The sequence below is a fragment of the Micropterus salmoides genome, unplaced genomic scaffold (assembly GCF_014851395.1).
Source record: "Micropterus salmoides isolate LMB-PRFRI ecotype aquatic unplaced genomic scaffold, ASM1485139v1 Ms_hic_scaffold_4, whole genome shotgun sequence".
NCBI lineage: Eukaryota > Metazoa > Chordata > Actinopteri > Centrarchiformes > Centrarchidae > Micropterus > Micropterus salmoides.
In genome coordinates, this window is record NW_024043372.1 from 5,233,959 (window position 1) to 5,370,536 (window position 136,578).

Sequence of the window (136,578 nt, forward strand, 5' to 3'; positions counted from 1 at the left end):
CGTTTTATGCATTGAACCCATCCTAATTAGGAGCAGCGGGTAGCTGTTGCACGGCGCCCGGGGAGCAGGTTTGGGGCCTCGCACGGGGGCACCATGGTCAACAGTGTACTATAACAATTAATATACAGTACCTACTGTACACCATTAATGCTGTAAGGATTTGGGACAGGCCAGTCTTGATTACAATCAGCAGTGCACAGCCTGAACGTTCCTACTCCTCTCCCAAAGAAAAAATATAAAAAAACGCAGAAATATTTGACACTATTATTACAGAGTAGAAAAATATTAAGACCCAATAGACACCATATAACATTTACTAGTACTGGATAACCACATTAAAAAAGGCACATGGTTTATTATCTAACACTGTTTGATTGCTTTGTAAAAGCACAAAACAAAGACAGAATGGCTCTTATGTTAATAGAATATTTTATTTAGAGGAACAAAACAGCACAGCGATGTTCACATCTAAATCAGTAAATAACATCCAGGGGGGGGCAAGAAGGAAGTTCATCCTCAGACCAGGAATGAGTGACAGGAAAGAAGAGCTGGAGGAAGAAAACACAAGACGTAACAGTTAAATACAGAAGGATCCAACTGGATTCAATAGTGATGTTGTGTTTACAACGTGGTCTATTCGGTCAGTCTAAAATGAATGTTGGGCTTACAGTTTCTGTACATACTAGGGATGCAACGATGCATCGGTTAAAAATTGTTATAAATGTGAAAGAGATTATAAATCGGTTGAGATAAAACATGCAATTTTAAAAAGGCCCGAGTGTTAAACATAAACATTCAGTTGTGCGCTGGATGTTCCGACAGAACAGAGACATGGCGCTGTGGTGAGTTTGGCCCACACGTTAAACTTTGCCACCCAATTACATTTGCCAAGTCACCCGTCTGCTGGGTCAGATCATGCAGGTTGTAACCTTCTTCCACAAAATCCCCACAGCCACTGCTGTGTTCACATCCATAGAAAAACCACTACTCACTCAATGTGGAAGTAAACAAACACAAGCTAAGTATGGACATCGCAACACGCTGGAACAGCAGTCTGGATATGATTGAACGCTAATTTGAACACGACTAGCTGTGGCAGCCGCTCTCCTCAGCAATGACGTCCAACGAAATGCCCGTTAAATTGACACTCTGGTTACTCAGAGATCCGTGATGCTGAGGACATTGTGAAACTCAGATACACTGTAGAAAACAACCACCTGCTGGATTGCACTGCAGTAGACCAGACTCCCCACTCTACCTCATCTAGAGGAAGCACAGCGCCAGGATGTGTTCCACCAGCTGAAGAAGAAAGCTGTGCAGTTTCACAACCAGGTATTTTTTCCCTCTCCCTTTCTAATAATAATAATAATGACTAAATGTTTAATTTATAAAAATAGGTATCTTCTCAGAATGCAAATGCATGCTTTTTTGCAAGTGTCGCAGGGATGCAACGAATGTTCGGCCACTGAAATTAATAGGCTAAAAATAGCTAAATAACACTTTCGGTGTTCGGCCTAATAAGTCAAAAGACCGAATAAATTTTACCGAACAATTACGATGACATGTCGGCAGTGTGGAAGCTTTTAAAAGTGTCTGAGAAAGACTCAAAAATCGCCGTTTGCAAACACAGTTCTGCTGAAATGTCTTCTAGCATATCCACTCCATCTGTGGCTGACTTCTTAGAAAAGGCAACAAATGGTCTGACACACATCTGTCACTTGAGAAGGCGATTAAGCGAGCCTCAACTAAATTCGGAGTGCACACCTATTTAAGCCTTTATGGTAAATCCACTGACACGGCCCAGTGCGAGCAGGTCAGGCAGGTTAGTGGCTTTATGTCAGTTTCTCTCTTTACAATGATTGTTGCAGTATGAGAGTCCTACCTGAAGAGAGGCTGTGAAGTCTTCATGTTGTGCGATACGAGAACCACATACAGTATTATTTATCAAATTGGGTCAGACTTGATGAATTTAGCGTTAGGATACACATGTGACAACGTCCGGTTTTCAAAATAAAATTAACTGGATTATATTCACGGAAAGTACAAAACATAACATGTGTCCATTTACTTTTAATGGACACATGTTATGTTTTGCACTTTCCGTTAATTTACCCACGGACCCTCTCGGGCCTCGGACCTCCCCACCATAGTCTCTCCTAATCTTGTGGAAAACACTGAGTAAAAAGCACATTTTGACTATTTTATTTATGCAATGATAAAAAAATTGAGAAAATAAATGGAAAAATTTGAATGTACTTTTTCGGTATTCTGTATTCTTTTGTCATTATGTGTGATAAAATGAGACCTCTGCCTCATGTTACACGGATTTACTTAATTAATACTTTCCCTGCTGTTTACAGACCAACTATCCTGCGGAGGAAAACGATGAGGGAAGAGCAGGTCTCAGTGTCCCCACACGTGCAGCAGAGCAGCCTGCTCACCAGGCAGACACAGATCGCTAGCTGGGTAGCAATTATCTAAAGTTCTACAATTGTGAATCGTATCAAATCGTGGGTTGAGTGTATCGTTACATCCCTAGTATGTACTATTAAAATTAGAATAAACTTGAGCTTTACCTAACAAGTGTTGTGATCCATTAATCAAGCCTCTTCCATAAAAACACTTACAGCGGGTTTAATTTCCAGAGGGCCGCACACTCTCAAAGACGCCGGCTTCCTTCATGGCGTTGAACTCTTTGACGGCGTCGTACTGCTTGTAGAAGTCAGCGTAGGCCTGTTTCCTGGGCTCTGTCACCGTGTACTGCGGGGAACAAAAGACACGTCTGGTTTGTTATTTGCTATTTTAAATCAAGACCTAAAAGAGAGCCAACTTTCAAGATAGAAGAGACAGTTTTAAGAGAAGATGTTTAACATTTTCCATAACAGAACAGATTTGTGTTGCGTTTCATTTGTTTTCTCAGACTCAAAGGTCTACGACCGGTCACAGCACGTGACCCAGACAACTTTTTCTAAAGATGTGGACACACTTCTGCATGTGTAAAATTGCAAACACGTGTGTGTCGTGAACAATTTTGGGCTCATTCATCTTGTGCAACACAAACTTTCGTAACTGGAGAAATATTTGGTTGCACTGAGTTTTATTTTTTAGTGGAGTAGAGTTTCTGAATGACAAAAATGTCCAGTGTACACTGAGATCTGACATCTTGTTAAGTACATGTGCATAGTCTAATTTATTTCATTAACAGCTTCACGGAGGCAGGATTTATTGCAGGGCGAATGTGTAGACTGCATTACATTTAACCATTTTTCCAACATTACAGTCTGTAATAATTGTGTCAACACTAGGGTTGGGCAATGTCTACATAATTTCCATCAATGGCTACAATGAAACAACGGTGATGGCGCAGTGGATAAGACGCTTGCCTTTGGTGTGAGAGACCCGGGTTCACCTCCCCACTGTGATACATCCACCAATGTGTCCCTGAGGAAGACACTTAACCTCTCGTTGCTCTAGAGGTGTGCGACCTCTGACATATACAGCAATTGTAAGTCGCTTTGGATAAAAGCGTCAGCTAAATGCGTAAATGTAATGAAACCGTCATTTACGTCATTAACGTAACACCTGCTGCCATGATAACGGATCGCAGGTGGAAAACTCTGCAAAAAAGATGAGTTCTGTGTCTTTTAGGCAACGTCATAAAACATCAGCCTACTACTGATGGAGAAACTAGAGCAGACGGGGCGACAGAGAGAGGTGGGGCAAGCTGGTGTGTTTGCAGTGAGCGACCAGAGGTGTACATGTACGTGTCTCAGTGTGGGGAGAAGACAAGTCCGACGCAGATGCAAAGCAGGTATAATTAAAAAACAATCAGAATGCCAGCTTATAAGTTGGCCATAATGCTGATATTGTTAACAGAACTGAAGCGTTCCCATCACCACATATATTAGGTGTCATTTAATCATAACAGCTTCATCTGATTTAAGGTTGTAGCCACTTGGCGGTGTCTGCTCTCACCTTGAAGGCTACTGCAGCCAATAAAGACATAGTGAAAGCAATGGGCAGATGAAACCTCAGACGCTTTCCCAGCAGCCCCCTCATCACAGGCTTTGGCAGAGACATGATGGATTCACCTGAAGGAAAAACAACAGAGAGAAAAGTCAAGCTTAGTGTAATTCTTCTGTGCCATCTGGGGGATCTGGGAGATCTGTGCTGTCCCAAGTTCAGTCTGAGTAATGGTGCAGTCAAACCAAAGTTTGCTTTCTATTTCATTTCAATGTGGACTACAGCTAGCAGAGGTGGAAAGTTGTGACTGATATCAGCATTTGAGTTTCAAATAGTTACATATCAATTATTTACATATCAGCCAGTAGTGAACGTGCAGGGAACGTATGTAACGGGGAATCTATTTCTAAATGACCATAAACCTATTTGGGCTTTCTGTACCGCAGTCTCTTGTATCGGCCGACATAAACCCTGATACAGATACCTGCAATAAGCTACTAGAAGCAGATACATCGATCTGGCTGATGTATCCGTCAAGCTTTGTTAAGCACAGAACTTTTTTTTTTTTTTTTATTTCCAAAAGTTTTACATCAGAGGAGAAAAAAAGACAACTTAGAAAAGCACAAAAGCAACATTTTCCACTTTGTCTAGTCATCAATTTCAATAATGTGCCCATTTATATAAAACATCTCAGACTTGATATCCTGATTAGCATTCTGATGCAAACTGCTACGAGATGTAACTGACTGAAGGAGAAATAAAGAACCCTTGAGTTGGGCCAAACTAAGATAGACTTGCCTGGACCAATTCTGCTGTGAAGAGCCGTAGTAACGTTATATAAACACTTTCACAACAAACCCACTAGACTCCGTCACACAGAGGTTACACTCAAGGCCTTAAAGGGGAAGTCAACACACAGGTGCAGTTAGGTTGTGAGTGAGCGAGCGCGCTAACGAGAGGTGGAATAAATATTCAGGTCCATTTCTAAAGCAAAAGTACTAATACCAACCTCACTTTACAAATACTCCACTAGTATATAAGTACAAGATCTACATTGTAAACAATACTACAGTAATAGTATGTTAGGATTACAGCAAAATAAGCCTAAAGTAGTCATCATTGTGCAGTAAAACAGTCCCTGTCAGTGTTTTACTATTATATCTGATGTCTGGATTAATATTACTGCTGCATTAATTTTCCATTTTACAGCTGTAGATATTTAAAGTTGAGCCAATTTTAACTACTTCATATACTGTTGGGTACTTTAATTTACAGCAATGCATCATATTCTATAAGATAATCATGTTTGCACTATTTGAGCATGTTATTTTAGACAAAATGTGTATACCGGTACAGAGAGATTTATTGTGATATTATAGGCCATATCATGTGGAATATGAACCTATAAAGCGTAACGATTAACATGACAGGGATACTGATGATCAAGAAATCAGCTCATTACACCTTTTATCTGCGTCCAGTAAACATACACAGTAAAGTTATTATCTTAATGCCTGAGTGAAATGATCAATGGATGCCATCACTTTCATATTACTAATGATGTTTCTAAAGATCATATCATCTTGTTTAGATCGGATGTTGCGACATAGCTCCAACAGTTACACCCGGAATATCACCAAATTAAGGATAATGAGTTTCTGCATTAAAAATAACTGAGATTTTCTTTTTTGACATTAAACTCTGGCCCAAAGGTCAGTTAATGTAAACACCTCAAAGGAAACAGGCTCGTTTCCAAAATACTGACTAGAAATTGTGTATTTTTCAGGAGAGAGTTGAGCAAATAAAAGAATTACAACCACCGCTGTCTTTTAGTATTTATTAAAGAAAAAAGAAACAAGGAAGTACTCGAACAATCACCAGCCGGTCTACAGACATGCCACCTTGGGCAGATTCGAGCGTCTGGACCAGAGCAAAGGGATCCACAATCATTTAGATAGTCCAGGTTTCTACGTTTTGTGGAACAGAGACTGAGAGGAACGGCAAGAAAGGAAAACAAAGCAACCTCACAGCTCTGACCTAAACCCTACATATGTGGACAGACTAATAGAATGAGGATAGAAATATAAGACATAGCAATAATAGAAATTAAGTACACACATAAAAGATTAAATGTGAGAAGGAACTATTTCCTGGCATCACACTGCCTTTTTACCTTGTATTTTCTTTAGACATGTAGATGACAATGTAACCTGAAATATTGATAATAGCAGACATAACTAATCAATGTGTTCCTGAAAGGCAGACCGCCATCAAACACCGCTGCCAAGTCAGGTCGGCACTGCAGCTATCGAGTGACCTGTGACTTCACTTAGACGGGAGCATGTGTCCTGAATCAACACTGTGGTATCACACATTATATATATATATAATCATTATAAAATACCTACCTAGTAGTAAATATAACAGCAAGAACAATCCGAGCAGCGCTAACAGCAGCAGCACAGGGTCACAGTAGCGTTAGCATAAAGTCACTAATAACATTCAAGATGTGGTAAAGGCTTCCTCTCTTCGTATTACGGTAATTAAGCTTTCTGCTCTCTTCAGGAGAGGCTGACTGCATTAACAAAACATCACACCTGACGCAGCTCCACCGTTAGTTAATACGAGTAACGAGGTTTCGGGTTAGCATTTAGCTAACACATTGAGCTAACGTTAGCTAGCTCCGTAAAGCTAACTGCTAACTGGACAATGACTTTAAAGGAAAGCGGCGACTTTTCAGGGCAATTATAAAAACCAACGAGTCTTTATTCATCTGAAAGAGCAAAACGTTATCGTCTAAATTCAATGCACATATTTAAATAGTTTAATTTTAGGGAAATACTCACAAGTTGGGCTGACGACCTTCACAGAAACCGCTAACACACAGTTCAGCTACGATTCCTCTACCGGAAGAGATTCTACTGGAGAGAGGGAGGGACAAACTTAACCATGTGGAAATGCGAAGTCAGGACAGTTGAGGTCATGGAAACCGTAGACAGACAAATTTATTCCTCTGGCTAAAACAGGACGTACGTGTTTAGAGTGACACTGTTTGTGCAGCATATGTCATAAAACAAGTTTTTTCATATGCATGTGTTTTTAGGATTGTATATATGGAGTGTTGCACCAAACAGAGGGTCCAATTTGAAATTGATCAGCCCTGATCCAGGACCAACAATGGGCCTATATCATAGGCTTATATATGGGACAGAATTAGGACAAATAATTGTGTTTTTTATTTATTTAACGTTTATTTAATCAGGAAGTCCCTTGAGATTGAAGTCTCCTTTTGATGTTGACCTGGCCATGAATGTGTTACTACCACAGTGCTTCCACAAGAAGGAGGTAGAGCTACACTGAACTGACTTGTTCTCTCTCTGGTTGTTTAAATTGCGTTTTGTAGTTTGAATTATTGCAATAAAATGCATATGAAGTTAAGTTAAATTTTACATAATGTAAAAATTTTGGACAAGATATATTTTTTCTTCCAGTGAACGTGGTACAACAGATCAATCCCATTCAGTTTGACACACAATAAAAACATGTTTATGATGTAATGGAAAATGCAGTCTCCAAATATTATACACACAAGACAAAACCATGAATAAATATTTCTGAAAAGATCATTTGAGAATGGCTTCATTAACATATTTTATTGGACAAAATACTGCAGACTGTTTACATTTGAGTGGACAAGCTTTGAGACACATGCACAGAGACTGAACAAAAGTTTAAACATTAAGACGTGAAATTTGTTAATGTTTGCAGTATCTAAAAAACACAGAACAACAAAAAGACACTGTAACAATGAGAGCAAAGATTATTACACTCCACCTGTTGTAAACTTCACCACTTTCTTTCCATAAAGTGCATTTTAAAAAGGTGAAGTACAGACTTCTTTATTCTGACAAAGAACCAGCAAAGATGTTTATAGGCTTCATATACAAAACTGTGTTGACAGCTTTTGTAAGGAGAATGCTGCAGGATAATAATCGATCACTGTTGCCACATGAAAGCCTCATACAGGCAACTTTTTTCATTTTAACTACCACACATGTTAGAGATTATCGTCCAAAGGTTGTTGTCTCAACTCCGAAGAGGAACCTGTTAATTATGTTTCTTTGTGTAGCAGTGTGAGCAACATATTGCTCCATAGAAAAATATATTCCACTGAAAACCTGATATGATAAGAGAGTGAGCAATGGTGTAATTTACTTGCACCGTATGTACACAGGTTTCCTGCTATAGCAAACAAATAACTAGGCAGTGCAGATTTAAGTGATGCTAGCGGCGTGAGTCCATAGATGGCAACACCTGTCTCTTGGTCGGTCCATCGCTTTGGTCTAGACTTTAATATCTTATCAATTATGAGCTGGATTGTCAGGAAACTTTGTTAAGACATCTGTGTTCCCCAGAGGATGAATCCTACTGACTTTTGTGACCCTCTGACTTTTCCTGTAGGCTCAGCTTTTCTTTGTGTTTAGTGCTAATTAGCAAATCACAGCATGCTAACACTCTAAAATAAGATGGTAAACATTATCTCTGCTTAATGTAGCATGTTTGCATTGTCATTGTGAGCATTTTTGCATGATGGTGTTAGCATTTAGCTCAAAGCAGCAGTGTCCAGCGTCACAGAGCTGCTAGCATGGCTGTAGAATATGTTTTCACTTTGTTTTTTGCAGTATGTTTTTGCCACAACACAATACACTGTAGATACATTAAAAGACGCAAGTCTATATTCCATGGTAATGAAGCATGCTGCACTGTTGTCACTGACACCTTTAATGCTAATTAGCACTCTGCTGGCATGTAGAAGTAGAATATTGGATAAATTGCCTTTACTGGTGGTCTTGCTGCCACTAAAATAGCGTATTAATACTTTAACATAAAAAGCAGTTATGCTGACATTATTTGTAGTGTTATCAGACAGTAAATATCTGTGCTGTGCTCCTGGTTCTTCAGCTTTATTCCATAAAACACATTTTTCAGAAGCAGGTAAATAAATCACACAATGTTTAATCGAAGACTGACACTCACTAACACACATACAGACACATCCAGTCCAGTTTTCACACTTTGGTACCAGTAAGCTAACGATACATGAGCTCTAACCTCTATTAAAGGTTCAGTGTGTAAGTTTTAGTGGCATCTAGTGGTGAGGGTTACAAATTGCACCCAGAGGCTCACGGTGCATTCACGTCCCATTTCCCAAGCTGTGAAGCCGTCCTTCCGACTTTTTGTATCTCCATATAATATAGAATACCAAAGATTTCTTATATATTTGTATACTGTTCTGTATACTTCTTTATGCTCCATGTACACTTCATGTCTCTTTTTGCAATAAAGATTTAAGGAGGAAAAGCATGTAGGAGAAACTACCGTGGTTGACATGCTCTGTTGGCTCTTGTGCCAATTAATACATGTGGTCTTTGATTTGTTCAAATTTCACTTATTTTCTTACTTCTATTAAACCAGATGACTACTACTACTACTACTACTACTACTAGTGCTACTACTACTAGTGCTACTACTACTACTACTACTACTAGTGCTACTACTACTACTACTACTACTAGTGCTACTACTAAGTAAGTTCTGTAGACACCACTGAAAACATAGTCATGTGTTACACATTGGACCTTTAAATCAGTTATCTGCTACACTTTCTGTCACAAAAATGCTGTCATTTATCTGGGCATGTAACAGGTGTGTATCTATATTATTTATTTGTGCATGTGTGTGTATGGTCTGAGACAGAATACACAGTTCAGATAAAAACAGGGACTATCTAACCCATTGAATAATATGTTGCAAAGATGTCTGTATGAGTGCCATGAGAGTGGGTCTGTAAGCCAAGATAAAATGTAGATTCCAACAAAAATCAACTGTTTGGATAATGAAGATAATCAAATCAACATTTCTCTCCTTCAGAATCTGGATTTATTCCTTCTTTCTTTCTTTGCTCGTTGTCCAGACTTTCATTCTGTTTCTTATAAAAGAACTCAATAGAGGTAAATGTGGACTTTTTTGTGTGTTACTTTCCTTTCTGAACATTTCTTCCTTCCTTTCTTTCATCAATGTTTAGAAATGCAGCGCAGTCCTTAGTGTATCGATCATGATTTAAAGTATTGCCGTGTCCAACTTCTGGCATAAGGTACAAATGTGATAACTTATCACAAATTCAGTCAGCTGTTATCATTTCTTCTCCTGAAAAACAATTAAACCATATTGTCCTATGTCTCTCCAACTGCCCGTCCTTCAGTTGTTCACCAGTTTCCCTTTATTATGTAAAAGTCTGTCTGTGCTTTTGATAACAGAATACACAATAAGGGGACGTTTGTCCATTTGATTGTTAAGGCATCTCAAACATCTATTTACCACAATCATCTTTGTGTCTCAAGATCCTTTGAGTTTGAAGAAGAAAACATCGTTGCTCATCCTCAGATCGATCCTCAGTGTGGATTCGACATCAGATTCTTTTTTCTATTCCTTTTAAGGCTGAACTGCTTTCACCTTCCACTTCTGTAAAAATGTTGATTAATATGAACATATAATAATAATATAAACACAACTTCTGTGTTTGTCTGCTAAATGTCCATCACATTTGCCCATGTGAGTCTTTGATTCCTACAGTGTCATCATAGATGAAAGAGAGGCTTTAATGCGATGGATGACAGGATGATATGATCTTCTGCCAACAGAGGGACCAAGGTGTAATTTTTTTTCAGTGAAACCCACTCACCCAAACTGTTGGTCAAAGAAGAAGAACCAGCCCCTGATTCTCACTGGAGGAAGAGGAATGTTCTCCCTGCATGGCCACTAACTGCACAGGTTTTCTGAATCATACCGTTGTTTGTGGACCATTTTACATCCAAGAGATGGAGCTGCCAGTATTCCCTATCAGAGGTGCTTGATGGATTGTTAAACAGCTTCAGAAACCCCAGCCCCTGACACCTCTCCAACATCGGATTTGGGCAGTTGCATCCGTCAATTTTGTTTGACTTTGTGAAGCCGACATTCACAGTGACTTGATGCAGGGATTGGCCGGCTGATTTGGCCTTGAACCTCTCTCTCAAGATCTCTTTTGTCATTCTGTTTTTGTTATTTCTTTGTATGTACAAACAAGCGCAACACAATGAATGTCTTTCAGGAGAGAGTGCCTGAAAATGTGTGCCGTTATCCCCATACTTAAACAATTATCTCCATCCTCTCTATGATGGCCGGTCTTTTACTTCTCCTTCTAGTGTGGCAGTTTGGAACATCACAACAGCTGTGGCTGAGGAGGTACAGTGGGTCAGTGGGGTTGGCGATTTGATCAGACACTGAACTTTTCTCCAGAAGTGCCAGACTAGCAATTTTGCATGTTTGCAAGTTGTTTTCTAGACCCTTGTGGATCCAAGGTTGGTAGTGAAATCCTCCAAGACTTCCAAAAGGATGAACGTGGGGCAGAGGGGTGCTCATGACTCGCATGGGTTTTAACATTATGGCTGTAGTCAGGGTTGTACCATGGTGGAGCCACCAGGCGTTGGTCGAAGCTGTCGGGTCATTCCATCATGTTGCGGGAGCCGAGGGGTGTAACACATCATCAGGAAGGCATTTTGAAGGGATGTTGGGAGCCACAGGGTTGTACCGTCATGATACCGGAGGGTTATAAGCCTGTGGGTCGTACCATCATGGAGGTGGACGGGATGTTGTTAGAAGTCATAGGGTCGTACCATCATGGAGGTGGAGCGCAAGGAGTAGCTGGGGCCTCGGAAGTGGTGCCACTTGATGCCGTTGAGCTTCCTGATGTTGTGGCCAACAGAGTAGTAAATACCGTTTAGGTTGGAGAAACCACAAGCATCAAACCACCAACCTGATGGAGAGAGAGAGAGAGTGAGAGATGAGGAGGGAAGAAAAAGAGTGAGGGAGCAAAGAAAGAGGGAGGAAAGAGGTGGAAAAGGGACAGATAAATTGATAAATGGCAGGATGAGAGAAAAGAAAGGAAGGTTCAGGTTTGCAGTTTTCATTGTTAGACTTTCTGTCTTTTTTCTTGTCTACCTTTTTTTTCTATCAAACAGCCAAATTACCACAACCCCCCCCCCTCGCTTTTGTTCTCTCTCCTGATCTTTTATTCCCTCTTTGTTCATTCCTTTCTCCCGCTATTGTTTCTTCTTCATCTTAGTTACTCTTTCTTTTTTACTTTATCTTTCTCTGTAAATTGCTGTGATTTCTAAATGACTCTTTGACTAATGGTGACCGTTGGAGTCTTTCCCTCGGAGAGCTCGAGATTTTGCAGGAACGATTAACTTAATCGGCAATCGCAGCCCATCGAGGGGAGGCTGAGGCGAACTAAAGAGCTGTTTGTCTTGGCGTTGACACAAGTTGAAGGGTTATACACTGAAGGGTGACGGAGACAGATGTTTGAAAGGCCAGAGCTTTTGGGAAAATACCGTTTGTTTTGATCCTTCAACAACAAAATATGTATTTTTGGAGTTGTGAATTTGCTGTGATTGATGACAATGAGATATTATTTAATGGCTGTTTAATATGCTGTTAACAAACCAAACTGTTATCAGCCACCCTATGAACTAACACGTGAATACCTTATTTACTAGAGAATGTGTTTCTCTTAAGTTCACGCCTCCAGAGAATTAACATTTCCAAATCGGTAACTGCTTTATTTGATGAATTGGCTTTTAAAATGTACTTGACCTGGAGTCCAGAGGACAGGAGAGGACAGGAGAGACGTTACCTCCAGTGAGCATCAGGGCACATTTGCAGTGGTCACAGTTGTCGTTGTCCTGGTCTCGGGTGCTGAAACCGGCCCCATGGGTGATCAGGCTGCTCTGCCTCCCTGCTGTACCGCTGTAACCTCTCAGATACAACCTGAGTGAGAGGACACACCATGAGTGACGGGCTCGCTGATGAAGTGTGGACACAGCATGTGCATGTAGATGTGGGAGTGATGTAACTACCTGTATGTCAATCATGTTAACTCATGTCTTATGCCTGCATGTGTAAACATATCAATACCAGGAGAGCTGCAATGATTAGTCAAATTACCGATTAGTCGGTCAAAAGAATTTACTTCTGCAATAATTTTGATAATCAATACTCTTCATAATATTTAAAGCTGGGGTAGGCAACATTGAAGGAACTTGCAAGAGACAGATTTTAAAGTATTCGTAACCCTAAAATCCCATCCCCTCCCTTCAGTCCTTCATCCAGAACACATGTTTATGTGCAGTGAATGCGCGCAGGTAGACAGGTTGGCAGGTAGGTAGGTACCCTTTCAAGTCATGCTTCACCCGACTCCCCTCAGGCCGTAGATACAGCTATTCTACAAAAAGCATGCCTTGGAAAAGGTTTTGTACCCTGTGCTATAAGAGCGCTAAACTCAAAGACAAATTCACGAGGTCACTGCTGTGTAATACGTGTAGATATGTATTATTCGTGTTTAAGAACCATTAGGTATGTAGGTTGGTAAAAGGTAGGAAGATAAGCCAGCCAATCCTTTCAGAATTAAATGATTAAAGTCCTGCAAAAGCCAGAGATACTGGATCTTTTTAATTTTTGTGTCAGAGCAATTGATTTATTGATTACTGTCGGGATGTAAAGAGAATTTCAACAAATGCTTCTGTTTCCAGCTTCTCAGTTTTGAGAATTTGCTGAATTTATTTCTCTTATGTGAAACTAAACTGAATATTTTTGGGCTTTTGGATATATCTCATCCCTTTCCATTGTTTTATAGACCAAACAATCCATTATTCAAAACAAGTACGTGCAGATTATTGTTGCAATAATATTTGCAACCCTAAGTACCAAGATTACAAGTAAGTCCTGCATTCAAATTAGTATTTATACCTTTTTAGAATTATATGTTATAATATATCATTCTGTATAAATTATATTATAGGATTATTATTATTATTACTGATGTAAGTTGCATTTCAATGTTTCGGCTAATTGAGGTTAATTTCAACTATTATTATGAAGGATTGTCTACTGTTGGGTAGTTTATTCTTTAATAATAAATAATCATATTTTATGAACTGAATATATTTTTGGTAAGTAAAATTTGAATTTGCAAAGTAGTAAAAGTATAAAGTAGCAGAAAATGGAAATACCTCTACCATACTTGAGTAAATATAATCCAATACTCTCCACCACTGGTGTTTGGTGACATCAGTGTGTACAGTATATGTGAGTGTGTGTGTGAGTGTGTGTGCGTGTAATGCAGTTACCTGTACTGCTGTTTCTCATTGGCCAGTGTAAATCGGTCGTACTGGGAGTAGGCGGGGCTTCCCTCCCAGTCCCTCAGCTCCACTCTAAGCGAGTACTGACCCTGAGCGGTCAGCAGGTACAAGGCTTCATTACCCAGCCAGTGCTCTCCTAACACGTCCCCGAAACCCTGCAGGAGGGGAGGAGGTGCAGTGTGAGCAGATTTTACTCTACACTTGTTATGCAAACCTTCATGTTGATTCATGGCTCTCCTGAGACAAACGGACCATTTTATATTCCCTCCAGCTCCTCTGGAAGTCCACGCTGCCGTTAAATCGACGCTGGAACACCGTCCAGCCTCCACCACTCGTCTCCATGTCACAGTACACCTTAATGAGAAGGAAAAGGAAGTCATTCATTTTCCAAACACTTATCCGTGTGGGCAGATCATTTAAATCAGGCCAAAATCAGCTTGAAACTGTTATCAGTTTGGTATTTATAGCAAACTTTATATAGGACATTAGAAACACACTGGGGTATCTCCGACACACAGAAGTTATGTAAAATGAAATAGATATAAGTCACATCTCATTACAGACTGAGGGTCAACGTGTTGAATAAAACGTGACTGTAATGTCTGGAGAAACCAGGCAATGTTGGAAAACTGGCTGCAGTTCAGTAGTTGGTCATACCTGCACAGGTTCAGTCCTGTTGCTGATGTAGATGTGATACAGACCACTGACGGAGTGTCCGGCCTTGTAAGCCTCTGCACAGTCTCTCCACATCTGGGCCCTAGGAGGTGACCCTAAACACACACACACACACACACACACACAGAAATAATGTATTCGTAAGAAAGCAAATTCATAGATAAAGGAAAAAGGAATAGTTTTTAATTTCATTAAGAGGATATCAAAGTGTTTTACATTAAAATGAATACATGCACAGAAGAAACTAACATACAAACTGCAAAGAAAACACGAAGCTCTGATTTTTAGATTGACTTGTCCAAACATGCACATGGCTTCTTCTGTGTGTGTGTGTACCTGTAGTAGTAGCCACCATGTTGATGAGCGTGTGGACAGAGTCCATCAGGTGAGCCTGCTGCCTCTGCAGAGCGGTGTTGTTGCTGCTGGCGACTCTCAGCTGCCTCTCCAAAGACTCGATGGCCGTCATCTGAGTCCTGATGACAGACTGGAAGAAAAGGACTTTATTCTGTCATGCATCAAATCTATAGCAGATCTGTGTCTTTAGTTTGTTCCTCCATCTGTGAAAGCTGAGTTTTGATTATTCTTTCCGGCTTCTGACTTTTAATATTTTATGCGTCTCACTTTGCAATTATAGATTTGATGTTTTGTTTGATTTATATTTTTTATATTTATATCAGCCAGCTGAGACTAAAGTAGTTTGAATAAGGAGAAACAGTCAAATAAATCTTCTGCACATTTAGACCTGTACAATTTACATTTATGAGGTCAGGCAGTTGGTCTTTATCTTGTACACTGATAGCCTGACCTCATAAATTTAAAACACATGCTGGATGATTCACATAAAAATGTCCCGACAATATTTATAGTACACAGTTAATATTTATATAATAATAATATAGTAAATACACACACAGACACCTGTCCAAACAGACACTGAAGATGCTGCTCCACTGTAAAACATACAGATTTATATTGACTGTACCTGCAGTCTGTTCTTCTCCTCCCTCATGTCCTTCAGCTCTCCTTTTTGCTGAGACTCCAGCATCTGAACTTTACGCTCCAAACGACTGAAAGACAGACAAAAAGAATAAAGGCAGAACATCAGACACTTGATCCACAGCAGATTCACTTGAGCTGTTTTCCGCTGTTTTCTTTTTTACTTTAAATTCACCTGTATACCTCTTTCTTGTTAGCTGTTAGCAGTCTAGATTGATGTTTTAATTATTAAACCAACAAGTTCCACAAATTAAAGACAAAATAAGTTGTTTTGACGCACGTATCCAAACACCATTTGTCTGTGCCTTCAAAAACTAAATCAGAAAAAGAAATCTGTGACGACAAAATGACAAAAGTTTGATTAGGTTAAGGCACAAAAATGACTTGGTTAGGTTTAAGGAAACCTTGTAGTTCTGGTAAAAAAGACAACTTTGCTATGGTTATAGAAACCAGTGACAGTAATAATAATAAACACGTGGTCAATAACTAAGTTAATCTTGTCTTTGCTGCCCTCAAGTGGTTTAACTTCTCAACATGCTGCAGTGACGTACAGGTGTACTCCAGGGCACCGTGACATCACTGCTGGGTGTGTTTACAGGTGCAACAGGGCACACTTCACACAGTTGAAGCAGGCTTAAAACTTTCAACCAGAGGGCAGCAAAACACACTTTTTTTACATTAACTTCAGACTGACAAGCAGTCTAACCTTGTGAAACATCCTACACTGATTTACCCACATGCAAACATACAAGATAGACGGATGCTTTCATAGCAGACGGATAAAGGCATTCTGGCAAATGAGGGAAAGCAGGTTTATCTAAAAGTAAATTACTGTGTGCCATCATCACTAAATAACTCCTGGAATGTGCCATATTAACATTAGAGCGTTTTACATGAAGTTTGTGTCTATGTCAGAAGGAGGACACAAATCCAAACTATTTGTACAAATAATCTGCCTGATATGGACCAGAGGTTGTAACTCCTGAGTTACTCCCTCTTCTTAGAGCGAAATAAAGATTAATAACCTGACCGTCATTCTTTCTGCCAGAGCGGACTACAGTTCACGTTATCTCTGCAGCTGAACCAGCAGTGCAGCTGCTGAAAATAGACTCCAGCCCACAGTTACATCAACAACGTAGGAGCCAAATGAGTGTAACCTGATGAAGGAGTGGCAGCGGCTTCAGAGGAAACTGTGGGACACTTAATGTGGCAGAATGTTCAGTTCACACTCACTTTTCTGGCTCTGAGTGCAAAGCCCTGAACATAAAGTGTGGAGCGGGTCTGCAGGAGTCAGGTGGGAAAAATTATTTTCTTCTTTAATGTTTCCCAGAATAATTAACAATCTGTGTGTGTGTGTTTTAAATTAATGAAAAAACTTGATGAAAAAGTGTTAAATACACTTCACCTGAGGGTGGCAATTATCAGGAAAATACTTTTATTTCCTTTTTTTATATCTCATTACCTACGTATGGAGTATCTGTTTCTAAGGAGCAGTGTGATTTCCACTGATTTTTCCTGCTGCATAAAAACACAAATTTTAATACTTTAATAGGTTGACAGTAATCCAGGAACCTATTTACATTTATTCATTTAGCTGACGCTTTTATCCAAAGCGACTTACAATTGCTATACATGTCAGAGGTCGCACACCTCTGGAGCAACTAGACAAGCTCAGCTCAGAAAATTGTGCTGAAATTGAAATGAGCTTCTGGTGCTGCACCAGAGTAAAACAAGACTACAAGTCTATAGCCATGCTTGTGAGGTTATACTTAGGCACAGCTGTGCTTTGAGCTAAATGCTAACGTTAGGATGCTCAAGCTGACATTGCTCATGTTTAGGAGGTATAACAAGTAGGTATAATGTTTTCCAAATTAGCATCATAGTTTAGAATGTGAGCGTGCTCGTGTTTGCAGTAAACACTAAGTACAGTTGAGGCTGTGTTTCATAAACCAAACATATTACGAATTAAAATGTTGACCTAATGATGGGGGTGAAAGTCAGAGGATTACCAAAGAATTCATGGCAACCCATCCCATATTTTAGTTTGGACCAAAGAGGTGGCCGACATTGCTTTCCGTAGAGCCACGCTGTTAGCATTTAAGACGTTTCAATAACATTTCAATAAAACAAAAACAAAAAGTTATTTGTCCTTCATCTCAGTATTTTTATTGTTGATATCTATAGCCTACAGTAGAAATGTACTTTTATGCCACAGATATTTAAAATCAACCAAACATTTTTCTACATTCATACATTCAAACATTCATCATCTAATCTTTCGGTAATTTTACAGAATAGAAAGGTGGATGTTAGGCTCCATTATCCTCCTGTAGTTCAGTTCATGTGAATATCAGTGCATTAACACACAGAGAGATGTAACGTGAGATCTGTTAATATTAATGTCAGTAGCTTTTCTAACCGAACTGTACAACCTGAAATCCAGTTTCTGCTGAAGTGAAGCTGACACCAACCTCATTCTCTAATGTGCAGCTGCATCATGCGGCTCTTTTACACCTAGGTGTGATATCATTTTACATTAGCGGGTGATACTTTGGTCATATTAAGAGCTGAAACTCATTATCAGCTCCTGGTTCTGATCACTTCAATATGCTGACCTGCATATGAACTAGGCAACATCATTTGGTGTGATGTAGACTGATGGGGAGTCAGTGATTGCTGCGGTTTGTACAGCATGTGTGTGTGTGAAGAGGTCAGTGTGTGTGTGTGTGCATGTGTGCAGATTAATGAGTTTGCACATGTCCTCAACTACATGCAGACTGTGTGTGTGTGTGTGTGTGTGTGTATAAAGATTTTGCTGTTTGTATGCCACCTGAAAATGTTGAGAGCGTGTGTGTTTCATGGTATTTGGATATTACAAATCAACCTGTTATTGTTTAAATCTGAAACCAAAAAACAGAAAAGAAAGTCATAAAAACCTCTCTGTCTCTTTCCAAAAAGGCTTTTTCTATTTGAACACAGCGATTAAATGTTGTGAAACTACAGGAGGGAACCGAAAGGAAACGAAAAACCAAGAAACGATTAATCCCACGTGTTTAATAAAGCTATTTTCACACACAACCTCAACTGTTTCTCATTCTTAAGTGAAAATCAGACACTCTAGCAGCCCTTATCTGCACAATCTTTTAGTCACTTTTATTGTAACAACAGTTTATTGGTTCTGTTCCAAATCAAATTGTGGTGTAGTGTCCACAAAATAATCAGAACCAGCTCTCTGAACAGCAGCAAACATCTTCAGGTAAAGTAAAGGATTAAATGCTTCTTGCTTGAGAACAATTTCCTTCCTATAAGGCTTTTTAGAGACCTCTAAAAACACACAGGATCATCTCAAGAATGCTTCGTCACCCAAAAAAACCCTAGACTGTTGTTCTTTTCTTTGCACAAGTCTGCTCATGAGCTTGATGAACTTTCCTGCTTTTGGGAAAGTCAGACCATCAAACCGATATAAACTGTGTCACGTTTTAGTGAAATATGACTGAACAATCTGAACATGCAGATGGAGAGCCTTGTCAAGTATACGAAAAAAAGTACGGTTTTTAATTATTTCACGTCAAATGAACTTATAACTTAATTGAAATGCAGTATTCCTGAGTGGACTTATCTGCTTTTCATATACTTTTACAGTTTTACTGCTCATATTTATTTAAAAATAAATGTAAAACAAATACAGTTATAAAATATTCAATAGTAAACTATGTACACTTGTACAGAAAAGTTTAGACTGAGTAGAGTCCAGTGGTCCAGCAGAAGCCTGCTACAGATGACCCTGGGTACTGCAGTGGATATTCTTATGGAGGGCAATGTCGCTACCGCCACCTGCTGGTGTAGCTAATAAACTGCTCTCACATTTACAGATCTCTGTTTACAGATCTCTGTGGTACAGACAAAATTCCCTAAATGCATAAAAAGGAAGTCACATATGTAACGTGACCCACAAATTGACAGAAAGCAATCTGCAAATGGGCAAAAACCTTTTTTTGTGTAGAAGTCACTCTATATTTTTGTGGATATTAATTTAAACATCACAAATGTAAAAATACACATTTGTAGATAGTGAAATACTCGTACATCATAGTAAACATCTGTGGATTGTTTTCTATGGGTTATAAATATTAAAGTCCAATAAAATCTTCCATATGGTCACGGTTAAAAGAAACCATAATAACTGTTGGTACAAGACAAAATGTGAATTGTGGCCTCCTCTCTCCAAGTCACATGCTTTGTTCAGTCCACGCCCACCTTGTTGAAAAGGTGTGAACAGTGAATATGAATGAAATTTTAGAGGCGGCTTGATTTTGTAGAAACTCAAAGACAAGACTCGAATTGAACAGATGCTTATTGGATGTAGGCGATATGAATTTATTGTTATTATTCTAGTTCTCATGGCTGTGTTGTGTTGTTTCTTTATTTTGCTTGACATCATCTTTTTCTTCATTCTCCCTCAGTTGTTTCTTATGTCAGCTGTTTACTGATGTAGTTCGGCTGGTTGTCTCTTTGTTTTTGTATGTTTGTTTGTTCACTTTCAGGTTTTGTTGTTTTCTGCAATTGGTGTTTTCCTCTGCTGTTTCCTGTTGTCCCCACCCCCCACTCCCATTCTCTTGCAGGTGTTTCTCTGTGGTGTTTGTGAACCCTCTCCCCATTTCTGCCCCCCTGTCCAGTCCGGTGACCAATCAATACATTATTAAATAAATTAATAAAACAGACAAAGGAGTTTATTAAAACTCTTTTGTTAAAGTAAAATCTGTCTGGAACAACAGCTCCTCATACTGCCTACCAGGCTGCGGGGGCAGGACAGGTTGAAAAAAAAGTAAAGATGTGTATCTGCACAAATTGAGCTAACTTGAGTGAAAAACTCTCACTGAGTAAACATGAAGGGATGAGAAGAAAAGGAGAGATGTTTGTAGGAAAATAACAAATATCTACAACATCTGTTCAGTCAGTGCATAAGCTGTTTGAGACAAACAAAGACTCACTGCAAAACCCTTCACAGGTCAGATTGGTGTGAATGACGTGAGGCTAAAATGTCCCCTGAAATCCACTGTACTGCTGTTTATGAAGACATGTATTTTCTAAAGAAGATTAACGAGGCGAGTTTGTATCCACGGACATAAAATACTGTTTCCCTCTCACACGGACACACCCACACTCTGTTTCAGCCTCTCTGTTTGTATTATATCTGATACTGTAAACAGAGAACACGCTTGATGATTACTCTGCATGTTTTAACGCACGTCGCACCGTCCAAGTTCACCTCACAATGAAAAATAGGGAAAATATTGTGATTCCAAATATTGGCTTGTCCTGTAGCAACATCTGTGGACGTATTTCCATCATCTCTAATGACTTGCTTATATTTCAGATATTCTCACTGTTAAGTTGTGAAATCGCTGATAAGGCTCTTGTGCCTCATATTTGGGTCAGAGGAGGCAAGGGAGAAGGAGAAGAGGTAATTTCAACATTTTTTTTGTAGATAATTGAACATGTTTGTGGAAAAACACATCAGATACAAATTATTCTTTAAAGCTGGGTAATTGTATATGTTTTATATGTTTAAACAAGTCTAGGGGATTTTTAACAAGCGAACCTATTCATCACATTGTTTTAACTTAAAAATGGCATTGAATTTTAGAGAGATGTGTTATCAGTTTGTTAATAGTACTCTGGCTGCAATACAGAGACATACCTGAGACATGTTTTGGACAGACTACACAATATACCTGTATCATTGGTCATCTTTCTTAAATATAAATATGTGGGCAGTTTGAATGCCTTCAGTAGACAGATAACAGGAAATGAGGTGAGAGATGGGGAGTGAAATGCAGCAAGTCATGGTGTCCGGCTGATTATCCAACTGTCGACTCCTCAACCCCCAAATATAAGAGCAGTATTTGCAACTTCATATTTAATCGCTATTCATATAAACATAAATATTTATATTAATATTTTCACAATTTTTTTTATGTAGATGTTAAAGATTTTACACACATAAAAACTTTTTTAGAATAACATATCCCTGACTGAACAGTACGGCAAAGATAAATGGCTTTTTTATTTTACTTTGAGAAGGAGAAAGTCGCTTAATAAATGTGTTTTATCCTTAGCTTTCAGTCATTAATCTCTCTTTAAAGCCTTATCGAGAGTCCCAGATCCAGCAGGGCTCTGGCTAGGCACATTCAGACTGAAGCAGAAACTTTTCTACCTGTTCTTGTCTTGTAGCCGACTGATCTCGGAGGTCTGCAGTAACAGCTCTTTCTCCAGCTTGTTGGTGGACAGAGAATTCTCCAGAAGCTGGATCTCTATTCGAGACGTGTGGTTCAGCACCTGGTGGAAGACACGCCGTTAAATCCAGGAAATCTGTTTTTCGAGTGTCGAGACCTGTGACTTGCCAACTCATTACCTTGGCTTCGACCACGTTGAGTTTGCGCGTCTGCTCCGCTGTGTGCGTGAGGAGGTTTGTTCCGATCTCCAGCATGGTGGCCGTTTGGTTGTGAACGACGTGTGACGGTATATTAGCGATGTCTGGCTTCATGCTCTTCTTAACGATGTTCTCCAGCTGAGGACGAGAAAGATAAATACAATAGTAAAACTGTCTGCAAAGAAAGGAAGATGGAAACAAGACAGAAAGGGAAACACAGAACCAACAAAAGACAAGGTCAACTTTTTTCGACTGATACCATTGATCAAATGTAAGGAGGTGAGTTGTGTTGAGTCCTTCCATAAGCTCAGTATAGAAATACTGCACTCTGAGCACTAAACCCACCCATTCAGTGCATCAAATTCAACAAATCAAACACGTCAAAAGGTCTGATATATAAAGACGCAGGTCACTCCTTCTCTGGGAATATCAACCAATGCCAACTGACAGTGCCATGCTGTGACCTTTAACCCGACACAAATAAATAATCTATCCATCCAGCCATCTATTCACCCCTCAGGCTCCACGTCTTCAGGATATCAGTGCCACTGAGAAGCACAGGGAGTTGATAAATATACCACTGGACCAACAAACAGATTGGTCCCAGTGGGAAGGCCAGTTACAAATGAGGCCATTTGATGATTCCCTGGGAGGGGAAGTTTGAGCCACAACGCCCAGATCACATTTGAGACTTTCTTTAATGAATCCCAAAACAAAACTCTATCCAATCATCACACTCATTTTCAGTTTCACACAAGTTCTGGGGGCAATGCGTCACTTTATTTATTCATGTGATGAGAACTGAGATGCCAAAATCATCCCTGTGTCCTCAGTTTGTTCTGTCCATGCTTACATATGAAAATTTAAAAGTATAGCGTTTTCATAAAAGTTAGAAATCTCAAATGTTGGCAATTTTGTGAAGGAGACAATCAGTAAAATCAATTACTATTAGAGATGTTGGGGCTGATCCAGGCATATTTTAATGTGTCAGCTAAAATGAAGACGATCAAACTGTGTTGCAGCGCCACTCTCCTTTACCAGCCAGCTCCCCAGTGCAGCATTCAGCTAAATATGAGTGTGAAAACTGGAGCATGTGAAGGTGATAATTATTATTATTTGGACAAACCAGGTGAGTGACTCTGACTTCAGATAATGAGGCTGACCAAATTCATGGATGCTCTGATGCTCATTATCATTAGCAAAGGGCAGAATTGTGCAAAACATTCAGCAGCAGCTCATTTCAGCTGTCACTAATTAACTGTTTCGCAGACCAAAATTAATCTTAAACTTCACATTTAACCAGTTATACTGTAATTCATACCATATCAATGATTCAAGCTTATTAATGACAATATTTTTGACTCAGGACCTTCAATATTCGGATCAAGTAGCTTGTGAAAAATAACTTAAAGGCTTTTTCTCTCTCCTTTATTGAGTTATATACCTTTTTATGGATGTAATAGGTTTGCAAAGAGAAAAATCCCAAAGTCCAGCCCAAAGGGAGTTTCCATCTCCCACCTGAAAAGGAGCACGATATCACCACTTTAAATAGGTGTCTAACAAAGGTTAAAGTCAACAGCAACTGGACTTGGTTGAAGATACTGGAAGACGTTTCGTCCCTCATCCAAAGGACTTCTTCAGTTCTGACTGACTGGCAGGGAAACTCAGCTATTTAACCTCAGTGGGGTCGTTGGCCCGGGTCATCGATACCGCTGGTTCGTTAGTGTTCCTTGTTGCTGTGACGACAGTCGTTACAGTCGTTAAGACTACCTGTGGCCAAGACTGAACGACCATCGTTGGTATCTTCACCTGAGGCCAATAGGTTACGTTTGTTGAGTTTCCTGGGAAGTGATGAAAGGACCGCATTGTAAGTGGGGGATAAGTGGTGGCGTAGACCCCCTCCCCTGTTCAATGACGGCTTCTCGACCCTGGTGTAGATGCTTCCTTGACACCTCTTTCAAACCATCCATCTTCTCTGTCTAAAATGTGCACCTGGTGGTCCTCAAACGAGTGTCCTCTGTCCTTCAGATGTAAGTAGACTGCAGAGTCTTGACCTGAGGAGTTGGCCCTTCTGTGTTGAGCCATGCGTTTGTGTAGTGGTTGTTTAGTCTCCCCAATTTACAGGTCTGTGCATTCCTCACTGCATTGGACCGCATACACTAGATTGCTTTTCTTGTGTTTGGATGTGCGGTCTTTGGGGTGTACCAGCATCTGTCTTAGTGTGTTCTTGGGTTTAAAAAACACAGGGATGTTATGTTTGTTGAAAATCCTCCTGAGTTTCTCTGATACTCGAGACACGTATGGAATCACAATGTTGTTGCGTTTGACCTTCTTTTCCTCCCCTGTAGTTTTGTTCTTCTTGGATCTTGTGGCTGTTTTCACAAAGGTCCATTTAGGGTATCCACAGGCTGTAAGTGCCCCCTTCAGGTGGTTCTGTTCCTTCTCTCTGGCTTGGGCGCTTGTTGGTATGTTTTCCGCTCTGTGGTGCAGTGTTCTCATGACCCCTAGCTTGTGCTCCAGTGGGTGGTGGGAATTGAACAGTAGGTATTGGTCTGTGTGTGTGGGTTTTCTGTAAACACCAAACTGCAGGCTCCTGTCCTCTTCAATGTGTACAGCGCAGTCCAGGAAGGCCAAACTTTTGTTGTGAACATCTTCTCGTGTGAACTTGATATTACTGTCCACAGAGTTGATGTGTTCTGTGAAGGCTTGCACTTCCTGGCTTTTAATTTTGACCCAGGTGTCGTCCACATATCTGTACCAGTGGCTCGGTGCTGTTCCTCTGAAGGAGTTGAGGGCTTTGTTCTCCACTTCTTCCATGTAGACGTTCACCACAATTGGGGATACTGGTGAGCCTACAGACACCCTAAGTGGTGTTAAGACAGAGGTCGAGTAATTTACAGATCTGGTCAGGGCTGAGGCTAGTTCTGTTGCCCAGGGTGTTGTCTTGTGTTAGCCGTTTCCTTACGAGGTGGTATTAGGCTCATTTCAGGTTCCTAATAGTATTTAGGGGTTATACCAGAACAGGTTTACATGGATTCATTTTCAAAAAACATCCACTACATATTTTTTGTCATTCTGCACATTGCTGCAGCTCCTGTTTTCACCCTGTGTTGAACGCTTTGTTTTAGCTATGGAGTGATACATCTTGCCTCTACAAGAACTGTGTCGGGAGTTGCACATGCGCAGTTCCTAGTTAAAGACTACTAGCCAATCAGAAGCAGAGAAGGGCGGGTCAGCGAGAAGCTGGTAAACAGCTTCGATTCAGCTGTAGGCTACATGTTGCCGACCAGCTTGGCAACATAGACTGGAGCAAGAGTTTCAGATCGGTGAGTTATTAATCTGTAACAAAAGTATCTTTCATCCATAAAGTTTTAACTGAGCTCTGTCTCTACATCACAGTAACAACTTTATGTCCACTGACTGCCTGGAGGGTAGCTAGTGTTTGGAAGGGAGAGGAGGTGTGTGCTGCAGTGTTTTTACACCGGTGTTTTTGAGGGCGAGTCTGACTAGTTGCAAGCATTATGACGCGCTAGACTACAATCGAGCTGTTCAGGTAGTTCAGAGCAGTGTTTTCTGTGGGAGATAGGAACTCCCTTTGGGCTGGACTTTGGGCTTTTTCATTTTGCAAACCTATTACATGCACAAAGAAGGTATATAACTCAATAAAGGAGAGGGAAAAAGCCTAAAAGCATAATATGACCTCTTTAAACATCAGATTAAGTAGCTACAGCTGTTATTTCATTGTGTGATACATATTTATCAACATTTACGTGTCTATAAGTATTGGATTGGACTGCATAGCCAATGTAAAAGGTCTTTGATCTAGAAATGCAGCATGTGAGAAGGTTTTTATGTGACTCAGATCCAGAAGAGCCAATTATAATGACCACAATTGATGGTCAATGAGAGATTACCAACAACCAGAAAGCACAGAAGGTTAGACAATCCTCTACATTAATTTTAACAAAAGTTGTTTAGAAAATGATCATCTGCTTGTGGATCCAGATCTGTAGCATAATATTCACAGAGAATCATGGAAGATATGTGTCCATTTTCTTTCAACCAACTTAGTGCAACAGTTCATGAGAAAATATGAACATGTCCAAATATGTCAAATATCTGTCGTTTAAAAAAAACACAGTGGATCCAGAACAAACACTTATCACTTGTTTCTTGACTCAAGATTTAAATTAAATCTGTTAACTATGCTTCAAAACAGACAACAGCCAGACACACTGGACTAAAAATTAAATTCAAAAGGTTTGAAAACCCCTTGACAGCTGTTTCAATTTGGCTTAAATGTGTTTGTTTTGACTGCTGAAGGCTGACAGTTGACTCATTTTTCACAAGTGCTGACTAATCCTCCGTTTCACCGATGTTGTATTTTCATGGTTTTAGTCATTTCATCTGCTGATGTTATCCACGTTGATTGACTTTATCATATTCATCATTCTTCACGCACGCTGACGGCACAATTACTCATTTTTACTACCAAATTCAAGTTACTCATGTGTTATTATGTTTAGTCTGCTTCAATCCAGATTCAGATTAAACGAGCATCGCTCTGTTCAATCATAAAATGATTTTACGAGTGGGGAGATTCGTATCACGGCGGCCACAAATCCAAGTGGCCTTTTTTGGAGGGAATTTTGTGTGAGTAGATAAATTACACTAAACTGGAAAAAAGAGAGGAAAAAATAATCTGATGTTGTGACGCAGCGAGAAGTTAATCAAATAATCAAACAAGGAGAAAATAGCTAGAACGAGCTGGTTGGTTTCTCCCTCCTGCTTCCTGAGATGCTGCACAGATAAACTCTGACAAACGGCAAAACCTCCACCTGGATCCTGCACAGTCCAGCCAGCAGTAACACAGAGGGGAAATAGCTGCAGTGCTGCTTTGAATGTACAGTATGAACAGAAATATTTTGCCTGTGTGTGAGAGAGGGAGACAATAAAGTTGAAGAACAAATACAGAATTGAGAATAATTGAAACAAACAAGAAAACCATTGGTCTTTCTTTTGTTATTTTTAGGGTCTCTGGAGACACAATGTGCTGACTTTTTAATTGACCCTTACTTCCTGCTGTTGGATTAGAACCACACACACACACACACACACACACACACACACACACACACACACACACACACACACAAACACACACTGCATGAAACCTCTTCACACAGACCAAAGACACACAGCAACTCACATGCTGACACAGTAACTGGCATACATTCATGCACATACACAAACCCAATTACAAACTACACAGGCAGACCAGATCAGACGAGCGCTGGGACTACGCAGACAACCCCACGTATGGAGCGCTTGTTTCTGAGATGCTAACTCAAACCACATGTTGGCTTCACTGTGATCTGGCCTTCTGGGTGACTTCACAGAGGGAGGGATATGGGGGGGGTGGGGGGGGGGGTTGGGTCACCAAACAGCCCAGATAACAAGACTGGCGCACAGGCAAGTAGCACCGATAGGGATCTGGGGTAACAAGTGCACCGTGGGTTGCAGGAGTGTGTTGGGATCTGACTGACTGGACTGAGGAAGATCTGTATGAGACTGAACTCACCAGACAGTAGGTAGTTTGGACAATGTTATAGTGCATTGAAACGTGAAGTTGCGGAGGCTGGTTTAGTTTACTACAATCCGTTCATAAGCTCAAGAGTTAAGTTAACAGGCCCTGGATGTCTTGTTTTAGCTGACTTCCACTGTCTACCTGTCTGACCTTGCTGCATCGATGTACAGGTGCACTGCAGGACGCTGTTGGTGTGGTTGCAGGTGCCACAGAGCACTCAATCAGTCCTTCAGAGATTTAGCGTTGCACTGTGACATTGTTTGATTCTCGATGGATCATTAAAAAAAAACTGCATAAAACATTATTGCAACAGATTCAGGCTATTTGCCATCGCTTCTTAACGCCCTAGGTAGCCCTTTAGCGTCACTTTTAGACCTTTAAGGCTCCGCAGTCAAGTTAGCAACGCTAACAAATATGCAAGTTAGCAACGCTAACAAATATGCAACGTCCAGAACAGTTAGCGGCAATAATTATGCAACGTCCGGATAGACTTTCAAAATCAAACACTAGTGTTTCGAAACATCGCCATTTTGAAACGGCACGTTATTAAAGTCGGGAAACGTTGGAGATTGGTCAGGTTTAGGCACAAATGTTCTTGGTTAGGTTAGGAAAAGATCATGACTTGGGTTAAAATAACTATGTATGTCAGTTGTCGAGTTGTACTAGCAGCTAATGCAGCCTGGAGCCTGTCGCCTGCAGCAGAGATGAGCAGCTACAGAGGTCTGGTAAGCTCATGTCTCACGAGTAGACATTTATCTTCAGTCCCAACCCACGCTGACTCAAGTGACATCACTTGGGGACATTTATCAGACCTCACACAGCTCCCTCTGGAGACACCAAAGTCTTCATAATACTTTGTTCATATACGCAGCAGATCTCCACCTGGAAACTGATGTGATGTGTAAAAATGGTTAAAGCTTAGAGAATGAACATAAATGAGAATAATGAGTGTCCTCTCCAGAAAAACATCAGCATTGGTTGTTTGATCAAACGGTTTAAAATTACTTGTAGCACAGCTGGAAGTAGTGCGATGTTCTTCTGACACTGCGAAAAGTCTGGAGGTGGCCGCTACAGTTTTTCTTTAACCTTATCCATATTGTTTTAGTTGGACTTCAAGTAAATATTTCTGCTGTGTCTTCTTCCCAACGGGGGAAGGAGATCAGCAGGACAGTCGTTTAGCTACACAGACTTTTTGATTTCTCTAAAAATGGAAATCTGCAAGCATCACACAGTAAGAGAAATAATGTCAGTATGAGTGTAGGAAATGGTCAGCGCTGCAGAAATGACTTGCAACAACACTTGTATGGTCCTTAAGTCCTTTAAATATATCTTAAGCCTGTGAAATTCAGTAACTGACTGACACACACACAGATGCACTAAAGAAGTTCTGTGTGTTTCTCTGTGTGTGGCTTCACCAAACTCATCATATATAAACAATGAGCGAGAGCAAAAGTGATATTAATTTGACTTTATGAAAACATCATGAGCATTACGAGTCTGGACAGATGATGCATGGCAAAAATGCACATGTGCACTTGCAGAGCTCGTTATATTATTGCAGTGTGTCTCTAAGTATCAGAAAGGCCAGATGTTTTGGCTGGATCTCAGGGTTATGAAGCAGCAGAACAAGCCAACTGCCTCCGGCCTCGTTCCTAAGCAGGACTCCACTTGACATACAGCAGGGAAATATCACTCTGTATGGTGCCTGTCTTGTACTCTCCTTTACCCTTGAGAGCTTTCATTCCTTCTCTCTTTCTCATGCAAGAACCTCTCTTGAGGTGCGAAAAGAACCGCTTCATCTCCCTGGCAGATGCTTTTTATGTCTACGTATATCATCATTTATCTTTCTTTTCTCCTTGTTACTTTTTAACTTTTCACACTCTGTCAATTCATTTCAAGAAAGCTTTATTGGCATGAACGGTATGACAACATTATTGCCAATACCCACACAGACATACACATATAAAAGAAAAAGACAGTTTGTTGAACAGAATTGAAATGTTCTGACAAAATAAGACAGTTGAAGTAATAATTCTCTAAGTAATAATCTCTTTTTCGTGACACCTGTAAGTACAGATTTACAAATGATTTATCATCCTAAGCAAATCATCCCAGCTTGACACTTGAATCAATCCATATTTCAGACCAGGTTTTCACCAGTAAATGCTTAAAAAGCAAGCATCACCCACAGAATATGCACATACAGAAGACAAACCTAACATTTTATATTTTGACTCAGTACCGTCGTTGTAGAGATACTGTACAAGAATAAGGCTTGAAAAGCTTATCGTATCGCAACGATGACGCAGGTTTAGGGTAAAGTTCTGTGTTAGCTATATCGGTTGGCAGGTTTTGAAATAAAAAAGCACTGGTAATGTATTTGTTTTAATGATCTTAATTATCCCTGTTATTGTTGCTGGAATCAATTAGAGAAATCTGCTTCCACTTAATAGATCAATGGAGCTGCAGATCACATGTCTGTGTCTGTATATCGTCTGTAATCCAAGACCCAATCAAGAACTGTATATAACAGAGGTACTTAAAGAATTTGAAAGTCCTTGCACGTACATTTCGCATGCTTTGTCTTTCTTGTCAAAGTCAAATGGTTCTGATCTTCTGTTACATCTTACTATTTGTTTTTTTCTGACCAATTCATGTACCAACTCTGATGTTTTTGTTAGTATATTACCAGAATTGTCTTTCTTCATATACTTGCTTGGTTATTACGTCTCTTCAGTCATGTTATTGGGCTCTAAACTAACTACATGACTCTGCAGTAAAGCCTGTATGAGTCTGTCTTCCTCTGCTCATGTGGCTGAGGCGCGACAGCTGTTGAACTTCAGCCTTTTTGACACAGACAGGAATCCCTAAAGGTAGTCTGGAGCGAAGGAGAGAAATTTGAACATTTCATTATTAATCCACAAGTGACTCCAGTGCGGTTTGTGCTTTATTAAAGAGCTCCGGTTCATCAGGAGAAGAAATGCAACAATGCAGACAAGGAAAAAATATCCAGTGTAATTTATATTCAGATTAGGACTGGCTGGGAGGAAAGAACACATTTTAACAAAACAACACCATAAATATAGTTAGAAAGTTTCTCTAAAATTAATTAATATTAACAGTCTAATAATGTCATAGCAGGAAACTCCTTCTGAAACTTAAAGTAACCTATGCTTAGAATACTTCTGCACTTTTAAGTAAACTTTTTACATCGTAGTATTGGTACTTTTGCTTAAGTAAGGGATCTGATAACTTCTTCCACGACTCGCCTCGTTTCTTTTCTTATTCTGACCTTCTTGTATGAGCCGAGTTGTGAAAGACACAACACAAAACGACTTGAAACCTTCAGACTCAACACATACCACATAAATGTTATTTCCTTTTATTTTATAGATCTCACATCTCCTCTTAACCGCACACATTTGAAAACATTCCTTACTTCATGTCCATCATATATGCCAGCAGGGTTGTGCTGTGTTTTTTCACCTGCCTCCTTTCTTAGCTAACATCATAAAACTGACCTGCTGTTTTTACTCCTCACGCCTCATGTGCTCCAGCATTAGCACATCCATCGACAGGTGATTTCTAAAACACCAAACCACTGCGGAAATGCTTAACACATGTTCCTCTTGGGGAATATAAGATAACAACATCATGATTATGGTGCTGCTGGGGTAAGCAGGTGCAGCATGGGATCTTTACCTTTTATTCGACTGAGAAATTTAAAGAGCAGCTTAACACCAGTAAAGCTGATTGTTGCTCCAGTGTTCTTCTACTTGTTTTAGCCATTTCGTCTATATGTGTATGCCCATTTTGGTTTTAGAGGGAGACCTGCCTGGAGGGGGATAGTTTTAGTTGGATACTTTCAAAATCTAGCTGTCCCCTTGACATTAGCGTAGTGTGGCTTCAGCCGAGGTAATTGAGAGTGACAGATTAGTGAATGAGTTGCAGGGAGTGCATTTGTCTGAAACATTATTACACTGTTGATCAGATGTCTTTTAAATCCTCTGGGGACTTCAGAGTTGCTTGTTTTGGTACCATGTGGGGATTGCAATAGAAAAATCTCCAGGGGACAACATTCACCTTAGTCCTCTTTAACAAACCGGTGTGTAAAAATTGTGCAAAAACTCACATTTTCAAAATTCCCTCATGAAGAATGTGTGTAAGCCACGATTGATATCAGTGCAATGATGTATAAGTTAAGGTTTGAAACTTTTTGAACATATAAATTGGTGTTTAACCAAAACCCTTTCTCAGTTCAATTCAGTCTGAACTATTGCTTCATCAGTCTAACCCTTCATATAACATTTTAATTTACCTTGGGCCTTGTGCAGTAAACTTTGCTCAAGAATCGACAACGATACCCTCTTGTCAAGACATTTATCATTATTTTCATTAGAATGTTTTCACACATCTTTTTAAACAGTAAATTCATGGTCCAGTGCATATTTCTAGTTTGTAGAGAGAAGAATGGAACGAGAAACAGATGGTGTTTCAACTTTCACTTTCTACTTTAGTTCTAAAGTAACTGCTGATGCTTTTTACGGGAAAGCTGGATTCATCAAAGATGTAGGAGTGGGAAAATAGGGGCAAGGACCCGAGTTAGTCCTGTTATTTTGAATGTTGTTCCCACAGGACGATTGCATGAGGACTCTGCATCAGAAGTGGGACAAACACACCGCCACCGCCGCCACCGCCGCCACCGCCGCCACCGCCGCCACCCAAACAAAAGCGAAAAAGCACACACAGCACTTAGACAACAAATAATCAGTAGGCTCAAGTGCATACACGTTCCCTGCAATAATAATAATATATAATAGCCAACTTCTTCAAAGCCCGTACATGATGAATTGGAAACTTCCTGTTGTTGGCAAAAAAGACGTTGAAACAGACAGCAGCTCACACCTCGATGATTTTTGTGAAGGCAACAGTTGGAACTGCCTTGGTACCCTGAAAGGTTTTTATGTCTGACATATCCACTACATTGATCCATTACATCATTACAAATTAACAATAAAATGTGGCTCCAATATTTGATTAAAAGCAACCAAGAGATCAAAATAATATGTGTATGCCAACCTCTAACATGGCCTCAGCCAGTTATCATCAGTGATGTAAAGTAGCTAAGTACAATTACTAGCACGGTACCTAAGGTATTTCCAATCTACCAATTTCTCCACTGCATTTATTTGATAACTTTAGTCACTAGTTACTTGACAGATTAATATTTTATTATATATAGATTAAGAAACATTTCCTTTCTAAACCTTTCACGTGGTTTCAATCAAATCACGGTTAGAGACCCACAGAGGTTAAATTAGTAAATTAGTTAGTGAAAAGTTCCACAAATTACTGAGACTATTATTTTTTCTTCTTTCGTAGCCTATTAATCATCTCATGGCCCCTCAGATTTATGTTGTGGCCCTCTGGAGGGAGCTGAACCCTGGCTTCTGAACCACTGAACTTTACTACCCAACTGTATGTATAGTAGTTAAAATCCTGTTCAAGTTGTAAAATGCTGCGGACACAAAGGGGAATCTGTATTAACAATCTATTATGAAATAGTAAGGCATTTTTACTTCTGATACTTTTGTACTTAAGTAAGATTTTAAATGCAGGACTTTAAATTGTAATTATTAATTGCTGAACTTTTACAAATAAAGTATCTAAATACTTCTTCCATCACTGATTATAATACTGCAATACACAACATCAACATGGTGCTACTGTTTCTTCATAAAAGTTACTGATATTTTACACACTAGATTTCGAAATCTGACCAAATAACCTCGACTAGATGTCTCTCATTGCTCGCTTATCAGCAGATGAAGTTTGTTCAGTTTTCCAGGGACTGTATAAGTGTTCATTTTTACTGTGATATGGTCTAAAGCCCCAGAACAAGCAAGCAAGTGGACCTTGAGTGGAAACTGTTCCGCTAACTGCTGTGTCCAAGGTCAAGAATAAACTGAAGCTCAGAATTTACGGCCACTTTGAATTGATCTGCATTATTCAATTATACGTTTTTCGAAGCAGTCAAAACAGGTCTGCATAATTATTTTGTTAAAACAATCCAGCTGTATACTTTACATTGTTTCTGAGGAAGTTTAAACTAATGAGCTTTTCATGTGATGCATCGCGATTCACATAAAATTCTTTTAGTTGGAGATGTAAGTCACAGCCAGGATAACTTCTTCCCACCAGGGACACCAGCTCTTAGACAAACAGGGACATAATGGGAAAAGATGAGAAAAGAAAAGAAATGAAATAAGAAAAGACAACGTCCTGCTCCTGGTTAACGTATATCACAGCTGTACGCGTCTCTCTAACAGAGTCCTCTGCTGTGCCGCTAATATAAATATTAAAGTCTAATGACCTTCTGACCGTCTGATGTGTGTTGAAGGGTCATCGCTGTGTGTGTGTGTGTGTGTGTGTGAGTAAATGAATGAGTGAGTGTGTGTCAGTAAATGCTACTATCTACAACTTATATACGTGTGTGTCTCTCCGTTAGACTGTCGGGTCACGACAAACATCTCAATCATCTCACCACAATTAGGACCAGATGGGCTAAGTCAACACGGTGGTGTGTGTGTGTGTGTGTGTGTGTGTGTGTGCGTGTGCGTGAGTGCGTGTGCGTGAGTGTGTGTTCAGATGGAAGTTTTTAAGGCCGTGCACAGAGAGGATGCATGACTGTGTATTTTAATGTTCTTATGTTAAAAGACAGTATGTATTTAAGTACTTGAGGTTTTATAACTAAAGTGCTACTGCTAATGTGCGACTACTTGCACATTTCAAGGTCAATATTTTCCATCCTGTTTTAAAAACTGTGCAGCACTTTTTATTTTAAAACAGATATATTTGACATATTTTTCATTGAAAGTTTCTATTTTGTGTTTATGATTCTTGACTTGCAATACTGTTTCTTTTCTCTATCTTCACTGTTATAAATATAAATAAATTATAAAGATGTGACTGATATGATTTACAATTAGATTTAAAATACCAAAGTAAATTCCTTGTTTTTAAAAAGATACATAATAATGATAAATGTTATTTTGATTAAAGTACTGAACTTGGTTAATGTCAGAGAGCTTCAGGGTTCCCCAACCTGGACCTTGTTTGTGTCCCAAATGGTTAATCACTATTTAGTGAATTTCTACATATACTGTCCACCATTTAATTTCAATGTCCAAATTCTGAGTGTGTAAATCTGTATAGTGCCCTAAAACGGCCATATAAAACCCAACAGGCACCCAACAGGCTTTTTTTTTATGATTATAGCTAAAATTAGTTATTTTGAGAGAAAAAACTTTTTTATGTCAGTAGGTTTATTGCGGAGGGAGGGGCTGTGTGTAGCTGTGCTGGTTAAAAATAACATTTTAAAAAAGAGGTGGGTTTATCATTTATGGTTTCCCTGGATGGTTAAAAGTAGCACGTCAGTTCAAACTAATTTGTACCTAGATCGAACTATTCCAATGAGGGAGAAAACATCAGGTCAGGTAGTCAAAAGAGAAGACGGAAAGAAGTCACTTAAGGAGTTAAATTAGATTGACCTATTATATAACCGTCAAAGTAAACTTCTTCTATTATAATAAAACAGAATATGATGAAACATCTTAAGACCTCAATACACGAGATTATACCAAGAGAAGTGGTTTTCATTGGCGTTCTTTCCCTCAGGATGAATGATGTCCTGTATTCAAACAATCTAACAATTTCACCTTTTCTACAATAACATGGACCTGTTTTTTTTATCTGGGAGTCCCCAGATAAAAGGCCCCCCAATTTACGGGTAAAGTTATAGAAAATGGCTCCTTCGTGCAACCCATTCATTAATGTGTTGTTGTTGAGTATGACAGACCAATCCAAGGGCGAAGACCCAGCTGGGTGAGTAATGGCTGTTTGGGGTTCATGGCCATAACCTGTCCTGCTGTGTGACCGTCTGGATAATGGAATACGGCCCACAGGAGGTTAATGCTCTTATGTAGAAACAGGGTTTCAAAACCAGATAAAAGAATGTGCACAGAGAAATAGTTTGATTGTCTTGCAAATGCAATTCAGACCTGAATTAGATTTGAGAACAGGCTGCAGCAAAGGTGTAAGGTAAATAAATGAACTGCAGCAGCGGATATTTCTACACTCACTGTACAGAAACGTCTGTTCACTGAACACAGATACAGAAAGACATCCAAGTCTCTGTTGAAAGACGAGTCTGTAACATTACCTGTATGTCCTAATCTATTTACTGTGACAATAAATAAAGCCGTTGTTTAATGAAGTATTGATGGCGCTCCTCTGTCAGCGTGTTTGAACAGATGGTGCTGGATGGACGCCACACGATGATGGAGTCACGGACTGGATGATAGACAGTGTGGCTGAAATGAGTTTGGTAAAACAAGGAGAAAAAGTGACTGTGGTCGTAGATGTTTCGTGTCTCGGTGGAGAAGAAATAGACAGTGAGGGAAAGAGAAAGACAGACTGAGACTCTGTGGTTTACAATAAAAGGGTTTGGAGTTGTTTCCGCTGTTTCACTTGTTTCACGATGTCCTCCATTGACAAGACAATAATAATACAACTTGAGAAAGAGCCGCTATTTCAGTCATCTGTGTGTGCTAATGACGTTTAAAAACTTCTGTGAGCTTTAATTTCTTTGCAGACAGAGGTGAGTTACATGCATGCATCTCTCAGACCTCACAGACACATTTTCATCCAAAAAATCTGCCTTTCATATGAGCGGCCCCGAGGGTTGTGTCACCACAGATATTACTACTGGAATGATTTAAGGATACCACATTACATCAGGCACCTAATTGTAATTTCACCTGGCTCTGCTTTTTCTGAAACCCAATTTTCTTGGCACAGATTTTTGTTTAAAATCTGAAATGTGATCTACTGTAAGCGGTTTGAGTATTTCACAAGCTGCAGATCACCTGGGATTTTCACCACAATAGCCTTGAGAGTGAACAGAGAATGGAGTGAAAAACAAAAACAGCCAGTGAGCTTAAGTTCTGTGGGCGAGAACGATTTTTTAATGAGAGAAGACAGAGGAGAGAATTGCCAAACCGGTTCAAGCTGACACGATGACATTAACACACAACATGTGGAACCACAAAGTGGTCGGACCGAAGCAGCAGAAAACCACAGTGGGTTCCCCTCCTGTCAGCTAAGAGCAGGAAACTGAAGCTGCAGTGGGCACGGACAAAAACATAATCTGCTCTGAAAAATTTGGATTCCTGTTGCTACATGCAGTCCGTCGGGCCAGCATTTTGGCGTGAACAACACGAATCCATGATCCATCCTGTGTCAACGATTCAGGCTACTCAATGAAACTGAGCCAGAACCAACAGGAATGAGGGTTCAAAAATAGGATTAGCCTTCAGTATTTGGGCGTTCTTGTGGTTTTGTGGAAGGTCTACTGTGCTAATTATGTCACTTCACTTTAGACAGTAATTCATGATGCGTGTATAAGCAGGGATGCTCAATTTATTTGCCTGGGGGCCACTTCTGCAAAATGAAATGAGGTCAGGGGCCAGTGACAAAGTCTGCATAGGGAGGAAGTTGCAGTGGATGAATGGGTCAAACACAGGATGTTCCCCCAGGAGACCCAAACCATGTTTTTTTTTACTAAACTTCGCCAAACTGCGACTGTTTCACAGCGTTAAGCAAAGGTTGGAAAGGCTTCCTGACAGAAAGACCTGAGGGCAAACCCATGTTCCCATGTTCTGCGCGTTTCAAGTGTACGTGAGATTGTTTTTTATTATCAGAAATTAAGTGTCGCTGCTTCTGCACGCTCCACAGATCGCTGACAGGCTAATATGCAAGTAACATCCAGGGGGCATTATAGATCATTAACTAACTGGTGCAAACAAACAACAAATTATCCCAATGTAAATTAATTTATCTTCATTGTGAGTTGGTGGCGGGCCAGTCGGTTATATAACAGTAGTACAACACTGGTCATGGGCACTGTATGTATACAGCTTACCTTGAAATTTTAAGTTTAAGTTGCTCATGTTTCATTAAAATGTTTATTTCTATTCTTTTTTTGATTTCTACTTTACTTTGAACTATTTACTTTTTTACTTCTCTCTATTTCTCTGTACTTATTTCTGTGCTTGTGCTGCTGTGACACCTAAACTTCCGATCTGGGGATCAGTGAAGCTGTATCTCCTCTTTTCTGTAACATCCTGGGTTTGAATCTGGTCCAGGATGTTTGTCTCGGGCCCCTTCCCTCCCTCACTCTCCCTCACTCTCCCTCCGATCCTTCCTGCTTGTCTTCATTGTCAAACTATTCAAACAAAACTTACTACATCCCCAAAAGAGTTAAAAGTATAAAAGGACACATAAGAAGTCTTTCAAATGTCTGATTACAATCAGGGATTTGAATACCTGCTGCCCCCAAAGAGCTGAGGGAGGAGAGAGAAAGTTCTAAATTCACTGGTTGTGCGGGCGATAAAATGGGAATGTTTAAACCCCTCAGTGCGCTGTGGTGCTTGGCCTCCCGCCAGAGTGTGTGTGTTTGTGAAGCTGGACATGAATGTCTGTGTATGCAGTGAGAATCAGAGAGGACAGAAAAAGAAAGAGCAAGAAGAGCTTTTCCAAGTAGCCCTGCATGGTTGTGGTCAGTTTGGCACTCGGCCACACATCACTGGGAATCTCTCCCTCTTTTACTCCCCCTTTTAGTGCCCTCCATCCCCCCTCCACTACTCTCACCTCCTCACTTTCATCTGTTATTCGACTAATATCTCGCCCACCATCTTTATACTCCTTTACATCTGTCTACTCTACTATTTCTTTCCATCCATCCTCCTCCATGCCCAAATTCTCTCCATCTCTCCACAGTATTTTGGTAGCTTTCTTTCTTTCCTCTCCTCCTGCTCCTCCTCTACCTTCTTCTTCATCTCTTATATCCTCTATCAGACTGTCCTCCCGTTGCCCCTTAGCTCGTCAACTTCTAAGGCAATTGAAATCTCCCACAATGCCAACTCACAGCTGCAGATTGATGAAGGACTCTTTAAACCATTCAGTCTCTCACACACACACACACACACACACACACACACTGAGGAGGAGTATTTTTATCTCCGTCCAGCTGATAACAGCCTGTCTGCTCCGTTAACAAATTCGGTGGCCTTTTGAACAGAAGATAAATCTCACTTTCAGTCCCTCTTCTTGGCTATTTGTCATCTAATATGTCGTGTCTCAAAGTCTGGCTCGAGGGTCCAGAAACAGCTCCTGGAGACACTAAACAGGGGCCCTGATTTTAACAGTGGATGCATTTGAACTGAGCAGGTCAAACCTAAACCCCTAAACCCTAATCTTTGTTGCACTGAGATTAGATATCAATGAAACAATGTGGACGCTCTTCTCTCTGTGCAGACATGGCATGGCTATTTTTGCTCATGTTAACTCCCCAATTCTTATTCTGTTTCTCTCAAACAAACCTGAAACACATAACTTGCGCTGATTTATTTATTTAGAAAATCCAACCTGATGTGTTGATGTTTTAAATGGCAAAACTAAAAAAAAAGAAAAAAGTAGTAAAGGATGCATGCAGCTGTTCTCTACATGTTAAAGCAACATTAAAGCAAACGTGTCTAACAGTTGACAGAAGGGCAAGAGGAAAAAGATTTATATAATATTACTCACTGTAAATATACATGATTGCAGTATCTATTATGGTACATTTAGAAATCTAACAATTTCACCAAAAATGATAATCAGATCATTATAACTTTTTTGATTCTCCTGAAGTGAAATGTCAGCTTGCTTGTTTGCTTAAAATAGGTGTTTGTATTCTGGTCAAACAAATTTGCTTCTGAATATTTTAGGGCTGCACTTATTAATCATTTTCATTGTTCACACTGTAAAGAGACAGAAAATGTTGAATCACAGATTCCTAAAACACCCAAAGTGCTGTCTTCAGTGTGTTGTTATGTCCGACCATCAGTCGCCATCAGTGAAATATAAAGATACTCTGATACAAGACTAAGGACACCAGAAAGATTTATCAATTTATAAAATAGTTGCTGGCTAATTTTCTCGATCGACTATGTAGTTGAACAAAAAATTTGTTGCTGCTCTCAAAGAGTTGTCTAACAAGCTTGAAAAAACCCTTTAATGTAGGATAATATAGGATAACATGTAAACAGTATTATAGTAGAAATAGTATTTACTGAAACTTGTCACACAGTGCTGACTGATGGTGTTGTTACATGTAGAACTCCTACTGTGTCAATTTTCATTTACAGAGCTGAGGAAAGGAAAAAATACACCAGCTGTGATCAGATTTATAGAAACTATGAGCCATTTTCCGTTTTAGTTATATGAGAGATGCTTTTATTATTTGTTTATTTAATTTATTTATTTTTATGACATTTGAAATCTAACAAATGTTGTTAATGGCTGAACATGTTATCTTGTGAGGTAAACCTGTTGAAGGTAATCCACATTTGCCAGAGCTATGTGTGTTCAATATTTATTTAATGTAAGCCATTATCTGAGCACAACTGATGGCCATCAAACTCTCCATGAAATACATTGAGGACAGGCAGCAGATTTATTCACAGTTTGGGAGCTGGTGTGTGTTTCTAAATGCATATATTCAATACTGGACATATGTTGATCCACTTTGGACGTAAAACAGAAGCCATGTATTCATGATACACCACATGAAGGATGCTGCTCTGCAGGATAGATCAGGTGAGGCTCCGTCCTCCAGAGGAGAGGCTATCTCAGATACAAAAGTGCAACGGTTGATTTATTATTGCCATGGTCACATTCTAACGTTTCTTGGTTCCCAAATTTTAAGAAGCTGGGGCTTATCTAATAGTCTTTCAGAGGGCAGACGCCAACACAAATAGAGAAAATACACAAGAGGAAGGAAAAACTAACTTGAGAAAGTTGGCATGCTGCAAGTATTTTGCTTTAGTTTTGTAACCTACATGAACTGAAACCGCCGCTGAGCAGTGAGCCGTCACTGCATAGTTTGGCGATGGATCAGAGGACTGTTACAGCCAAACTACCCATCTCAAGCTCACTGGGATCAGGTGTCCAACCTTTTCTTTAAAGTTGGCAACCATTAACTCAGTGTATTTTGCTGCCAGTTAGTAGCTGTTACACCAAGAAGGTTTACTGTTAATTGAATCCCCTGGCCATAACAACATATCATTCCTCCAGTATTACCTGCATCCTGACAATTATAGGATACAAGTGAACGGCATCAGCAACCTGCCTTCTTCCTCCATCTATTAAAGCTCCGTGTTGTCCTGCACACTTTTTTGAGAGACATCATTGACAAAATGACTCTAGCAACATCAACGATCCCAACAAGACCTCTTAACACTTTCTTTGCAGTGTTGACACATCAATTATGTACTGCAGAACTGTCGTAGATAAATATAATTCCTGGGTAACTGAGCAGCAAATTTGATAACATTTACATTATATTACATTTACTTATTTGGCAGACGCTTTTATCCAAAGCAACTTATATTTGAGGAACAACATCCAATCATTAACAGAGAATAAAATACAGATCTACAACTGACATCACATATTAATAAAAGCAGCAATAAATACTAGTAAGCGCTAACGGCACATTTCGCATCAATGGGTTAAATACCTAGGGAAAGAAGTCAGAGTTAACAAAAAGTGCAATCAATACAAGATAATTGTAGTATTAGGAAGTGTGAAGTGAGTTTTCAAGAGCTTCTTGAAGTCAGAGAGGGACGCCCCTGCTCTGATGGCATGTGGTAGCTCGTTCCACCATCGTGGTGTCACAGATGCGAACAGCTGGGACTGGGATTGCTTTGTGTGAAGGGATGGCAGAGCCAGGCAGCGTTCGTTGGAGGAGCGTAGTGGCCGAGAAGGAACGTAAACTTGTATTATGGAGTTTAGGTAGATGGGTGCAGACCCAGTAGTCACTCTGTATGCAAGCATTAGTGACTTGAATCTGATTCTGGAGAGCAGGGGTAGCCAGTGGAGGTCACACAGCAATGGAGTGACATGCGGCCTTTGGGCTGATCAAAAACCAGACGCGCTGCTGCGTTCTGAAACATTTGTAAGGGTTTCACCACACAAGCTGGAAGACCTGCTAGGAGGGCGTTGCAGTAGTCGAGGTGAGAGGTAACCATGGCCTGTACCAGAAGCTGGGTGGCATATTGAGTGAGGCAGGCCCTGATTTTTCTGATGTTGTATAGAGCAAAGCGGCACAACCGAGAGACGGTGGGGTCGTCTGGCGGGAAGGATAGGTAGAGTTGCGTATCGTCTGCGTAGCAGTGGTAAGAGAAGCCGTACGAGCGAATGATCGGCCCCAGTGAGGTGGTGTAAATTGAGAAGAAAAGGGGCCCTAGCACTGAGCCTTGTTTTCTGAGACCTGTTGAAGACTGCCCGTTTGATAGTTTTGGATAAATGGATATAATAATAATACATTTTATTTGTGGGCGCCTTTCATAGCACTCAAGGACACCTTACAGATTAAAGCAGTTAAAATACATTTCAAGGAGGCAGTGAAATAAAGAAAATTTAAACATGAAAAAATTTTAGAGTAAGATAAAATAGAATAGAGAAAAACAATTAAAAAAAAGCTGTTCATCATGAAGCCGGTGGAAGGTGGAATTATGTGGGGTAGGCCTTTTGAAATAAGTAGGTATTGAGCAAAGTTTTGTGGACGTGTGTGCAGAAGGAATGCAAAGTAGTGAGGAAGAAGAGGATGTGGGTGTTCGGGATGGGGTGTAGGGCTGAAGGAGTTTAGAGAGATAAGGAGGAGCAAGATTATGGAGTGCTTTGAAGGTGAGAAGAAGGACTTTAAAATCAATACGATGTTTAACAGGAAGCCAGTGCAGTTGTTTAAGGAGTGGAGTAATGTGTTCAGAGACTGGGGCTCTGGTGATAATACGGGCAGCAGAGATTTGGACCAGTTGGAGTTTATGACCAGAGAGAAGGGAGTTACAATAATCAGTACGGGAAGTGACAAGAGCGTGGATGAGAGTAGCAGTGTTATGATGTGTAAGTGAAGGACGAAGGCGATTGATGGTGTGTAAGTGGAAATAAGCAGACCGGGTAAGATTATTGATGTGTTTTTCAAAAGAAAGTGCTTTCGAGGATGACACCAAGACTCTTGATGTGGGGAGAGGAGGGGACAGTGGAATTGTCAATGAGGAGAGTGAAATTTGGACATTTTGCTAGGGTGGAGCCAATGTCAAATTCAAGACTTCATTTAAAAAAGGAGATTTTATCATGCTTATTACTTTATTATGATGAAGTTATTTACAAGCTTCTGCAGAGAAAGAAGGGTTTGTTTTAACACAAGCTTCAGACATAACAGACCTTGGAAAGTCTTCACTGGTCCTTCAGAGTGAGTATCGGAAAATAAAAACAATTGTTAAAAATGTTCTTTAAGATGCAGACAAAGATGGCGAGTTACAATATGACATCTAAATAATCATGTATCCCTCTTTAGCTGTTATCACGGTGCTGTTGTTTATTCTGAAGCATGTTGGTTGTTCCTTGTTTCCTCCAAGGACAGTTGGTGGTCTGCTGGTCAGAGGGATGACTCTGTTTTCTTTACCGCAGCAGACACTGAATGGATTACATTCCTGAAACATCACCTGCTCCGGGGTTGCTGATAACATCAAACAACAAATTAGCATCTGATCTGAGCGCTAAGAAATGACCAAAAGTTCATTACATCTGCAGGAAGGAAGATTTGGGGGGGAAAATACACCTGTCTGCCTCAAGTATTATCTTATCCTGGGATTTTGTTTCTGCATTAATTTTGCAGTTAGAAACAAAGGCTAATCCAGGAAGCAAATGTCTGCGTTTACGTTCAGCCAGACTCCAGCACTAGTGTTGTATTAAGTAAAGTATGTATTTCTACCCACTTGAAAAAAATCAACTTCAGGGTCTGCACATGCCCAGTTTGCTCTAGCAATAATCCCTCTATTATGTGGCTCAGGAGGTAGAGCGGGTTGGCCGTTAATCAGAGGCGGTTCAATCCTGGCTTCCCCAGGCTGCATTTCAAAGTGTCCTTGGGCAAGATACTGAACCCCAAATTGCCCCTGGCGGCTGTTCCGCCAGTGTATGAATGTGTGTGAATGTTAGTTTCTGTTTGAGCACTTAGGCTCAGCGTATGAATGTGAGTGAATGGTGAATCTAGTGTAAAAGCGGTTTGAGTGTTCGACAAGACTAGAAAGGCGCTATACAAATACGGAGCATTTACATCTATGGCTAGATGTCTTTGTGAGGTAAGGAAAATATGTATTTTTGAGATTTGGGTGAACTGAACCTTTAAGCCTGCACTGAACCGTAACAGTGAGGCTCCAGAAGGCAGCGCTGTAGGCTAAACATGCAGTTGATATTGACACTTACTGTCCAGACACGACCTCCATGAGATACTCACAAACTCAAACACAGACACCGTGTTTGTTTCCCCTCAGGAGAAACACTTTCATTACAGACAGTGCCATAAGCACATCAACAAACTAAGCATCCTGCGAAATGTAAAAAAAAAAATCACTACACAAAATATGTCAACAATTTCTGAGCAGACGTGCTGTAAACACTTCCTCTCAGTTGTTTGTTCATATGGAGCAACAATTTCCCCCCCAAAACAAGGCTTCATATTCTCTGTCCCCTAACTTGTAATTACATGGAGGTGCGGGGTTAAGGCTACATTTGATTGCGCCAGCAGATTCCAGCCGATTAATTACGTGTTATCATAAAGTTAGGACTGAGCCCGAAGTGGATTTTCTGTTTTCTTTGCAATTCAGATGTTGCTGGCTTCCCCCAAACTGTGCCTGAGTGCTTTGACCCGGCTGCTCGGAGGGAAAGAGCAGCGCTGGGCCAAAAGGAGAGATTCCTCTCTAAGGCTCACATAAACAAACACAGAATGGCCAACAGCAAACTAAAAGAGAACTGGAGTACTGAAAAGATAATTTTTGTTAAGTCTGAGCAACAGAATTATTCTTGAAAATACTGATGTATAGCTACTCTTCAGGTGATTTGATTTTCAAAAAACACCATATTTTTGCACATTGCTCCAGTAATTATTTTCACCCTGTGGGTTGAACGCTCTGTTTTAGCTATCGAAGTGAAGCATTCACACTTCTATTTGATCTTTGTTGGGAGTTGCACATGCACAGTACCTAGGTGAGGACTACTAGCCAATCAGAAGCAGAGTAGGGCGGGTCTTGACAAGCAAGGTAGTGTGATCCTAAACAAAGTCACTTCTGCCGGTAATCGTGGCTTAGGTTCAGCTGTACATGTTCCCGAGCCAGCTTCACAACGTAGGCTGGAGCAACAGTTTCAGAGTGGTGAGTTATTACTCTGTAACAAATTTATCTTTCATGTTTTAACTGAGCACTGTCTCTACATCACAGTAACAACTTTATGTCCATTGACTGCCTGGAGGGTATCTAATGTTTGGTAGGGAGGGTGGGGGTGGAGAGGAGGCAGCAGGCGGATGTCTTGTTAGTGTGTGCTGTAGCTCAGTGCGTTTCTCCACCGGTGTTTTTGAGGGCGTGTGGGACTAGCTGCTAGACGAGCATTATGATGTGTGTTACATAGTGACGCAGGTAGGTTACGGAAGAAAAGGCTGGACTACAATCGAGCTGTTTTCTGGCAGTTCAGGAGCAGGTGTTTTCTGTGGGAGATGGGATCTCCCTGGGCTTAAGGCTTTTTCACTTTGCAAACCTATTACATGCACAAAAAAGATATATAACTCAATATGAAAGGGGAAAAGCCAAAATAATATGACCTCTTTAGAAACAGAAGTATAGTAAAAAGGATTTCCCACGACAGCACCACTTCACTGAAACTTTCAAAGCCACAAGTTTTGACTAATTCTGTAAAACTTCAATTAATAGCCTTTTATTTCTTTAAATCACTGAACTGCCTGCCCATATTTGGGACAGGCATCTATATGGGACAGGCCTTTAATTCTTTCACTATGCCAGTAAATCTGAATGAATAATATTTTGAGGCTTGTTGTTCCCTTAAAACGAACTGAACGATTGAATTGTGGAGAATCTAACTGATCAAACGACGTGCAGCGACGTTCGTATTAACAAAAGCTTAAACATTTATATTGGTATGCACAATCTAAGCAGCTTAGAACGAGTTTAAGCAGGTGACCCGATGGGCTTTAAGAGGATTTATACATCCAGAGATTTGCCTTTCATGAATCCCAGACCAGATATCCAATTGAGACCTGCGTTTATTTGTCAAATTGGGACTAGGCTTTTAATTGAAGTTTTAAGGTATATAAAACATTTGCTTTCACTACTATCGCTCTGACTGTGCGGTTCAGGAGGATGTGATGAGGACTGTGGATTTTTTGAAAAGTTCAGATGAGTTGGAATTTGATATTAAATGTTGAATTAAACGCAAATTGATGATGTGATGCACATTTAGGATGACTGACCATCAGGAAAATCTGTTTTGTGTCACAAGTTTGACCCCAATCAACATATCCAGACGTTACGTGACTCAGCAGAATCTCAACAATGTTTTGCTTGTTATATTTAAAAAAAAGTTGCATAAGTGTGAATCAGCTGTGTGATCGTTGCTCCAACAGAAATGCTTGACTCAGCGTGACTCCTGCGTCCTGCTCAGTTGTTGGGTGCCACAGGGCTTATGTGATGCTGTAAAGGTCTTAGTATGTTAAACTGTAAAAACAAACATCCCTGAGCTGACGATGTGCAGGCTCCGATGTTGGTACAGTTTACTATACTTGGCCTTCAGCTATGATTAAGAAAGCACAACTAGTCTCATATCACCAGATGCCCTAGTGTAAAAAATGAGACGCTTTCTAACCTGTGGCACAAAATAACAAATACATCTTGTGAGATTACTGGATTTTAAAGCTAATTTTACAGACACAAATAATCCAGCTGTGTGAATCTTTAACAGCTCAACAAAGCACTCTGCTCTGAGCAAACAACTGGAATTGTAACAGGTTCCAGTTACTAACACTAAAAGACCTAAAAGCTTCTGATAAATGAGTGACGACTGCAGTATTTTGCACGGTGATATATTACTTCTTCACTAGACGTCCCCTGCTATATTTATCCAGCCTAAGCCAGACATCAGCAGACGATGTTGTGTAGGAGGACATTTGGCTTATCTGACTGTAATTCCCATCTTAAAGTGGGCCAAAGTGACGATTTGGCTCATTCAGCCACTACAATGACTATCCAACATGTTTGATAACAAATGAAAAGTCCCAGATGAGTTCAGGAACACGGTGCAGCCATTAAACAAGGATGTGTCGACCAAAACAAGCACACAAGAGTCCATCCTGGCCCGGCCAACCTGCCCCTCCTAAACCATGTTAAGGGTGGGGTATGCAATTCTGGAGAAATCCAATATCTTATTCAATACATTATCTATATAATAATCCAGTATAACTAATATTAGCAAAGTTGTGGGTTAGCAAACTCTGGCCACAGTTGCTGCTGTGAAGCTAGCAGAGAGCTGCAGAGAAAAGTAAGCTAAATGTCTGTGGGCAAGTCATTTAGTCATTTGGACTTCAGAAAGAGCAAAGCCCCACCCTCCCAACCATCACCCTGTGTGACTCACCAGTCACCACTGTGGACTCCTTCCGTTTCCTGGGCACCATCATTTCCCAGGACCTTAAGTGGGAGCTGAACATCACCTCCCTCACCAAGAAGGCCCATCAGAGGATGTACTTCCTGCGGCAGCTGAAGAAGTTCAGCCTGCCAAAGACAATGATGGTGCACTTCTACGCCGCCATCATTGAGTCCATCCTCACCTCCTCCATCACCATCTGGTACAGACCTGGCACGTTGCACATATTTGTTTTTGATTGTTGATCTTTGTTGTTGTATATTTTTATGTTATCAGTTTATATATTTATATGTACAAAATATTCTCTTCCATTGCGTTACTTCTGCACGGCACAGACCCAGAATAATGCACATGTATATATCTGCAACGTTGTTCTTCCATTTCATATTTATATATTTCTACATTTATTTCTGTTGACTGTATGTTTGTCTGCGTGTAGCACCTTATCACCAAAGCAAATTCCTCGTATGTGTAAAACACTACTTGGCAATAAAGCTCCTTCTGATTCTGATTTAATGTTACCTGTACCCGACAGCAATGAATAAATCAAATATTCTGACACCTAAATGATAAAAATCCAATATCTGTGGTTGTTGCAGCACAGCCAATGATTTCATTCAGACCGAGGAGCTGGCCTACCTACCTGTCTACCTGCCTACCTGCACTCACTCTGCCAATACACTCACTGTGCATGAACATGTTTTTGGGAGAGTGCCTTTGAGGCCTGAAGGGAGAGGGTGCTTTTTTTCTTTACTTTCAAAAGCTGTCTCTTTCTCTCTTGTCAGATTTTTGTACATAATAATTTTCTAAATGGATACGTTTAGTATGTCTATGAAGATTCTCAGTCATCCAGGTCATAGTTATCCAAAGAAGGTTAAAGTCAAGGGCAACTGACTTCAACCAAGTCCAGTTGCCCTCGACTTTAACCTTCGTTGGATACGTTTAGTAATTTTATAATGTCAGTATATGTTTCCTCACCTTATGTTAGTAAAATTTTCTTTGTTTCGAGTCATGAGGATACCGGGCCATCACCATGCAAAACCTGAAACTGTGTTAAGTAAATACCTAGGACTGTACCAAATTTCTGCAGCAGCAAAGGGTGGGTTGCAGAGAGAGGACATTTGTTTATGTATACCATTTTTGCAAGTATATCAGAATTAGTTTGTTGTTTTCCATACTTAAAGCTAGAATGTCGGACTTTTACATAAATATTAATGTCCGTTACATTCAAGCCATTGCCAAACTCCTGCCCTGGTGAACCCGCAGTGATGGGTTTTATGCCAACCAGCAGTGATAGGTTTGCCAGAGCTGAATGGGGAGCAACTGTAGTAACAACAGCAACTCAGTATGGCAGAGCCTAGGCTGATATGTCAAGCATGTGACCACAGTGTTGTGTAATTAGTCTCACTGTCAAAAGGGGGAGATAAATGGTAATATTGTCTGTCTAGTGTTGATCCATTGTTATTTTAGTTAATGTGTTTCTAATTTGTACAGTCCCTGTGTGTCATTTAGTCAGTTTAGGTCAGTTAAAGTTGTTCAGTTTTGTTGCAGTTCAGTTTAATTATTTTTCTTCACCTCTTTTTGACAATTTCGCCCAATATTTTTCTCATTTTTGTCAAATTCGTGACGTTGTCCCTAATCCCAGAAAGTTTCACCAGTGTTATAGCAACATCAGGTCATAATAGGTAGTAGCTCAACAGTAAATTAATAGTTATTTAAAATGATTTTTTAGCAACACTTAAGCCTTATACAGCTAGTAAAATGGCTAGCTTGCTTAGCAGCAAACCCTTTACATTTTAATCTCTCACATTACAAACAATAAAACACAAACACAGAAATTAGTAGTAGGAAAGTGCATTTACAACAGCTGGATAAAAGATGCCTGTCGATATTTGGTTGGACTGACGCAGGTCTGACAAAAGTTTGGTTGCTATTTGACTGTACCAGCAGGGGTTGCAACTGGTGGCGGTTAGTTTGCAATGAACCTTTCAGAGCCTTTGAAACCAAAACTTTTGGGATTTACAGCCATATAAATATGGTGTTCTGTATCAGTGCAGTGAAAACGTCTACTAAAACAACATAAATGAGGTAATTGAATGTGGAGGGGTGGGGGCACATCAAAGTGAAGGACGGTAAATCCAAACGCAAAGTGCCTGTATAGAGTTTGCTCTGGAATAAACACACGCCCCTGTTTAAGTGTGTTTTGTCTCTGATGAAACTCTGATTAGAGTCATACATGTAAGCTGGAACGCCTGTTCCTGGAAGCATTACATCACATCAAGTAAAAAAATAAAATTACCCACTTCAGCTTCAATTGTTGCCTGAATTTCAGAGTTTAATATACAGAATATAGAGATCCAAACCTATTTTACTCATCAAACTTCCTCATAATCGACTAACCATGTAATAAAATGTGTTTTTGCAGTCAACCTTCTGCACATTGTCAACTCTGCTTAACATTTTCATTGGATCAGAGAGGTGAAGACATTTTGAAAGCAGTGAATGTTTATCACAAGACCTCTGAGAAAATTGAGTAATGGCAAAATAATGGTTTTCATCCAAACACACAATGAATGTGTGTGTGTGCTTGGACGAGCTTATCCCGGCTTTCTGCAGGTTGCAACAAGATAAATTTTAGACTTTTTAAGACCATTATAATTGCAATTTAAGACCTGTTTCACGGCAAAACAAGTAAGAAGGATATGAAGAAGAATAGGATTTGCAGGATTTCTTGCAAAGTAAATTAATTTATTCATATTCAGCTGAACATGACTACACAGAACTGTATGGCCGCAAGAGTAATGCATGTGTGTGCGTTTGCTGGTGTTTTTTATGGCAGCTTTATGATTTTCTGATTTCCCATGTGACTCTTGCGTCTTTAGACCCAAAGCTCCTTATCAGAGTGTTTTCTAAGGTGCAGCAGGCTTCAGATATTTTCAACACTAAAAACTCAAAGACATTTTTTATTTAAAACCCTTAAACTTGTTTCGATAAGTGCCTATCGACAACTAGCGTGTGCCAGTTGTCGATAGGCACATCCCAGATACTGAACCCCTGTCATTTCTTATGAGGCACATCCGGCGTGTGCTATGTGAACATCAATAGTGTTGCCCTTTAGATGGCGCATCAAAGTTGGACACATTCTACCTGCATCAGCTTACTGTGAGCTGAGATCAATGACTTATCAGGAAATAGTGTGGTGGTTCCAGCTTGGTGCAGCTGGAGAAAATGCATCTACGGCCACCGGACTCGGCGCCTGCAGCCATCTTGCTGCCGCGAGGTTTAAATGTCATGTGACGTTTTGCAGCGCTGCGAAAGTCGGACACAATTTCTAACCAGCATGGCTTATTTTAAGTCCAGCATGCATCACGTTAAGTCAGCACCACGCAGCGCTGCATGAAGTCAAACGCACCTGTTATCTTTTATCTTTAGGAATCATGGTGTTCATTTCTGCAGTAGAGCCCCAAGGAGGACTGAAGCTTCTCTGGAGACATTTATGCACCCAACAGGACTAAATGTTTGAGCTTTGAAGGCCCCACGGCCGTATACAACCCATCTATTTACGTTTGGCTATCCAATGTACAAAGTTTACTAATAATGTGTATTTTGTGTTGGCAGTGAAACTATGGACGGCTCTAAAGCTTTTTTGTTTATATTTGAATTTATAGCCTAACTTTTATTCACCAGCCTCCACCTCTCCTGTAATCTCCCAGATTGCCTCTGGGGAATCAGAAAAATTAGTTTTATCTTTTTTACATCATTATCTACTATTTACATAATTGGACCTAATGAAAGCTGAATAAAAGCACGTAGCACTAAATGGAGTGAATTAATGGCAGTAGCCTAAGCACTCGATGACAGGTTGAATAATCGTTACAAACACAAACGGCACGTACTGTATTACTCCAACAACACAAACACTCTCCAAAAGACGTCAGTGATGAAATATCAGTATCCATCTTGAGAACTGGCTTTCTGTATGTTTGATGTACTCTACTACAAGTAGTGATTGATTTTCACTCACTTGTATAAGCATGTCTTTGGCCGCCAGCATCAAATAAAATCACTTCGTACTGCTCTTACTCGTTATTAAATAACATAATATCCTTGTTTGACTTGGCCACCTGTTTTTGGCAGCAGAAAGAGAGTCTGTTAAATCGGGGATTCTTTATCCAGTTTGAAATTAAACGGAACAATTTAAAGCTGACTTCAAATTAAGCCCAAACGATTCAGAGATAACTTCAGAGGAGTTTTCAGCACTTCTAACTGAAACGCCATTTTTCATAGTTGCTAATATCATATTCTGCTAGAGCGTGACCTTCAACAAATCTTTACTTACAGAAAGTTTAATAAGTACAAATATTATCAGGTAACAACGGTGAGTGAGTGCTTTTCAGAGAAAACTGGACTGAAACATAGCAGCATTTCTTCTGGTCCAAACTGATAACTATATTTATGACTGTCTTGAAAGACTTAACAGGGAAACAGATAACCTATTTCTACTCATGGAGGCCAAACATATCAACAGTTACATGTGGGGAAACCAAACTCTGAAGTGCAACTTTTGAATCTGCTTTCAAAGTTACGATGGTAGGTTAATGGAGAGGGGCACAGTTTTTTAGATAACAATCACTGCATTGACCTAATTATTGTCTTAATTATTATTAATTCAATGTCTGCATTCACACACACACACACACACACACACACACAAACACACACACACACCATGGTTTGAATTACGGGGGGATTAACCCCCCTAGTTAAGGCTTGTAGTAGGCATGTGTAGTGAAATTGGGGATAAGTTATTAGAATTAGGAATCAGAGATGATAACGCAGACTGTATTTATGATTTTGGTTCTGGTTCTGTATTGTGTGGATCTGTTTTGAGCGGTCATGATAGTCTGCTCTTTTATGTCTGACTTGCTGGCAGTTTTACTCTAGAATACTTGGTGACCTCTGACTACAAAAGTTGTCGTGTGGTACGTAGCACCTGTGAACTGGTGCAATGAATTTGATTTATCATCATCTACAGACATAAGTAAGGATATTTTAAGCATTGTAAGATTTTAGCTCACTGAAGCACACACCTGTGCTGTACAGGCTTTTTTGCCCCCCCCTGTTGTCACTGTATAATTTGCACTCTGGCACACACACACACACACACAGAGCACATCATAAGCTAATCCATCAGATACGTTATGTACAAACAAACTGACCTTTCCTATCTCTGGCAAACAAACACAAGACACACATGCATACACAGATGTACTGTTCATAACCACAAATTTTGTTATGGGGCGGTTACACAGACTTACCCTATCCATGACCAAGACTTGCCTAACCCTAACCTTAACCACTGGACTGAAAATCAGCTTATCCCCTGTTGGGGACTTTTGTCCCCAGTTGGACAAGCCATCCCCAATCAACTGGTCTTTAGTTAGAAATGTGTCCCTGAAGGTAGACCCCCCGCTCCCCCCCCCACACACACACATGGCAGGCAGCTCTCAGGGCAGTAATGGGAAAGTTGCTGACTGTGGGTTTGTTTCTGTTCCAGCTGTTCTGCTGACAGCAGCGTTTCTCTGGGAAAAGCTCATTGACAAATGAACCCAGCAAATATGGACATCCAAAGGGAATCAGCTGATTAGAGAGGGTCGCAGTGTGTGTTGTGTTTGTTTCCCAACATGTGTCTAATAAATAATACATCAGTTAATCAGACAATACTCTAATGTTTTATGAATGTTATGCAAACATTCTGTATATTGTGTTGCCTCACAGTCATTGTATTAGAGGGAGAACGAGAGTGAGAGAAAGACTACATAACAGTGTTTTACTTTGTTTTTGTAAATGCATGTAATCATGGGCTCTCATTGTGCAATAGATCAGCTGATTAGAAGTGTGTGCGTGTGTTTATATAATGTATCTCAGTATCTGGGTTTACTTAAGTGCTATTAAAAGGTCTGAAAGATTTTGGAGAGATCAGTGAGATGAAAAGCAGCTACACAGAACAACATGGAGAAATTATCAGCTATTATGTTATGGATTTGTTCATGAACTCACAGTGCTCAACTACAGACACACACACACACGCACACACACACACACACACACAAAAAGAGGTGAGAAACTGAGCATTAGTTGGCTGGGAGTCCAACTCTGACCGCAATTTGTAAAAGTGAATTTAACTGTAAATTTCTCTGCAACAAGTTCATCTAGACGGTGACACAGAATGAGAGTGTATGTGTGTGTGTGTGTTCGATGTGAAGCAGCTGGTGTAGAGACAGATGAAGAGGCTGTGGTTGATGTGATGTCCTGCAGTAAAGTGCTGCTATCGCTGTCTGTCTGACAAACTGATAGAGAGCGAGAACGCCCCCCCCCCCCCCCACACACACATACACACACTTTACCCTAATCTCTTCCTCCATTTGTTCAGTTGTCCAAAAGTATATGGACAACTGAACAAAACCATGACTGGAAAACGTCACATCCCAAAACAGTGTCCACCATTTAAATGCTGCTTTATCAACCTCCTCTCTCCTGGTTTCAGTCTTTCCCTCCAGATGTTGGAACCAGCTGCAGAGATTTGCTCCCATTCAGACACCAGAGCATCAGTGTGTTCCAGTTCACCCCAAAGGTGCTGGATAGGGTTGAGATCAGGGCTCTGTGCAGTGCAGTCAAGTTCTTCCACAGCAAACTAGGTAAATCATTTCTTTAGATGGAGTTGGCTTTGTCCACAGGGGCATTGTTGAAACAGGAAACGGACAAACACAAACTGTTAAACAGTTTTTCTCTGTGTGTGTGTCTGTCCTCCCTCTCGCTTCTTAATTTCTGTCTTATATTTCCTCTCACCTCCCCTCCATTTATCTAAGCTAAATTGCACCCTCTTTGTTCCTCTCTGTTGCGCTTGCTTTGCTCCACTGTATTTATGTGATTTATGGGTTAACAGGCGACTTGTCTGGAAGTGTTGAACTATGTCTTCCTCTCTGTTTCATCCTCCTCTGTTCGTTTCTCTTGCCTGTCTCTCTGTCCCATTCACACACTCCCACTCACGTATCTGTTAACTACTTTTTTTATACCCCCTCCTCCTTTCATTTACTTGTCTTACTTTCCCTTGTGCAACTCTAATGTTACATCGAATCCAAAAAATTTCAATCAAGCATCTTGAATTTACTGTAACTGCCTTCTGATTTCCCAAAGCACTCCATGCAAAATAATAAGTCACAATGATACACTGGAGCTACACTGTAGACAACAAGATTTCAGTTTTGTATATTGTCCCTAAATAAATGTCAATTTCTGATCCAGATGTCAACACCGATTGATGATTTAAATGTTAGAACTCACAAAAATAGAGCCCATTTTAGAAGCATTTTTATATTATATGACTTGTGATTGTTGTTATTTTTTGTGTTTTAACAAGTTGTCAGAAATTTCAATTCCTTCTTCAGTTGTTTTCTTTGGACAGGAAACACACATTTGAGGTGGTAGAATATTCTTTTCTTCTATTAAGAAAAACAGTTTCAACAGATGTTTAAGTAATCTTAAAGGATAGTTTCAGGATTTTAAAACCTGGGCCCTCCACCATTATCATCTTGTAGGTACAGAACGTTTTGGAATCTGTGCAGTAGCAGATAGCAACTGTGAACCAGCTACAGTAGCTGCAACTTAATACTTGTGAGAGGCGAGTTGGTGCAGGAAGACGTTGGTGGAAACCTGAGACAAACTCCTCTCTCCAGCTCTGACACACTCTTCCACCATCGTCCTCCTTTCAGAGCAAGAACTGTCTTTGAGCAAGACTTTTTTTCCTGATCATAAACAAGGGGTGTCAATGGGAGTCACTTGTAGGGATCCTTTCCATGATGTTGTCAGACACCTGTATAACAGAGTGAGTCGGTGGCAAAAAGAAGCACTTTTTGTGGATGTAATTTTGACGGACGCAATTGCCCTAAAGCAATACGCTGCAGCTGTTGCTGGATTCCACATCTTTTTATACCTACTAGCCAATTCAACCTAAAATACCAAAAAATCGCTTTACAATCTCTCCTATGTATGATTTAAAAGCCTATTTTATCTGCAAGGAAAACTAATTGGCTAAACAGGTAAAGATGTGACTCTTTCTACTAATACTTAAAGTGAATTGCAAATATTCTTCCTTTCTTTCTTTCTTTCTCAGCTTGTTTGAAGTGTGTCTCCAGCAGCCAGTCAGATTCAGAGAATTGATAACAGTCCAGTAATCAGCTGCAGTGATACAGAAAGCCGACCTGGCTCCCACTAAAAAGAAACTCCCGTAAACCTGTGTGTTTCTTTTTAAAAAATCCTTTTCCACTTTACTGGGCAGTTAAATCATTCAGCAACCAGGGCTGATGTGGCCACATGTGGTCAGAAAGCAGCTGTTGCCCATGAATACATGACATGAAATGTTCTGAACAGCGACACTGGAAAGTGGGGTGAACAGGGGAGTTGTTATAAAGAGGGGGAGACATGATGAGCAGTCTCTCCTTACTCTAACCCTTTGCAGCTAGTTGTTCACATTAAAAGTGACAAATGAAAAAAGAGGAACCCTCTGACAAGCAGTTCTGAAGAAGCCTCCTGGCACCTTACTCAACAAACACACAAGCACTTTAATTTGTCAATCACGGGTTTTGTATATATTTTATTTCAAAATGTTTAATTTAAGGATAGGCCCCTTGAGATGTAGCATCTTATTTTGAAGGGGGTGTTTGTGGATATATTTGCCAAACCATACTGGATTAAAGTAGGCTTTACAAATGTGCTGCCAAGAGACTCAGAAGTCAACATATAAACGGTGTTGTCCATGGCGCTGGTAGGAAAAACAAAATCAACCAGACTCGCCTGAAAAAATAGTGACACAGTAACCACACACTTACAACAGGAACAAAACAAAATTCATAATTATCGAATTTCTGCAGCGAGAACATCACTTTTGGGGAATGTGGCGAGAAAAGGCAAGATTCATTTAGTAGGAATAACTACATAACCATGTATGGACTTCTGCATCGGTCTGCAGGCTAACATGTGCGTTTTTCTGAATGATGCCTGTCTTAGTCACATTCACAGGAAAAGATACAGCACCCACAGACACACAAGCAGAAACATACACTCCCCCACTCATGACCACAGCCACTTCCCCTGTGATTTCATTTCCTGCAATAGTACTGCTTTATATGTTTTTAATTTCTATTTTTATAGCTTTCTTGTGTTGTGCAATTCAGTGTACTTTATTTTTATCTCATAAAATGAAATGAAATTAAACACCAAACAAAAGCAAAAAAATCCTATGACGTCTTTTGTTTTGAGGTTGTGTTTTTTCAGGTCATCATATTGCTCTATACTTTGGTCAATGTTACAAATGGTAAACCACTTTAAAACTGCAGTGTTTAAGAGAAGCACACGGCTGTGAGACTGTGGCCTTTACATTGTAAGATTATAAACCTGCAGCTCCTCCGCCCGCACACAGCAGAGAAACCTTTTTATGAGACCCAAGCACACTCCCAACTCTCTACTGCATATCTCCTTGAAACACAATAAAACTGCCTGCTGCGGTAAAACCCTTCCCAACACTCCCCCCAGTCCTCAATAATCATTCCTAACCATTCCCAAAAGGGGAATAAACTCAGAGTGAATCTCAGAGAAGCCGAATTATAAATGGTTATTCCAGACTTCAGGGAGCTGTGAATGTACCGATGTGAACATCACAAGAGAAGAAGAAGAGGTTCAAGAACACTGAATTTGGATAAAATGTTTGTTTACAATCTGTCGGATCATTTGAGTGTGCAAGTTTCTTTCCCCATCATTAAGTCAACATATATCAACATTATGTTACATAACTAAAACTACAAAGCACAAGTCAAGCAAATACTTTGATGAGCCACCAGAACTTTTACATTTTTCCTGAGAAATTCTTCCTAGGGAAAGAAGTAATAGTTAACAAGAAAGTGCAATCAAGAGAGAATTGTAAGGGGATAGAAGAAGAAGGGCACAGGAAGTCCATGTTAGATGTTAGTGGTTAGAGGTGTTATAAGAGGAAGTGTTCTCTGAAGAGATTAGTTTTCAAGAGCTTCTTAAAGTTAGAGAGGGACACCCCTGCTCTGATGGCATGTGGTAGCTCGTTCCACCATCATGGTGTCACAGATGAGACTAGGAACTGGGATTGCTTTGCGTGAAGGGATGGCAGAGCCAGGCAATATTCGTTGGTGGAGCGCAATGTCCAAGAAGGAACGTAGGCTTGTATTATGGAGTTTAGGTAAATGGGTGCAGACCCAGTAGTCACTCTGTATGCAGCATTAGTGACTTGAATTTGATTCGAGAGGCCATGGGTAGCCAGAGTTTTGGTGTGACAGGAGTCCTTTTGGGCTGATCAAAAACCAGACACGCTGCTGTGTTCTGAACCATTTGTAGGGGTTTCACCGCGCAATCTGGAAGACCTGCTAGGAGGGCATTGCAATAGTAGAGGCGAGAGATAACCATGGCCTGTACCAGAAGCTGGTTGGCATACTGAGTAAGGCAGGGTCTGATTTTTCACATGTTGAATAGAGCAAAACAGCACAACCGAGAGATAGCAGCAACATGATCTGAAAAGGACAGCTGGTCATCAATTACTACACCCAAGTTTCTCACCACCCCGGGTGGGAGTGATGGTTGAGGAGTCAATTTGTACTTTGATGTTATGGTGGATAGATTGCTTGGCTGGATTGAGTTCAGTCTTAGAGAGGTTTAGTTGAAGGTGGGAAGCCTTAATCCATGCGGATATGTCTGATAGACAGTCTGTGATCCGCGCCGAGATGGTGGGTTTGTCTGGCGTGAAGGATAGGTAGAGTTGCGTGTCGTCTGCGTAGCAGTGGTAAGAGAAGCCATGCGAGCTTAAAACCAGACCGATATGGATCTAGGAGGTCATTCCGTGAGAACAATTCTGAGACCTGTTTGAAGACTACCGGTTCGATAGCTTTGGATAGAAATGGTAGAAGTGAAATTGGACGATAGTTCTCGACTTGAGGAGGGTCGAGGGAGGGCCTTTTGTGCCATTTCCCAAGGAGAGATGGAGATGGAGAGACATGTATAAGGACTACTACATAGTAGGTCTTCTTGTGCCGTGTTCACAGAGAGGGAGCTGACCGGAACATAAGTAGAGTGGTTGATTTTGATTGATTTTGAGAATTGGCAAATTACAGTGCCTTGCAAAAGTATTCACCCCCTTTGACTTTTTACCCATTTTACCATGTTACATTACAACCTTTAGTTCAATGTTTTTTAAATTTGAATTTTATGTGATGGATCAGAACACAATAGTCTAAGTTGGTGAAGTGGAATGAGAAAAATATATACATAAAACTATACATAAAAAACTGAAAATTGGCATGTGCATATTATTCACTCCCTTTGTTATGAAACCCATAAAACTGCTCTGTTGCAACCAATTACCTTCAGAAGTCACATAATTAGTGAAATGATGTCCACTTGTGTGCAATCCAAGTGTCACATGATCTGTCAGTACATATACACACAAACACAGTGTTATATTTTTGAAAGGCCCCAGAGGCTGCAACACCTAAGCAAGAGGCACCACTAACCAAACACTGCCATGAGGACCAAGGAACTCTCCAAACAAGTAAGGCACAATGTTGTAGAGAAGTACAAGTCAGGGTTAGGTTATAAAAAAAATATCCAATTCTTTGATGATGCCCAGGAGACCCATCAAATATATCATAACCAAATGGAAAGACTATGGCACAACAGCAAACCTGCCAAGAGACGGCCGCTCACCAAACGTTACAGACCTGGCAAGGAGGGCATTAATCAGAGAGAGACCTAAGATAACCATGGAGGAGCGGCAGAGTTCACAGCAGAGACTGGAAAATCTGTACATAGGACGACAATAAGCTGTATGCTCCATAGAGTTGGGCTTTATGGTGAAGCCAGAAGAAAGCCATTACTTTCAGCAAAAAACAAAATGGTAAGTTTTGAGTTGTGGCATGGCATGTGGGAGACTCCCAAAATGTATGGAGGAAAGTGCTCTGGTCTGATGAGACTAAAATTGAACTTTGTCTGGCGCAAACCCAAAACATCACATCTCCCAAAGAACACCATCCCCGCAGTGAAACATGGTGGTGGCAGCATCATGCTGTGGGGATGGTTTATAGCAGCCGGGACTGGGAAACTGGTCAGAGTGGGAAAGATTGATGGTGCAAAATACAGGGATATTCTTGAGCAAAATCTGTACAATTCTGTGCATGATTTGAGACTAGGAGGTTCACACTCCAGCAAGACAATGACCCCAAACACACTGCTAAAGCAACACTTGGCCTAGTCAAAGAGGAATGGGCAAAAATCCCATAGGTAAGATGTGGCAAGCTCATAGAGACTTATCCAAAGGTGGCTCTACAAAGTATTGACTTTAGGGCGGTGAATAGTTACGCACATTGACTTTTTCTGTTATTTTGTCCTATTTGTTGTTTGCTTCACAATAAAAGAAAACAAACATCTTCAAAGTTGTGGGCATGTTCTGTAAAATTGAATGATGCAAATTCTCAAACAATCCATGTTAATTCCAGGTTGTGAGGCAACCAAACACGAAAAATGCCATAATACTTTTGCAAGGCACTGTATAGCCACCACTTTGCCTGTGAAGAAGACGGCAGACAGGTTTGTGGGTGGTGGAGGAGGGTTTAGTAGCATTTTCCTTGAGTCAGTGGCACTGCTAATTCTGTCAATATAGAACGCAGTTTTGGCAGCACTGATGCTGGTTAAGAAGCAGGATAGGAGCATTTGGTAGCCCTTAAGGTCGGCAGGGTATTTGGTTTTTAGCCATTTTCTTTCAGCGGCTTTGAGATGAGTGCGCAGTCTTCGGATGGTAACAGTTAGCCACAGGTGGGACTGGTTCGGGCGAGCAGGCTTGGTGGATAGAGGACGCAGGCTATCCAGGCACGAGATCAGTGTAGAGCATTGTTAATTTAAGTTCAGCTCAGTTTTCCTGGTTTTTGCATTGCAATGCACTTTTAATGACGTATTTAAATTCCATTTGCAGGTGAATAAGAGCTGAATGTTGGCAGACTGAAGGAGGCTGTAGCAAATAATGGCTGTTATTAGTGCTGTCAGTGGGGTCTGCTTAGATCTGTTTGATGTGTGGCTGTAAAGGATGATGGAGCACATACACCTGGTGTTTCTCCAGACTGAGCTTAAGTATCTGCAAATACTGTCATTGCAGTTTGCCTGATTGGTATAGGGAAGCAGAGGGTTAAATTTTGAATAAAGTTAAAACGTGTGGGTTCACACATACAGACTCTGAAGCTGGGAGAGCGATCTGATGCTATTCATTTTAAAGGCCCAGGGCAGACACAGCACTTAAGCCTCAGTCTTTATGCAGTTTTTACAGTTACTACCGAGGTATTTGGCACTCAATTAGTGTGATGAACTTTGTTTTATCAGTGCTTGTTATCATGCATCATTAAACGACAAGTTGCGACACGGCATTTTAATGGCATGACTGGTAGATGATTCACTCTCATCTGTGATATTGTACTGCTTTCTACTTTTAGGAATACTTTCTAGTCAACTAATTTATTTCCCATTCAGTTATATTTATACTGTTTTACTTGTGATCAGTTTAAGCAAACTTTTGGTAGGCTGATAAAATGCACTTATCGACAGGACTCGGCTGCTTCACTGTGGTTAATTATGCTAGCTCGATAGCTAACACCAGAGACATTTTTCTAACCCCCACAATCTTTATAATGATAAATATGCCCTTTGTTTTCTTAGACACCACATATTGAATTGGAAAAAGGTGAAAAGAGGGATGTAGCTAGCATAAATGACAATGTGTCATGTTAAGTGTGGCTACTCACCAAAATGTATTTTCAGCAAATCCAGCCCACTCTGACAGGTATCAGACGTCTGATAGTCCTGCCTGTCACAGAGAGCTTTGGTCAAGAGAGTTTTTGTGGTCTCGTTGAAGATATAGCTCTCTCTCCTCTCCTACTCTCTCTTTATTTATTTCTTAACCCAACCTGTTGAGGCAAGTGGCTGCCCACCCTGAGTCTATGTTCCTCTTGAGTTGTTTCCTGTTAGAGGGAATTTTTCCTTACCATTCTCGCCATGTACTTGCTTGTTGAGGAAATGAATAAATACATAATAAATGCTCCACTACGTTCACCAGCTAGTTTAACTGTGTCCATCTGAACTGCTGTACCAGTGTTAGGCAGTCAGTGCACAGTGGGTTCATCTGAGCTTTTTGGCGACAACCAATAAGTAAAGGTGACTTTAAACTAGAACAATGAGCTGAAGAGCTGGGTGATCATTCTCAACATGAGTGGACCCCTTTCAAATAATTTTATCAGAGTTCAGATTTATTTTTCATATAAAAAGCAATGTCAGTGTTATGAACATAATCGTATCTTATGTTTTGACCCCATGCTTCCATTTCCTGTTTGGGCTAAAAAAAAAGTTATGGATCCTGACTAAAATATTTGGAAATGATTGGCATACATTTTCACATTTTCTTTATCTTCATCTTTCCTTTAGTTGAGAAGCCCTTGTTAAACTTTTCAACAACATTCGACACAAACACTCTTTTCACTCTGCTGAGAAGTGAGTGCTGATGCTCTGATGTAAGTTTATAAAAGATTTTGCCCAATATAGTTAAATTATAATGAAAACATTAACCAACTACATTTGTGTGTCATAAACATGCCTTCAACTCATAATGAGGCACATATGAAATGGTTTAAATGTCAGTCTGCACTCAACTGACACTTGACATCAAGCTGTGAGTTTAGTTCTATTATTTTACACTCCAGGTACAAACTCCAACAGCAGAGCTTCAATTTAAAATCCAGTTCTTCTTATTCCATCAGATGCTTCAAAGTCTTTGTCTCTCTGCAGAAGGTTATCATCAAAATAACCTTTGTGCACATCAAAGCATTGTATCGTAGCAGCAGCGGCTGATAGCCGTGCTGTGATCTGACCACAGTGGCTTTCCTGTCTCCCTCTCAGTCTCTCAGGCACAGGTCCATTTGAAGTCAGTCATTTGGCAGAAAACTAAACAAGCCCCCTGTTAACTACCTCATTTACTGCTGTTTACAGGCCAACTGCCTCGAAAACCACCAAACCGCTGCAGAGGCCTAGCTGCCCCATGAAACCCAAGAATGACTAACTTTAGAAAAACAGCTTTATACTTTGAACTGGACTCACTGCTGCTGGCAATGAAATATATTGTGTATTACTTCACCGAAGAGTTTGATTGTTCATATTTAAGCTAAAGAGTAGTAATGTCGGATTCAAGGTGTGGACTTGAGTCAGACTCAAGTCACCAATATGATGATTTTACTCGACTTGACAAAATCAAAAAAGATTTGCAACTTAACTCAACTGACTTCACTTGGACTTGAGCTTTTTGACTTGAACTGTCTTGATATCCTTCCCAATCCTAAATGATGTAAAAAAAAAAAAAAAAAACGGTGTGCAGCGCATCAACACTTCATTTAATTCATGAAATGATGACATTTAATATTGAAAAAGCACCTCTGCCTTTTTTGTGGACAAGTTAATGCTTTATTAAATAAAGTTATTTTCATTAAACCCTGCTCAAATTATAAAATGGTATTAAATTTGGTGAAGAGCGTTTAGGACTTGAGACTTACTTGTTACTTGTAAAACAATGACTTGGTCCCACCTCTTAAATATGGTCGCCCGGGGTGCCCCTGTGAGCATATTAGCATGTTGATGCATGAACAGTCTCAAAGAGCAATTTACATGGCTGTAGACTTGCATGGCAAAATGCAGCACATTTACCTGATGTTCTCAGTGATCTGCTACTGAGAAATGGTGCTTAGGTTTGTCAGATCCCAGCTGTTCAGTTCACATTGTCACGGCAGTCCAAAAACAATGAGGTGAAACAACATGACAAACGCCAAGCCAGATGCTCCATCATCGGTGCTGTAGTTTGAACCTGACCAAAGTTAAGGACTCCGGCTTTACAATCTGATTTGTGACTTCCTGAGCTGTAAGAGAGAACATTCGCCACCAGTGAACACATGAGAAACGCAAATATTGAGGAGGATTTTAACAAATGGAGTGAATCAACTGGGTCTCAGTTTGGGGGTTGGGGAACGGGAAACTTTCTTGCAGCCAGACAGTCGACACAAGACAGCTGTGTTTCTGTCGAAAACCTTCGCTTTGTGCAATCGTGCAAAAACGTCACTTTCATCATCTTAAAACATTTGTTGTGCAGTCCACGAGGAAACACAGATGTTACGGGCACAAATACTGCGTATGCATTTAGCCTTGGTTTGTAACTAATAAGAGCTGAAACAATTACTCAATTAAATAATCATTCAACAGAAAATTGATCAGCAATTGGTAATTTATTAATAGTTTTAGAATTTAGCATACTGCCAAACATTCTCTGGCTCCAACTTCACAAATGTGAGGGTTTGCCTGAACGTCTTTCATTACAGTAAACTATATATTTTGTTTTTTTTTCATTGTTGGTCGGACAAAACAAGCAATTTGATTATGCCACCTTGGGGTTTGGGGTGTAATGTGCATGTTCACTTTTTTCACATTTTACTGACAAAAGCTCAATAGATTAATCAAGAAATTAATAGGCAGACTTATCACTGATAAACATAAATCACTGGCTGCAGCTCTACAACAAACATACTGCATATACTGTAAATGCTTATGAAACAGCTAATATTAGCCGTTAGCTGTGTCTTATACCTGTTTATACTGTTTATATTACATTTATTGTTGTAATTTGTAATTGATGCTACATTAGTGACCATGCCTCCTTTGAAAAGGAGATTTTAATATCAGTTAAACTTTTACCTGGTTAAATACAAGAAGGTTCAAATATATCTCACATAGTCTCTAACAGCAACATCAGACATTCTGAGGATGTGGAACCAAATTACACAACTTTTCTAGTATAGGCACAATGTCATACCAAAGCAAGATGACATCATAACGTACCTTAAACTGTCTGATGCTTTGCTAGTCTTACTTTTTGCAGTGAGGACAAACATAAAAGAGAGAAAAGGAGGGACAGAGAAACTGGGACGAAGATAGCTAAGCAAAGAAAGGGGAGACATAGTTATCTTTTATCTGAATTAAATTAAAGCTCTGATGAGAGGACTTTAACAAATGTGTGGACCGATGGAGTCAGAGAGTGATTAGATACTGAACCCCGCCTGAAGCCTGAAGGTGAAAGGTCGGCTCTCTGTCTCCTGTCGGGGCGCTGCAGACCTCAGCTCTGGACTTGACCCGCGTCTCCTTGGAGGTTTTAACGGTGTGGGTGGTAAACACATCAGCAAGCACGCACTCATGCATGCAGGCACTTACATACACAGTAATATCACACATGCACTCACACACATACTGACACTCCTGGTTTAATCCCGTGAAGCACTTCTCTGAATTTACGCTCTCTGCAGATTAAAATCTTTCTAGTAAGTAATTCAATCCCTCCTTCAGACACTCGGCCACACAGAGCAGGGCAGAAGAAAGAAATCAACTCTGGTGGGCAGCAGAAATAATGAAATTCTTACTTGCTCCATTTACACTGGAATGTGTCTTAAACCCTGTAATGAATCAATCACAATCTGAGTTGAGGTGCATCAAAATGTTCATACGAGAAGCAGAGCTGTAGAGTTTGATCCTGTGTGCAGCGTTTAAGAGGAGTAACGCAATTAATCGTTTGATTTATAAGATGATGCCTAACCAATGGTCAAAACCCCAAAGATAAAAAGTTTACTCGCACAAAATACAAAGAAAAGATGCAAGAAAAGAAGCAAATCCTTAAAATTGAGAGTGTGGAACGAGGGAACGTTTGAAGTTTAAAAAAGTGACAGAAAGCAAACAATCTGAGAACAAACAAGAATGAATGAGAAAGTGGGGGAGAGGCAGTGGAAAGAACAAAGACAGTAAAGGAGAGAAATAAAACTTTCGACTTTTGTTTGTTTCATGGCAAAGCAGAAATAAATAACCATCAGACACTCAGCAGATCATCTACTGTGGAGTTTTCAGTCTCATTTCCTCCTCTGCATGTCTCCTTTTCATTCATCCATTACATCAAACTCAAACATCCGAATCAGGCAACAGTAAACACAAGAAACAACAGGATGACTGTGTTATTGCATTCTCATGTGTAAAAATTGCTTTTTAATCCACCATGGGTCTAATTTGACGAATCATTTAGATGTTCCTACAACTTTTTGGTTGAAAAAAGGGGCGTAATGTCACAAATGTGTGCTTCGGTCTTCACTTTTCAGGATACCATCCTGCTTGAAGTTTTTGTTTCTTTTCTAAACATCACCTACAATACATGTCAAGTTTCTGAAGGCCGTGATGAATAAACCCAACAGTTAGAAAGCTAAATAAATCTGCTGTTCACTCAGCATTCCTTCTGCAAGAATTATGATTCATTAAAGGCTCTGACGTCTCAAACAGAAGCATTATTCATACAGCTATCATTCATCTGTTTAAATTATTCTAATGATGATGAATAGGGACTCCCTACACACACACACATTTCTTTAAAGAAATGTTTTCTTTTACTAATCTGATTTCATGGATCAACATCACCTGCTGCACCCAAATCACTTCAATCTGTTCATCAGCAGGAGTTTGGTTTAACTATGAGGAGATGACAGAGGTGCTGCAACAACTGGAAAACCCGGGAAGACAATGTGTGGTCTGTATTTATTATATAGGCTACTGTTTTAGTCCTCATCATACATCTACCTTTGATCACCACTGCTGAGCACAAATAATGTGTCTCAACTGATTGGTGTTTATTCAGTTGGAGATGACAGCCCAGCAAGTGAAGAAAGGGTTTATGTTAATATCATGGGTAAAGGGCTGTCAATCACTCATACAGCACAGCCATCTTTAAAAGCTGCCTGTCAAAACGTTGGATATGAGGCTCCTTTCATTTTGTATTATTTCAAGAAATGTGGTTCCGGTAAGAATGGACCAAATATAACACAGATCGTGTCAACCTTTCTACTCGCTTCCTGAACTAATGTGATAAATTATATTTTTGTTATTACTTTCATAGAGGGCAGATTTTTACAGATGGATATATTGGTGTGTGGATTGGTCCTCTGCTTTGGTCCAGACTGAAATAGCTATACAGCTGTTGGATAAATTGCCATGAAATGTTGGACCTGATACCTCCTGTAGCGCTGATGGCAGGTCAGAGTTTTTTCTCATCCAAGATGGATTGGGATGAAATGTTATACAGATGTGTACAGATGAATTTATTTTCCATCTACCACTTTACGTTGATTTAGGACTTGAAAAGCCAATGACGTTCCTCTCAGCCTCAGCTAAATACCACCATTTTAGCATTGTCACTGTGAGTGTTAGCATGCTGATGTTAGCATTTCAACACATTCTCATCTCAATGCGTCATAACTGACGCTTTCAGACAGCGTGACAAAGCGTAAGGATTTTACGCTAAAGGTACCCTTCAGCGTCCGTATGAAACACCCCTGTTTCCTACGTTGCAATAACACTGCGCAGCTGTAGGGTTAGCCGGTCGACATGCATACATTCAGTGACTTAGGTTTAGGTACTAACATTTCTGATGGTTGTGGTAAGGGTAGGGGCTTCGGGGGGCTGTCAACACCTTTATCACGAACGTAGCTAGCTAGGGTTAGGGTTCCGGAAGCGTCAAAAGGTACCCTTTAGCATCAAATAACTACGCTTTGAGATGAGAACGGGCTCCAACACGTTCTCATCTCAATGCCCTGCTGTGTCTACGTACAGCGTCACAGAGCTGCTAGCATGGCTGTAGACTCTTGTCTGAAGTTGTAGGCAGCAGCAATGTTTCCATTTAACATTTTTTATGCACATTTTGAAGTATCACATTAGAAAAGTTTGATGGAAACGGCAAAATTCAAAAACTTTTAAGGCTTGCTCAAGGAGGTTTTTGTCTTTCTAAGTTCTGAGGTAGCAAATATGTCACTCACGACTGATCAGCTGTTTCTGCTGTCGGTGTCTTGCCGGATATCCCCATAACGCGCGGAGACATGGCTGGTAGCAGTTTGCCCACTGGAAACACATTCCTGAGGATCTCTCTCCGTTTTTCTGAGATCAATGGTCCTCAGGTCCATGCGACTGGTTTTGTTTCCGGTTTGCAACCCGTGCTACTTGTTTATTACAGCCATGTGTAACGTTAACTTCTGACGTAACTGCGTTTGCTGTACCTCGGTATATTTGCTCCAAAGCAGCTGATGGAAATGCTTTTCGCATTTATTTATTACTTATTACTTTTTTGCGACATTTCAAAAGTTTGCTTAAAATTTGCTTCATAATCAGATGGAAACATGGCTAGTGTAAAGGCTTTTATATTCATTTTATCTGACGCTTTTATCCAAAGCGACTTACAATTGTTATATGTGTCAGAGGTTACACGCTTCTGGGGCAATAAGGGGTTAAATTTCTTGCTCAGAGACTCAGTGGTAGATGTCGCAGGGGGAATCAAACCTGGTTCTCCCACACCAAATGCACCTGTCTTATCCACTGTTCCAGTGTCACCCTGTGAGTTTTAATGGCTATAAACTCACACTTGATCCTTCATATCATGACAAAGTGGTACATTTTTCATGGCAGCATATCAATTACTTTGTACAGTACGAATTATCTGCAGTACTTCTGCAGGATAAATGAGAGGTAATGGGGTAAAAAGGTTTTACAATGGCTCTCACTACACACCGTGGAGTCACAGTGCCAGTGAAACCACAGATGGAGGAATTATAGTTTGTTAGGACAACAGGAGGGAAAGCACTGACTGATTGAAACCAGCTGCCACTCATCCAGAGTCATAACCCCAAACTTTGATCTCTATCCTACAGATGACCGAGCAAGAAAATTTAGCTTGTTACAGTCTAAAATAACAATGTTTTAATCTTCACTGCAAACACAGCTGCTGAAGCTACATGTGTGTTAAATCCTGAGTCACAGTGCTGGTCGGCGTTCAACACACATTTCCTTATTGTTTTGTTTCTCCAGGTCTATTGAGGGGTTAAACGGTCCAGGACAGGGCATTCTTCAACAGCATTTGACAACACACATGTGATTGCCATTTTAATACTCCAATGCACTCTTGTTTTATGTTTTATGTTCAGCCTCTAATCAGGGTGTGATGTTTTGGTCTGACAGAAGGTTCTGTTGAACGTTCAAGTACCAAAACATTCATGAATTCCTTCATCTGTCCAACTGTCAACCTTACATCATACTGAGGTGAGTAAAAGATTTATGGTCTTTAAAGAAGGAAAAGAGAAGAAGACAGTCTGTCTCTTACCTTCTGCAACCACTGCGTGTTGTTCTCCATTGTGCTCTCCAGGTGCTGCAGTTTCTGAGCTGACCATCCACTGTCTACTGGCGGCAAGTCTCTCTGCACGACACTCGACCCGCCGCGAGGTCCTCCGGCCTGGCAGGCATCCAATTCCGGCAGGATGAAGGTGTAGCTGCACTGGCCATGTTGGATGCGGTGAAACCTCCTTTTCTTTTCCGCACTTCCTCCTCCACTGCCGCCGTTGCCGCCACCTCCTCCTCTTCTCTGGCTTCTGGCAGCTCCTCCTCGTTCTGCACTCGCAACACCGGCTGCATCAGCAACAACTAACAAAGTCCAAAGCAGCAGAAGCACCAGCAACCCCTGGCTGAGATTTAAGTCTTTCATGACTTCAACTGTATCAAAGTGTGTTCTCTCTGTGCGAAGAGGGTCAAGAGAAGCTTGTGCCCACTTTGACCACAATACACTTTATGAAAACATCTGTGTGCAGGACAGAACAGGTCACTCACAAGTCTCTGCACCTACCACTTAATCCATGAGGTCTGATTCTGCACCGAGTCCCTTTTGCTTGTTCTGCTGAACTTCAGGAGATAACTTCACTTCTGGATCACACTTTTTTGCAATGCAGGAAAAGAGAGCAACACCTGTTCTGTGGTCTCACTGATTTGTCTCCCATTCCCTCTTCACTTGAAGATGTACATTAGATGATTTTGTCAATCGATGGGATTCATCTCCTTTCTTCCTCCTTCTCCTTATTTTGTTCTTGGGTCTTAATGTTTTTAATCTGTGGTCGAGTTCGTCTTGTTGATGAAGATTTTTCAGGATGGGTCCATTGGCCTTGGCAGGTCTTTCATGCCTTCCTTAAAAATCCCTCCCGAAAATATGGATGGAGAGAAAGCTAAGTTGGTAGAAAGTGTTGTGGGAATAGTGACTGTCCAAACTGACAGGTAGAATGAAAAAAGATAAAGATGTTTAAATGCAAGGTGAGAACAACAGAAAAAGAGATTTAAAGTTGCATCTAAATGAAAGATGACCACTCAATGCTCAGATATCCAGGAATAAAAGAAAACAGAAAATTAGAGTAAAGTTTTCCTTCCATCCTTCTCTGGTGGCTCCAGTTTCAGAAGTGGCTGAAGAGAAATACTTCTGCCCCCTTCTTATCTGGGGCTGGCTGAGAAAAGAAAGAATGAGCGAGGGAGGGAAGAGGGGCAGGAGGAGGAGGAGGAGGAGGAGAGAAAAGAAGAAGGAGAGGGAGGAGTGGAGGGACAGGAGACCTGAGGGAGGTCTATTAGAGTACCCTCTCTATTTGTGGGCTGAGAGGATAAGAAAGCAGGGAGAAAGGAATTAGAAGTAGCCAGAAAAAGAAAAAGTGGAAGATTAAGGGAATTAAAAGGAGGAGAGACAAACACTGAGGAAAGAGAGGACAAAAAAAGAAACTAAACTGCTGACAGACAGAGAGAAAGCAGAAAGAAATGGGCAGATAGAAGAAGAAAGAGATCTAAACGGGGTCTAGAAGCTGCTGTAATCTTCTTTCCTAACTGATCTTGCAGTTCTGAAGTAAATCCCAATGCCTTGTATGGTCATTCCTACTGAGTCAGCAACTGGAAGCTGGAGATTTAACTCAGACTCTAAACACAGCCATGGTCTGGGGCATCATGGGAGATCAAGGGGCCAAAGCAAACCATGTAGTCCACATACATTTGGTTTACAAAGCGTCTTACTCTCTCTGTACCTTCTCACAGCCTCTCATTGTCCTGCTGCTCTTCACTCTACATGGAAATAGATACAAAGATTGGTTCCAGACAGATGGCTTGATCCCAAGCTTACGACACATAAGCTCTACATGTGGGGGGACAATGTGAGTTGGCAGTTATTGAGTTTATTTGCACAGCGATAAACTGTTCTGCAGAAGTTGACTGATACGAATACAGATAAAATTCTTTGATAGAAACAGAGCAATAAGAGACACACTTACAGATTTGTGCAAGACGATAAATGTGTCATCTCAACTTGAAAAACTGTATGGAAGCAAAGACACAAAGAGCAACACGAGGTTTCTGTTCTGAAGATGAGTTCCTCTGCTGGTCAAAGAGAACACCAAGATTAAAAGTTGCTCTCATGTAACCACCACCCACTTATTTATTTTGACATAATACAGTGTTATTTTCAGCCAGCTTGACCTCAGTCTACTGTTACTGTTGTGCTGCGGCATACATCTTCATTTTGGCGGGGCCCGGGTCGCTCACTTAATGTTACCCAATTGGTCCTTTGGGGGAGAGCAGAGGGGTTACGCAGCGAATGGCTTCTGCCCCCAACTGGAGATCATTCTCATGGGAACAGGGGTGGACAGAGAGCCTGGCACACAGAGCTGCGATACATAGAGTGGGTGTTCCTGCTCCAAACCCTCTTATTGCATTGTTTTATATTTGTTTTAAAAGGGGGAAATGTTTGATTGAAATATTATATAAACAGACTCTTATATTAAGTTAAAAAGCCTCTTGTGCACTTGTCTGAGACATCTGATGCTCATTTCATCGTCACACCGGCATTAGCCAAAATTTCAGATTTTTAATAAATCTTTTTATACTTCTCCCAACTGCGCAGCAGGTTTTAATTATATCCTGACAGTTTTTATGCAAGTGTTAGTGATGATATCTTCATGAGCTCTGGCCTAACGGTTGTTAGAAGATAAAAATGTTTAGTGTAAAGTCAGAGCTGCAAAACTGATTAGCTACTTTTCAGTCTGTTCCAGTGTTCATTGGTCAACAATTGACAGAGAACTGACATGCAACAAATGTCCCCAGTGGGAATCAAACTGTGGACATATTAGTTCTGTGCTATCTTCAATCTTTTTTTTTTTTTTTAGCTTGGCTACATTATTAGTCTTAATTTAACAGTTGATTTGGGTCAGGAGTAGCTAAGCTTAGGTTAATGCTTTATCGGTGATTGAGAAATGCTGTGTTTTGGTCTGGAGGGATTCCATATTGGTACCAAATGCGGCCAGAAGGAGACTTATCCAAAAAATGATGTGTGGGAATGAGGGAAAAAGAATTCTCTTGAAATTTAGTTTGCAGCCATTGAAATCACATCCTATCTAATAAAAGTTATCACTTTTGAGTGTCTTTATGACATTTTGGTGCATTAAAAAGAATCAGCACCAGCTGTCTGTATGCCAAAGGAGATGAGGAGGACATATGAGATATTTCTGTGCTCTCCGGTTCTGTGTCCTGGTGTATTTGTATTTTCTACTATTCAGGCTCATATGAGGAATAACAGAGGGCACATGAGTCATGAACCAGCCCCTTTCACCTTCCCTCTGTGGGAACGGACAGACGAATGAGGATGTGTTTTTTTATTCCGGGATTTGAGTTCAGCTATGTCTGTTTCTGTCCTCTTTTTTCTTCCTTTCTAAACATGATATTTGTCTCAGTTACCACATTACGGTTTGGTAGTTTGGTCATCTGATGACAGTTTTCACAATTAAAGACTACTGGTTCAATTACTGAATGATTCAGGTTGTGTAGAAACTTATAGGTGGTGTGAGATAAGTTGACTGAGAAGGAAATGGTCATTTAATCAAAAATGAGTTTGATTTGTTCACTGTGAACTCTCACACCATGCATTCATTATTGTGATTTTGCTTTTCTGTTTCTACGACGGACTTGCTTTTTAATATCTGATGATATTTGGTAATGTTGTTCCTCCTCCATGAGTAATGCCAAAAAAGATAACTTCAGATTAAGTGTCAGAGAGACAGAGGACATGAGAGACGGGTGAAAAAACAGATGCAGTGAAGAAGAAACAGACAAACTAAGGAGGACTGTGGAGACGAATCCACTACTACAATCTGCAGAATCACTTATTACCCAAAGTGACAAAGTGCTTTTGTGTGTTCATGTTTACACTGTTGAAATGACAAACTCTGTTATTGTCATTATTGCTGGTAGTACAGTGACTGTGGCAAAGACTCAGATTGATTCAATAACAGAAAACACACAGATAGATTCAATCTGTCCATGCATTGTGTTTGCAGGGACGTGATTTTATTGTATTACTAACCCCTTGGGGAAATCTACAAGCAACGATAAGATTATGATATGTTTTAATATACATATTAAATAAACTAGAAATATAATGTAATGAATCTGAAATGGGACATGGTGCAAAATTTGAATTGAGTACCTTTGCTTTTGGTACTTGAAATATTATATGTGGGTGGTGATGGTGCAGTGCATAAGAAATTGGATAAGACACATGCCTTTGGTTACAGACCAAGGTTCGATTCCCACTGTGACACAATGTGTCCCTGAGCAAAACACTTAACCTCTAGTTGCTCCAGAGACCTACAAACTCTGACATATAGAAAAATTGCAAGTCTCTTTGGATAAAAGCGTCAGCTAAATTAAAACTTTTACTTCTTCACGGTACTTTTACTCTGTGTCTCTATGTATTTTATTAAGCATAGCATTTGAAGTTACAGAAAACAAAACAAGCAGCAGCACAGCAGTTAATACTTTTTCATGGAAATTCAGATATCAGGATTGTAGGGTAGTTACTATTACATGCAAATAAAATGCAGACCGTGGAAATAATGGGTGCACCGTGCCGGTTAGTGCCACTCCGGCATGGTTTCCACTCCATTTCAATTTGGCACACAAAACAGAATATAACGGGAGTATGCAGAATGTGAACAGAATACCATGAATAACATCGTAAACAATGCAGTGGGCTATACTACATTGCCTGTAGTGGCTTAATCCAAATAGAAAAGGTATTGAACTGTCTCTGCCAACACTTTGTGGAATGACGCTCTTTGATTAGCAGGTGATAGAGGTTCAACGTAACACCGGCTGCTTCGTATGCTGCGTGCACTTCCCAAGTGATCCAAAGTAATCCAAAATAAACTCTGAAACATGGAAAAGTTGGATACAAATACAAAAGCTTGCCAAGAAAGTCTGAAAGAGATTTAAAAATATTCCGGTGCATGTTTGAGCATAAAAGCTTAGTAAGAGTGCGCCAGACAAGGTTAAATCAGGAGGTTAAAACAACGAGCAAACTGCTATTTAGTGACAAATGCACATATTTCAGATGCTTGTGGTTATTTCTTGTTATTCTATCATGACAACACTTTTAAATACAGCTTTAATTTCTTTAATTAAGTTCTTAATTTCTTTCTATATGGCAACAATCAATTCATATAACTTCTTTTTTCTTTTTAAGAAGACTTCATGGTTGGGATGTAAACATGTCACAGCTTATTGCATAATTTCTGTGACACTTCAGCAGGAAGGATGCCCTGAGACACACGATGGTTTGAACATGGACCTTTCTACTGACGCTCTGCTGCCTCCTATAGTACGTGGAATATCGTATGTATGTAAACCTAATGTGAAATAATGTCTGAACCTGATAGTGTTGCGGTGCTGTGATGGACGAGGTCGTGATCCTCCTCACACTTTGTAATTCTCAACACCTGCAAAAACACATGATGTGACGCAACCTGAGAAGCTTTTGCTCATTCATAACAACAGAGGGAGGGTTTTACACATACAGACTCAGTGGTTAGATAGATGAAGGGATGACAGGATGAATGGATAACCCTGCTGAGCTAAATGCATCAGTTCTTTGTTGATGGATAGAAAAGTAAGGAATAGCAGTCATTTCGTCTTTAATTGTCTAAAATATACATTAATACCAACAGTTACAGCCTGTGGATACCCTAAATGGACCTTTGTGAAGACAGCCACAAGATCCAAGAAGAACAAAACTACAGGGGAGGAGGAGAAGAAGATCAAACGCAACAACATTGTGATTCCATACGTGTCTGGAGTATCAGAGAAACTCAGGAGGATTTTCAACAAACATAACATCCCTGTGTTTTTTAAACCCAAGAACACACTAAGACAGATGCTGGTCCACCCCAAAGACCGCACACCCAAACACAAGAAAAGCAATCTAGCGTATGCGGTCCAATGCAGTTAGGAATGCACAGACCTGTATATTGGGGAGACTAAACAACCACTACACAAACGCATGGCTCAACACAGAAGGGCCAACTCCTCAGGTCAAGACTCTGCAGTCTACTTACATCTGAAGGACAGAGGACACTCGTTTGAGGACCACCAGGTGCACATTTTAGACAGAGAAGATGGATGGTTTGAAAGAGGTGTCAAGGAAGCATCTACACCAGGGTTGAGAAGCCGTCATTGAACAGGGGAGGGGGTCTACGCCACCACTTATCCCCCACTTACAATGCTGTCCTTTCATCACTTCCCAGGAAACTCAACAAACGTAACCTATTGGCCTCAGGTGAAGATACCAACGATGGTCGTTCAGTCTTGGCCACAGGTAGTCTTAACGACTGTAACGACTGTCGTCACAGCAACAAGGAACACTAACGAACCAGCGGTATCGATGACCCGGGCCAACGACCCCACTGAGGTTAAATAGCTGAGTTTCCCTGCCAGTCAGTCAGAACTGAAGAAGTCCTTTGGATGAGGGACGAAACGTCTTCCAGTATCTTCAACCAAGTCCAGTTGCCCTTGATTTTAACCTTTGTTGGTTAATAGAAAAAACTGTTAGAAATAGAAACAGCTGTTTCAACCAATCAAAGCTTTTCAGGGAATGGGGACCTTTTCTTCCTATGCAGATGTTGAACTGCCAGCATCCATAAAAAATTGCACGAGATAAATGCGAGTGGATGAGCTCGGCGAAGCTGTACAGGTTCTTTTAAGACATCTTATTTCCCTTTCAGACAGCAGACAGAGACAGAGACAGTAGACTGGTCTACTCAATGTGTGTGTTTGACCCGAATTGGACCCATTCGTATGAAGAAGCTTTCACACTGCTTTTACACAACAGAAATGAAATTGACTTGACTGAATTAGTCAAAGTCATTTTCATTTATATGGCCCAATATCACAAATTTGCCTCAAGGGGCTTTAAAATCTCTAAAACACACAACAATCTATGCTTTAGACCTTTGATTAGAAAAACTCAAAACCCCCAAAAAACATTTAACTGGGAAAAATGGAAGGAAACTCAGCATGATCAGAGGAGGTTTCCCTCTTCCAGGACGGACAGACAGGATGGACACTGCTTTACAGCCTTTTTGTCTATCCATGTGCACTCTACCTTTCTCGACGGCACACATGCACTTTGGTCAACAAGCGTTGTTTTGTGCTACATAAATAAATTTGAACTCGAACATGTGTGCATTTTCTATTTCTCTTCTTTTCTCTTTCTTATTGGTGAGTCTGTTAAATTATGTTTAAATGTTGGTCAATTTGAATAAAACTGATTTTCCTGTTGGCAACCTCAGAACTGCACATCACCCTGCTCGGGAGGAGGGTTGTTGATGCGCATTTCCCCATTCAGATAAACCATCAACCTCACGGTCTTAGTGGGGTACTACAGATTGAAAACAGACGCCCCTGGTATCGGGGGCAACAGTGCTCTGGGCAAAATTACTGATTGAAAAAAATGTTTAACTCCTGCTGTCGACATTTCTGCAGAGAGGAAACATGCCGCTTGAGAACACACGGTGTTTTTCGCCATTTTGTGGCCGACCCCTTGGAGATACACAGTTGCATTATAAGCTTTCTTATGATGGTTTTGATGGTTTATTGCATTAACATGTAGCTTTCTTTTTTTTAAATATTGCATTTCTGTCAATAGATCCTCAGAAATATTACACACCTTAAACTTAACTGTTCTCAACAACCACCACGCCTTCTGTGTTGACTGAAAATGATGGGACGGATATGTCACTGGCTACTGATTAATTATGGCAAAACAAAACAATAAACACCCCCTTGAAAACAGATATCTGCTAACATGAACATTATGTCAGTTTGAATAAATAAAGTGAACCAAAACAGCGAGTGATTATCAGGGTAGCTGCAGTGGAGCCTTTTGTACCGACATTTTGAAAACTAAAAATCCACTGCAGAAGTGTTGAACAACAGAGACTCAGGACCATGAACTTAAATATATTCTTTTCCATATTCAGTACGAATGTTCTTTGAAGCTAAAGCAACGCAGGACAGTTTTGACCAAATTGGGTCTAAATGCAACTTTGAATGAGAGTCAACTCTATCTGACAGTCTGAGCTCCAGTGTTTGTCTATGTTGTGTTTATCTTAAAGATTGTAAGTGCTTTTTCTGTACTCTTATTATGGTCATTCAATCATATTTCTCGAGCTTTTCTGACTTTGAGAAAGAGATTAAATAAGATAAAAGACATTATGCATCATTTTAAATTAAGCATCTCAAAGACGAACTGAGCAGCACATTAAAGGGCCGAAGACCTCAAACTGTCGACTGGAGGTTTTATGGCTCCGAGCAAATCCTTCTATCTTAAAGAGTCATGACATCATGACGGTTTTGATCTTTTTTAAGCTTCAGCGATTCCTTCAATAATTCCATAAAATGTTGTTGCTAAGTAACATAAGGCGAAACTGACAAATATTATTAAACATAAATAAACCAAAGCCAGCTTACTGGCAGTGGTTTATTTGTGTAGTTTCATTCCACACAGATTTCTTCATTTGAAAAAAGTGATGTGAAATCATGTATAAAAAACAGAATAAGGCTTAGAAAACAACTCTGCCTTAGTGTTCTTGAACAAGACACTTAATTTGTTCCAGCTACAGTGCCAATAAACTGCGATTGACCATGACCTCTTACCTTACTGTTAAGGGGCCACCATAAAAAATTTAGCATTAAACTCGTATTTTCCTGCATTCTGGAGACATTTTCTGTGCCAAATTGTGGTGGAAATGTCCTTTTTTTAATATGAAGGGAAACTGCATTGCATGTTTTCCTATATTTCCAAATAAACCTTTCTCAAAACATTTTCACTTGTTAATTAACATTTCTTGTTAATGTTTGCTATTTAAAAATGTGGTGGGGACATGTTCCCAGCGTCCCCAGGGTAAATGCTATGAGACAGATCATCACTGCCGCTATGAGGTTGTGAGGACAGAGGTTTTTGTGTGGAAAGCGTCAGCTCTTTTTTACATCGCACACAAGGTCCATCAAAGAATGATGAAACAGTAACTTTCAGTAAGCTCATAGCCAACATGGACAACATCCTCTGGCAGCTCCCAACAAGATAGGACTCATCTGGAGCTCTCCAAAATATCAGCCGTGCTACAAGTAATTTCCTACAGATCAACTCATCAAACCTTGTCAGACCAGAATTGTGTCACTCTTTTGACCAGTTAGGACTGATTTCCTACTCTGAGACTCTTAATTACGAGCCCAGAGATAGCAGCTTATTATCATCCATATTTATGTTTTTTGTGAGGCCACAACCTCTAGTGGCAGAAGAAGTAAGGTGAAGTAATATAAAGAGCGACAAAGTCTGTAAAAATAAAGGACTTTGTTTCCCAGTGTGAAAGTTAAATTCATGTAATATACCTATTTGAACCCAAACCACAAACATATCCTAATACTAACCAAGAAGTTTGGTTGCCTATACCTGACCAAGAGGTTTCATAATTTTTACCATGTGTTAAGCGACATGCGATAAATGTGATTTACATAATGTACTGGAGGTCTGGTATGCCTATTGCTGCTAGTTGCCAGCGCAGATGCATGTTGTTTTGGGGTCATATACAGTATAACGGTGTACTTTCGAATAGACAAATCTGATTCGCTAGTACTCATTGCCTCCATTGGTTAAGATTAGGCTTAAAGTCTAGTTCACACTGCACGATTTTTAGCCTGATTTTTTCGGCGAGCTAGGCGACCGCCAGGCTGTGATCGGGAGTAAATCAGCCAGTCGTTATGTGTGAACTACTCAACGACGCATCAAAACGGCTCCCCGACAAATTTCTGACACATCGCCGACGTCTGCCAGATATCTAGCCTGAACATTACATGGTGACATTACATCTAACATCATAAGAGTTAATGGGGATTTATTTTTCCCTTTATTTGTTTATGTGTTTATTTCGATTATATGTAAAAAGAAAAACCCAACAAGAAAATGCTATCAAATAAACAAATCAAAGTGATCAAATAACACAACAATAAATCAATCAGTAATAGTTACAGACAACAACGTTTTAAACTCTTGTCAATGTCCATTACATATTCGAAAAGGAGTGGGAAGAAGAAAAAAAAAGAACACTTATTTAATCCCACCCCATGTCCACAAATCAAAAGCTTACAAATAAGTCTACTTTATCATACCCAAAATTAATTCAAAATGTACACCGATTATTTAAACAAGGAAAAAATAAAAACAAAATTAAATGAAAGAATGTATTTCAGCAACTCAGAAAAAAATGAAGTAATGATAAACACAATGAAACTGAAAATAATTACTAGCCCCAGAAACACTCGTGATTATTCAACCCCTTCTTCATCCCTGTAACCGTTGAAAACCATATCTTTATACCTTATTTTAAACTGATTTTTAACACTGAGGAGGCCGAACTGAGATGTTCCTCTACCCATACAGTTCAGGCTCAAGCATTAAATAACAAGGTCAGACTGTGTTTCATTAAGAGATACTAACGTTTTATTTAATGAGCGTGTCTCATAGTTTATACACAGTAGCATGTGAACTAATCTCCTTGTCAAGTATTTCTGTCTGGGAAAAGAAAAGGAGACGGGAATGCTTTCAGGGAGGGAGTAAAAACAAGTCATTATGTTAAAAGGCAGAATTTACTGTAGCTGTATCTTCAGCTTTTCAGTGAACGCCTAACATAAATGGAGAGAGATTTCCCACCGTTAGTGATGATCATGTTTATACTGAATTATCTGCTTCATTCTTAGTGTATCACAAAAGCAATTCAAAACCTGATAAAAGCATCTATGAAGATTAAAAAGGTCACTCAGTGAATTAATGGTATCCTCAAAACAGGTTTATCTACCTACCATAGTAGCATTTCTGAAGTGAAATATTGCATTGATGAGAGTTACATTACAGGATTATTTGTTTTAATGGGATGGATTGCAGAGTGTCTACCCTTATTGTGGGCCAATCAGTGGCTGCGTTTAGAGCAATGGGCGGGACAAAAGCACGTTTGACGACTACAGAGTGGAATTTGAGGGAGCTCACCCTGCAGCCGGTAGTCACTGACAGGCTTTTAAATCCTTAAGTAAACATACTACAGCGCTAAGATAACATTAACACTCATCAATCAAACTCCTTAGTTAAGCTCTCTAACACAACAGGTTCATAACAACTGTGGTTTGCGTGCTTCATACCATCACAAAAGTGTTCAGAAGCATAAACCTGTCAGATCCAGTCGACCTTTACTCTGATTTAATCATGACTCACTTTGGCTCAGGGTGAAGCACGAAATTAATAATATTAAGAATTTTCTCTCACTATAAAATCATTCTTCTGTTCATCTTTGTGTCCATCACAATTAGCGCCGGCAACAGTGAACAAATCTTTTGAGTTTGGTATAAGCCAGATGTGCACCCGTATGTACAGAGTTTGGCACTCTGCATCTTCCACCAACTCTGTTTTTATGTGCAAATCTAGATTGAAAATGGAAATATTAAAACCTTAAACTGTGTAACAAACTCACTTGTGTGACAACGTTTGGCTATGAGCGGTGCTGGGGGTGAGTTTTCACTCTCGCAAACAAGAATGTGCAAATGGGAACCTTTATTATTTATAGTTTAGTTCTATAGTTCCTGGAAGTTTTTGGTCAAAATGGGGCTTATGTTACGTCACATAGAAACAAGGGAGAATCTGTCTGTTACTGTTGGGGTTTCAGGTGGACCCAGGAGCAGACACAGAACACAACAGGAGGAGGTTTTTAACTGAAACCTCTTTAACGATAATCGCAATTGCAAGAAGTGTAACTAGAGAGTAGGTCGGCTGAGAGTACCTGCACAACAAGGGAGACAAAACAATGTTGATGAGCAGTAGGAGACGAGGGGTATTTAACCAGCGGCAGATGAGGTGATTGGAGTCAGGTGTGCTGCTCAGCCAGGTGCCCAGAATCAGACACACACACACACAAACAAGGAAAAAACAACAGAAGTTGGTCAAATCCTCACGCTGCCCATATTTCCTTTTTCAAACACATCAACTATACAAGGACACAGTGCTCCCCTGCTGCCTAATACATCCCACCTACTGACAGGTGCCATGGTAAGGAGATAATCAGTGTTTTTCACTTCAGCTGTCAGTGGTCATAATGTTATGGCTGATCTGTGTATTTAAACTTCAGGATCCGTGGGTCTCAGAACACCTCTCGATTAAAGCAGTATCCTTCAACGATCAATGCATCTTGATATGATTACACCTGGACTTGTTTTCAGACAAAAGCATCTAGGACAAGTTATTTGCCTAGTTATAACAGGCTTCAAGATGCCTTCACGGCAATAACAAATCTAAAAAATCCACTAAATGAAACACAAACAAAAAAATCCATTAACTAAAAGTCTGCAGTCACTCAATCGTCCATGTAAATGTTCTTCTCACTAGCAGGTCATAAGTAACTAATAAATCACAATAAATAACAAGCGGTCTTTATAAACACCAATCAAATCTGCATGTGTGTTTGAGCACTTGGCTTTGCTGTGCAGACCCCCTCACCATATAAAATCTCTATCGTATCTGTGTTTTCTTTGCAGATTGGCTTTCCCGTCCCGCCGATCGTAAACACACTCATAAACCATAAACACACACTCAGCCATTGTTCCATGTTTCACTTGGAGCAGATGACTTACGTTATCATCAGACTGCAAACCCACAGCATCGGCCAAAAAACATTAATGTTTTGTGCAATAAGACTGGTGTTCCTCCCAGTGCACGCAGCCAAGATACTCAGAGAGGAGTGACAGGAAAAATGATCTGTGTTATTAGTTGTCAGAGATGGCCTTAAATTGTACGTCTCAACACAATCAACAGTTAGTGTGATTGTCGAGGTGTGAATATTTTCTGGTGGCTCCTTTAATAGTTTCCTCTGCAACCACTGATATTATACTTTTATTATTACCCACTTGTTCTATTCCAGTAACGCCCTGCTTCACACATGGTTGTGGTGATGGTGGAACAGGAAGTCTGTCAGTGGCTTGCTTAAGGTGCTTGCTTAACAGTGATCTGTTGCAGATCAACATCAAGTTTAAGAAACAGGGACACCCATTACAAGATGCGTATGTGCGGAAACACATGTATGTTAGTAAACTTGTGCGTCTTTTGGGATCCCTCTTTCTATTTCTCCCCCAAATGTTGGTGGTTTGATAACCGGCGTCTACTGTCTTCATGTTGAGAAGTCCTCATGCGAGACATTGAGCCCCTAACTGCAACTGTCTAGTACAATTTCATAGCATGAATTAATAATCAATTAACTAAAAAAGAAATCTATAGATCAATTTATAATGAAAACAATCATTTGTTGTCTCCTTAGAACATCAAGCCTTGTTTCATTCTTTGTGTTCTCTCCTGCACACGATAGGCCTTATAAATGAAAAGCTAAAATGCACAGGATTGATCTTAATTTGAGGAAACAAAAAATAAAGAACTTGTGTTTTTCTAAAATGTCTGTTGATAAGAACAAAAGTTTTACAACGAGTAATCCTACAACAAAATACGTTGCGTGTAACTGCCCTCCAGAATGACACGTAGAAGAAGAACATACAACGGCTATATCGGCAGGACATCACTTGTCTGTGTTTTCCCAAAACTAATGGAAAAATGTACTTGTTTTATGGTGTGATAACAGTATGGTCAAGATTTGGATAGGTTTAAGCACAAACAACACTTGCTTAGGGTTAGGGAAAGATCATGGTTTGGGATACTTTAAGTAAATTGTCAAGGTTAGGGAATCTCCATTTTCCATTTTACTTGTGTGTGCGCTCAATATGGGTATACCGTAAAACTTTGTATTGTAATTTATAGCCTAGGCATTTATTAGTTAAAATCACCGAATTGACTCTGCCTTTATTTGGGATAGGCGTCCATATAGGACAATTCCTCTCATTCGCACAAAACTGAAATAGGCTACTATGAAACAGTTTATTTATTTCAAACAGTATGAATATTACTTGTATAAAAATTATCCAATAATATCAAATGCATTTAATCTAGCTCTGACCGATGGCTTATGCACTTTTATTTTGAAGGCAGCAACGTAACGAAAACAAAAACAGGGTGCAGGATGAGAGAAGTGTGGCAGAAGTTAGTAGACAGAGAGCGATGGACTTCACATGACAGGACAACTCGGATTCATTTTTATGAAAAGCTGTTTGGATTCTTTTGATCGGTGGACTCTTACAGACTAAAGGAATATAAATTATGAAGGAATGGACACATTCGAACTTAAGGTTCAAAGGTAACGGGAGTTGGCACTTTTCTTTTTTCAACTCTTGTACCATGCAGGTAAATCTATGTAGCCCGTGGAATTCGATGCCACACAGGACACAATTACTTCAGGGGTTCCTGTAGCTCCAGGGTTAATTCTGACCACATGTGCAGGTAATTTCACAGAGTGGTATGCTACCAAGTCTTTCATGTAACCAGCTCGAATGCTGAATTTTGTCTCTAAAAGCCAAAAATGAAGAAGAGGCAGAGAAGGAAGAGGCAAATTAAAATAAATATATGGTAGAAAATTCGGCAGTGAGCTATGAACTTCACCAAGTTCCACCAAACCCACGAGGAACTTCCCAGAGATCACACAACTCAACGCACTTTCAATGTCTATTACCATGAAATTTAGTGCACAGTGGTAGACGACTGGCGGCCAAAATCCCAGCACAGAGTTCCAGTAGTGCTATTCTACACAAAGAAGTCTCAGCATCAATCCCTCTTACGTCCTTCTCACGTTAAACTGGAAGAAAGTAATAGGTAATAAATTTCCATCCATCCATCGTCAACCGCTTATCCTGCATACAGGGTCGCGGGAGCCAGTCCCAGATGACATCGGGCACAAAGCGGGGTACACCCTGGACAGGTTGCCAGTCCATCGCAGGGCCACACATAGACGAACAACCACTCACACCTAAGGACAATTTAGGGCAACCAATCAACCTAGCCTGCATGTTTGTTTTTTTTTGGACAGTGGGAGGAAGCCGGAGCACCCGGAGAAAACCCACGCAGACACAGGGAGAACATGCAAACTCCACGCAGAAAGGCCGGGGTATCCGGGGTTTGAACCCACGACCTTCTTGCTGTGAGGCTAACCACCGCACCACCGTGCCGCCCTGGTAATAAATTTTAATGACAAAAAATGGTTCAATGTTCATCATGCGATCATGCAATACCGAATTTCCCCTCACAATCCTGAAGCTCTTTGGAAGCTTGGTTCTTACACCCAAAGCAAAGCTCTTGATGGACTTGGATAAAAGTTAGAATTCAGTGTTTCAAGGTATCATTATACAGCAATACAGTTTTTTAGCAGTCACAGAAAACTAAGTACTGATATAACTACAACATCCCTGGTCGACTCCAGCAGGGGACGTTTGCTGCTATCAAATGTCCATTGCAGGTGCAAATGCCCAAAAAAGTGACGTTACACTACTGTTTTTGGTGATAAAGCTGGACAATACATTAATAGGTGATGGAGAAGGTAAAATGATGGGCATTTACATGAAAACATCACAGATTAATTCATTTAAAATAGTTTAACTATCAAATCTAATGGAATGAAAAATGTATATCTTAACACCTCATCAGAACCGGTTTCTTGTGGTTCTGTTTTGTTGGCAGGAAATTGTATGAAATTCACATTCTCTTGGCTTTACTTAACTTCCAGAATTGATAATGCAATGCTGCAAAACATTACAACTTGTGGACAGTGGGGGATGTTTCATAATTTTTATCATTTTCATAGTCATATATAGTCATACATAGTTATACATAGTCACCATCACTGTTGTTGTCACTTCCCATATTTCTCACGAAGTTTGTTACCTCATAACAGCGTTGGGCGTCCTGCCACTTACAGTGCTGAAAACACCAACTTCCCCTTTATGGATTAATAAAATCTCTTGTTTCCATAACTATTTCCACTCACTCGTTTTCACATTTGTGCAGATTTGATATAATTTACTTATTTAATCAAAGCCAAATAATGAAAAGTTGTGATGTTTAGTGTCTCCTCCTCAAATGTGAAATGTTTTTTATCCACTACATGTTGTGTTCACATCAAGTACCTATTTATTTATTTCTCGCCACATATTTCCTGTTGACTAACTGCCAATGACCAGAAGCAAGATATAATGAGGAAGGACTGATAGTGACGCAAAAAGGACGGCCTGTCTTTGGTCTATCTTTGACAGTGAGAAAGGTGGGGGCGAGAGGTTTTTAGGTAACATCCTACAGACATTTAGGAAACACAATGACGGAGACCAACCAACTGTAGAGACAAACGCATCAGAAGAAACTAACATGATGAAGGGATTTCTTCTGCTCATCCTTTTACTGATGGCAGGTAAAATAATTACCAACACTTAATTACTGATATTACTAATGAAGGTTCTTTGGTCTGGTTTTATTCTTTTGTGTTAGTGTGCTTTACTACAGTTCAATTAAATTTCAATTCAATTTTATTTATATAGCGGCAAATCACAACAACAGTTATCTCACAGTGCTTTTCATAAAAGAGCAGGTCTAGACCGTACTCTGATGTTATTTACAGCCTGTAATAAGAGTAGAAATCCTACAGCAATATACTGTACTGCAATACTGTAGAGCTCCAGTACTCAGGCAACTGCAACAAAATACAAAATTCAGGTTTGAAATCTCAAAGAAACAGTTTCCAAACATTTACATTTGAACAGACTGGCTCTAACTATTACTCATTTATAGAGCAGCTAACGAAGTATCTGAAGTACACTGAAACTCATTTGGTGAACAGGAAATAATGTGTGTGTGCGTGTGTGTGTGTGTGTGTGTGTGTGTGTGTGTGTGTGTGTGTGTCGGGATTAATCCTGCAAGGGTTTGGTAGTATGATCCAGGCAAGATCATATTCTGGTAGAGATATATAAATTGCTAGAGATCAGATTCAGACTATAGCACTGAAACAGTTTCAGAATCTGACATGATGTGAACTTTTGTTTTTGATCTACAGGCTGTGAGGACTCGTCTGAACAGTCTGGAGAAGATTCTGAAGTGATAAGATGCAGAGAAGGATGGGTTGAATTCACTTGCAAATATCCAAAACAACATGAAAGTATTTCTGTAGTTACTCCCAAAAACACAACCATACAAACCACTAAAAAGGATGTGTGGGAAAACAAAGGCAGAGTTTCCCTGTACCATGATACAAACAATAAAAATCTCAGGGTGGTCATCAAACAACTTGAACCTGAGGACTTTGGGAACTACACCTGTAAATTTACACGACGAGACTCATCCAGTGACCATAAAGTGAAACTGGAAGTTGGTAAAATATGCTGCATCTTTTTTTAATACTGCCTCTCTTGTCCTTTCTTAAAGCACTGTTTTAAAGGGTAACTACCTACTAGACTCAACCTCTGAGTCTTGCCAACTACATTATGGTTTTCACACACAATATTTGCATTGTTGGAAATCACCTGAATTAACATCACATGCCAACAAGAATCTATGTGATTATGTGTACAGCACAAAAATAATTTTGTGTAGCTTCTCTTTAAGAAAAATGCAACACAAATAAAGTAATGATTATTATTATTATTATTATCAGTGTCAAAGACACAGTGACATTTGTCAAAACATCACTAAGAGAACAATAAATCATAAATAAAGTCAGATGTAACAACATATTCCTCTTTTTAATCTGTTACCACCAATCTACCTTGGTGTGCTTGTGAGGGATAGACGTATAATGTAAAAAACTAACTAACTACAGTTACATTTTTTAAATGTCTTTCAATGCCTGATGCCAATTTGCCATAAAGCACACATTACAAGTCATGACAAGCATGTTTACTGTAATGGACATATTTCATGTTGTACCTTTCTTTTTTTTTTGCAGAGAAAAAAATGTGCCAGAGACAATTTAATCAAACTGCGTACAGAACAGCTAAAACCACCATCACATGTAATTACACAGGAAACAAATACAAGTTCTTCAGCAAAGAGAACGGTTCAATCTGTGAGGATATTTTATCAACAAAATCCTCTCTGAAGTCAAACGGGACATTCACTCTCACAGAAACCAACAGTAGCTTCAGCCTGTCCATCAGTAACGTGTCCTCACATGATGCTGGTGTCTACCGGTGTGGAGTGGAAACACATGAAGGAAGTTACAGAGCTGCTCTCAGAAAGATACAGCTGAAGGTTGAAGGTGAGCAGCACACATCTGACACTTTGAGCTTTGATTTACTCACACAGATAATTAAGGTGTCTCTGAAACACAGTGGGTCACTGATGGACCTGCTGTCTGTCTGTCTCTCAACAGATATTACTAACCTCACAAAGTCTCTAACTGTTGGACAGGATCTTACATACTGGTGTGAATATCCAAATGGTGCTCTGATAAACAAATTCATCTGTAAGGGAGAAGATCCATCTATATGTCAACCTCTAGTAAGCACACAGCAAAACAAGAAAACTGGGAGGTTTTCCATCAAGGAGGACAATAAGAAGAGAAATGTCACCATAACAGTGAGAGGAGTAACAACAGACGACACTGGGACGTACTGGTGTGGAGCAAAAAGCACTGACAAAACACGCAGCAACCCATTCTTCCATAAACTGGTGATGACTGTAGGTGAGTCTTCACAGGAGTTTTTAATTTAATTTAACAACAAAATACACCGTGTGACTGCCCTCCAGAATGACACGCACAAGTGTTTTGTGATCTGACAACCATGTCAGCAGAACAACATCATGGGTCAAGGTTTGTTAGGTTTGACCACAAACAAGACTTACTTAGGGGTTAGGGAAAGATCATTGTTTGGGTTACCATAAGGTACTTAGGTTTAGAAAATATTTATTTATTATAGAAATACATATTTATGATGATCTATGATTCTGGTCTTGCCACTCCCAATAACTTTTTTTATCATGTGGATATTATTGACATTTATTCATTTAGCTGACGCTTTTATCCAAAGTGACTTACAATTGCTATACATGTCAGAGGTCGCACGCCTCTGGAGAAACTAGGGGTTAAGTGTCTTGCTCAGGGACACAATGGTGTATAGGTCACAGTGGGGGGATTGAACCCGGGTGTCTCACACCAAAGGCATAGTCTTTTCCATTGCGCCATCACCACCCCGATATTATCTGACCTGATGTAGTGAGAAACTGCATTATTTGAAATACTGTATCATGTCATATTCACTTTTTTGATATTTGCTTCTGCTCCACTTTATGAAATAAAAGCTACAATAACTGCTGATTACTGGTCAACTTATATATTTCATATATATTTTCATATACATTTTATTTGCATTGTTCACCTGTACAGTTGCAGCACAAATGGATACAGACCATAGAAATAATTAGAACCCTTTGATTCTTATTTGAAGAAGCAAATCTGTGTCTGACACCCTGACAAGTCCCGGGCTCATCATGGCAATGTTTCCAGGTTTTTAATTAGTGATTTAAAAAAAATATGTATTTATTTTGTCTGCCAAATTGTGTTTTTTATTTTCTATACTTTGCTACTATTTATCTGTTATATCTATTTTCTAGGGCTGGGACAAAACGGTGATGGCTTTTGGTATAATAATTCTACAACTATAACCATTGCTGCGGTCATCTGTGTAGCTGTGCTGGTGCTTGGGCTTATTTTTGTTCTCATCTGCAAACGTAAGAAATTCACACATTCACAATTCGCACATTCACATACATACATGCAAACACACTTCTCTTTACTTTCTTACATTGTCTTTTTTTTCTTTTCCAGGATTTAAGCGTTCAAAAAACACAATAAATGAGGAAGCACAGTACAACAATGAGGCAAGTGTACATATTTTAAATTACTGTACTGTGTGTGTGTTTGCGGGCATCCGTATTGCTGGATGTAATTGAAAACAGGTGGAATTTGCATGTCAAGGTGGGTTTGCTTGGGAACTAAGAATTGGACTAAAATGCTGAAATAATAGGCAAAGTAAAGATCAATGATTTAACTGCAGGATAAATCAGCTTACAGGCAGACTTGTAGGCAGACAGGCAATGCACAGGTAACAGGCAGGAAGATACAGATCCAGGTAACGCTAAAAATAAATAAAAAACGTAGCAACTAAGCACATGGAAACTAGGATGAAGTGACAATGAAAAAGGGAAGGGAGCTGTTACAGTATATTATATTATATATTATATATTATATATATTTGGTTGAGTTGCAGGTGAGGAGTGGGCAGACTGGGCCAAGTAACTGCTGGGCTGATGAGAGAAGTGGGAACACGAGTATATTTGGCTGTGGCAGTCAGGAAAAGGAGGGAAAGCCTGAGGGTATCTTGCAGAGAGCTTGAGGATAGCAGGTCTGGAGAGTTAGAGAAAGAGACAGAGAGCAATGCAGAGGCCCGGAAGGAGAGAGCGTGACTGAAGAGAGGGACTAAGCCAGAATCTGTACATGTTTGATGCCTGAGGCCTCAGAGTTTGGGATACAGTATTAGCTGTACATTAAATGCTTAAATTTTAACATTGCAAATTTACTGTGCATCCCATGACTTATGGGCTGAATTGCCAAAAATGTATGCACTTGTCAATTAAAGTCTGTGAATGTTTTGTAATTTACTGTTTCTAGCAGTGGTTCACTAACTTGACATTGTCTTTTCATCTTTCTTTGTTGTGGTGTAAGCTAACCTGCCACAGTTTACAACATGTTTGCTATCATTTAATTTAACCTAAAATCCCAATACAGGTGAGACTGATGGGAATGTAAGCAGGTATTTGGCATATGTATTAGATCAATTGATATTTTTGACTGATGGTGACACTCATATATATATATATATATACCACTGGATAAGAAAACTCTCTGGCCTGATGATGGGCTGGATGAAAAGATGAGGAATGTTTGGCTGCAGTGAAGCCCGGGCAGCTTAGTATGGTCAGTGCTTATTGTTAGGATTGCATAAACTAATCATCTTGTGTTTTTCATTCTGCTCTGGAAGGATCGTGCCTATGAGGAGATACAGGAGCTCCCCCAGATGCCAGGTTCAGGAAGGGAACTTAAATCTGTTTACGCCACTGCCAACTTTCCCACAAACCCATCTTCTGCCTCGCAGCATTACTACAACATCAATATTCATAGTTAGTGTGGTGACACATCATGCTGTGAGGGACAATGACCAATTTCCCATCCAATCGACTGTTAATCACCCAACCAGCTCTTCCGAAGACACTTTTTATTCTTTTTATTGTGACAGTTAATTGTATATTGATGTAATATTTTTACAGGACTAAATTTGAGGTTTAGTTGCAGAGTGTCAATCAACTAACACCTCAAAAAGGAATTAATTTAATCATCACCTGAGCAATATTCACTGAAATAAAGTTTATCCATGACAGATTGCATACAGGTGTGCTTGATAGTATGTAAGACATTTACCTATTTAATCAATAATTTGGCATTCTTGCAGCAGTTTATTATTGTTGTTACCGTTACTGAATTTTTGACTTTATTGTAAAAGGCAAATTTTTTGTTTCATGTTATGGTGGATTTATAGACATATTTCTTGGCCTGGGTTCAAGAGTTCAGTCTTAGAGAGGTTTAGTTGAAGGTGGCAAGCCTTCAACCATTCAGATACACTCACCTAAAGGATTATTAGCAACACCTGTTAAATTTCTCATTAATGCAATTATCTAATCAACCAATCACATGGCAGTTGCTTCAATGCATTTAGGGGTGTGGTCCTGGTCAAGACAATCTCCTGAACTCCAAACTGAATGTCAGAACGGGAAAGAAAGGTGATTTAAGCAATTTTGAGCGCGGCATGGTTGTTGGTGCCAGACGGGCCGGTCTGAGTATTTCACAATCTGCTCAGTTACTGGGATTTTCACGCACAACCATTTCTAGGGTTTACAAAGAATGGTGTGAAAAGGGAAAAACATCCAGTATGCGGCAGTCCTGTGGGCGAAAATGCCTTGTTGATGCTAGAGGTCAGAGGAGAATGGGCCGACCGATTCAAGCTGAGATTCAAGAGCAACTTTGACTGAAATAACCACTAACTAACCACGTTACAACCGAGGTATGCAGCAAAGCATTTGTGAAGCCACAACACGCACAACCTTGAGGCGGATGGGCTACAACAGCAGAAGACCCCACCGGGTACCACTCATCTCCACTACAAATAGGAAAAAGAGGCTACAATTTGCAAGAGCTCACCAAAATTGGACAGTTGAAGACTGGAAAAATGTTGCCTGGTCTGATGAGTCTCGATTTCTGTTGAGACATTCAGATGGTAGAGTCAGAATTTGGCGTAAACAGAATGAGAACATGGATCCATCATGCCTTGTTACCACTGTGCAGGCTGGTGGTGGTGGTGTAATGGTGTGGGGGATATTTTCTTGGCACACTTTAGGCCCCTTAGTGCCAATTGGGCATCGTTTAAATGCCACGGCCTACCTGAGCATTGTTTCTGACCATGTCCATCCCTTTATGGCCACCATGTACCCATCCTCTGATGGCTACTTCCAGCAGGATAATGCACCATGTCACAAAGCTCCAATCATTTCAAATTGGTTTCCTGAACATGACAATGAGTTCACTGTACTAAAATGGCCCCCACAGTCACCAGATCTCAACCCAATAGAGCATCTTTGGGATGTGGTGGAACGGGAGCTTCGTGCCCTGGATGTGCATCCCACAAATCTCCATCAACTGCAAGATGCTATCCATCAATATGGGCCAACATTTCTAAAGAATGCTTTCAGCACCTTGTTGAATCAATGCCACGTAGAATTAAGGCAGTTCTGAAGGCGAAAGGGGGTCAAACACAGTATTAGTATGGTTCCTGATGATGTTCCTAATAATCCTTTAGGTGAGTGTATGTCCAAGAGGCAATCCCTGATCTGTGCTGAGAAGGTGGAGCTGTCTGGCAGGTAGAGCTGCGCATCGTCTATGTAGCAGGGCCGGCAGTGTTGGAGCCCTAGGCAAGAATTTACATTGGCGCCCCCAGCCCACCCCACCTGCCCAACCCTAAACAGTCTGTGACATTACCCACTGCAGTGTGTACAAAGTTCTGCAGTCAAACATCTGAAAAGCCAGGTCAATAATAAGTGTACCAAACAGAGGAATAGGGGTTGGACATGGGGCCTTTTAAAAGAGGTTGGGAAAGTTCAACTATGAAACTTCATCTCGTAAGGTTCGCTGAAATCAATTTCAGATGTGTAGCTTGTGGCTGCTTTTGCGCGAGTCGACAACTTTTCTAACACAGGCAAACATCAAGCAAGTCTAACAACACAAGACACAGCAAGCTAAGATATTATTGACCAGACCAATCCAATCTTAGTAGTTCATCTGTCCTGAATACTGAGCTAGCTTCCCAGCAAGCAATTTTGCATTAAAAAGACGTCTAATAACCGTTTTAACAGTTCAGACGTCTAGGCTTCAACAGGGTTGAATTTGGGCTGTCAATGAAAAGTTAATAGACTTCTAACCATAGCCAAAGAACAGACTAGTCAACAATTCGGCTGCTACTAGATGACTACATAAAGGCTTAGGTCTATTAGACAATGAATTGGGGTCTAGGCTAAAACAAGGCTACATATGGGCTGTCAGTGAAAGTTTAGTAGATGTCTAACTGTAGTGAAAGAATAGACTGTTCATAAAATAGACAGCTTTAGAATGACTATATATATATACCTCTAATTGACAGCAAAAATAATGGCTAAAGGATTTTTTTTACTCAAATATAACAGGTTCTTATAAATGGCAATCCATCCAAACAAAGTAATTATAAAGATTTTTATTAAGAAAAATTATTACAATGTAGACAACTTAAGATAATACATGATATGAAGGAAATAATCAAAATATTATCATTATATGAGTATATTGAGCACAAATACAAAATTATATAACAATTATGAAAAAACTACAAACAATTTTACCAACATTCTGTATTTAAAATTAAAGAGTGACAACATAAAAGGGTTTGGCTATATCCAAATCTGGCGCTTCAAGGTAGGGTATGATGAGCTGGATACCATATTGTGCCAGACAGATTTTACTTACAAGAGAGTATTAATATAGGCCTACTCCTCTGTCTGTTTTATTATTTATTTAATTATATATTGATTTGTCACCTGGTGGAAGCTGATGTTCTTCACGGTTCTTCAGTTGAGTTTGAATGAAGCTTTTAACGGTCTCCTCTGGGGCTTCACCCGCCTGCTCCGTGATGCCCGAAATTACCAGATCATGCTGCATATTAAGTAACGAGCCTGGACCTTTGAGGACCTTGTTTTTCCGCCGCCAGCTCAACCAATTCAGGATCTCTGTGAAATCTGCGCCTTGTGAGGAGACTGCTCCAGGTGATGTTCCAGGTGAGTCTTTGGTGCGGTTTCTCTTTGATTTCCCCATGACCACTCGATGAAAACACTGGTCAATGTAAACTTCAATGTCCTCCAAACACCCGTCCTCGAGGACCTCCAGTGCGATTTGACTGCAATTATTTGTTAATTGGCTTAAAATTGGCGGATTATTTGGTTAATGAAATGTTTGTTTAGCTGCGCGCTGCCATGTTTGAATTGCACCAAGTCTCACGAGATTACACAAACGCTCACCGTGTCATCTCCCCCCTCGGTCTCTCACTCGGCGCCAGTCTCTTAGATATTTGGGATCCATAAGTATTGAATATGTAAGAATATGAATATAAGTAAGGATTGAATATGTTTACTCATAAGACATGTCTTACTATCAAATGTGTTGAAATTAAATAAACACACAGTATATTTTTAATTATCATTCTAATGAAGGTAAAAACAGATTTAATTATCACCTAGATTATTTCCGACAGTAATGATTGTGAATTGTTTTTATTTTATTTTACTGGTAAGGTGGTGTCAATCAGAGCCTCTATTACCCCAGCGGCCTCTTACTCAGAGGTTCCTCACCAGCAACAAAATAGTTTTAACCAGTTTTATCCCATCTACTTGTCTGAGCTTTTAAAAACAGTATCACAAACAAGTGTGTCTTCCAGCCCACTTGATGTAGTACTTTAGTTTTTACTAAAAGTAGGCTACTGGATTTTGCAGGGCCCTGTTTGCTTTCTGTTTTTAACAGCTCTCTATCTACCGGTTGTGTCCCTGACTATTTTAAAACAGCTTGTGTGAACCCACTATTACAATAAGGCTGGATCTGGATCCCTCCCTCCCTCAAAATTTTAGACCAATTTCCAAATTACCTTTTAATATCAAAGATTTTAGAAGGAATTGTGTCAAAACAATGGCTCTCTGTACTGGAAAATAACAATATATTTGAAAAGTTTCAATCTGGTACCACAGCACTGAGACTGCCCTGTTTAGAGTCATCATTGACCTTTTAATGTCCGCTGATGAAGGTATGTGCTCAGTCCTAGCACTCCTGGACCTTAGCGCTGCATTTGACACCATTGATCTCAACATCATGTTAGACAGACTGAAGCACTGGGTGGGGATCTCTGGTACTGCCCTAGAATGACTTTCATCCTACCTGTCCAATAGGAGGTTATGTGTTTCTGTGAAAAACTATGTATTTTCGTTCTGTGTGGTTAAATATGGTGTGCCTAAGGGGTCGGTCTTAGGACCCATTTTATTTTCCTTGCATTTGATTCCCCTTGGACACAGTATCCAGAAACATGGTGCTTCATTTTATGTTTGCGCTGATGATACACAGATGTACCTGCCCTGACAGACCCTGGAATGCTGAGTTCACATATTAATTGCCTCAAAATTGGATGTCTAAAAATTTCTTCCAGCTGAACTCAGACAAAACATGGATCCTGATCACTGGGTCCCAGCAAATGGCAAAGCAAATACTGCCATCTGCTGGTTCCCTAGTGGATCATGTCAGGCCATGTCTTGGCATCTAGTTTGACAGTAATTTTAGTTACCACAAAGTTTATGCAATCATGTTTTTACCCATTTATAAATGTCAAAACTGATGTTAAATTTTAAGGCCGCAGTGTAAAATTTTTCTTTTGCGTTGGTTCAGTTTGAACCTCACCATGGAACATCGATAAGAATGTAGGAGGGACAAGATGACGAAGCTTGGCGGTTATGGTTTTCTACAAAATAAACAGAAACACACAAGAATTACAATACAGTTAACCAACGTATAACATAACACTTAACAACTAGGTACCTAACAAACAAACATTTGTACTCTAACCAAGGGGGGTGAAGGGTAGGCCTATGCCTTTCCTTAACAACTACATTTAACAAACCATGTGCACTGCGCACTTACACACAATGTGATATCTGTAGTCTCAAGGCCAACAATCACTATGAGGATCATAGTATTTACTAAAATATATATATATACACACTAGTCGAGCATTCAATCACATCCAGTTTACAAATAACCATTAAGATCCAGTAAATGTGAAAAAGGCAGTAAACCAAAGGTGTACATCTGAATCACAGAGACGAAAGGCCCTCCCGTGTGGTTTGTGTTGCTGCCAGCCAGAAAAAAAAAGGGAATGCATGGAGCTTATAAAGTAGACCATTGATTAGGAGTGAGTGAGATCAGGTGAGATTGGGTGGATCTTTGCCATGGAAATAGTCAGAGGGTTGCTGAGTAGTATGGCTCTATTCTACACTGAGACCATCTTACACACCTTTATATCATCACGCTTGGATTACTGCAATATGATCACATCACCCCTGTTTTAGCTTCATTACACTTGCTCCCAGTATATTTTAGAATAGACTTTAAAATCGTATTGATTACTTGATTACTAAGCTCTTGGCCTCTCTCCGTGTTATATCTCTGACCTTTTAGTCTCACACACACCAGCACATACCTTGAGATCCTCAGGTCTTCTGTCTGTTCCCGAGTCTCGACTGAAAACTTAAGGGGACAGTTTGCAGGGCCCCGAGGATCTGGAACAGCCTGCCCGAGGGAATCAGGGCAGCTGAGTCAGTGAACTCTTCTGAAGTCTAATATACTTTTATAGAAGAGTCTTTTCTGAATTTTAGTTGATTTTAATTATCTATTTTTCTTTTAACTGTATTTTATTTTCATAAGTTTCTTCATGCTTTTAAATATAAATGCTCTGTATTTGTATAGCGCCTTTCTAGTCTTTGCGACCTCTCAAAGCACTTTTACACTACATCGCATTCACCATTCACTCACATTCATACACTGAGCATAAGTACTCAAACAGAAACATCGGTGGAACAGCCACCAGGGGCAATCGGGGTTCAGTATCTTTCCCAAGGACACAGCCTCCCACCATGAATCCTATTTTGTTTGCCGTGTTTTATTTTCTTTGCTCTTGTGAAAGAACTTTGTAACATTGTTTTGAAAAGTGCTCTTTAAATAAAGATTATTATTATTGTTATTATAATATTACTGTCTTCAAGTTGACAAGTCCTTATGCGAGACATTGAGCCCCTGACTGCTCCAGTCTATTGACAATTTAATACCATAAATGAATAATCAATGAACTGAAAAGAAATCTGTAGATCAATTTATAATGAAAACAATGATTTGTTGTCTCCACAGAATGTCAAGCCTCATCATGTTTCATTTGTTGTGTTCTCTCCTCCTGCACACAATGGGCCTTATTAATGAAAAGTTATTTTGCACAGGATTGTTCTGAACTTGTGTGTGAACAAATTAAGAAGTTAGTTTATCAATGTTTTCTCATTTCTAAAATGTTTGTAGATAAGAACAAAAGTTTTACAACGAGTGATCCAAATTTACCAACAAAATACGCTGCGTGACTGGCGTCCAGAATGACACGCACAAGCGTTTTCTGATCTGACACCCATGTCAGCAGGACGACGTCACTTGTCCGTGTTCTTGGAAACTGTTAAAAAATTAACCTGTTTTATGGTGTGACAACGTTATGGTTAAGGTTTGTAAGGTTTAAGCACAAACAAGACTTACTTAGGGGTTAGGGAAAGATCATGGTTTGGGTTACAATAAGGTACTTTTTGTTCATACATATTAGAAATAAATTTTTATGATTAGTGAAATTCACTTGGGAATCCATTACATTACATTACATTTACTCATTTGGCAGATGCTTTTATCCAAAAGCGACTTATTTTAGGAACAACATACAGGCATCAATAAAGCATCATCCCACAGGAATCACATGACCCACAGGATCCCGTAAAAATGTCAGCCAGGACCAACACTCTATAGATCGTAGGTGGTTGGTGCCAAGGTTTAAAGCTTGCTGTCCACATATTGGATTGTCTAATCATTTTGTTCAGCTTTAAAAAAAAAATATGAAAAAATAAAACACCTCGGCTGAAATCCACCTGCATTTGGCGTGTTGGTGGGTGTCAATGTTAAACACTGATTGTTCATACAAACACTCATAACACCCAAAACAAAGCCCTTGACAGACTTTGTTAAAAGTTAGAATTCAGTGTTTCAAAGCATCGTTATGGTGTATTATATTTTGAAAGGTAATTACTGAAAATCAATACCATATAACTACAACATCCCTCGTTTGATTGCAGCAGCATGACACAGCATGTCATACCCCTCATCTCCTGTTTCTGTCTCTCTGCTACCAAACTTCCATTAAAGGTGCAAATGCCAAAAAAACTAAGTAGGCTAAAGTTAAAAAAGTCAATGTTACACTGCTGTTGTTGAAAAAGCTTAACAACAGGTGATGGAGAAGGTAAAATGATGGGCAGCCACGTTCGAATATCACAAATTAATTCATTTAAAATACTTTAACAATAAAATCTAATGACATATTAATGTATGCCACCTCATCAAGACCAGTTTCTTGTGGTTTTGTTGGCACAATATGAATCACATTACATCAGCTGTCAACAACAAAAAACCGCAAGTAGCTTTTGCTGCTGATGTTGGCATCAGTTACTGTGTAAGTTGTTAGTGAATGTTTTTGTTTTTTCAAACAGTTCTTACATACAGGAACTTTGATGATGATGTGATCTGAATTTTTACAAAGTAATTATATAATTAGAGTTAACATATCCAGTAAGAATTGCGTGTTCAGCAATATTAATGTGGGTAAATAAACCTGAAAAAAAAAAACCTGTGGAAAATAAGCTCATAAGCTAAGACTGGATGCGAATGCTGTGAGAAGGGAAAGAAAATATAACATTTTAGGTAAGATTTCTTATAAATGGTATAATCATGTGTTGTTTTCTATCTCACCATGGTCCACTCAGTACTCTTTAGCTTCACTGCTCCTCTACCTCGCAGAGTCTAATGCTCTTATATAATTATATAAGACTACGTCAATCAGACATTCAGTGCATCATTATGGTGTATTAATACAGTACTAAAGTTTTCAGCAGTTACTGAAAGGAAATTACTCAATACCATATAACTACATCATGGACTCCATCAGGGGACCTTTGCAGCATGTCACACCCCTCATTTCCTGTCTCTCTCTCTCTGCTACCAAATGTCCATTTAAGGCAAAAAAGTAAAAAAAGTAACATGTTACACTGATGTTGTTGACGATAAACCTTGACAACAGGTGATGGAGAAGGTAAAATGATGGGCAGTCATGTGAGATTATTATAGATTAGTTCATTTAAAATAGTTTAACAATAAAATATAATGAAATGTGAAATGTATAACATACCACGTCATCAGGACCAGTTCCTTGTGGTTTTGTGTTGTTGGCAGGAAATTAATCACAATACAGAACTTGCCAACAACACAAAACCACAAGTAGACAGTGGAGGATGTTTCAGTATTTTTATCATTTTCATGGTCATACAGTCACCATCACTGTTGTTGTCGTCACTTCCCATATTTCTCTCGTGAAGTTGGTTAGCTCATAACAGCTTCTGGCGTCTCCTGCCATTAACACTGCTGAAATCACCAACTTCCCCTTTATGGATCAATAAAATCTCTAGACATGATATAATTTACTTATTAATTAAAGCCAAATAATGAAAAATTATGAAGTCCTATGTCTCCTCATCTATTATATATTGTGTTTACGTCACCTACTTCCTATTTGTCCAGAGTGTATTTTTATTTCTCGCTCTCACTGACCACGTATTTCCTGTTGACTAACTGCCAATGCCCACAAGCAAGATATAATGAGGAAGAAAAATGTAGGAACGGATGAAGGACAGACTGGGGCGAGAGGTTTTTAGGTAACATCCGACAGACATTTGGAAACACAACACTGGAGACCAACCAACTGTAGAGACAAACGCATCAGAAGAAACTAAAATAACCAACTGGAGGATAATAATTTAACTGAGGAACTCAGCATCTGAAATCAACATGATGAAGCGATGTCTTCTGCTCATCCTCTTACTGATGGCAGGTAAAACTACTACTAATACATGATTGAATATTGATATTACTAATGAATGTTCTGTGGACTGGATTTATTCTTTTGTGTTAGTGTTCTTTATGACAGCCTGTAACGAGAGTAAAAGCAATATACTGTACTGCAATACTGTAGAGCTCCATCACTCAGGCAACTGCAACACAATCCAAAACTCTTGTTGAAAATCTCAAAGAAACAGTGTCCAAACATTTACATTTGAACAGACATCTGCTTGGCATAAAAACTCATTTGGGGAACAGGAAATAACATTTTTGTATATAGAAAATAACAGAAATTAAGCAATTCAACTGAAGCAGTTATAGACAAGTCAGAAGTGATTATCAATAAGCCTCCATTTTACTTTATCTGTATGTTATACATGTAATAATTCACATGCAATCATAACAGTGCAACAAATACATCATGTTCTGGTAGAGATATATAAAATATATTGGTAGAGATCAGATTCAGAATACAGCTCTGAGACGGTTTCAGAATCTGACATGATGTGAACTTTTGTTTTTGATCTACAGGCTGTGAGTCCTCGTCTGGAAAAGACTCTGGAGAAGACTCTGGAAAAGACTCTGGAGAAGACTCTGGAAAAGACTCTGGAGAAGACTCTGGAAAAGACTCTGGAGAAGACTCTGGAAAAGACTCTGGAGAAGACTCTGGAAAAGATTCTGAAGAAGATTCTAATGAGTCTGGAGCATCTAAACTGAAGGGATGCCAAGAAGGATGGGTTGAATTCAGTTGCAACTGTCCAAACAATGAAAGTATTTCTGTAGTTACTCCCAAAAACACAACCCTACAAACCACTAAAAAGGATGAGTGGGAAAACAAAGACAGAGTTTCCCTGTACCATGATACAAAAAAAAATAATCTCAGGGTGGTCATCAAACAACTTGAACCTGAGGACTTTGGGAACTACACCTGTAAATTTACACAAAACTCATCCAGTGACCATAAAGTGAAACTGGAAAATGGTAAAATATGCATCTTTTTTTAATACTGCCTCTCTTGTCCTTTCTTTAAGCACTTTAACTGTTTTAAAGGGTAACTACCTACTAGACTCAACCTCTGAGTCTTGCCAACTACATTATGGTTTTCACACACAATATTTGCATTGTTGGAAATCACCTGAATTAACATCACATGCCAACAAGAATCTATGTGATTACGTGTACAGCACAAAAATAATTTTGTGTAGCTTCTCTTTAAGAAAAATGCAACACAAATAAAGTAATGATTATTATTATTATTATTATTATTATTAGCAGTGTCAAAGACACAGTGACATTTGTCAAAACATCACTAAGAAAACAATAAATAACGAATAAAGAAAGATGTATGTCCCTTGTGAGGGATAGACGTATAATGTAAAAACCAAAATACAGTTAAATTTTTTAAATGTCTTTCAATGCCTGATGCCAATTTGCCATTAAGCACACATTACACGTCATGACAAGCATGTATACTGTAATGGACATATTTCATGTTGTACCTTTCTTTTTTATTTGCAGAGACAGACGGCTGCCAGGGACAATTTAATCAAACTGCGTACAGAACAGCTAAAACCACCATCACATGTAATTACACAGGAAAGAAATACAAGTTCTTCTGCAAAGAGAACGGTTCAATCTGTGAGGATATTTCATCAACAAAATCCTCTCTGAAGTCAAACGGGACATTCACTCTCACAGAAACCAACAGTAGCTTCAGCGTGTCCATCAGTAACGTGTCCTCACATGATGCTGGTGTCTACTGGTGTGGAGTGGAAACACATGAAGGAAGTTACAGAGCTGCTCTCAGAAAGATACAGCTGGAGGTTGAAGGTGAGCAGCACACATCTGATAGTTTGATTTACTCACACAGAAAATTACGGTGTTTCTGAAATATGTTATGATTTAAATACTGTATCATAAGTACTGATTACTGATCAACTCATATTTCCTCTTATTAAGTTATGTTAATAAACAACAAAAGAATCATTTGTTCACCTGTACAGTTGCAGGCAACACATTTAATCCAAAATGGATACAGACCATAGAAATAATTAGAAACCATATTATTTACTTTTTTGAAAAAGTAAATCTGTGTCTGACACCCTGACAAGTCAGTTACAGTCACAGGCTCATCATGACATGTTTTCTTTATTTTTAATTAGGGATTTGTTAAAAAAAAATATTTTGTTTGTGAAATTTTGTTTTTTATTTTCTATACTTTGCTACTATTTATCTGTTATATCTATTTTCTAGAGCTGGGACAAAACAATGGTGGCTCTTCGTATAATAATTCTACACCTATAACCATTGCTGTGGTCGTCTGTGTAGCTGTGCTGATGCTTGGGATTATTTTGGTTCTCATCTACAAACGTAAGAAATTTACTGTCAAACAATGATAACATACATTAATTACTCATTAAATAAAAATAATATAAATGTCTGCACTGCCCTTTTCATGTCTGGACATTGATAATTGTCCAGCGTTCAATATTATACCAATTTCTTGGGACAAACAATGGCCAAGTCATAAAATCATATTAAATGAAAATAAACTGGTAAATGCAAACACTGACAGGTGTAATTCTGTCAGTTATTTCCTGGTCAGTTGTATATAAGGTCCTGGTTCTGAACAAACAGACTGTTTCTTTTGCTCGTTCATTCCTTTTTTCTCTTTGCTGTCTTACGTTGTCTCTTTTTCCTTTTCCAGGATTTAAGCGTTCAAAAAGAAATGAAGAAGCACAGAACAACAATGAGGTATGTGTACGTATTTGTGTAAATTTTTGTAATGTGTGTGTTTATGGGCATCTGTATTGCTGGATGTAATTAACAACAAGTAGAATTTGCTCATATGTGTAAAGGTGTGTTTGCCAGGGCGATAAGGATTGGACCAAAATGCAAAAAGAATGGGCAGACAAAGTAAAGATCAAGGATTTATCAGAGCATAAATCAGCTAACAGGCAGACCGATAGGCAGACAGACAATGAACAGGTAACAGGCAGGAAGATACAGATCCAGGTAACGAAAAGGCAAAAAGCAAAACAAGGCAACTAAGCGCATGGAAACTAGGAGTGGGCAGAGTGGGGCAAGACTGCTGAGAAAAGTGTGTCTAGCAGAGGTTCATTAACTTGACATCATCTTTTCATCTTTCTTTGCTGTGGTAAACTACCCTGCCATAGTTTACAGCGTGTTAGCTAACCTTTAATTAGCACTAAACTCCCAATACAGGTGAGACTGATGGGAAGGTAAGTTTTGCAGGTATTTGGCTTTAAGTGTTAGACTAATTGATATTTTAGACTGATGGTGAAACTAAGTGAAAAGTCAGGGCATCACCATGTCACAAGGATGAATGAATGTTTGGGCCAAACCCTCATCATTTAGATAGTTGAAATATTTTACCGGGTAAGAGAAAACTCTGGCCTGATGATGATCTAGATGAAAAGATGAGGACTGTTCTGTCTGCAGTGAAGCCAGTGCAGCTTTGTATGGCCAGTGCTTATTGTTAGGAATACATAAACTAAACATCTTGTGTTTTTCCTTCTGCTCTGGAAGGATCGTGCCTATGAGGAGATACAGGAGCGCCCCCAGATGCCAGGTTCAGGAAGTGCACTTAAATCTGTTTACGTCACTGCCAACTGTCCCACAAACCCCTCTTCTGCCTCACAGCCCGATTACAATATCAACATTCAAAACAGATCGACCGAAGTTAGTGGTGACATATTTTCTATAGTGAGGGTCGATGACCAGTGTCCCGCCTCCTCTACTGTCAGTCACCCAGCCAGGATTCCCAACGACCCTTACTATTTCACTGTCAGCATGCCACAGCAGCACTGAGGAAAGGCCTGACATTTCATATTTGATGTTGTTTTTTAAATTCAAACCACAGTCACAGAGTTTAGAAATTACAGGATTCATTACATTGTTCACTTTGTTGGATTCAAGGTTTAGTTTCAGCATGTCAATCAACTACCACCTCGTAAATTTACACCTGAGCAATGTTTACTAAAATAGAGTTTATCTACGACTGTTGGTTTGGATTGCATACAGGTGTGCTTGATAGTATGTAAGAAATGTACATAATTAATCAATAATTTGGCATTCTTGCAGCAGTTTATTATTGTTGTTATTGCTTTTTATGATTGTTACCATTGTTGTGTTTGTGGTATTATTGTAAAGGGCTCAGGGGTAAAATAAAAATAACATATAAATGAGACTGTAAATAAAGCGTGTGATCATAGTTTTCTTGCTCAAATGCCACCAAACGCCAACACTCTTCATTTGTCTTTTTCTGTTTTGTAAGCATTTGGCAAAATGTGAGCATACTTAAACAAATAGCTGTGCAATAGATTTACCTGTTTCATTGTCTCCTCCTTTGAATGCTACAAGAACCTTGTGAATGAATACATTTATAAATTAAAAATGTAAGTAATAATTACAGTCATTACGCAACAATTTCACTTTATTTTTGCATCAGTGTTTTCAGCCTTGATGCCATAACATCCTCCTGCATCTTAATATTTTTCAAACTGTATTTGATATTAAACCATTTTTACCTTCGCAATGAGTGATCATCTTCATCCTTTAATTGATATTTAGAAATTTTATAATTATTTCTCAGAATCAAGATTGTTACAAAGTCAGACAGACAACAATAAGACAAACAAGATGGTACAAATAAACAAAGGACACAAAATCTAGACAAGTACAAACCAGAATACATAACCTTATTTCATGAAAACTCTAATGAAAAGAAGTTCCTTAAATATGCTCTAGTTTGGCTACTTTGTGATTGTAATGCAGTATTTGGAGTTGAACTGAGCTTTAACTTTGAAAGATTCTGAACGACATTAAAAGAGTCTGTAGCCTGCATGACACACCTCTGAAAGAGCCGACAGAAAAACTTGATTCCCCTCAATGTCCTCTGCCTGGAGATACTGGGGAAATGAAAAAGCGTCTATAGGTTGATGGATTTGGATCAAACACTGAAACAAAAACTGTGCAGCACATGCAGAGATTCGCTGCAGAATCCATTTGCTGAAGAGAGAAAAAAAGAAGTTGTCCCAACATGGGCTCAACCCTTAGGTTGCGAGTCCTGCACTTTGCAAATTGAGCTAACCAAACAACATGTTAATGCAGCTCAATATTATGGCTTATATTGTCATCCACCATCTAATGGTTGAAAATATTGCTCCAATGCAAAACTTATTTGTAGATCCCTGCAGTATATTATTAATACTACTACTTCTTCTTCTAAAGTACGTATTTAACGTAGTGATGAGTGTCTACCTGAATTCTACCAGAACTTAGTGACGAAACACACTCTGTAGCACTGTTTGTCCATTTTCAGCTACTGTAGACACACGACGATGCAACGTGGGAACGTCCATGGAGATATAAATGTCTCATTCTAAGGTAATAAAAACATAACGGTTTATTATGTAAGTTCTTTACACACCACTGAAAACATATGGATCTTATATTGCATTTCTGTCGATGGATCCTCAGAAATATTACACACTGAACCTTTAAGTGCGACTCCAGTCTCAGTCTCAAACTCAATTCCCCATCTCTAACAGAAATGCACAAGCATAAACGTAAACGCTATAATACGCTGTAGAGTTTGGGACTTTGGCAGCAATTTTCAGACTTAGTGTAGTCTGGCAAAAGCTGAGCCAGGTTTAACTTTTTGCCAGAGTGCTATACAAGCAGTTCTCAAAACTCAATAAACCACCAACCTGCCAACAAAACACTAAATAAAAAAGAAACATTGCAGTTTTATTTATTAAAAATATTATTGTCAAAGATAATAAAACATGACAAGACCCTGATTATAAAATTATAATGTAATGTCCTTACCCCTTCAGGAATAGTTTCATGTGGTTTTGTGCTGTGGGTGGAGACTTACATAGGCCTGTGTTTTGCATCCTGTTAATTTTAAATAGCTTTTCTAAGTTAGGGCAAAAATATCTCATGGCTACAGAAAGATGTAAAACAAATAGTAAGAGATGTGTTAATTTAGGCATCATCCATTTCAGTCAGTCAGTCAAGCCTTGTTGGGTTATTCAATTCAATTCAATTTCAATTAAATTTTTATATAGCGCCAAATCACATCAACAGTTATCTTAACAACAGTTAGCGACAGAGGCAAGGAATAATTTCCTTTTAAGAGGCAGAAACCTCGAGCAGAACCATGGCTCAGGGTGGGCGGCCATCTGCCTCGACCAGTTGGGGTGAAGGAGAGAGGGGGAGAGAGAGAGATTTATTTATGTTTTTGATTTTTCAAAACACACTTTTATTAGTCGCTACTTGCTCACACACGATACATTTATATCGTCAACACATCAGCATACACCAGCTGATCAGCCTGGACAGAACACAGCACCCTGCCATGAGCCCACACTGACAAAAAAGTTTCTAAGTCCTGATTTGCTCTGTAAAAACTGAAATCTAACAATAACCTGGACTTCATCATTTTCACAAACAACATCTTCACATTGACGGCTTGATCTGTCTCCACCTTTTTTCTCCTGCTCACATACACGGCCATCTTAGCCTGACCCAGGACAAAGTTTAGCAGCTGACATTTGTTCTTCTGTTGTTGAGTGTATTTAAAACCACAAATAAAAACCTGTTTAGTAAAAAACTCTTTAAAACCCCTAAAGATGTTTTCCAGCAAAACAAACAGAGACATGAGACGTGTGCACTCTAAAAAACAGTGAAACACGGTCTCCCTCTGCAGACAGAAAGGACACTGGTCCTGTACATTCCCATTCAGCACAGACACAAAAGAGTTTACAGCCAGTATTCCATGAAGGATTCTCCACTGTAGGTCTGCATGTCTCTTTGTCAGGGGGGGTTTATACAGAGACCTCCAGGCAGGTCGAAAATCAGGGCTTAAACCCAAATGAGTCCTCCAGGGGGTGTCGCTACATCCATTAAGTGTCTTTTTGTTGAGCGTTTTTACCAACAGTCTGTACAGTGTCTTTCCTGTGGCATCACTCAGAGACACCCCAGCAGAGTTGACCAGTAAAGGTCCCGAAAAACATCGGTCAAGTCAGGAGACAGAGTGGTAAAAGGATATGGGTCAGTGTCGTCCGGCAGCAGAGAGCCGTCTCTATAGTCCATCAGGAGAGAGACCTCGTGTCCCGTCAGCTGATGTCTCCAGTGTCTGAATAACAGACTGACATAGCGGCTCGACCTCAGCCCCAGACGAACCGCCAGACCAGCAGGACGGTCCAACCGAGGTCCGGTCAGCTCCTCCACCTGCCCCAGCGTGGAGATCCTGGCAGTGCGGAGCTTGTCAAAAAGAGTGGGTGAAAACCCCCCAAGACAGTCCAGATGTCCTCCAAACAGAACAGGCTCCTTAAGCAGCCAATACAAGGAGTCAGTGTGTCCCTGTCTCTGTTTGTTCATCAACATCCATACTTTAAAAACACTTTGGTAAAACCCAGGCAGAGAGGACATGCACACACCTTTTAAGTTCATTAAAAACAGAGACAAGCTCAGTCCCAGTCCACCAAACTGCTGCAGAATACAGCAGGACAGTGGCCTCCACACCAGGTCTGCCGGCCCAGTGAGGAATCTCTGGACAAACTGCAAGCGGAAAGTAGCCCCCCTGCTGGCCAAGTGGACCAGGCCCTGCCCTCCTTCCTCTTTTGTAAGGAAAAGCATGCTCTGAGGAATCCAGTGTAACTTGTCCCAGAAAAAATCCACTAATATTCTTTGTATGTTTGGCAGGAGAGAGGGTGGAGGGTCAACGCAGGCCAAACGGTGCCACAGAGCCGAAGAAACCAAATTATTTGCAACCAAAACCCGACCTTTAAAAGACATTTTAGGCAGCAACCATTTCCACTTGTTCAGGCGACCTTTGACCTTCTCCAAAACTCCATCCCAGTTTTTCTTCAAAGATGCTTCATTTCCCAGAAACACCCCTAAATATTTCAGCCCTCCTGTTTTCCAGAAGAGGCCTCCAGGCAGACTGAGCTGACTCCTCAGCCTCTCTCCCACCATCAAAGCCTCACTCTTCACCCAGTTCACTTTAGCAGATGATATCAGGCCATACAGATTTAAGGTTTCTCCCAACACATCAATATCTCTTTGCTTTTTCACCAGAACGATGATATCATCTGCATATGCAGACAGTTTGAAAAGAATGTCACATTTAGGAAAACAGACACCAGAGAGAGCAGACCTTAGTCTGTGAAGCAGAGGTTCAATGGCCAGAGAATATAACATGCCAGACAGAGAGCAGCCCTGCCTCACCCCCCTCTGTACACTAAAGGGAGCGCTCAGGCCTCCATTTATCTTCAGAACACTCGCAATGTCACAGTACAAAACCTGGATCTTGGCTATGAAACGTGGGTTGAAACCAAAGGCAGTCAGAGTCCGCCACAGATACTGGTGTTCAACCCGATCAAAAGCCTTTTCCTGGTCTATTGAAATCAGACCAGTATCTACAGCCAATGAACTAGAGACTTCCAAAACATCTCGAATCAGAGTGATATTGTCACTGATAAACCTGCTGGGTACACAGTAGGTCTGGTCAACGTGAATGACAGACCCCATCACCTGTCTGAGTCTGGAAGCCAGGACTTTAGACAGGATTTTGTAGTCCGAGCAGAGTAGCGACACAGGCCTCCAGTTTTTCAGCTCCTGCAAATCACCCTTCTTTGGTAGCAGAGTGATCACTGCCCTCCTGCAGCTCAGAGGCAGACGACCCGTCTCCAAACTTTCACCAAGCACTTCCATCAGATCCTGTCCCAGCACACACCAGAAAGACTTGTAAAACTCCACAGGAAGGCCGTCAATCCCCGGAGCTCGACCACTCTGCAGACTCATCACAGCACGATACAGTTCAGGTAGAGACAGCTGAGCTTCCAGCTCTACATTGTGCTCATCACTGACCTGAGGAAGATCAGCATAGAAGAGCTCTTCTACCTCTGGATGGTCTGTCAGCTCGCTCCTGTACAGTTCTTTATAGAAACTGGCTGCGTGCATTCTGATCTCAGAGGAATCAGAGACGCAAAATCCGTCTCTGGATCGAATGGAGTGAAAGATCTTTCTCTGCCCGTTTTTCTTCTCCAAACCAAAGAAGAAGTGTGACGGGGCGTCCATCTGTGTGGCGTCCAGGAACCGAGACCTCACCAGAGACCCCTGAGCTGTCACACCCAGCAGGCTGGCCAAGGCCAACTTTTTAGATTTTAGGGAATCTAAGTGTCCCCTGTGGCCCCTACTAGACCCTGTAGTTCTACCACTTCAATCTCCAGATCCTTCAAAGATCTGATAATGACCCTGGTGACATTACGAGTGTACTGCTGACACAGCTGTTTAATCTGGCTTTTTCCAAAGTCCCACCACTGCTGAATACATTTGAAATCAGCCTTAGTTTCTCTGTGAGTGAGCCAGAAAAACTCAAAAGCAGACTTAAAGGCTTTGTCATGCAACAGTGCAGTATTAAAATGCCAATAAGCACTGCTCAATCTGACGTTTTTAATTAAAACAGAACAATAAACAAGACAATGATCAGTAAAACCCACAGGGTTAATATAACAACCTTTAAAGACATTGATGTGATGCTTGAAACAGTAAAACCGATCTAATCTAGCCTGAGATAAAACATTCTCTTTGCAGTGACTCCATGTGTACTGTCTCTGACTTTTATTAAAGCTCCTCCACACGTCCAGCAGCTCGTGTGTTTCTATGAGCTGTTGTAGGCCCTGTGAGGCTCCTGGTGATTCCTGTCCAGTTGTGGATTCTCTGTACAGTTAAAATCACCTCCCAAGAATAAAAACTCATCACTACTGCATTTTCTGACAGTATTGCTTAAAACACTGGGGCATGTTAAAACGCAGCATTACATGGGACATAGACATTTATGAAATTCATCTTTATATTCTCATACTGAACTTTAACCTTCAGTAGACAGCCTTCAATAACTTCCTCCACCTCACAAGATGCAGGCAGGAAACCTCTGGAGAAGAAAAGCCCAACCCCTCCACTGCAGCTGGACTGATGGCTCAGAACAACCTGCCCTGGCCACTCTTTCTTCCACTGACTCTCATTTTCAGAGTTACTGTGTGTTTCCTGAACCATCAGTAAGTCTAGCTGCTTGAACTCCATGAGTTTAAAAAGGGCAGCTCTCTTTGTGTCGTCCCTCACTCCATTTAGATTTAAAGTGCCAATTTTAAAGTGACCCATGGAGAGAGAGAAAAATAATAAAGAAACACAAAACAAACATTTCAGGAAGAAAAAGAAGAGAAGAGGCTGTTTAAACATCATCACCAATAATTTGAGCTTTCACCTTAATGATCAGCTTTCTGAGGCGATATATCTCCTGCTCTGTGAGGCCTTCATCACCAAAACCTCCTGAAGCTCTGGTAAGAGGTTGAGCTGAACTGACAAACAGTTTCAGGTCTGGGAAAAAGTTCTCAACCTTCAACAGCCTGAGACCCTTAGTGTCCTGAAGGAACTTTTGTATTTGAGCTAAAGTGTAGCTGCTGCTCCCCTCCTCTTGTGTGAAATCACTGTTTTCTAATGAGCATGTTTTTCTGTCTTTCTTTCCTTTGGCAACTTTAGCTCTGCTCTGAACACTTTCTGTGCTCTTTCTCTTCTGTGCGATTTTCATTAGATCCTCATCAGATATATCCTCATCCTCAATAAAGTCAGAACACACAGAAATATTGCTGCTCTGAGAACATTCATTCAACTGTTATACACCTGTTCACTGTTGTTCTCATTTTCTCCCTGGTCAATGTTCAGTTCTGTTTCTGTGTCCCCCTGTCCGCTTTCTCTTTCTTGCAGTTCAACATTAGACACACTGGACATGATTTTATTATCAGACAATCTCTCAGCGACTTCCTTGGCCAAGGAACATCTACCGGGACCCTCCAACGCGGCCGCATCAGCCGCAGCTACGTTGGGCACCGCGTCAGGTGCCGCAGTCCCATCGGTACCGGGGGCCTCGTCACCGGTATCGGGAGAAAAGGCCGCACCGCCAGTAGTGGGAGCCCCGCCAGACACCGCGGCAGCTTCCGCAGCCCCGCCAGCCGCGCCAGCATTTCCCTGCTCTCTTAATATGTTTTTCGGGCATGAGCGAATTAGATGGCCCTCTGCACCACAGCCAAAACATTTCATGGTTTCCGAAGTTGCAAAAACCATGTAATTAAATCCGTCCACATTGAAATTAAAAGATAAATTAATTTCTGCCGAGTTGTTCTTTAGCACCATGAAAACCTGTCTTCTGTGACAAACAACGTGTTTTAACAATGGAGACTTACAGCCCAGGGACACCATCTTGATGGGGGACATCACCTGTCCATACCTGGATAGCTCTTTTAACAATAAGTCATTTTTTAAGAACGGGGGAGCGTTGGAGATGGTAACTTTCCTGGCAGGGTTAACCAGAGGGAGAACCGGGGTAAAAGTATCTTTAATAATTACCCCTTTTTCTACCACATCGTTTACTTTGTCAGTATGATCTAAAAACACCACAATGGCTCCGTTCATGCGTGAGGCAGACTTAATGCTGCCATAACCCACCACCTCTCCCACCGCTAAACTCGCCTCCTCCACCGAGCAGCTGACAGCCGGCACCAACTTCACTGCATGTCGGCGTGTCAGCTTCACAAAATCCACTTCCACATCTACAACGGGCATGCTGCCCAGCCAGGCTGGAAGCACCGCCACCAACAAACACAACCACAACAGACAAAACTCTCAACTAACACGATATAAATAGACAAAAGACACACATAAACATATAAAAGTTTGGAAACTCACTCAACCGCAGCGTTCACCACACCACTCACTCACCTTCCACTCAGAGAGAGAGAGAGAGAGAGAGAGAGAGAGAGAGAGCAGGAGAGGAACAGAGAGACAAAGAGAGGGATGGAAGGAGAGAGAGAGGGGAGGGAGGCAGCCTACATAATATACACACACAGAGGTACAGACAGTAAAGGTGATGTTGCTATAGACTAAATGAAAAATGGTACAGATATTTATAGTAGTGTTAATGATAACAATTGTAATGTTAATGATTATAATAACAATAATAACAATAAGACTAGCAACAATAGTCGTTGTAGCAGAGGGTGTCGAGCAGGAACACGGGGGCAGCAGGTGACCCGCACCCACAGATCCAGACTCCACAGCTCCAGAGCCAGAAACACCTGCAGGAAGTGATAGGAGAGAGGAGAGGGACGAGAAAGCACAAGACTACCGGAAAGGGGAGAAGTTGAGTTAGTAACATGCAATAATGGGATGAGGTTGCATACAGAGGGAGAGAAAGTAGAGGAGAGAGGAGCTCAGTGCATCATGGGAAATCCCCCGGCAGTCTAGGCCTATAGCAGCATAACTAAGGGATGGTTCAGGACTCACCTGAGCCAGCCCTAACTATAAGCTTTATCAAAGAGGAAAGTCTTAAGCCTACTCTTAAATGTGGAGATGGTGTCTGCCTCCTGAACCCAAACTGGAACCTGGTTCCACAGGAGAGGAGCTTGATAGCTGAACGCTCTGGCTCCTAGTCTACTTTTGGAGACTCTAGGAACCACAAGTAACCCTGCATTCTGGGAGCGCAGTGCTCTGGTGGGGTAGTAAGGTACTATGAGCTCTTTAAGATAAGATGGTGCCTGACCATTAAGAGCTTTGTAGGTAAGAAGAATGATTTTAAATTCTATTCTGGATTTTACTGGAAGCCAATGCAAAGAAGCTAAAACAGGAGAAATGTGATCTCTTTTCCTGGTTCCTGTCAGAACACGTGCTGCAGCATTCTGGATCAGCTGAAGAGTCTTAACGGACTTTTTCGAGCAGCCTGATAATAAGGAATTGCAGTAATCCTGCCTAGAAGTAACAAATGCATAGACTAGTTTTTTTGCATCATTTTTAGACAGAATATTCATGATTTTCGCAATATTACGCAGGTGAAAAAAGGCGGTCCTTGAAATTTGCTTAATGTGAGACAGAAAGCGACATGTCCGGATCAAAGATAACTCCAAGATTCCTCACAGTGGTGCTGGAGGCCAGGGCGATGCCATCAAGGGAAACTATATCTTTAGATAATGCGTCACGGAGGTGCTTAGGCCCCAGAACAATAACTTCAGTTTTATCTGAGTTTAACATTAGAAAATTACAGGTCATCCAGGTTTTAACATCCTGAAGGCACATTTGAAGTTTAGCTAACTGATGAGTTTCATCTGGCTTGATCGATAGATATAACTGAGTATCATCTGCATAACAATGAAAGCTTATGGAATATTTCCTGATAATATTGCCTAAAGGAAGCATATATAAAGTGAAGAGGATTGGTCCGAGGACAGATCCTTGAGGAACTCCATGACTAACTTTGGCATGCATGGAGGACTCATCGTTAACATGTACAAACTGAAATCAATCTGATAAATAGGACTTAAACCAGCTTAGAGCGGTTCCTTTAATGCCAATGAAATGTTCCAGTCTCTGTAATAGGATCTGATGGTCAATGGTATCAAATGCAGCACTAAGATCTAATAAAACCAGTACAGAGACAAGTCCTTTGTCTGATGCAATAAGGAGGTCGTTAGTAATTTTCTGAAAACTGACTGAAAATCCTCAAATAAACTATTGCTCTGTAGAAAGTCACACAGCTGTTTTGCAACTGCTTTCTCCATGATCTTAAAGAGAAATGGAAGGTTAGATATAGTTAGTAGTCTATAGTTGGCTAACACATCCAGATCAAGTTGGGGCTTTTTTAGAAGAGGTGTAATTACAGCTACTTTAAAATACTGTGGTACATAGCCTGTTGATAAAGATAGACTGATCATATCTAGTATAGAAGTGCTTCATCCATGCAAATATGTCCAAGAAACAGTCAGTGATCTGTGCTGAGAAGGTGGAGTTGGTGGGCGGGAAGTACAGATAGTGTTGCGTATCGTCTATGTAGCAGTGCCTGAGAGTGTTGGAGCCCTAAGTAAGAATTTATATTGCATTCTGTTTAAATAATTAATTGTTAATAATTGTTTAATTAATTTATGGTGCAAATGTCTTAATTTACATAAAGGGAAACACAAAATTTAGCCACAGGTGAAAATGCAGAAAGGCTCTCAGGCATTCTCTAACTATTGCCTTCAAAAATGTTTTCTTCTGTAGATCCACTTTTCTCACTCAATAAAACTTCTGCTAAGTGCAAATTAAACGTTCTCAATTAAACATGACACAATCACTTAAGAGGAAGTGATTATGTGAGTAACCTTTGCTGTCATGACTAAGCTGTGTTTTAGCACATTATTTAGTCTTCCCTCCTCTTTTCTGTTTTGTTTAGGGAAGTAACCTCTTTAAATGTGCAGCCCTGGCACCTTTTCACATCAATTTTAATAATTATTATTATAATTTTTGTTATAGCTCCTGTGTTTCAGCAGGTTTTCTGCTCCTGTTCAAAACCTTCTGCACATTCAGAATCTCTCCTACATCTTTGTTCTCTGACATGTCCAGTTATGACACTTTTATTTTGTAAAACTACCACCTACGTTATTACTCTGTCACAATCTGTCTGGGACTCACAGGCGCTCACGGGCCGGCCCTGCTAGCAGTGGTAAGAGAAGCCGAGTGAATGATCAGCCCTAGTGAGGTGATGTAAATTGGGAAAAGAGGGGGCCCTAGCACTGAGCGTTGGGTGACCTTTGTGAAGAGGCAGTGAGAGAAGGACAACTGACCCTTGGCTAAGCCATTCCCCGAATACATAGCTGGCCAATCACAGCGTAGTATAGGACTCGCTCTAACTGTAGTCCGAGACTTTCATGGATGCGCTCCATTCACTGTAATGCGAAAAGAGTCGTTTTCAAGCTTTTTTTGGCTGATGAAGATGTGGTCAAAAGCCGTTCCTGGGGCACTTGTAATAGTTATAGTTGCTACCCAGAGAGGTTGATAGGAGAAGTACGATTTATTCTCTTTCTAAAACCTAAAATATTGTTCCTAACGTAATGTTAGTTAGCTAACACTAGCTAACTTCCTACTGAATGTAACGTAATAAAGTCCTGCTGTTCTGCTTCTTAATGATTGTAATAATGAATAGAGGCCTACCCAGCTTTACAGGAACAGTGTTGATCCTTAATATCGTTGTCTTTGTCGGGGATGTGGTGGTTCACTTGTACTGTGTAATCAGTAGGCTTTAGCTTTTTTTTTTTCACGTCAGTTTAAATCAATTTGAGTCAGTTTGACAGCCTGAATACAACCTTCAAATGTATAATGCAACTGCAAAACTGTCTGCTTCTTTTTGAGATTGAGATTTTCCCAACAAATTTGACAACATTTAGTAACAGTAACTAAGGGGGTCGGGGCTTAGCGAAGGGTCAATTGTCCTTGCCAAGAAACATTGTAGGATCGCCCAGAGACATAGAATTTGGGCTGAATTTGGGTTGTCAGTGAAAAGTTAATAGACGTCTAACGTCTGACGCCAAAGAATAGATTAGTCATCAGTTAGACCGCTATATAAGCTACGTCAATTAGACAGTGAATTTAGAATTCAGTGCATCATTTTGGTGTATTTATACAGTACTAAAGTTTTCAGCAGTTACTGAAAGGAAGTTACTGAAAATCAATACCATATAACTACAACATGGACTCCATCAGGGGACCTTTGCAGCATGTCATACCCCTCATCTCCTGTCTCTCTCTCTCTGCTACCAAATGTCCATTTCAAAAAAAAAGTAACATTTTACACTGATGTTGCTGACGATAAACCTTGACAACAGGTGATGGAGAAGGTAAAATGATGGGCAGTCATGCGGGATTATTATAGATTAGTTCATTTAAAATAGTTTAACAATAAAATATAATGAAATGTGAAATGTATAACACACCACGTCATCAGGACCAGTTCCTTGTGGTTTTGTGTTGTTGGCAGGAAATGAATCACATTACAGAACTTGCCAACAACACAAATCCACAAGTAGACAGTGGGGGATGTTTCATACTTATTACATACTTTTTTTTCTGACCATTTTCATGGTCAGACTTACAGTCACCATCACTGTTGTTGTCAGTTCCCTTATTTCTTGGGATGAAGTTGGTTAGCTCGTAACAGCTTCTGTCGTCTCGTGCCATTAACGCAGCTGAAATCACCAACTTCCCCTAAAACATCTTGTTTCCATGAGTCATTTAATTCTCCCACTCACTCGTTTTCACATTTGTGCAGATTTATGATATAATTTAGTTATTTAATCAATGCCAAATAATGAAAAATTATGAAGTCCCATGTCTCCTCCTCATATGTTTATTCTATTACGTATTGTGTTTACATATTTTTCTTTCTCTCTCTCTCTCCACGTATTTTTCCGTATATTTCCTGTTGAATAACTGCCATTGACCACAAGCCAGACATAATGAGGAAGGAAAATGAAGGAACGGGTGAAGGACACCCAGAAAGGGGGTGAGACGTTTTTTTTAACATCCGATAGACTTTTAGGAAACACAACGCTGGAGACCAGCCAAATTTAGAGACAAACGCATCAGAAGAAACTGAAATAATTTAACTGAGGAACTCAGCATCCGAAATCAACATGATGAAGAGATGTCTTCTGCTCATCCTCTTACTGATGGCAGGTAAAACAATTACGAATGCTTGTTCATATTACTGATGAATGTTCTGTGGTCTGGTTTCATTCTTTTGTGTTAGTGTGCTGTGTTACCTGTAATGGGACTTGAAATCCTACCTCAGTATACTGTGTTGCCATACTGTCCAACTCCATTACTCAGGCAACTGCAACACAATACAAAACTCAGGTGAAAATTTTCAAAATTACAGTGTGAAAACACAGTGTACTATATTTACACTCATTCACTATTACTCATTTATATACCTGTACAGTAGTTAAGGGAAGATAGAAGTATGTATAAAGTCATTTGATGAATAGGAAATATAATTTTTGTTCATAAAACTTTCAGAATTCATATATAAAACTATTCTCAATATTAACTTATATTGTATATTTAACTACATTTGAGGAGCGGAGACTAGATTTTAGGAGAATCTGACATGATGCGAACTTTTGTTTTTGATCTACAGGATGTGAGGCCTTGTCTAAACAGTCTGAACAGTCTAAAGCAGTGGCCACAATAGGTGGCTCGATTACTTTGATAGCATCTTTATATATATATATATACACACACAGTATATAGGCTATACTGTATATATACAGCGGCTGGTGCTAAAACACAGCTTAGTCATGACAGCAAAGGTTACTCACATAATCACTTCCTATTAAGTGATTGTGTCATGTTTAATTGAGAGCGTTTAACTTGAAAAGTTCTGAAGGAAATTTAAAAGAGTCTCTGTCTTGCTTGACACACCTCTGAAAAAGCCGACAGAAAACGTGAGATTGGATTCCCCTGAATGAGAAACGCAGGAACTTCCTTGGAGATAGAGTGGAAATGAAAATAAGCGTCCATAGGTTCATGTCGACCAATCTCTAGGAGGAACACACTCCTGCACATGCTTAATTGTGAACATGTTAAACAATCTCTTAATAATCAATTTGTTGAAAAAGGAGAAAATTATACTAGCAGCAAGTGGGTAGTAAACACACAACCTTTTGAGCAGGAGTCCTGTTCACTACTGACTGGTCTAACAAGGCACACAATGAAAGCTGGATTATAAAAATCAGTTCATCAATTGACTATGGCCCACCATCTAGTGACTTGAAAACAATTTGGCCCAATTTGGCCCGATGCCAGACTTATTTGCCAACCTCTGGTCTAAAAAGTGTAAAGAGACTAAAGAGTCTGATGTGAAGAGATTCCCAGAATGATGGGTTAAATTCACCTGCAATTGTCAGGTTCAGACTACGGCTCTGAGACGGTTTCAGAATCTGACATGATGTGAACTTTTGTTTTTAATCTACAGGCTGTGAGGCCTGGTTTGAAGAGTCTGGAGAAGATCCTGCAGGCAACTGCAACAAAATACAAAATTCAGGTTCGAAATCTCAAAGAAACAGTGTCCAAACATTTACATTTGAACAGACTGGCTCTAACTATTACTCATTTATAGAGCAGCTAACGAAGTATCATAAGTACACTGAAACTCATTTGGTGAACAGGAAATAATGTGTGTGTGTGTGTGTGTGTGTGTGTGTGTGTGTGTGTGTGTCGGGATTAATCCTGCAAGGGTTTGGTAGTATGATCCAGGCAAGATCATATTCTGGTAGAGATATATAAATTGCTAGAGATCAGATTCAGACTATAGCACTGAAACAGTTTCAGAATCTGACATGATGTGAACTTTTGTTTTTGATCTACAGGCTATGAGGACTCGTCTGAACAGTCTGTTGAAGATTCTGAAGTGAAGAGATGCCAAGAAGGATGGATTGAATTCACTTGCAAATATCCAAAACAACATGAAACATATCAAAGAATTTCTGTAGTTACTCCCAAAAAAACCATACAAAGCTGTGAGAAGGATGTATGGGAAAACAAAGGCAGAGTTTCCCTGTACCATGATACAAACAATAAAAATCTCAGGGTGGTCATCAAACAACTTGAACCTGAGGACTTTGGGGACTACACCTGTAAATTTACACGACGAGACTCATCCAGTGACGATAAAGTGAAACTGGAAGTTGGTAAAATATGCTGCATCTTTTTTTAATACTGTCTCTCTTGTCCTTTTTTAAAGCACTTAACTGTTTTAAAGGGTAACTACCTACTAGACTCAACCTCTGAGTCTTGCCAACTACATTATGGTTTTCACACACAATATTTGCATTGTTGGAAATCACCTGAATTAACATCACATGCCAACAAGAATCTATGTGATTACGTGTACAGCACAAAAATAATTTTGTGTAGCTTCTCTTTAAGAAAAATGCAACACAAATAAAGTAATGATTATTATTATTATTATTATTAGCAGTGTCAAAGACACAGTGACATTTGTCAAAACATCACTAAGAAAACAATAAATAACAAATAAAGAAAGATGTATGTCCCTTGTGAGGGATAGACGTATAATGTAAAAACCAAAATACAGTTAAATTTTTTAAATGTCTTTCAATGCCTGATGCCAATTTGCCATTAAGCACACATTACAAGTCATGACAAGCATGTATACTGTAATGGACATATTCCACGTTGTACCTTTCTTTTTTATTTCAGAGACAGACGGCTGCCAGGGACAATTTATTCAAACTGCGTACAGAACAGCTAAAACCACCATCACATGTGATTACACAGGAAACAAATACAAGTTCTTCTGCAAACAGAAAGGTTCAATCTGTGAGGATATTTTATCAACAAAATCCTCTCTGAAGTCAAAGGGGACATTCACTCTCACAGAAACCAACAGTAGCTTTAGCATGTCCATCAGTAAGGTGTCCTCACATGATGCTGGTGTCTACTGGTGTGGAGTGGAAACACATGAAGGAAGTTACAGAGCTGCTCTCAGAAAGATACAGCTGGAGGTTGAAGGTGAGCAGCAAACATCTGACACTTTGAGCTTTTATCTAAATCCCACAGATAATTATGGTGTCTTTGAAACACAGTGGGTTTTTAACAGTCACATTACATTACAGTCACTGATAGACCTGCTGTCTTTCTGTCTCTCTACAGATATTACTAACCTCACAAAGTCTCTAACTGTTGGACAGAATCTTACATACTGGTGTAAATATCCAAATGGTGCTCTGATAAACAAATTCATCTGTAAGGGAGAAGATCCATCTATATGTGAAACTCTAGTAAGCACCGCACAGCGCAACAAGAACACTGGGAGGTTTTCCATCAATGACTACCACAGGAAGAGAAAAATCACCATAACAGTGAGAGGAGTAACAACAGACGACACTGGGACATACTGGTGTGGAGCAGAAAGCACTGATGAAACACGAAGCAGCTCATTCTTCCACAAACTGGTGATGACTGTAGGTGAGTGTTCCCATTAGTGTATTGTTTGGATGTAATCTGTTGTAGTGAGATACTGCATGATTTAAAATACTGTATCATGTCATATTCACTTTTTGAAAATATGCTTCTGCTCCCCTTTATAAAAAAAATCCACAATAAGTACTGATTACTGATACAAACAAATAACAAAAGAATTATTTCACGTGTACAGTTTCAGGCAACACATTTCATCCAAAATGGATACAGACCATACAAATAATTAGAACCGTTTGATTCTTATTTGAAGAAGCAAGTCTGTGTCTGACACCCTGACAAGTCAGTTACAGTCACAGGCTCATCATGGCATGTTTCTAGGTTTTTAATTAGTGATTTTTTTCCTATGCTTTGCTACAATTTATCTGTTGATCTGTTTTCTAGGGCTGGGACAAAACGTTGATGACTCTGTGTATAATAACACTAAAACTATAACCATTGCTGAGGTCGTCCGTATAGCTATGCTGGTGCTGATGTTTGGGCTTAATTTGGTTCTCATCTACAAACGTAAGAGATGTCTTTACCAGTTTTCACATCATGAAACGCACATTGACATACATACTGTATATCCATACACACATTTTAGTTAATGGCAAGAGGTGGGCTAGCAAATAGTGCTTCCATACATACATTAATTAAAAGGTCTGCACTGTCCTTTTCATGTCTGGACATTGATAACTGTTCAGCTTTCAGTATTATACCAATTTTTTGGGATAAACAATGGTGAAGTCATAAAATTATATTAAATGAAAACACTTACTTTTTTTCTGCTTGTTAATTTCTTTTTTCTCATTGCTTTCTTACATTGTCTCATTTCCTTTCCAGTATTTAAGCGTTCAAAAAACACAAGAAATGAAGAAGCACAGAACAACGACGAGGTGAGTGTACACATTTTTGTAAATTATTGTACTGTGTTGCAGTTGAGGAGCGAGCAGAGTGGGTCAAGGCTAATGAGAAAAGTGGGAACAGGGGCGAGTTCAATCTCAAAACATTTTGCAGTGGTTTGCAACGTTTTCGGATTGAACATGTTTCTTTGCAACGTTGTGCAACATTCCACAACGGGCTTCGAGGAAGTTTTCTTCTGTTTGTTGTGCATGTCACACATGTTAACCAATCAGCTGCGAGTAAGTTTGTAAACACAACAGTGTTAAAAAGGCAGGAAAAAGCAGTGCGCGTAAAAATCAGGGTGTTCGAGGCACCAACGTTTCCGTTGAAGAAAATGTTTTGCTATGCAAATTTACTGTGTATCCCACCATTTATAGGTTGAATTGATATGCACTTCTTCTTTAAAGTCTCTAACCTTTAAATGCTTTGTAATTTATTATTATTAAAGGTTAAGTGTGAAAGTTTTAGAGACATCTAGTGAGGGTTGCGAGGGTTGAGTATTATTGTTATTTGTTCATTAAACAACGGCCACATCAAGAAATGAACTACATGAGACATTGTGTCACTGTATGTATATTAATGTAATCACACATTTTGTTACTTCTTGGGAGGGTTTGCTCATCTGGAATAACATACAAGTAAATAGTTTGTAGTATGACCAAATGTCTCCCTTTGCTTAATTATATGGGCAATCTGCAAATAATAATAACAAAAAACAAGTTATAAAGTGCTTTAACAAGTGTAAAGACAATAATACCCAAGAGACAATAATACAAAAACAATACAAGATAAAAGCATGAAAACATTGAAAAGACTAAAATACAGATAAATATAAAATAAGTAAAATAGAATAAAATAAAAGGGATAAAATAAAGTCAAATAAGATCGGGAAAGGCTCTCCTATAAAAGTATGTTTTAAGAAGGGACTTAAAAGAGTTCACTGACTCAGCCGACCTGATTTCCTCGGGCAGGCTGTTCCAGAGCCTCGGGGCCCTGACAGCAAACGCTCTGTCCCCTTTAGTTTTCAGTCGAGACTCTGGAACAGACAACAGACCTCTGCCCGAGGATCTCAAGGTACGTGCTGGTGCGTATGGGACTAAAAGGTCAGAAATCTTACGTGCAACGTTTTTAATGGGCATTTAGCATGCAAAAGTACAAATTACACATTTGTGTGCACAGTAGCGAAGCAATAGTATTGGTCACTTGACAGGCACCAAGTCATGTAATTCTATCACCATTAGCAGTAAAAAGAAATACATGTTTTCCATCAGGGCAGTAAAATGTGTTACCGTCTTATTGCCAATAATATTCATCAGCTGCTTGACTCATTGAGGTAACGGCCATAACAGAGCGCTAGAAGAACTACATGAAATTACAATCCAACTACATACTTTTTCTACCAGCGCAGTAAAATTTTAGCTGGCTGATCTGAGAGACTGTACGCATTCAATGTAGTGACGGGCATCTACACTGCTGGAATTACACAAGCAGAAGAAGAACACCATGATGACAATGCGTGCTCTGTAGCGCTGTTTGTCCGTTGTCGGCTACTGTAGAAATACAATACGGTGACGTCCATGTAAGGGGGAACCTGCAGATATTTGGATATAAATGTCTCATTCTAAGGTTGTAAAAATATAACAGTTCATTACAGGCCATTCTCATCACAGGGCATCAAATACCAACGCTTTCAGATAAAGTGACAAGACGTAGTTATTTGACCCCAAAGGTACCCTTCAGCATCTCTTTTTATGAGGCGCGGCATTTCTGTCAATAAATCCTCAGAATTATTACACATTGAACCTTTAATTTTACATCATCTTTTCATCTTTCTTTGCTGTGATGTAAACTAACCTGCCACAGTTTACAGCGTGTTAGCTAAACTTTAATTACTACTAAACTCCCAATACAGGTGAGACTGATGGGAATCTGAGTTTTGCAGGTATTTGGCACAAGTGTTAGACTAATTGATATATTTGACTGATTGCAACACTACTTGAAAAGTCAGGGCATCACCATGTCATGAGGATGGATGATTGTCTGGACCAAACTCTGTGTCAGTGTAGATGTTGAAATATTTCACTGGGTAAGAGAAAACTCTGGCCTGATGATGGTCTGGATGAAAAGATGAGGACTGTTCTGGCTGCATTGAAGCCAGTGCAGCTTTGTATGATGCTTATTGTTAGGACTGCATCAACTAATCATCTTCTGTTTTTCATTCTGCTCTGGAAGGATCGTGCCAATGCAGAGATGCAGGAGCGCCCCCAGATGCCAGGTTCAGGAGCTGTTTATGCCACTCCCAACAGTCCCACAAACCCCTCTTCTGCCTCGCAGCATTACTACAATATCACAATTCAAACTTAGTGGTGACACATAAAGAAGACAGCAGCACTGAGGAAAGTCCTGTCAGTTAATTCCATATTGATGTAATATTTTTACAGGATTCACTGCATTGTTCACTTTATTTGATTCAAGATTTAGTTGCAGGGTGTCAATCAACTACCACCTAAAAAGGATTTAATTTAATCAACAGCTGAGCAATATTGTGTGTGTAGTGTGTGCAATAGTGTGCGACTTAAGTCGGACTCGAGTCCGAGTCTCAAACTCAAGTCCCCATCACTGCTTAACAGTTTGTAAGAAATGTACCTATTTAATCAATAATTTGGCATTCTTGCAACAGTTTAATATTGTTTTTATTGCTTCTTCTGATTGTTATCGTTGTTGCATTTGTGGTATTATTGTGAAGGGCTCAGGGGTCTGAAGTAACATAATAATGTGTCAGTAAATCAGGCGTTAGAGGACTAGTTGATCTGAATGAAAGAGACACATGATTATTTGGCAAAGCAGAGATCTTAGTTTTCTTGCCCATTCATTTGTCTTGTTCTCTTTTGTAAGCACTTGGCAAAATGTAAAAAAACAAATAGCTGTCGATTGGATTTACCTGTGTTAGTGTCAACTCCTTTGAATGCTCCAAGAACATTGCGAATGTATACATTTATACATTGAAGAGTAAAGTAATAACCACAGTCATCCCCTCGCAAATTTGCACTTTTATTGCTGTAATTTTTGCATTAGTATTTTCAGCCTTGATGCCATCACCCCCCCTGCATCAGCGTCAGACTAATGTTACGACCCGTGAGCCGTTTACTGTATGTGTATATAGGATGTTCTGTGTGTTTTCCTCTCTGCCCTAAGCAGGACCTTGCCCCGCCCCGAATGCTGCAGCCAGCAGTCTGAGGAGCGCGGCTGATTCAACTCTCTCTCTGGAGAAGGAAGCTGCTGTGTGTGAGAGTATTGTGGTCTACAGTGAAAGAGACGGTGTTTACCGAGAGTGTTTGGAGTCTGCGGCGAGCGTGTGGCAGTTGGCAGAGACAGTAACCGACAGTTACAACAGTGGATAAGTGTAGTGATTTAGTGTTTTTGTGTTGCACCGGGTGCTTGTGTGTGCTAGTTTGCCTACACTACTTTTACATTTGTGTTTATCCATTGCCTTAGTTCCCTTTAAAATGACCCTTGTTGCTCGCTTCACTTTTTGGGAGTTGTTTTCTGTTTACTACACTTTTTGTTAATTATTGTAAATAAATCCCCTTTTTCTTTGCAACATACTCCTGTTTCCTCGTTTTCTTCTGCCCTGGAACAATTATAAATTGTACCTAGCTCCTCCCCCGGGCTTCCATCTGAGGTTTGTTCGATGTAATTAATATGTAGATACAGTACACACCATGTGCAAAATGTTATGCATTATTGTTGTTTTATCATTTTTCCCCAAATTAGTACATTTGTACATAGTGTCACTTTTTTTCTTTTTAATACACTTCAAGTTTGTATTTGAAATTAAACAATGTTTACCTTCATATGTCTATGAAGATTCTCAGTCATCCAGGTCATAGTTATCCAACGAAGGTTAAAGTCAAGGGCAACTGGACTTGGTTGAAGATACTGGAAGACGTTTCGTCCCTCATCCAAAGGACTTCTTCAGTTCTGACTGACTGGCAGGGAAACTCAGCTATTTAACCTCAGTGGGGTCGTTGGCCCGGGTCATCGATACCGCTGGTTCGTTAGTGTTCCTTGTTGCTGTGACGACAGTCGTTACAGTCGTTAAGACTACCTGTGGCCAAGACTGAACGACCATCGTTGGTATCTTCACCTGAGGCCAATAGGTTACGTTTGTTGAGTTTCCTGGGAAGTGATGAAAGGACAGCATTGTAAGTGGGGGATAAGTGGTGGCGTAGACCCCCTCCCCTGTTCAATGACGGCTTCTCAACCCTGGTGTAGATGCTTCCTTGACACCTCTTTCAAACCATCCATCTTCTCTATCTAAAATGTGCACCTGGTGGTCCTCAAACGAGTGTCCTCTGTCCTTCAGATGTAAGTAGACTGCAGAGTCTTGACCTGAGGAGTTGGCCCTTCTGTGTTGAGACATGCGTTTGTGTAGTGGTTGTTTAGTCTCCCCAATATACAGGTCTGTGCATTCCTCACTGCATTGGACCGCATATACTAGATTGCTTTTCTTGTGTTTGGGTGTGCGGTCTTTGGGGTGTACCAGCATCTGTCTTAGTGTGTTCTTGGGTTTTGAAAGAGGTGTCAAGGAAGCATCTACACCCGGGATGGTTGTTGGTGATGATGTTGATGATGATGATGATGTTGGTTTACCTTCATAGTGAGTGGTAATGAATGATTACTTTGCAGAAAACAGTGGTTACAAAGTGCTTTACAGACAAAAGTTAGACAAATAATAATAATAATAATCTTTATTTGTAGAGCACTTTTCAAAAACAAGTTGCAAAGTGCTTTAACAAGTGTAAAGACAATAATACCCAAGAGACAATAACACAAAAACAATACAAGATAAAAGCATGAAAACATTGAACAGACTAAAATACACGTTTAAGATAAATATAAAATTAGTAAAATAGAATAAAAAAAGGGATAAAATAAAGTCAAATAAGATTGGGAAAGGCTCTCCTATAAAAGTATGTTTTAAGAAGGGACTTAAAAGAGTTCACTGACTCAGCCGACCTGATTTCCTCGGGCAGGCTGTTCCAGAGCCTCGGGGCCCTGACAGCAAACGCTCTGTCCCTTTTAGTTTTCAGTCGAGACTCTGGAACAGACAACAGACCTCTGCCCGAGGATCTCAAGGTACGTGCTGGTGAGTATGGGACTAAAAGGTCAGAAATATAACAAGGCGAGAGGCCATGAAGAGCTTTAAAAGTGATCAGGCAGCTGAGTTCTGGACAGTCTGGAGTCGATCAATAGATTTTTTGGTTAAACAGGTGAAAAGGTTGTTGCAATAATCCAGGCGTGATGAGATGAAGGCGTGTAAAATGGTCTCGGAGTCCTTAAAAGTTAAAATAGATCGAATTTTTGCTATATTTCTAAGTGGATAAAAACATGATTGAACAAGCTTTGTGGTGTGCTGCTCGAAATTTAAATTACTATCAAACCAAACACCAAGGTTCTTTGCCACAGGCTTAATGTGATTTACTAGGGAACCAGCAGATGGGAGTATTTGATCTGTCATCTGCTGAGACCCAATGACCAGGATTTCTGTTTTGTCTGAGTTCAGCTGGAGGAAATTATTTGACATCCATTTTTTTACTTCACAAAGGCGGCAGTTAAGTGAACTCAGCATTCCAGGGTCTGTGGATCTGACGGGCAAGTATATTTGTGTGTCATCAGCATAAATATGAAAAGAAATGCCATGTTTATAGATACAAGGAAAACAAAATGGGTCCTAAGACCGACCCCTGAAGCACACCATATTTAACTGGACAGAACGAAGAGACATAGTTGTTTACAGACACGCAAAACTTCTTATTTGACAGGTAGGATGAAAACCATTCTAGGGCAGTACCAGAGATCCCCACCCAGTGCCTCAGTCTGTCTAACATGATGTTGTGATCAATGGTGTCAAAAGCAGCGCTAAGGTCCAGGAGTACCAGGACTGAGCACATGCCTTCATCAGCAGACATTAAAAGGTCATTGGTGACTTTAAGCAGGGCAGTCTCAGTGCTGTGGTACTTCCTGAAACCAGACTGAAACTTTTCAAATATTTTGTTATTTTCCAGCACAGTGAGCAGCTGTTTGGAAACAATTCTTTCTAGAATCTTTGCAATAAAAGGCAGTTTTGAAATTGGTCTAAAATTATGTGGGAGGGAGGGATCTAAACCAGGTTTCTTTAAAAGTGGGTTCACGCAAGCCGTTTTACAACCAGTAGATAGGGAGCTGTTGTAAACAGAGATCAAATGGGGCCCAACAGAATCTATTACTTTCAGTAAAAACTTTGTAGGTATTACATCAAGTGGGCTGGAGGACACTCTCATTTGTGATACTGTTTTTAAAAGCTCAGACAAGTCGATGGGATAAAACTGGTTAAAACTCTCTTGTTGCTGGTGAGGAACCTCTGAGTAAGAGGCCACGGGGGTAATAGAGGCTCTGATTGACGCCACCTTATTGGTAAAATAAGATAAAAACAATTCACAGTCATCATTACGTCCAGCTGAGGCACAAGGAGGGGTTGGGTTTACCAGCTGATCCACAGTCTTAAACAGAAACCTGGGATTGTGTTTATGTGTAGTAATGAGTTCAGAAAAATAGTGTGTTCTCGCATCCTTAACCATTTTATTGTAGTTAATTAATAAATCCTTCAGACTGAGGTAATGGACTTGGAGACTGGATTTTTTCCATCTGCGCTCTGCTTTCCTGCATTCCCTTTTTAGGCTGCGAATGCTGTCATTTAACCAGGGTTGCTTACTAGCTTTAGACGTAGGCCTAACCTTTAGAGGAGCAGTAATATTTAGTGACGACAAGCAGATATGATTGAAGTAATCGACCAGATTGTTGGTGTTGGAATCAGACAGGTGTTGGCTTTGGCTCTGAAAGAATGTGCAAAACATTGAAACACTTTGTTCATTAAAGATGCGAGAACACACAGGGCTTGGTGAGCAGCTAAAAACAGCTAAAAACAATACATCTGTGGTCAGATATGGTCATGTCCACTAATTCCACAGAGGAAATGCTGACACCCAGGGTAAAAACCAAGTCGTATGACCACGGTTATGTGTTTGCCCTTTGACATGTTGTTTGAAGTTAAAAGAAGTGGCCATATTTAAAAAGTCAGTTGCATTAACATTGTTGGGGTCATCAACATGAATATTAAAATCGCCACAAAGAACAATTCTGTCATAATTTAAAACCAGAGTAGATAAAAATTGAGGAAGTTCTGATAAAAATCCTCCAGGCGGTTTTGGGGGGCGATAAATTATAACAAATATGATAGGTTACAGCCCTCCAACTTTAAGAGTGAGAACTTCAAAGGAGTTAAATTCATCACAGCGCACTTGATGACATTTTAAATTTTTCCTATACACGCTCACTAGCCCACCACCACGACCACTGACCCTCGGTTGACTAAAACAATCATATTGAGGCGGACACTGTTCAGATAGCTGGCTATAGTCATTCATTTGCAACCAGGATTCAGTTAAAAACATAAAATCTAGATTTGCAGACAAGATAAAATCATTTAAGATAAAAGTCTTACTTGAGAGAGATCTCACATTGAAGAGAGCCATTTTAAATGAGTTTGTTCTGGGTGCTGGAGTTGGTGCAGTTGTCCTAATCCTTAAGAGATTACTATTATTTCTGTGTGGGATGTGCACATTTCAGTTTACTGGTCTATGTGTGATGATGACAGGAATAGAAGTCTTTGGAACAGCACTGGGAGCAGACGGCTTTTCATGCCAGCAGGTGGAGACAGTTGTTTGTGGCATGTGAGGCAGAGATCTGTTCAGTTAGCGGTGGTGTGTCCAGGTGTGCTGCATGAATGATTAGTCATTCACGTAAGTCATGTGTGGACCGCACCACATACTGTATGTGAGCAGCTAACATTTCTGAGCCCCGTTTGTTTGGGTGAAGTCTGTCTTAAAAAGAGACATTCTTTGCCAGAAAATATTAAAATTATCCACAACACACACGGTGAGCCCTGCAGGCGGACTGGAGCCAGTCGTGGAGACCAAAGACAAAGAAAGACAAAGAAGATGGTACAAATAAATGACACAAAATGTAAAGTACAAATCAGAATATATATAACCCTATTTCAGGAAATGCTGATGAAAAGAAGTTCCCTAAATTTTACTCTTGATATTAGATATTTGATAGAAAACTGTTATAGCCTCTTAAGAAATTTACCAGTTTCAATACTTTCTGTGGTGTGGATTCAGCTACAATGATGTACTTTAACACAGGTCACAGAAGTTGTTCTGGTTCACAAAGTAAAACTAGTAGGATCAAATAACTGTCTGCTACATTTAATACTTATTTATTATTACATATTTTCCTCTTCACTAATTCATCCGAGACAACAGTGATACAACCTAGAATCTGTTAATGACGGGTTTACTACACAGGTAGTTGATGGGATTTTGTGTGAATATGCAGCAGAGCTGGTGTTTAAATTTCATACATGTTATATCAGTCTGTTAAAGGAAATGTCTGACAAAAACCTCTTTGCACACAGAATTCATTCACAAAACGTAAAAATGGTAGTATTGAAAGTGGAGAAAACACAAGCAGAAGTGAAAGTCACATACAGCTTCTTATGGCAATTTAGAGTTTTGACAAAATTGCCTGTATGGCCAAACAGGTACAAGAACCAAACTCTTGACAACAATTCAAGTTGCCTAAACTGTGGCAACAATACTCAGAATTGGAAAGGAAAAGTTTGCTGCTCAACACTGCTGCCTTGCTAGTTACTGAGGTAGTTGACCCACCAGCTAATCTGTATACAATATTTACATTTGGATAAGTTCCTATTTAATCCAGTAAGTGTTAGCCTTTAAACAAATCAGCCCCTTCTTCAAATCTGCATTATTGGTCATTTGGGAACAGTGGACAAGAGCTCTGAACACAACATTAACTTCTTATCACCTTTAAAGCCAACGTTTTAGCAAACAGTTGATCAAAACACATCCAGCTAAAACACTAGCATATATTTTAAGTCAAGTGTTTGGCCTCCTAAACAATATAAGTCCAAAACAATGAGCGGAAAGATGATAAATCGCTCTGTTGAGGGATGGGGGACTGCAGAGTTTGTTGAGCTGTGGGTTTGAGATTAGGTAGTAAACCTCAATAATAAATCGGCTGTAGGTTGGCGGTCCGGAGAAGACGGTGGCTGGGTCCGGATCCGGACCACGGTCCGCCTATTAGTGACCTCTGGCATAGTATATCTGGTGTTCCTCCTTGTATCTAACTTGTTTTCCCTCCCTCTTGTGTGTCTGTGTGTGTGGGGTGGGGGTGGGCATGAATACTATTTGGGTAGAGTTACACACAGGACGTCATTCAGCAAATCAACTTCCTGCTCAAATACTCCAGACTTCCTGTGACTCATTGCCAGTCTCTATTACTTATTTCTTTCATGTTCGTTTCATCTCGAGTAATACCGGTTGTGTACCAGAATCAGTATCAGAATCACTTTTCTTGACCAGGTATTTGTACATATGAGGAATTTGTCTTTGGTCTTACATTGCTATCAATGTACACATAATAAGCATAAGCAAACAAGACAACAAGCTCAACAAAAATCAGACACAAACTATGTATAGATACACACAAACATAAACATAAACATAAAAGGAAACGCTGTTGAGTTTAGGGTTTTGGCAGGGGTTTGTGTTGCAGTCTGGCAAAAGCTGAGCCGGGTTTAACTTTTTGCCAGAGTGCTCTACAGGCAGTTATACAAATTTTCTGCAAACCAAAAACTCAATAAACCACCAACCTGCCAACCAAAAACTGAATAAATGAATTAATAAGAAACAGATATCAGTAAATGCTGCAGATTTATTCATTTAAAATATTGCAACAGTCGAAGCCGATTAAACATGAGAACTGGATTTTGAATATAATAATATAGGTTCCTTCCCTTTCAGGAAGAGTATGATGTGGTTTTTGTTCTGTGGGTGGAGACTTAAATGGGCCTGCATTTGCATCTTGTTATTTTTAAATAGCTCTTCTATTTTAGGGCAAACACATCTCATAGCCTGCGGGAAATGTGAAAATAGATGTGTCAATGTAGGCATAATCTATTTAGTCAGTTAAGCCTTGTTAGGTTATAACAGCTTCAGGTTTAAAAGAGCTGTATCTCCTGCCATTTACACTGTGAACAACTTTTCCTGTTACATGGGTGTAGATGGGTGCAGACCCAGTAGTCACATTTTATGCAAGCATTAGTGACTTGAATTTTGTTCAGGAGGCCAGTGGAGATCGCTGAGTAAAGGAGTGACTTGAGTCCTTTTGGGTTGACTGAAAACCAGACGCAATGTTGGAACCAGTATGTATATAAGTTATCTTATATTTACTCTCGCTCATGCAATCTGAAACAAGATATATATATATATATATATCAAGACGTGTACTAATGCAAGTGTGTAAGTCTGTCTGCAGAAATGTACTGACAGGAAGTCTACAGCGATGGTGTGACTGAAGGAAATGACACATGGAGCAGACAACTGAAATAACCTGGCCCCGAGGAGCGACTGAGCTTAACGTACATAGTTCCTGGAACAGTACTGTACAATAATGTATGTCAAGTTGATCACTTTTCATGTTGATGCTGCAACCCCTTTCCCCTTAGAGCAGCAACATGTATGTAACTAGGGAACGCCCTGAATATAATAAAAAGAGAGGAAACGGAAGAGATACCTCAGAGCGGTTGGAGTTTGTAACTGAGTTCATCTCTGTCCTCGCGAGTAAAAAGCTATTAACTCTCTTGTCTTTCTTCCTTGTCTGATATCATAGGTGTATGAACCTGACACACACCAATGTGATCTGAACCATTTTTAGGTGTTGAAGAAATATTGTGAGCCAGGTTCAGGTGTGAAGAAGTTGAAGACTGATGAAGACTTAACATAGCATGGTTTATTGAGCCCGGCCGAGGAGATACAGTGCCAGCATACAACATGTGAACATGTCAAATGCCAACACCAAATCTGAAGGATAACATCTTTTGGTCCCTTTTATGCTTCTCTTCCCCTTAGTGCCTGTAAGTTTCTCTATTAGGTCATCTTTCACCTAGAACAACTAATCTATGTTTAGAATGCTTTGTCATAGTGGACTCTATCACTGTCCATGAGTTGTACTCTAATCTGTGGAGCCAGTGAGTTCTTGTAAAAATTCTTGTATGACTCAACCTGTAAGATTCCCAGAGAACATTGATATCTGCTAGCCTGACGCCTGAGCTACTGTCTCTAACTAATCAGTCTATTGTTGTCTCCCTGACAAGTACATGTGAGAAATACCTAAAGCTAGAATGTCAGAAAACATCTATTAAGTATAAATAGTATAAATATTTAGTATAAATTACTCTAAGCCAGACCTGTCTTACCTTTCCCTGTTACACCAACAATGCCCCTTAAGAAATATTCTCATCAGCAGGGGTTTCACCACACAAGCTGGGAGACCTGCTAGGAAGGCATTGCAATAGTTGAGGCAAGAGATAACCATGGGCTGTACCAGAAGCTGGGTGGTGTACTGACTAAGGTAGGGCCTACATTTTCTTATGTTGTGAAGAGCAAAGCAACACGGCTGGGAGACAGCGGCAACATGTTCTAAGAAGGACAGTTGGTCATCCATTGGACACCCAAGCTTCACACCACCTTGGTTGGAGTGATGGGAGAGGAGACAATTTTTCAGCCAATTTGCTGAGACTGTGGAGTTGTCTGGCAGGAAATATAGTTAGAGTTGCATATTGTCTATGTAGCAGTGGTGGGAGAAGCTATGCGAGCAAATGCTCAGCCCCAGAGAAGGGACCCTAGCACTGAGCTTTGGGGCACCCCTGTGGAGAAGAAATGAGAGAAGAACAATTGTCCTTCCCAAGCCACATTGTAGGATCGCCCAGAAGGGTAGAATTTGAACTACAGGTACCGCGGTAAGCGTGTCGACTCATTTCCGTTTCCGGTGCTTGTGTGTTGGTACCGTGTTGTGCTGCTCTCGCTAAACACCAGTTACATTTGTTAGATTACAGCGGCCAACTGTCCACTAAACACTTACTCTTACAGTAATTTTGCCTAAGCACTCATAGTTCTTTCCATCTTTTAGTGACTGCTGTTCAATCTCATAGTTGTTCAAAAGTTTTGGTAGCTGACGCTACAGTACTTTAGCTTAGCCGTTAGCGACTTTAGCTTAGCAGCTAGCGATTGCTTCTCCTTCTCCATCTCTCTCTCCTACTTTCTCCTGCTCGGTGTGTCAGATGTTCAGTTACTCCTCTGCCTCCTTTAGCGGTAATGGTACATGTAATAAGTCTAGGTTATTTATAGACATGGAGGCGAGGCCCAGTGATTAGAAGTCCGGCTCCGCACCTTGGTAGATCAGTCTTTAGCTACTGTAGCAAGCCAGTCCCCGGTAGTCGGTGCGGAACGGCCTGAGTTAGCCTCTGGTAGCCGTCCCCCGGCATCCCCTGTGCAGCCAGGAAGGGGTGGCTGGGTGACTATCCGAAAGAGGAATAGTCGTAAGTGAGTTGAGACCAGGAGGCAGAGTTGCAGTCTAACACACTTCTCTGCCCTTCTAATTCAGCAGTTACTTAGTGAAAATCCTATAGTGACGGTGTCTGCCCCCCGAACATTGAAATTATTTAAATCAAAGGTAAATAAAATAAAAACCTCATAAAAATTAAAACCACAAAAGCAATAGTGCAAACTAATAGGAAAATTTAATTTCTGTTTCAGATCTCTCTCTAATAAAGGTGTACTAAAAAATGAACTAATATAAGATTATGATATTAATATATTTTGTCTTACTGAAATCTGGCTGGGTGATGGAGAATATGTTAGCCTAAATTAATCCACCCCTCCCTGTCATATTAACACTCACATTCCTCGAGGCACAGGCCGAGGAGGTGGAGTTGCAGCTATCTTCGACTCTAGCCTACTAATCAGCTCTAAACCTAAACTAAACTATAACTCATTTGAAAGTCTTGTTCTTAGTCTTTCGCACTCAAGTTGGAAATCATTGCAACCAATTCTTTTCGTTATAGTGTACCGAGCACCTGGTCCTTACTCTGAATTCTTATCTGAATGAATGACCTGTAATTTTCTAATGTTAAACTCTGATAAAACTGAAGTTATTGTTCTGGGGCCCAAGCACCTCCGTCACGCATTATCTAAAGATATAGTTTCCCTTGATGGCAACGCCCTGGCCTCCAGCACCACTGTGAGGAATCTTTGAGTTATCTTTGAGTCTCACATTAAGCAAATTTCAAGGACTATTTTCACCTACATAATATTACATTGCAATTCCTTATTATCAGGCTGCTCGAAAAAATCCATTAAGACTCTTCAGCTGATTCAGAATGCTGCAGCTCGTGCTCTGAAAGGAATGATAACAATCGTAATGTTAATGATTATAATAACAATAATAACAATAGGACTAGTAACAATAGTCGTTGCAGCAGAGGGTGTCGAGCAGGAACACGGGGGCAGCAGGTGACCCGTGATCCAGAATCCACAGCTCCAGAGCCAGAAAACCTGCAGGAAGTGATAGGAGGAGAGAGGAGAGGGATGAGGAAAGCACAAGACTACCAGAAAAGGGAGAAGTTGTGTTAGTAACATGCAATAATGGGATGAGGTTGCATACAGAGGGAGAGAAAGTAGAGGAGAGAGGAGCTCAGTGCATCATGGGAAATCCCCCGGCAGTCTAGGCCTATAGCAGCATAACTAAGGGATGGTTCAGGACTCACCTGAGCCAGCCCTAACTATAAGCTTTATCAAAGAGGAAAGTCTTGAGCCTACTCTTAAATGTGGAGATGGTGTCTGCCTCCTGAACCCAAACTGGAACCTGGTTCCACAGGAGAGGAGCTTGATAGCTGAACGCTCTGGCTCCTAGTCTACTTTTGGAGACTCTAGGAACCACAGGTGCATTCTGGGAGCGCAGTGCTCTGGTGGGGTACTAAGGTACTATGAGCTATTTAAGATAAGATGGTGCCTGACCATTAAGAGCTTTGTAGGTAAGAAGAATGATTTTAAATTCTATTCTAGATTTTACTGGAAGCCAATGCAGAGAACCTAAACAAGAGAAATATGATGTCTTTTCCTGGTTCCTGTCACAACACGTGCTGCAGCATTCTGGATCAGCTGAAGACTCTTAATGGACTTTTTCGAGCAGCCTGATAATAAGGAATTGCAGTTATCCAGCCTAGAAGCAACAAATGCATGGACTAGTTTTTCTGCATCAATTTTAGACAGGATGTTCCTGATTTTCGCAATATTGGTGATGGTGCATAGATAAGATGCTTGTCTTTGGTGTGGGAGACCGGGATTCAATTCCCACTGTGAGACATCCACCATTGTGTCCCTGAGCAAGACACTTAACCCCTAGTTGCTCCAGAGGTGTGCGACCTCTGACGTGTATAGCAATTGTAAGTCGCTTTGGATAAAAGGGTCAGTTAAATTAATTAATGTAATATTATGTAGGTGAAAAAAGGCGGTCCTTGAAATTTGCTTAATGTGAGACTTAAACGACATGTCCTGATCAAAGATAACTCCAAGATTCCTCACAGTGGTGCTGGAGGCCAGGGCAATGCCATCAAGGGAAACTATATCTTTAGATAATGCGTCACGGAGGTGCTTAGGCCCCAGAACAATAACTTCAGTTTTATCTGAGTTTAACATTAGAAAATTACAGGTCATCCAGGTTTTAACATCCTGAAGGCACATTTGAAGTTTAGCTAACTGATGAGTTTCATCTGGCTTGATCGATAGATATAACTGAGTATCATCTGCATAACAATGAAAGCTTATGGAATATTTCCTGATAATATTGCCTAAAGGAAGCATATATAAAGTGAAGAGGATTGGTCCGAGGACAGATCCTTGTGGAACTTCATGACTAACTTTGGCGTGTATGGAGGACTTATCGTTAACATGTACAAACAGAAATCAATCTGATAAATAGGACTTAAACCAGCTTAGAGCGGTTCCTTTAATGCCAATGAAATGTCCCAGTTTCTGTAATAGGATCTGATGGTCAATGGTAACAAATGCAGCACTAAGATCTAATAAAACCAGTACAGAGACAAGTCCTTTGTCTGATGCAATAAGGAGGTTGTTAGTAATTTTCTGAAAACTGACTGAAAATCCTCAAATAAACTATTGCTCTGTAGAAAGTCACACAGCTGTTTTGCAACTGCTTTCTCCATGATCTTAAAGAGAAATGGAAGGTTAGATATAGTTAGTAGTCTATAGTTGGCTAACACATCCAGATCAAGTTGGGGCTTTTTTAGAAGAGGTGTAATTACAGCTACTTTAAAATACTGTGGTACATAGCCTGTTGATAAAGATAGACTGATCATATCTAGTATAGAAGTGCTTCATCCATGCAAATATGTCCAAGAAACACTCAGTGATCTGTGCTGAGAAGGTGGAGTTGGTGGGCGGGAAGTACAGATAGTGTTGCGTATCGTCTATGTAGCAGGGCCTGAGAGTGTTGGAGCCCTAAGTGAGAATTTATATTGCATTCTGTTTATGGTGCAAATGTCTTAATTTACATAAAGGGAAACACAAAATTTAGCCACAGGTGAAAATGCAGAAAGGCTCTCAGGCATTCTCTAACTATTGCCTTTAAAAACGTTTTCTTCTGTAGATCCACTTTTCTCACTCAATAAAATTTCTGCTAAGTGCAAATTAAACGCTCTCAATTAAACATGACACAATCACTTAAGAGGAAGTGATTATGTGAGTAACCTTTGCTGTCATGACTAAGCTGTGTTTTAGCACATTATTTAGTCTTCCCACCTCTTTTCTGTTTTGTTTAGGGAAGTAACCTCTTTAAATGTGCAGCCCTGGCACCTTTTCACATCAATTTTAATAATTATTATTATTATTATAATTTTTGTTATAGCTCCTGTGTTTCAGCAGGTGTTCTGCTCCTGTTCAAAACCTTCTGCACATTCAGAATCTCTCCTACATCTTTATTCTCTGACATGTCCAGTTATGACACTTTTATTTCGTAAAACTACCACCTACGTTATTACTCTGTCACAATCTGTCTGCGACTCACAGGCGCTCACGGGCCGGCCCTGCTAGCAGTGGTAAGAGAAGCCAAGTGAATAATCAGCCCTAGTGAGGTGATGTAAATTGGGAAAAGAGGGGGCCCTAGCACTGAGCGTTGGGTGACCTTTGTGGAGAGGCAGTGAGAGAAGGACAATTGACCCTTCGCTAAGCCATTCCCCGAATACATAGCTGGCCAATCACAGCGTAGTATAGGACTCGCTCTAACTGTAGTCCGAGACTTTCATGGATGCGCTCCATTCACAGTAATGCGAAAAGAGTCGTTTTCAAGCTTTTTTTGGCTGATGAAGATGTGGTCAAAAGCCGTTCCTGGGGCACTTAGTAGTAATTGTTATAGTCGCTACCCAGAGAGGTTGATAGGAGAAGTACGATTTATTCTCTTTCCAAAACCTAAAATATTGTTCCTAACGTAATGTTAGTTAGCTAACACTAGCTAACTTCCTACTGAATGTAACGTAATAAAGTCCTGCTGTTCTGCTTCTTAATGATTGTAATAATGAATAGAGGCCTACCCAGCTTTACAGGAACAGTGTTGATCCTTAATATCGTTGTCTTTGTCGGGGGATGTGGTGGTTCACTTGTACTGTGTAATCAGTAG

The 136,578-nt window shown here is 40.0% G+C and overlaps 4 protein-coding genes and 1 long non-coding RNA gene across 5 annotated transcripts; 3 read left to right on the forward strand and 2 right to left on the reverse strand.

Moving 5' to 3' along the window:
* Positions 1-410: 410 nt before the first annotated feature.
* On the reverse strand, positions 411-6,943 carry LOC119885605 (cytochrome c oxidase subunit 6C-1). The gene is made up of 4 exons (XM_038695709.1): positions 6,810-6,943; positions 3,976-4,091; positions 2,628-2,760; positions 411-548 (listed from the first exon to the last, which is right to left on the reverse strand). The coding sequence occupies exons 2-3, from the start codon at positions 4,078-4,080 to the stop codon at positions 2,635-2,637; spliced, it is 231 nt and encodes a 76-aa protein (XP_038551637.1). The 5' UTR covers positions 4,081-4,091; positions 6,810-6,943; the 3' UTR covers positions 411-548; positions 2,628-2,634.
* Positions 6,944-7,589: 646 nt separating this feature from the next.
* angpt4 (angiopoietin 4) lies at positions 7,590-69,947 on the reverse strand. The gene is made up of 10 exons (XM_038695710.1): positions 68,805-69,947; positions 22,288-22,443; positions 22,090-22,211; positions 15,859-15,943; positions 15,213-15,360; positions 14,859-14,971; positions 14,454-14,555; positions 14,190-14,356; positions 12,698-12,831; positions 7,590-11,818 (listed from the first exon to the last, which is right to left on the reverse strand). The coding sequence occupies exons 1-10, from the start codon at positions 69,180-69,182 to the stop codon at positions 11,658-11,660; spliced, it is 1,566 nt and encodes a 521-aa protein (XP_038551638.1). The 5' UTR covers positions 69,183-69,947; the 3' UTR covers positions 7,590-11,657.
* A 15,125-nt stretch (positions 69,948-85,072) lies between these two features.
* LOC119885738 (polymeric immunoglobulin receptor-like) lies at positions 85,073-90,224 on the forward strand. Its single transcript, XM_038695951.1, has 7 exons — positions 85,073-85,200; positions 85,840-86,154; positions 86,728-87,039; positions 87,154-87,465; positions 88,395-88,511; positions 88,609-88,661; positions 89,822-90,224. Exons 1-7 carry the CDS (start codon positions 85,158-85,160, stop codon positions 89,963-89,965), a joined length of 1,296 nt encoding a protein of 431 aa, XP_038551879.1. The 5' UTR covers positions 85,073-85,157; the 3' UTR covers positions 89,966-90,224.
* An 8,706-nt stretch (positions 90,225-98,930) lies between these two features.
* On the forward strand, positions 98,931-103,686 carry LOC119885739. The gene is made up of 6 exons (XM_038695952.1): positions 98,931-99,133; positions 99,673-100,122; positions 100,660-100,971; positions 101,395-101,511; positions 101,849-101,895; positions 102,691-103,686. Exons 1-6 carry the CDS (start codon positions 99,091-99,093, stop codon positions 102,970-102,972), a joined length of 1,251 nt encoding a protein of 416 aa, XP_038551880.1. The 5' UTR covers positions 98,931-99,090; the 3' UTR covers positions 102,973-103,686.
* Positions 103,687-117,418: 13,732 nt separating this feature from the next.
* Positions 117,419-118,976, forward strand: LOC119885740. The gene is made up of 3 exons (XR_005441383.1): positions 117,419-117,725; positions 118,258-118,569; positions 118,711-118,976. It is a non-coding gene; the product is annotated as an uncharacterized LOC119885740 (long non-coding RNA).
* Positions 118,977-136,578: the final 17,602 nt, after the last annotated feature.

What these genes read in the sequence shown, in the direction of transcription:
- LOC119885605 (XM_038695709.1), bottom strand. Translation starts at nt 4,080, where the DNA reads ATGTCTCTGCCAAAGCCTGTGATGAGGGGGCTGCTGGGAAAGCGTCTG. An exon ending in TGGCTGCAGTAGCCTTCAAG is followed by an intron (nt 2,761 to 3,975) that starts GTGAGAGCAGAC and finishes TGTTCCCCGCAG; the next exon opens with TACACGGTGACAGAGCCCAG.
- angpt4 (XM_038695710.1), bottom strand. Translation starts at nt 69,182, where the DNA reads ATGAAAGACTTAAATCTCAGCCAGGGGTTGCTGGTGCTTCTGCTGCTT. An exon ending in ACACGCAGTGGTTGCAGAAG is followed by an intron (nt 22,444 to 68,804) that starts GTAAGAGACAGA and finishes TCTCGTCCTCAG; the next exon opens with CTGGAGAACATCGTTAAGAA. An exon ending in TGCCCTGATGCTCACTGGAG is followed by an intron (nt 11,819 to 12,697) that starts GTAACGTCTCTC and finishes TCTCTCCATCAG; the next exon opens with GTTGGTGGTTTGATGCTTGT.
- LOC119885738 (XM_038695951.1), top strand. Translation starts at nt 85,158, where the DNA reads ATGATGAAGGGATTTCTTCTGCTCATCCTTTTACTGATGGCAG. An exon ending in TAAAGTGAAACTGGAAGTTG is followed by an intron (nt 86,155 to 86,727) that starts GTAAAATATGCT and finishes TTTTTTTTGCAG; the next exon opens with AGAAAAAAATGTGCCAGAGA. An exon ending in TTTTGTTCTCATCTGCAAAC is followed by an intron (nt 88,512 to 88,608) that starts GTAAGAAATTCA and finishes TTTCTTTTCCAG; the next exon opens with GATTTAAGCGTTCAAAAAAC.
- LOC119885739 (XM_038695952.1), top strand. Translation starts at nt 99,091, where the DNA reads ATGATGAAGCGATGTCTTCTGCTCATCCTCTTACTGATGGCAG. An exon ending in GATACAGCTGGAGGTTGAAG is followed by an intron (nt 100,972 to 101,394) that starts GTGAGCAGCACA and finishes TCTATTTTCTAG; the next exon opens with AGCTGGGACAAAACAATGGT. An exon ending in AAGCACAGAACAACAATGAG is followed by an intron (nt 101,896 to 102,690) that starts GTATGTGTACGT and finishes CTGCTCTGGAAG; the next exon opens with GATCGTGCCTATGAGGAGAT.